At 37.1% G+C, this 132152-nt stretch overlaps 3 protein-coding genes across 6 annotated transcripts; 1 reads left to right on the plus strand and 2 right to left on the minus strand.

Annotated features, from left to right (window-relative positions):
- Window positions 1-10269: 10269 nt before the first annotated feature.
- apold1b (apolipoprotein L domain containing 1b) lies at window positions 10270-86342 on the minus strand. 4 transcript variants are annotated; one of them, XM_063008162.1, is made up of 17 exons: window positions 85647-85690; window positions 78983-79051; window positions 78453-78491; window positions 49540-49599; window positions 49344-49391; window positions 44937-45014; window positions 43267-43341; window positions 43113-43152; window positions 42133-42184; window positions 40066-40480; window positions 39019-39521; window positions 36565-38903; window positions 36239-36384; window positions 34108-34463; window positions 32801-33133; window positions 32605-32696; window positions 30585-32487 (listed from the first exon to the last, which is right to left on the minus strand). In XM_063008162.1, exons 1-11 carry the CDS (start codon window positions 85677-85679, stop codon window positions 39030-39032), a joined length of 1401 nt encoding a protein of 466 aa, XP_062864232.1. In that variant the 5' UTR covers window positions 85680-85690; the 3' UTR covers window positions 30585-32487; window positions 32605-32696; window positions 32801-33133; window positions 34108-34463; window positions 36239-36384; window positions 36565-38903; window positions 39019-39029. The 4 variants fall into 4 exon arrangements, with proteins under 4 accessions (XP_062864233.1, XP_062864232.1, XP_062864234.1 ...); XM_063008164.1 differs by lacking the exon at window positions 85647-85690 and adding an exon at window positions 86238-86342 and having other exon boundaries at window positions 36565-39521; XM_063008161.1 differs by having other exon boundaries at window positions 36565-39521.
- A 3375-nt stretch (window positions 86343-89717) lies between these two features.
- LOC134325969 (ribosomal protein S6 kinase beta-2-like) lies at window positions 89718-104436 on the minus strand. The gene is made up of 16 exons (XM_063008165.1): window positions 104281-104436; window positions 102262-102316; window positions 100894-100931; window positions 100549-100663; window positions 100400-100468; window positions 99845-99992; window positions 98348-98405; window positions 95570-95670; window positions 94331-94421; window positions 93020-93110; window positions 92078-92185; window positions 91927-91989; window positions 90971-91048; window positions 90595-90702; window positions 90301-90413; window positions 89718-89874 (listed from the first exon to the last, which is right to left on the minus strand). Exons 2-16 carry the CDS (start codon window positions 102313-102315, stop codon window positions 89733-89735), a joined length of 1377 nt encoding a protein of 458 aa, XP_062864235.1. The 5' UTR covers window position 102316; window positions 104281-104436; the 3' UTR covers window positions 89718-89732.
- A 2682-nt stretch (window positions 104437-107118) lies between these two features.
- Window positions 107119-108793, plus strand: LOC134327123 (uncharacterized). The gene is made up of 2 exons (XM_063009198.1): window positions 107119-107715; window positions 108357-108793. The coding sequence occupies exons 1-2, from the start codon at window positions 107119-107121 to the stop codon at window positions 108681-108683; spliced, it is 924 nt and encodes a 307-aa protein (XP_062865268.1). The 3' UTR covers window positions 108684-108793.
- The last annotated feature ends 23359 nt before the right edge of the window (window positions 108794-132152 follow it).

The following is a 132152-nucleotide window of genomic DNA, read 5'->3' on the forward strand; positions in this document are numbered from 1 at the left end:
ACCCAGCAGACTCATTCAGCACGTTATCTGTGTTAACTGCACACACACACTGCTATATTCTTTTCATACACAAACATACATGCACAAGTGATTATATGATTAAATGTGTTATCAGCACTAATTTTTACAGTGGTTAAGTAATAGTTTACCCCCCCCCCCCCATCCCAAGGGGAGCATATAGGTCATATTTAGGTCAATTTTATTTAATTAATGTTATTTACCTGTTACCAATTGCTGAGACTGAAATATCTGAACCCAATAATTACAAGGGATGTCCACATAGTTTTGTCCATGCGGTGTGTCCCTGCCCACCTAAGAACAGAGAAATGGCAAGAGATGAAGAAGGATGTTAAGGAAGAGATATGGAGTCCTTAAGAGATGCCTTAAAGCAATATCAGATTTTTGCTGAGCTGGTTTGCACTGAAATTGCTTTTCGCTCCTTTCTCTTACGCCCGATTCACCATGTTGTTCTGCTTCTCTTCTTCCTTCCTCTTTATTATACTGTATATCTGCTTCTGTGTGCATACTCATGCCTCAGGGTCTTATTTCTTTTTATCTCCTTTCACCTCAGGCTCTGTGTTTTTTGCTCACCAGTGCACTGTGTTTGCCTCGCCTCCCTTATAACGTTGCAAAGTCCTCTGAGGGAGATACAGGCAATCGTATTTAGAAATTTTTTTCAGACTCATTTTTCAGGCATAATGGGAGATGGGTTTTCCTTTTTCAATTACAGCAAGTGTAATACAGCCAGGGGTTTAATACAGCCAGTTGGCACTAGATAAATAATTGGGACTGCTTTTTTATGACCATGTAGCAATTACAGACTAATAGAAAAACTAAAACATTACATACAGAGGCAACCTCTTGATCCTACAGCACAAGTGGGTACCAATAATGTTTGGCAGGAAAACAAAGAGAGCAAATTAGCCTGCACTCAGATAATAACATGAACTATAGGTGGTGTTAAGTCAACATGGAGCATAGATTTATGAGTTCTTTGGTCTAATTTGATAAATGAAGCTATAAATCTGTATAATTGGTTCTTTCTACATGGAACTACTATTTTAGAACAAGGAATTTGTGGTTATGCATTTCCTATGTATTTAATCTGGATTTAATTGCACATGGAAACTACAAAACAAGTGACATCAAACCTCTCCCATAACAATTAACAAAAAGAGCCAAGATTTTCCAGTTCGTTTCATCTTCATCAAGTGCTTTATCCTGGTCAGTGTTGCAGCAGGTTTGGTTCCACTAGGAAACCCTAAGCGCAAGCCAGGAATAACCTGGACAGGGCGCCAATCCATTGCAGAGCTTCCATCACACCCCTGAGCAAGCACCTCTGAGATTCAAACCTGAAATTCATCAGTGGTGAGCTAGCATTACAGAGCGCTACACCACCCAAGCGAGTATTTTAAAAGCAAACAAATATTAATAATTATAGTTTATGTTTATAATAAAAATTTTACTAATGAATTTGTCTTTACAGAACAATACAAATACTCAGCCTAAGATTTGGTTCGTGCCATGAGTCTGGTCACACCAACAATCCCGCTGTACACACACACACACATGCATACTGATCCAGCATTCAAGGCCTAACACCATGCAGCTCCACTTCTCACTGCAGTCTCCTCTCTGACACGCTTCAGTGAGCCTTCATCATCAAATATTGGAGCAGTTCTTTCCTGCAGCACCCTCTCTCCCCTCATCTGAAAAGGTTTTGTAAATTTTCACCCACAATCCAACTCAGCTTGCTAAAACACAAACCAAAGAAAAGCCTGCCAGGAAATCCTTGTCTACAAAAGCTCAGCTCACAGCTATGAATCTATAAGATCTCATTCAGTATTTACTCACACGCTTTTGCTTTAAGGTCATTTGAAGGTCTTTCAAAATGAAGCAGATAAAAAATAAATAACATTTGTTATATAAGTTTTATCAACATGAAACCAAATAAAGTGGTGAGCCAAGGGTCTAAGCTCTCTGCAATTCTGTTAATCAAGAATCTCCACCAGTTAGATGCAGGACAATTAAAAAGTATTCTAAACAAACAAGCTACTCTAGCAGTTATATAATGTTTACAGTATATAAGCACACAGTAAACCTCTATAATTTTTGGTGGTTACATTTTGTTTTCAGGTTGTTTTTGGGACGTGGGGTGGTAATGGGGGTCATGTGTCTTGAATAACTTTAAGTGGCTATAAGGAATCAGCTTAAGGTTACATGGTGTAAACCTACCCCTTGTAGTGCACGTTTTAATGTAACCTTGCAGTCATTGATATAATAATTATTTGTAATTATGTGTATATTTAAGCTCCCTAAAAGATTTAGCTTGGGGCACAGGGTCTCTGAAATAGCTGGAAATTAGTTTATGGCTTCTCTAGGAAACACTGGGCACAAGGAAAAATAAAACCCAATCCATCTCAGGGCTTCAGGCATCATTTTCCTCAGACAGAGCCAATCATGTCTTTGTAGATGCCCGGTTGACTGACAGTGCTGCTGGGATTTAAACCTGGGTCTCAGTGGTGATGGGGTAGCATGATATATTGCTCTGCCACTCAAGTGCCCATCTTACCACTGTCTAAAGATGTCCATCTTCATTAAAAGTGTGTATATACAGTACACTCAATACCCAAGTGTATGAGAGAGAATTTGCCTGACACTTGTAAATTGCACAGTGATGAGTTTGAAAGCTTTCTCACTTACACAACTCTGTGTGTGTGTGTGTGTGTGTGTGTGTGTGTGTGTGTGTGTGTGTGTGTGTGTGTGTGTATTTATTATTAAAGGGTGTAAAAGTCTTTAGTCGGCTGGTTTTTGGTAGGAGGAGGCACTGCTGACCCAGGTGTTCCTGTACAGGTCTCTTATAGTGAACCACACTAGATGATAAAATATTTAGCTAGTGCAGATGGTTTTCTAAAGACCAATAACAAAACACGCATAATCCACTACTACTGATCTGCAACAAATAAGATTAAAATGTAAAGCCCCAAAATCCTGAAAATCTCTGCTGGAGTTTTTAAATACCGTGTCCATTCACTGTCCACTCTATTAGACACTCCTACCTAGTTGGTCTACCTTGTGAATGTAAAGTCAGAGACAATTGCTCATCTATTGCTTCTGTTTGAGTTGGTCATCTTCTAGACCTTCATCAAGGGTCACAGGACGCTGCCCACGGGGCACAACATATTTTTGGTTGGTGGACTATTCTCAGTCCAGCAGTGAAAGTGAGGTGTTTAAAATCATCAGCATTTAAAACTCCATCAGCATTGCTGTGTCCAGTGATGGCATAGTTACCTTTAAAAAGTAACTTATTTACTTTATTGATTACTTGATTTTAAAAGTAACTTAGTTACTTTATTGATTACTTGATTTTAAAAGTAACTAAGTTAGATTACAATTTACTTTATTAGTTACATTCAGCAGCTGCCGTAATGCAACTGGAGCTGCGTAGGCGATTGAAGCGGAATAAGTAACAAGAAAGATAGCGGAAAACTAAGTATTCTGTTCACAAGTGTAAGTAAGATAAATAAAATAAAATTTTTACAGACAAAAATTAATTATTAATAAATTAATTATAATTTATAATTATAATTTATAATTGTCGCATAGGCCAGACGTCACTCCCCGAGACGCAAAAATAGTAACGCACAGTAACTTGGATAAGTAACTTTAATCTGATTACTGGATTGGAAATAGTAACGCGTTAGATTACTTGTTACTGAAAACTGTGGTCAGATTAGAGTAACGCGTTACTAAGTAACGCGTTACTGACATCAGTGGCTGTGTCTTATCCAATCATACCAGCACAACACACACTTCCACACCACCACCCCACCACGTCATTGTCACTGCAGTGCTGAGAATGACCCACCACCCAAATAATACCTACTCTGTGGTGGTCCTGGGAGAGTCCTGACCATTAAAGAACAGCATGAAAGAGAAACAGATGGACTACAGTCAGTACAGCACTACAAAGTGCTTCTATATGGTAAGTGAAGCTGATAAAATGAACAGAGTGTAGAAACAGGGAGGTGGTCATAATGTTATGCCTCATTGGTGTATAGATAATCGGAGTCAAACATATTTTATCTAATAATGACACACAAGTTAAATCAAGTTTCACTGGAGCTTTAAAAGACAATATTTGAGATGCATAAAGCTGTCGCCTACTAATGGAGGAAAGTCAGTAATGTTGCTACTCCATGTTGGAGTAGCATGATGCCAATAATACACTGAGACCCTGAGAGTAACCATGAATGACTGTTTCCCTTGGGATCAAACTTCTAGGACAAATTAGTTTGTGTAAAGTTATAGAACTGCTATAGAACTGAAATTTTGTGGGGTGACCCAAAAAGATTCTTAATTTGCTCTTCACCACTGTGCAAGTCTAATCAGCTGTTACAAAATGTGTGTTTATTTTTATTATGTGACAGAAGATCAGACAACATTTATCAAGGAACTAATGCAAGAATCCAAAGAGCTAACACACTTTTTTACACTATATTCAGCTGTTTCAACCAGACTTATCGCTAACATCGGCTACCTCCAACTTTGTGGCAATAGTTTTGGGAAGACCCTATCCTGTTTCAACATATCTCTACTTCATAACTGTACTTTCGGGCTCCATAAAGACCAGATTTGATTAGTTTGGTTTGTAGGCCTCTCAGTGACCTGCACAGAGCCCAGATCTCAACCCCATTAATTACCCTCTTGATGAATTAGAACATTAATTGTGAGCCAGGACTTGTCGAAACACCAGTGCCGGACATACAAATAACTAAATGGGCACACTTTACTACATACATACTCCAAAGTTTTGTGCAAAGCCTACTCAGTTTTAGACAACATTTTACACCCACATGCTGTTAAAAAACTGATAATAAAAAAGAACGGATTCACTTAGATTCAAATAAAAGGAGAACTTTGGTTGAATGAAGCTGAGAGAAGCTCTTTATCATCACTGAAGATCAGATTTTTGATGCCAGTTTTGGTGCATTCACAATGACAGCGTCTGAAACCATGAACGAATGTGTACCAAGATGGATGTACTTCACAAGACTGCAGACTCTATTAAGGATGAGGTAGATGATGAGCTACAAGAGATGGATGCAACATAGGTGGAACTCTACAGTCATGGCCAAAAGTTTTGAGACTGACACAAATTTTGGTTTTCAAGTTTGGGATTACCAAGGACCCTGAGTCCTTTGTCATGACAACAGTACAGCATCCTGAGACAATTCATATGTGGGATCACTCACAATTTTGCCTAAGAACATGAATAAGGCATGGTATCAAAAAATCATCCAAGAGCAACATCTCCTAACAATTCAGGAGCAATTTGGTAATTAACAATGCTTTTTCCAGCATGGTGTAGCACCATGTCACAAGGCAATAACTAAATGGCTCGGTGAACAAATTGAAATGTTGGGTCCAGAAAACTCCCCAGATCTCAATCCCATTAAGAACCTGTGGTCAATATTCAAAAAGCGAGTGGAAAAACTAAAACACAGAAATTGTGATAAACTCCAAGCACTGATTAGGCAAGAATGGGTTGCCATTAGTCATGATTTGGCTAGGAAGCTGATATCCAGCATGCCAGAGTGAATTGAAGAAGTCTTGAAAAAGAAGGGTCAACACTGCAAATATTGTGTCTTTGCATAAACTTGATATACTTGTCAATAAAGGTAATACATTTGTGTCAGTCTTAAAACTTAAAACACAACGGTACAACTGTATTGTGGACTTTTTGAAAAGTCACCAGCTAGCAAGTCAAGAGGACCAAAGCGTTTTCCATTACTTAGTAACAGAGATTAAGTCAGTAGTAGTACCCTCAGTTGTGAGTATTAAAACAGACTGACCATCCAACTTAACCAATTAGGTGAATGATGTGTTAAAAATTGATGTTGCTGCTTTACTGCCTCATAAAGAATTAAAGCTCCACTGTGGACAGATATGGACTCAGACTTAGATGAAAAATGATTGACTGTGTTTGAAGGGGGGCAGGTGGAACAGGCTCCTCAATGCTGCTGTAATTGTAACTTTTACAATCAGGTAAGTTTCTTGTGAGCCAACAGATTTTTTTGTCAAAAACTAAGCTTTTAGCATCACCTACTGACCACAAGTGGTTAACTTGCATGGTGGACAGCAAATATTTCGTCAAGTGATCTCAAGAAAAGTTAATCTCTCATTGGCTACATCGACTGCATGCCACACCTCTCTAAGTAAGTTAAACAAAAAGGCAACACAGTCATTTAAAGTTAGTTGTTGAGTTTTTAAAGAGTTTTCAGAGAAGTTTTAGAAGAGTTTTACAGTACTTCCCGAGTTTGGTCCACCCACAGTGGATGCAGAAAGGCAATTATTTTATTGTGTTATTCAATAGCAATTGTAAATTGCAATTTCAGTGATAGCTCAGTGGTTAAGGTACTGGACTAGTAAGCAGAAGGTTGCCGGTTCAAGCCCCGCCACCACCAAGTTGCCACTGTTGGGTCCCTGAGCAAGGCCCTTAACCCTCAATTGCTCATCGTGTTCCGCTCATTTGGATAAAAGCGTCTGCTAAATCCTGAAAATGTAAATGTAAAATGTAAATTTCAGTGTTTTTCAATTGTTACTACATTAGTTACCCAAAGCAGTCATTAGATGGCACATAGCTCGCAAAAAATAGGTATAGCAGAGAAGCACTCCTGGATATCGGTAGGGTTCATCGTAAACTTACACTTAGCATCTCGGACTTTGACTTTTTTTTTACATTCACACTCCACGGAATCTGAGCAGCGAAGCCCAACAGCACTGGCCTTGAGCGAGCGTGGCAAGAGAGGTGGCCTAATTCTAGGCTAAAGGCTGGGGCTACATGGCCACCGCTACCTAGCCTGTTGCTAGCTAATGTTCGCTCCCTAAAAAACAAGCTGGATGAGCTGAGAACCAGGAATACAGCACAACATGAGATCAGAGACTGCTGTGCTCTTATTCTGACAGAAACCTGGCTCTCAAATAAAACACCTGATTTGCATTAAAGATAAATGTTGTCTTCCATACCTTAATGATGTGCTGTGTTGCTCAGCATCCTTAGAGGACCATGTAATTCATTGAGGACCATTCTTTGAGAAGCATTAGAGAGATCAACACAGTGTAAGTAGTTCAAACGTGAGGTTTGCTACCGTGGGCATCTGGTGTCTGGAGAAGGAGTCAGTTGGAGATGTTAAGTCTTTGTAAATCACTCCAACATTCCAGACTTTTCTCAGTTGGCTAGGCCACTGTTCATATTGCTTCAGAGACACCTGGTTACATTGACAAAGGAAACAACTAAATTAAAACAAGAAAACAGAAAGGTAGTGTACCTAGAGCAAAGTCATGGCAATTAATACACCCTTGTTCTAGTGGACCACTTCACATGCATTACTCAAGCATATCCAATGAGGAATAAATCAGGGAAAACAGCAAAAATGGGCTGTCAGGGGTGTGGTTCTGAAACCAGGTGACAGTGTTTATGAACTTGTCAGAGAGAGGTGGGCCTGGCTTACTGGGAGAAGATAGGGCACTGCATTGTGGAGAGAGTTGAGAAAGGTCCAGAAAAACCTGTGTGCGCTCCACAGGAATCTACTTCTGCCAAGTAAACTGACTGTCCCTGGTGAAAACACATCCTGTACAGTGTAAGAAAGGCATACATTAACATTCAGGAATCAGACACCACTGAATTCTTTACAACAGGTTGGTGAGATCAGAGCAGGCAGAATATCCGCAAACAGTGAACCATTCAGGCTACAACCAGTGAATTCCACTTGTCTGTCAGAGAAGAAACAGGCACCCACTAGCAGGGAGAATATGCACCACAGGCACAGGGTAGAGCTTTTGTGGATGCTGTAGTAGAAGATGAGCATCATGCAGAGGAAAAGCACCAAAACAGAGTGAGTTAAGTTAGAAGATATAAACAAACAATTAGGCCAAGAGAGATATTCACTTATGACATAATGGGACAGCATTCCATACTTCATCCATCCACACTTGTATTACTGCAGCAGCTACAGTCAAGCATATTGACAAGTCACAAACATGAGTAATCATAGCTAAATTTTTAGGATACATTTAAAAATGAGGGGAGAGTGTTAATGGTTAATGATTATAATGATAATTAATAATAATAATCATAATAATAATAAATGATAATAATAATAATAAAGACAATATAAAAAAAACCAAAATTTTATTGTGTCGCTAAAAGTTTCAATTGTTACAGCAAATGTCAGTTTTTGTTACTATATTAGTTAGCCAAAGCAGTCACTAGATGGCGCACAGCATTCAGTAGGATTGTAAAACCTTGGAGACAATCGCTGCAAAATGAAGTCATGATGCAAAGGAAAACAGCCAACTTCGTCTTTACATTGTTATACTTGCTATAGAGGACAAAAATTGTGATATTGTTGATGTGAAAATGAAGATTTTTTTATTTAAATTCGTAATTTAAGCCACTCAGGTGGCGCAGCGGTAAAAACACACGCTGTTCACCAGAGCTGAGATCTTGAATACATCGTATCAAATCTTGGCTCTGCCTGCCGGCTGAGGCTGAGCGGCCACATGAACAACGACATGTCTAATTGCTGTATATATTTTAAGTTCATTGCAATAACACTTCATTTCACACAAAATGTGTGTGAAGTGGAAGTAAAAAAGAAAGAAAGAAAATATGACTAACCGCAGATTACAAACCCCATTTTACAAACAGTTGGAATATTGTGTAAAATGAAAAATAATAATAATAAAAAAATAAAATAAAAAAATCTGATTTGTTAATTTTTATGAATTTTAATTAAACTGACAAAAGTATTAATTTTAATTAAACTAACTTTTTTTTACTGATTAACTTAAACAGAAACACATTTAGAATTTCTATCCTATCTTCTTGTGAAACACCAATCCACCTGGTTGCTCCCTCCATTTCACCCTAATATTTTGCAGCCCAAGATCAATCAGCTTCTGCTTAATCTGCAGAAAAGAATTTCCCTTTAATTAGTATAATGTAATAATACAAGATTACATTACAAGTTACAGGTTTAAAAATGCTGACTATATGATTGTCACATAAAGAAAGATGAGACCCACCTTCTCCAAAATAGCCTCCTTTATCACATCATTATTCACATCTTCACTAGACTGAACCTTCAGCTTTATAAATTGTTGTTGTCCTGTGATTACTGAATGGAGAAATAAACATGCATGTAAACACATGGACACTAAACAAATTTTGATTTAAAATGAATACATGAAAAGTAGCAGTAAAAATAGAACTTACTTCTGTAACAAAAGAAAGACTTAATATCTGAGCATGTATAATCAGAAGCTTGTCCATTAAGTACAGAAGCACAGCTTTGTGTCTGGGTATAATTATCAGGTTGCCCAGGCATCCAGTTAATATTGGAGAAGTTTGTCTTATCTGACCACCTCCAGGAATCTCTGAATAGGCCAATCCAAGTATCTCCACTGATTTTTCCCCGGACAACTGAGTCTTCTGTTGCGTCTCTCACACTGGCTAGATCGGTGTGAAATGTTCTGCAGTATTTCTGAGCACCAAACCATGTCATAGAGGTAGAGATGTAAATGTATCTAGCAGAACCAGTGAATCTGTCTGTAAGAGTTGAAAGAACACATTTTTAACACAAATCTTATATAATTTAACTGTATTCTTTTCTAAAATAAAAATTGTAGGTTCCAGATATTATGAAAGCTTATAAGCAATAAATGTAAAAATCCTGCTGAAATAACTTTTTCTTCATATTACATAATTTTTCCTTAGACGTATGCAATTTGTTTTTACAATTGTACGTATATCTTTGAGTATAACTATAAAACTATAAAAGTTCTATAGTTTATAGTTATTTCTAAGACCACTCTTACCAATTAAAAACAAAAAAATTATTAAAATGATTAAAAAATTATAATTGTAAATTGTACAGTTTCTTACTATTGAAGCAGACAAATGGCAATGAAACAGTACACTCATAATCCACCCAACATGCTGTATTTGTCATACTACAGTTTTCCCAGCCTCCCAGTTGTTAGGCTCCCCTGTACACCAAAATGTCACAGGTCCCAGTGTTTCATTTCCTATGGACCAGCACCAGCTGTAATCGTGATAATAATACAGGCCAATCCAAGCATCAGAAGCAAAAGATTGGGTCTGTGCTACATTTTGAAGTTTGATCATTTCATCACTGGTTTCGATGGTAGCCAGGTCTGAGTGTGTGGCTCGGCAATAAGTCTGTGCCTCATTCCATGTTTTCCCCGGCAGGATCAGATAGTACTTGCGAGGGACAGCCAGGACCAGTGGAACAACAACTGTGGATTACATGTTTTTTGCTGTGTTACAAATGTGGTGGGAGTTTTTTGTATATATACAGGTCCTTCTCAAAAAATTAGCATATTGTGATAAAGTTCATTATTTTCCATAATGTAATGATAAAAATTAAACTTTCATATATTTTAGATTCATTGCACACCAACTGAAATATTTCAGGTCTTTTATTGTTTTAATACTGATGATTTTGGCATACAGCTCATGAAAACCCAAAATTCCTCAAATTCCAAAAATCTAAAAAAATTAGCATATTTCATCCGACCAATAAAAGAAAAGTGTTTTTAATACAAAAAAAGTCAACCTTCAAATAATTATGTTCAGTTATGCTCTCGATACTTGGTCGGGAATCCTTTTGCAGAAATGACTGCTTCAATGCGGCGTGGCATGGAGGCAATCAGCCTGTGGCACTGCTGAGGTGTTATGGAGGCCCAGGATGCTTCAATAGCGGCCTTAAGCTCATCCAGAGTGTTGGGTCTTGTGTCTCTCAACTTTCTCTTCACAATATCCCACAGATTCTCTATGGGGTTCAGGTCAGGAGAGTTGGCAGGCCAATTGAGCACAGTAATACCATGGTCAGTAAACCATTCACCAGTGGTTTTGGCACTGTGAGCAGGTGCCAGGTCGTGCTGAAAAATGAAATCTTCATCTCCATAAAGCTTTTCAGCAGATGGAAGCATGAAGTGCTCCAAAATCTCCTGATAGCTAGCTGCATTGACCCTGCCCTTGATAAAACACAGTGGACCAACACCAGCAGCTGACATGGCACCCCAGACCATCACTGACTGTGGGTACTTGACACTGGACTTCAGGCATTTTGGCATTTCCTTCTCCCCAGTCTTCCTCCAGACTCTGGCACCTTGATTTCCGAAAACAGTACTTTGGACCACTGAGCAACAGTCCAGTGCTGCTTCTCTGTAGCCCAGGTCAGGCGCTTCTGCTGCTGTTTCTGGTTCAAAAGTGGCTTGACCTGGGGAATGCGGCACCTGTAGCCCATTTCCTGCACACGCCTGTGCACGGTGGCTCTGGATGTTTCTACTCCAGACTCAGTCCACTGCTTCCGCAGGTCCCCCAAGGTCTGGAATCGGCCCTTCTCCACAATCTTCCTCAGGGTCCGGTCACCTCTTCTCGTTGTGCAGCGTTTTCTGCCACACTTTTTCCTTCCCACAGACTTCCCACTGAGGTGCCTTGATACAGCACTCTGGGAACAGCCTATTCGTTCAGAAATTTCTTTCTGTGTCTTACCCTCTTGCTTGAGGGTGTCAATGATGGCCAGGTCAGGTCGGCAGTCTTACCCATGATTGCGGTTTTGAGTAATGAACCAGGCTGGGAGTTTTTAAAAGTCTCAGGAATCTTTTGCAGGTGTTTAGAGTTTACACTCATTACACTGATTCAGATGATTAGGTTAATAGCTCGTTTAGAGAACCTTTTCATGATATGCTAATTTTTTGAGAATTTTGGGTTTTCATGAGCTGTATGCCAAAATCATCAGTATTAAAACAATAAAAGACCTGAAATATTTCAGTTGGTGTGCAATGAATCTAAAATATATGAAAGTTTAATTTTTATCATTACATTATGGAAAATAATGAACTTTATCACAATATGCTAATTTTTTGAGAAGGACCTGTATATATACAGGGGTTGGACAATGAAACTGAAACACCTGTCATTTTAGTGTGGGAGGTTTCATGGCTAAATTGGACCAGTCTGGTGGCCAATCTTCATTAATTGCACATTGCACCAGTAAGAGCAGTGTGTGAAGGTTCAATTAGCAGGGTAAGAGCACAGTTTTGCTCAAAATATTGCAATGCACACAACATTATGGGTGACATACCAGAGTTCAAAAGAGGACAAATTGTTGGTGCACGTCTTGCTGGCGCATCTGTGACCAAGACAGCAAGTCTTTGTGATGTATCAAGAGCCACGGTATCCAGGGTAATGTCAGCATACCACCAAGAAGGACAAACCACATCCAACAGGATTAACTGTGGACGCAAGAGGAAGCTGTCTGAAAGGGATGTTCGGGTGCTAACCCGGATTGTATCCAAAAAACATAAAACCCCGGCTGCCCAAATCACGGCAGAATTAAATGTGCACCTCGACTCTCCTGTTTCCACCAGAACTGTCCGTCGGGAGCTCCACAGGGTCAATATACACGGCCGGGCTGCTATAGCCAAACCTTTGGTCACTCGTGCCGATGCCAAACGTCGGTTTCAATGGTGCAAGGAGCGCAAATCTTGGGCTGTGGACAATGTGAAACATGTATTGTTCTCTGATGAGTCCACCTTTACTGTTTTCCCCACATCCGGGAGAGTTACGGTGTGGAGAAGCCCCAAAGAAGTGTACCACCCAGACTGTTGCATGCCCAGAGTGAATCATGGGGGTGGATCAGTGATGGTTTGGGCTGCCATATCATGGCATTCCCTTGGCCCAATACTTGTGCTAGATGGGCTCGTCACTGCCAAGGACTACCGAACCATTCTGGAGGACCATGTGCATCCAATGGTTCAAACATTGTATCCTGAAGGCGGTGCCGTGTATCAGGATTACAATGCACCAATACACACAGCAAGACTGGTGAAAGATTGGTTTGATGAACATGAAAGTGAAGTTGAACATCTCCCATGGCCTGCACAGTCACCAGATCTAAATATTATTGAGCCACTTTGGGGTGTTTTGGAGAAGCGAGTCAGGAAACGTTTTCCTCCACCAGCATCACGTAGTGACCTGGCCACTATCCTGCAAGAAGAATGGCTTAAAATCCCTCTGACCACTGTGCAGGACTTGTATATGTCATTTCCAAGACGAATTGACGCTGTATTGGCCGCAAAAGGAGGCCCTACACCATACTAATAAATTATTGTGGTCTAAAACCAGGTGTTTCAGTTTCATTGTCCAAACCCTGTATATATACAGTATATACTATATATATGTGTGTGGAGTGGAGGCATGCATCAAATCCAAGTGTTAGTTAAATAAACATTCCTGATTGTAATGCATTTTAGAGAATTATACAATTAAATGTTTCCTCTTACCTGTAAAAAACAGAAGTGCTAACAGATGCTTCATCATCACTGATAAAATGCTCGAAACACACTCACAAGTAGAAGAATGAAAGTAGATATCTCGGCAGTGATTTCTGAAAAACTCTGTGGCTCTGTTAGATCCTGCTGTAAATCCAGAGCGTTTCCCTGTATTTGACAATGGAGCTGGTTGTTAACATCTTTCAGAACTTATGCAAAATGCCAATCCTTGTTTTACTACTACACGTGCAATGCAAGACTAGTCAAATTAGTCAAAACACTCACACAGAAAAAGTTTACACAAAAAGTTGTCTAAGAAAAATCTGCCTATTTAGTCAGTAAACATATATAGGGTCAGGCATTGATATTGTTCAAGAACTGGATTACAATTGACATTGTAATTCATCCCAAAAGTGTTCAATGAGATAAGTGTTTTGTGCAGACTGCTGGAACAGGAAAGGACTTTCCCCAAACTATCTGCACAATATCCTGGAAACACTGGGCACAAAGCAGGAATACCCTGGACAGGACACCAATCTATTGCAGTGCTTTGAACATCCCCTCCTTTCAGGCATAGCCAAACGTGTCCATGTGGACGCCAGCTGGCTGAAAGTACCACTAAGATTTAAACCTTAGTGGTGGTGGGCTAAGGTTATAGACCACTTGCAATTTCCAGGTGTCCTGTCCTGCATTGTGTCCAGTGATACCGAAAAAACCAGACCCACCATGACTCATTTTAAACATTAAACACTTTATACACCTGTAACAATGGGTGGGACAAACATCTATAGTAACTTAATAATAATGTGTGTATACTTTTGGCCATATGATGTACACCTGAATTCTTTACCTTGCAGATCAAAGCATAAGGTCAATCATGAAATGCACCATTGAGGACCATACAGTGGCAGCACTTTGTGGTGGTTTGAACTGCAAGGGAAATAATGGATTGATTGGCGGTCAGGATTTAAAGATTTGAAATAGCAATGTAAAGTTAACTTGACTGTGGATGGTGTAACCCATGTTCCAGCAGCTTCTAAATGATGGCAGACCTGTTTTTTTTTTGGTAATTCTTGCATTTGCATACATCTGACAAGACAACTTTCCATCACTGAGATCTGGGATTTTCAATTCATCCCAGTTAATGACTGTTGTCTATTGCACATAAAAACATCACATCTCAGCTTTGGAACATAATAGAAACAAAAAATGCACCTCTGTCTACAACTCAATCTCAGAATTTAAGGCGCAAATATAATCAATATCACAAGAGGTTGATAATTTTGCCCTAAACGCTTAGCTTTTTTTTTTTTTTTTTGCTTTCATGTTTTAACATGTACTGGACCTGCTATGAAAAAACCTGAACAGTCTACTGCCCTGTGAAAACAGAAAAAAATGAATTGGCTTGCATGTAAAATCTATTTACGATACGTTAGCAAAGCAGCCAGGGCACAAAGGCACAAGACATTTCAAGCAAATGTACTTGGTATATTGTGGGCATAGAGCATCTTGGCACCTGTGTGCATTTTTGCTTCCTTGAGCTGAGGCCAGTAGTTTCCAGCATTCCGTCTGCTATTTTGTTTTACCATATGGTTTGTTGCACTTGCAATTATTGGCCACATGGGTAATGATACTGGGTTGTTTGGTAGCGTCCCCTTAAAAGGCTGTCATGCATTAATAACAGTAAAACCTACACACATGGAAAATAATGACTTTTAAATAGCTGTCCACTGTAGTGACCACCATGCATGAAAGGGTTAATGTTTTTTAAGGCTGAGATAAAGTCAGCTTTTTGGACAGCTGATTGATAGATCCAGAGCACACCTACCACCTCAGTTTGAGATTGTGGTAACAGTTGGGGGTAGATGAGGTTACTGGCATTACAGTTCCTATGATGTCTGTGAGGCCTGTGAGATAAAACACAGCTGCAGTAGAGTTGTTCGTCAAAGAGAAACTGGAAGTAAAAGGAAACTGCTTTTAAAAAGTAAAGTATTTACCCCAAAATAATAGACAATAAAAAAAGTAGACAGTGACAGATATACAGACAGACAGATAGATAGATATTACTGATAATCAATTTGTATTAAGCTATGCCCTGCCCCCAATTGACACCTTGGGATCAGAAACTTTAAACCAACTAATCAGCAGTACCTGACCACACAAATTACTACAACAAAAGGCCTAACTTAAGAGTAGCATTAGTTACCTACACAGTTAATATCCAGCACAAGTTAAAACAGAAAGTATACTTAAAAGGAAGCCCACCTTAACCAGGAGCAGAAAGTGTAAACTAATGGAAGACACCAGCATAGCATAAAAACAGCATGAAATGTACAGTATATGATGAAAGCATTCAAATTTTAAGTCAATGAGTACTTTGTAAACTATGTTTAAATACATCAGACCATCAATAAAATGAAATGGCTTAATGTATTTAACAATAAAAAACTGTCCAGAAATGATAAGAACTGTTCATGAATAATTTACCAGTAAAATACAGGAATACATATTAATTAATCAATGTATTCATTTATTCACTTTCAGTAACTGTTTTATCCCAGTTGAGGTGGCAGTAGAGCTGGACAACATCCCAGGAACCCCAGTGACAATGTGAAAATCCATCACAGACACCACACACTCACTCATTCATTTACAAGTTACAAAATAATGTGCTTCAGAATATCAACTGGTAGTTTGCTTTTTAAAAAAAAAAGTGTTTATTGAGAATTAGATATCAGATATCAGATATCAGATAATCAAACCAAGCACATGTTCAAACACACTTATTATGACAATCTATTTATATTTGCTAGAAATAGGAATTGTTGATTCAATTTCAGGAAAAAAAAAATCATAAAAAGAGTTTAATAGTTTAAGCATTTACACAATGAAAGAAATGTGGTAAGTAATGATGCATAATATTTCTTACATGCATCCAATTAGAAACCCCAGACATATCTGTAAAATTATAACAGGAATTACATTACTGCATACAGTCACCAACACAAATCACAGAACAACTTTTCACAAGTTATAAGTAACTTAATTATAATGAAAATGCCAAAGTTGAAAAATAATTGAACCTTTAGCCTAAACAAAATATTATTTTTCGGAAACTACATTTACCAAGAAAATACAAATTGTGAATGATACGATTACACAAAATAAGTCAAGCTAAAATTGGTTACATAATTAAACAATAATTATATAATATATTTAAGATGGTTTCACTGACTAAGTTGGAATTTTTTTGTCATCATTATGACCATGGGAAATCCTTGTTTCTGATTGATTTATACCTTGGCTGGAAGGAAAAAATCCAAGTTCCTCTGAACTTGATGGAACATAATGTTGGAGATGCATGTTATGCTATTGTGCTGAAAAACTAAAAAAAGAAGAAATGACGGTTTATGGATTTGAATGTTATTTTTGTTCTGTTTTAAAAACAGAAAAGAAAGTGAGACGACAGACTACTGTACAACTGAAGAATTGACAAAATAGCAGCAATACCAATATAATGCAGAAAATATAATAAAAGTGAAGAAATTTGGAAAAATAATAGAATAAACATTTAATTAAATCAAGGGCAGTGGTAACTCAGTGGTTAGGGTACTTGACTACAGATTGGAAGGTTGCTGGTTCAAGCCCCACCACTGCCAGGTTGCTGCTGTTGGGCCCCTGAGCAAGGCACTTAACCCTAAAACGCTTAGACTGTATACTGTCACTGTAATGTAAGTCGCTTTGGATAAAGGCATCTGCTAAATGCAGAAAATGTAAATGTAAAATGCTAAATTAAAGTAAAAAATAATTCCCTAACTTAAAAGCTAAAACCCCAAGTGGTGGCTATGGCAAAGGCAAGTTTATTATTATTCTTTAGTAAATTATAACCTGTTGTATCTTAGACACGAGTCTAACACGAGTAAACTATTAATGCTAATTCTAATTATTCATAATTAGATTATATTTATTATTCATAATTTAGGGATTTTTTTCTATATAAATGACTATTACATTGTTGTAATATTAAATTGGTGTTAGCCCTTACAATATAATATAAAAGTAAAATTGTTTGATGAGTCAACATTTACTGCAATTCAAATATCCACATCCTTCTTTCTTTAAAAAAAAGTGGGAGAATTTTGTTGGGTAAAAAATAGTTAAACAATCATACTTAGAAAATTTTAAGCATTTTACAATTTGCTGCATGTTGTTGCAACATACACTGATCAGCCATAACCAGCCACTTACCATATAGAAGCACTTAGTAGTTCTACAATTACTGACTGTAGTCCATCTGTTTCCCTACATGCTTTGTTAACCCCCATTCACCCTGTACTTCAATGGTCAGGACTCTCCCAGGACCACCACAGAGCAGGTATTATTTAGGTGGTGGATCATTCTCAGCACTGCAGTGACACTGACATGGTGGTGGTGTGTTAGTGTGTGTTGTGCTGGTATGAGTGGGTAAGACAGCAATGCTGATGGAGTTTTTAAACACCTCACTGTCACTGCTGGACTGAGAATAGAGCACCAACCAAAAACATCCAGCTAACAGCGCCCCGTTGGCAGCGTCCTGTGACCACTGATGAAGGTCTAGAAGATGACCAACTCAAACAGCAGCAATAGATGAGCGATCGTCTCTGACTTTACATCTACAAGGTGGACCAACTAGGTAGCAGTGTCTAATAGAGTGGACAGGGTATTTAAAAACTCCCGCAGCGCTGCTGCGCCTGATCCACTCATACCAGCATAACACACACTAACACACCACCACCATGTCAGTGTCACTGCAGTGCTGAGAATGATCCACCACCTAAAAAATACCTGCTCTGTGGTGGTCCTGTGGGCGTCCTGACCATTGAAGAACAGGGTGAATGCAGGCTAAAAAAGTATGTAGAGAAACAGATGGACTACAGTCAGTAATTGTAGAACTACAAAATGCTTCAATATGGTAAGTGGACATTGAGTGTAGAAGCAAGGAGGTGGTTTTAATGTTATGGCTGATCAGTGTAGTAAACCTTATAAAAAAGTTACAAAGTGGCTTCAGTGAAACTTTTTTAAGGAAAAATCTGACACCACAAATCCAGTTAATTTATATTACAGAATTATACACACATTCTGAGCACCCTGAAACCTCAGCTAGGCCTCATATGACTGTGTGTGGAGGAAAAAAATATCCAAATGTTAACAATTAGTTATGTGAGCACATTAAAACAATTTATGTGACATCTGTAGCTCTTAATGAAACAGATAAAAAGATGCTTTTATATTATGATCAGGCAGAATGTAAAAAGAAATGCAGTGCTGCATGGTAACACCTTACAGTAAAGGGTTATCATAATCAACATTCAAAAGAAGTATCTAATGCAGTTTATAAGATAGCTAACATAAAAGTCTAATCTATCTTTTTGTGAAACATCAATCCACCTGGTTGCTTCCTCCATTTCAGCTTAATGTTACTTTGCAGGCCAAGCTCAATCAACTTCTGCTTGATCTGCAGAAAAGAGTTTCACTTTGATGAGTAAATATAATAGTGCATGGTCTGAGTTAGTAAATTCTTACAAGTACAAATTGCTTTGAGTGCTAAGTTTATGATTTGTTACATTTTATTAAGACATTGCATTATTGTACAAATGAGGATAAGACTCACCTTCTCCAAGAGTGCCGCCATTATTGCATAATTATTCACATCTTCGCTGGACTGAACCTTAAGCTTTATGATTTGTAGTTGTCCTGTGGTTACTGCATGCAGAAATGAATATGCACAAAAATGTTAGTGTGCTAAAATATATTTAAAAATTATTTCTAAATGATGTAAAAAAGTTTAACTCACTTCCGTAACAAAAAAAAGACTTAACAAGTGAGCATTGCTCATTAGAAGCCTGGCCATTAAGTACAGAAGCACAGTTTTCATTTCCTAGGTTATAATTATCAGGTTGTCCAGGCATCCACTTAATACTGGTGAAGATTGTCTGGTCTGCCCACTTCCAGGATCCACTGAATAAGCCAAACCAAGCAGCTTGAGTGAGTTTTCCCTGGATAACCGAGTTTTCTGTTGCGTCTCTTGCACTGGCCAGATCGGTGTGAAATGTTCTGCAGTAATTCTGAGCATCAAACCAAGTCATATAGGTAGAGATGTAAATGTATCTAGCAGAACCAGTGAATCTGTCTGTTAAAAATACAGAACACTTCTAAGTGCAATATAATTCAACTGTACTGTTTTCTAAAAGAGAAGGATAATCATTATAAATCATTTAAATTATTGCCTTACCATCAAAACACATAACTGGATGTGTACAACTACACAGATGAATTTCCCAACACGTTGGGGTTACCAAAGCACACATATAACTCCCCATACTGTAGGTACACCAATTTGTCACAGTTCCAACTGGTTCATTTGCAAACGACCACTGCCATTCGTTTAAATCATTGTACAGGCCAATCCAAGCATCAGAAGTAAAAGATTGGGTCTGTGCTACATTCTGAAGTTTGATCATTTCTTCACTTGTTTGGATGGTAGCCAGGTCTGTGTGTGTGGCTCGGCAATAAGTTTGTGCATCACTCCATGTTTTTCCTTCCTGGAACAGATAGTACGAACGAGGGACAGACTGGACCAGTGGGGCAAATCCTGTGGAATACAAAGTGTTATTGCAGTGTTAGTGATTAGAACTTTTTATACATTTATACAATATTATTAAAAATACATTCTTATTTTTTTTTACCTGTAAAAAACAGGAATATGAAGAGATGCAGCTCCATCTCTGATAGATTGCTAAAGAACTCACTTAAAATAAAAGAAAAATGAATGTGTAAACCTCTCTTAGATGTATATATGCACATACAGTATTTTTAATTTTTTTATATTAAATAAAAGCTATACAGTCAGTTTAATTCATTTTTCTTGAGACCTGGTGCTGACAGTGCAACATAAACAGTGGGCCTTTACAGACCAAGGTGTGTGCCTTTCCACAGTATGCCCAGTTGGAAAAAATGCAATAGGTGAGATTAACTGAGATTTAAAAACAAGACATGCCTCAAAAATAATTAAGCAAAGAGGATGCACCTGACAACAGTTTGTAGATTAATTTCTGAATGTTTTGAAATATTTGCATTAATTAAGGGAAAAAAAACTGTAAAGCATAAATACATTTCTGCACTATGTATGTAGTCTTGTTGGGTAAAATGGCTAAAAATAAAGTGTGCCAGAGTGGATCTTTAATTTTGGGCAAACATTATTTTATGGACATTATTTAGAAATGGATATACTTGGCATTTTACCCAACTGATCTACACTTTATCACCTGTAATGCTGAACTCATCACACTGAGCAAGGTTATACACTTAAGGTACCTGGATATTTAAATATATTGTATTCCACTGTATTACTGTTTATGTGTACTTGATGTAGACTGCAGACTGTAACTTTAGCTGTAGGTATACAGTAGGTATAGGCAAATTAGGCAGCGGCTTTAGACAGATCACCTACTTATGTAAGACTGGACAACTCTGGTCAAAACCCATGATTTGTTAATTTTTCTTAATGGAAAATATGTTAACACATTCTCTACCATGAATGTAAGTTTCCTTGTTATAACTTACTATTTATTTACTGAAGATAACACTTATAAAATGCACCATGTGCAAGATTTATAATAAGGTATAGCAATTAGGAGTAAATTTACACAATATACATATACAGTATATATATATATATATATATATATATATATATATATATATATATATATATATATATATATATATATATATATATATATATATATATATATATATATACAGTGTATCACAAAAGTGAGTACACCCCTCACATTTCTGCAAATATTTTATTATATCTTTTCATGGGACAACACTATAGAAATGAAACTTGGATATAACTTAGAGTAGTCAGTGTACAACTTGTATAGCAGTGTAGATTTACTGTCTTCTGAAAATAACTCAACACACAGCCATTAATGTCTAAATGGCTGGCAACATAAGTGAGTACACCCCACAGTGAACATGTCCAAATTGTGCCCAAAGTGTCAATATTTTGTGTGACCACCATTATTATCCAGCACTGCCTTAACCCTCCTGGGCATGGAATTCACCAGAGCTGCACAGGTTGCTACTGGAATCCTCTTCCACTCCTCCATGATGACATCACGGAGCTGGTGGATGTTAGACACCTTGAACTCCTCCACCTTCCACTTGAGGATGCGCCACAGGTGCTCAATTGGGTTTAGTCCATCACCTTTACCTTCAGCTTCCTCAGCAAGGCAGTTGTCATCTTGGAGGTTGTGTTTGGGGTCGTTATCCTGTTGGAAAACTGCCATGAGGCCCAGTTTTCGAAGGGAGGGGATCATGCTCTGTTTCAGAATGTCACAGTACATGTTGGAATTCATGTTTCCCTCAATGAACTGCAGCTCCCCAGTGCCAGCAACACTCATGCAGCCCAAGACCATGATGCTACCACCACCATGCTTGACTGTAGGCAAGATACAGTTGTCTTGGTACTTCTCACCAGGGCGCCGCCACACATGCTGGACACCATCTGAGCCAAACAAGTTTATCTTGGTCTCGTCAGACCACAGGGCATTCCAGTAATCCATGTTCTTGGACTGCTTGTCTTCAGCAAACTGTTTGCGGGCTTTCTTGTGCGTCAGCTTCCTTCTGGGATGACGACCATGCAGACCGAGTTGATGCAGTGTGCGGCGTATGGTCTGAGCACTGACAGGCTGACCTCCCACGTCTTCAACCTCTGCAGCAATACTGGCAGCACTCATGTGTCTATTTTTTAAAGCCAACCTCTGGATATGATGGCGAACACGTGGACTCAACTTCTTTGGTCGACCCTGGCGAAGCCTGTTCCGAGTGGAACCTGTCCTGGAAAACCGCTGTATGACCTTGGCCACCATGCTGTAGCTCAGTTTCAGGGTGTTAGCAATCTTCTTATAGCCCAGGCCATCTTTGTGGAGAGCAACAATTCTATTTCTCACATCCTCAGAGAGTTCTTTGCCATGAGGTGCCATGTTGAATATCCAGTGGCCAGTATGAGAGAATTGTACCCAAAACACCAAATTTAACAGCCCTGCTCCCCATTTACACCTGGGACCTTGACACATGACACCAGGGAGGGACAACGACACATTTGGGCACAATTTGGACATGTTCACTGTGGGGTGTACTCACTTATGTTGCCAGCTATTTAGACATTAATGGCTGTGTGTTGAGTTATTTTCAGAAGACAGTAAATCTACACTGCTATACAAGCTGTACACTGACTACTCTAAGTTATATCCAAGTTTCATGTCTATAGTGTTGTCCCATGAAAAGATATAATGAAATATTTGCAGAAATGTGAGGGGTGTACTCACTTTTGCCATGAGGAAAAAAGTGAGTACATATATATATACAGTGTATCACAAAAGTGAGTACACCCCTCACATTTCTGCAGATATTTAAGTATATCTTTTCATGGGACAACACTGACAAAATGACACTTTGACACAATGAAAAGTAGTCTGTGTGCAGCTTATATAACAGTGTAAATTTATTCCTCCCTCAAAATAACTCAATATACAGCCATTAATGTCTAAACCACCGGCAACAAAAGTGAGTACACCCCTAAGAGACTACACCCCTAAATGTCCAAATTGAGCACTGCTTGTCATTTTCCCTCCAAAATGTCATGTGATTTGTTAGTGTTACTAGGTCTCAAGTGTGCATAGGGAGCAGGTGTGTTCAAATTAGTAGTACAGCTCTCACACTCTCTCATACTGGTCACTGAAAGTTCCAACATGGCACCTCATGGCAAAGAACTCTCTGAGGATCTTAAAAGACGAATTGTTGCGCTACATGAAGATGGCCAAGGCTACAAGAAGATTGCCAACACCCTGAAACTGAGCTGCAGCACAGTGGCCAAGATCATCCAGCGTTTTAAAAGAGCAGGGTCCACTCAGAACAGACCTCGCGTTGGTCGTCCAAAGAAGCTGAGTGCACGTGCTCAGCGTCACAGCCAACTGCTGTCTTTGAAAGATAGGCGCAGGAGTGCTGTCAGCATTGCTGCAGAGATTGAAAAGGTGGGGGGTCAGCCTGTCAGTGCTCAGACCATACGCCGCACACTACATCAAATCGGTCTGCATGGCTGTCACCCCAGAAGGAAGCCTCTTCTGAAGTCTCTACACAAGAAAGCCCGCAAACAGTTTGCTGAAGACATGTCAACAAAGGACATGGATTACTGGAACCATGTCCTATGGTCTGATGAGACCAAGATTAATTTGTTTGGTTCAGATGGTCTCAAGCATGTGTGGCAGCAATCAGGTGAGGAGTACAAAGATAAGTGTGTCATGCCTACAGTCAAGCATGGTGGTGGGAATGCCATGGTCTGGGGCTGCATGAGTGCAGCAGGTGTTGGGGAGTTACATTTCATTGAGGGACACATGAACTCCAATATGTACTGGGAAATACTGAAGCAGAGCATGATCCCCTCCCTCCGGAAACTGGGTCGCAGGGCAGTGTTCCAGCATGATAATGACCCCAAACACACCTCTAAGACGACCACTGCTTTATTGAAGAGGCTGAGGGTAAAGGTGATGGACTGGCCAAGCATGTCTCCAGACCTAAACCCAATAGAACATCTTTGGGGCATCCTCAAGCGGAAGGTGGAGGAGCGCAAAGTCTCGAATATCCGCCAGCTCCGTGATGTCGTCATGGAGGAGTGGAAAAGCATTCCAGTGGCAACCTGTGAAGCTCTGGTACACTCCATGCCCAGGAGAGTTAAGGCAGTTCTGGGAAATAATGGTGGCCACACAAAATATTGACACTTCAGGAACTTTCACTAAGGGGTGTACTCACTTTTGTTGCCGGTGGTTTAGACATTAATGGCTGTATATTGAGTTATTTTGAGGGAGGAATAAATTTACACTGTTATATAAGCTGCACACAGACTACTTTTCATTGTGTCAAAGTGTCATTTTGTCAGTGTTGTCCCATGAAAAGATATACTTAAATATCTGCAGAAATGTGAGGGGTGTACTCACTTTTGTGATACACTGTATATATATATATATATATATATATATATATATATATATATATATATATATATATATATATATATATATATATGAGTATATATAGATATGTATGTGTGTATATATGTACAGTGTATCACAAAAGTGAGTACACCCCTCACATTTCTGCAAATATTTCATTATATCTTTTCATGGGACAACACTATAGACATGAAACTTGGATATAACTTAGAGTAGTCAGTGTACAGCTTGTATAGCAGTGTAGATTTACTGTCTTCTGAAAATAACTCAACACACAGCCATTAATGTCTAAATAGCTGGCAACATAAGTGAGTACACCCCACAGTGAACATGCCCAAATTGTGCCCAAATGTGTCGTTGTCCCTCCCTGGTGTCATGTGTCAAGGTCCCAGGTGTAAATGGGGAGCAGGGCTGTTAAATTTGGTGTTTTGGGTACAATTCTCTCATACTGGCCACTGGATATTCCACATGGCACCTCATGGCAAAGAACTCTCTGAGGATGTGAGAAATAGAATTGTTGCTCTCCACAAAGATGGCCTGGGCTATAAGAAGATTGCTAACACCCTGAAACTGAGCTACAGCATGGTGGCCAATGTCATACAGCGGTTTTCCAGGACAGGTTCCACTCGGAACAGGCTTCGCCAGGGTCGACCAAAGAGGTTGATTCCACGTGTTCGGCGTCATATCCAGGGGTTGGCTTTAAAAAATAGACACATGAGTGCTGCCAGCATTGCTGCAGAGGTTGAAGACGTGGGAGGTCAGCCTGTCAGTGCTCAGACCATACGCCGCACACTGCATCAACTCAGTCTGCATGGTCGTCATCCCAGAAGGAAGCTGACGCACAAGAAAGCCAGCAAACAGTTTGCTGAAAACAAGCAGTCCAAGAACATGGATTACTGGAATGCCCTGTGGTCTGACGAGACCAAGATAAACTTGTTTGGCTCAGATGGTGTCCAGCATGTGTGGCGGCGCCCTGGTGAAAAGTACCAAGAAAACTGTATCTTGCCTACAGTCAAGCATGGTGGTGGTAGCATCATGGTCTTGGGCTGCTTGAGTGTTGCTGGCACTGGGGAGCTGCGGTTCATTGAGGGAAACATGAATTCCAACATGTACTGTGACATTCTGAAACAGAGCATGATCACCTCCCTTCGAAAACTGGGCCTCATGGCAGTTTTCCAACAGGATAACGACCCCAAACACAACCTCCAAGATGACAACTGCCTTGCTGAGGAAGCTGAAGGTAAAGGTGATAGACTAAACCCAATTGAGCACCTGTGGCGCATCCTCGAGTGGAAGGTGGAGGAGTTCAAGGTGTCTAACATCCACCAGCTCCGTGATGTCATCATGGAGGAGTGGAAGAGGATTCCAGTAGCAACCAGTGCAGCTCTGGTGAATTCCATGCCCAGGAGGGTTAAGGCAGTGCTGGATAATAATGGTGGTCACACAAAATATTGACACTTTGGGCACAATTTGGACATGTTCACTGTGGGGTGTACTCACTTATGTTGCCAGCCATTTAAACATTAATGGCTGTGTGTTGAGTTATTTTCAGAAGACAGTAAATCTACACTGCTATACAAGTTGTACACTGACTACTCTAAGTTATATCCAAGTTTCATGTCTATAGTGTTGTCCCATGAAAAGATATAATAAAATATTTGCAGAAATGTGAGGGGTGTACTCACTTTTGTGATACACTGTATATGCGTATATACAGGTTTTATCTATCTGTATATATAAGTGTATATGTATATAGATTTGTATTTGTGTGCAATATTCACAACTGTTGTCACTTATAGCTAATGTGGCCGAGCAGTCACTAAAGCATTTCACTGCCAGTTGTACTGTGTATGACTCTGTATGTGACAAATAAACCTTGATTTGATTTTGATATTAAAATGTTTACTTTTACTTATTGAATAGTAATTGTGCACTAAAATTAAACACAATACCAAACAAAAGTTTGTTTTATGTGTAGAATGGGTTAATTTTTTACTCAACTTTTGACTTTATGTATGCCATACAATGCTTTTAAAAATCATATTTTCTAAATTATTATTATTATTTTTTTTATTATTTTTTATATATTTATTTATTTACTTTTGTTTTGTAATGTTGCATTTTGGATTTAGTCAAATTTATAAAATATAAATGTATAAACCTAATTAACAATATCGGATCTTTGCATTTAGGTGATCAAATTATTTAAAAACAAAAAAAGTAAACAGACTAAGCTGCCTTAGGTGAGTACAGAGAAATGAATGCCTCCTATTTACATAATGTCGACATCATCTTATTTTTTTTCTTTTCATTCCAATCTATTGTAGGCTTTTGGCTTTACATAACATTTTCATTTGCAAAATCTAGATGCAAAAGGGACAGTGGGTTTCCAAAGCACGTCTGAGCCCATGTGTGTACATTTTTCACTGTAGCATGATGGTTTCTCACGTAACACCATCTGTGGGCTTGATTGAGGCTCATGCATGTTAAACAGTTTTTTAAGACTGCTTTTTATCTTGAATTTAAAAATGGTCTTTTTTAACTAATCAACTCAATCAACATATTTTTTACATAGTTAGGCACAAAGTGGTGAGCCAAGACCTGTGCTGGCAAGAGAATGTTTTAAGATTTTTTGTCTGTCTCAGCATTTTTGAGTGTGTTACAGACATTCATTTCCAAATATGTTTATATTTACAAAATACAATTAAGATGGTCAAACAAAACATTTAAAATCACTTGTTTGTATTTCTGTCAGATCACAGTTTGTTTTATTGCATTAAAACTTTTCTAAAACTAATGTGAATATATGCTTTATCTCTAAATTCATTTTTTTTAAAAAAACTGAATAAGTCACAACACAGGTTATAAAATCCAAAAAGCATAGTATGCCCAGTGTAGTCTGGCCAAGCGCTGCCTGTAACTAAATGAGCATTTCAATACACATTGTAATATTTATAATAAAGGTAATATTAACTAACAGTGTATAGGGAATTACTCAGAACAGTGTAAATAACATTATACACATTGCATTTCCTGCAGTATAAGGCTAAAATATGTTTAATTAACAAATGACTAAACTAATAAAAAATATTAAATGATACCTGAAATGTAACTCTGTTAGATCCGACTGTCCTTTAAAAAGCTTTTTTAGTATGTGGCCATTTAAGCTGGTTGGTAATGTTGTCTAAATACTTATGCAAAACATGAATCCTAATTTTCCTCCTTTACGTGCTACAGTAGTCAACAAAAGATGCAAATGAATACCGAGTTGACGCAGTTGGACAACCTTGGTCAAAATCCATGAAGTGTTGATTTTTTTTTTTTTTTAAGTGAAAACATTTATTTGCATAACACAAGCATCATGTTACAGCACAACTGAACACACTGTGCAACTAATATCACCAATTAAACAATAAAATATATTTTACCCAATATTTACCCTTATTACTTTTCACATAATGGGCAAAATCCAATCTTGGATTAGTTTAGTCTTTTCAGATGATCCTGTAACGCTGCTGATTGCTAACAGATCTTACTATGTTTTAGCTGAAAGGTTAATAATTCTACAGCCTGTGAATTAAATCATAATCCTTGTACAGTGTCCCTTATTTACATTTACAAAGGGAAACCATGCTGATTGGTCACTGACCAGTTTTGTGAATTACGTCTGTGTAGTACAACCCCAAATTAGAAAAAGTTGGGACAACATGGACAACAGAATGGAGGTTCCAAAGTCCAACACCCAATCTGTAGTATAAAGGGAGGGGCACAGCTCTGTTCTTTGTTCTTATTCAGACACGCTGCCGTAAGAACCCACAATCGTGCCAATAAATTCTTCCAATCCAGTCAACTGCAATCTTTGTTTTCATTTTTCCACGACAATCATAAGAGTAGCTGTTTATTTATTAACAGTTCAATGACAGTTGCAATATTAATGCATTTGTCAACCATGTGCCATCCAAAATATGGTCACCCTAGTAAAAAGGACCAGAGTTTACTGCTATGTGTAGACTTTCGTTGACTCAATAGTAAGACCATCACAAATTGCTATTCTTTGCCACAAGTTTAAGAGCTGCTTAACAGTTTTGGAGGCAACACGTGGTTCTCCATATTAGATCAAGAAAGTGCATACCACCAAGGGTTTGTCAGTGAAGAATCCAGACACCTTACAGCTGTTAGTACCCCATTAGGGCTGTATGAATGAATAATATACCAGCAGCATTTTAACCATGTATGGAGGAAGGTATTAAAGATAAATGTTGCGCTTCATACCTCAATGATGTGTTGTGTTACTCAGCATCCTTTGAGGACCATGTAAACCACCTCAGGCAAGTCCTCAGCTGCATGAGGGAGCATTAAACAGAGATCAACACAGTGCAAGTAGTTCAAAAGTAAGGTTTGCTACCTTGATTGTCTGGTGTCTGGAGAGGGATTCAGGACGGATCCACAGGATCTAAAAAACAATACGCCTTGCACAGTTGGAGATGTTAAGTCCTCGCAGGAAGTTCTGGGGTACTATCAGTACAACATTCAAGACTTTCCTTGGCTGGCTAGGACACTGTTTGAATTGCTTCAGACATCTGGTTACATTTACAAATGAAAACTGAATTAAAACAAGAAAACAGAAAAGCGTGAGGAACAGAGATAAATAACAGCTGCCATCTAAAACACCTATCAGGTGGACAGCAGAACAGTGTTGTAGCGCAGCCAGTGGCCCAAATTTTGACCTCTCTTTCATACTCCACACTGATGCATCTAATAAGGGTTTATGAAAAGTGTTTATAAACTACCTCCACCTAGAGCAAAGTCATGGCTATGAATACATCCTTGTCCAAGTGGACCACTTCACACACTTTGCCCAAGCATATCCAATGAGAAATAAATCAGGGAAAACAGCAGCAGAAAATATATTCCACCATTTCTGCTTCAACAGCTGGTCGGCACTGGTCACTTAAGAACAACACCATAACATCCACAAAGTAACCCAGTAGAGAGACTGAACTGCATGCTTCACTAATTCTGCATTCATACATTGAAAGAGGGAAAAAGGGTCAGTGGGAAGATTATCTTCCCCACGTCATGAATGCCTACAAGTGCACAAGGCATAAAACCCATGAAGTGTCCCCAATTTGTCTTTTATATGGTGGATCTCATTGCTTACCCCCCAGAAGAGTTCACAATACAGTAGACATATGCACAAAAACGGGCAGGAAGGATTAAATTGCAACAAAAAAAAAAACAGTAAGAAATCCACAGCTAAGGGCAAAAGGCATTATGATGGAGCTGTCAGGGGTGTGGTTCTGCAACCAGGTAACAGTGTTGGCGAAAAATTGTCAGAGAGAGGTGGGCCTGGCAAGCTGCTGGCTTACTGGAAGAAGATAAGGCACCGTATTGTGAAGAGAGTTGAAACTGAACTAGTTCACAAAGTGCAGCTTGAGGAAGGTCCAAAAAAACTTGTGTGCACGCCACAGGAACTGCTACCAGTAAACCGACTGTCCCTGGAGGAAACACTTCCTGTACAGTGTAAGAAAAGCATACAGCTGCTAACATTCAGGGATCAGACACCACCCAATTCCTTACTACAGGTTGGTGAGATCAGAGAAGGCAGAATATCAGCAAACAGTAACACATTCTCAGACAGAGCTAACGCCAATTGATACGACCTGTAAATTCCACCCATCTGTCAGAAAAGAAATGGGCACCCAGTGGCAGGGAGAAAATGCACCACATGCACAGTGTATAGCTTTTGTGGATGTTGTAGAAGATGAGTCACAGGACAGATCATTAGATTATGTGATAGAAGAGAAGGATGGACACCAAAACAGTGAGTTAAGTTAGATCTGAATGGACAGTTAGGCCAAGAGAGATGCTTACTTATGACATACTGGGATCACCTCACCAGCAGTGGAATGCGAGGGTTAACTTATTGCTGCAAAGCCACTCACTCCCAAGTCTTAACAGTACTTTTATCATTCCATACTTTACCCATCCACACTTGTATTACTGTAACAGCTACAGTCAAGCATATTGACAAGTCACAAACATGAATAATGATAGCTAAATTTCAGGATACATTCGTAACATTAGTAAATAATAATAATAATAATAAAGACAGGTAAAAGGTCACAATGTAACAATTAATTATAAAAAGTAGACACCTGGTAGTAGACAATAATTTTTTATTGTGTCGTATAAAAAATTTCAGTGTTTTTTTTTTTTTAAGCTTTACTGTTAGTTACCCAAAGCAGTCACTAGATGGCACATAGCACTCAGGAGGATTGTAAAACCCAGGAGGCAATCGCTGCAGTTTAAAGTTATTATGCAAAGAAAAACAGCCAACTCTTGTCTTTACATTATGATATCATTGATATAATTTACTGCAGTAACACTTCATTTCCAGTGGCGGCTCCTGCCAAATCTCTCCGTTCAATGGGTAAATTAAAGCTTAAATATTTAACATCTTAAGTCATCTGTCAGTTTGCCCTCACAAATAACTTTGAACATGGAGAGAGAGACCAGCTTTACCATTAATCATAAAATTAATTAAAGCCTTCACACTAACAATTTAATTCAGTCTTCATCAGGTAGCATTTTATTTTAGGTGCAGCAGATCCAGAATAAAGATTGGCATCGGGGCTGATGTGCAATGAATAAAGAAGTACAATTAAACAATTGGGGAGATACAATAAGTGCAATTACAATTCACAATTTAAAAATTACATTACTTACTTGTAATTTACTTGTAACTTATATATTTTGTAGATACTTGCTTGATTTTTAAATTTGGTCTTGGGTGGCCCTAATTCTTTAGATTCTAATGTATCCTGATTACAAGATGGAGTTGCTCCGAACTGAGGTAATAGTAGTCATCGCGACACCAGGTTACGTGTGACGCAAGCACGTAAGTGTGAGCCCTCCCGGAACCCATTCAGAATGTATTGCAGTGCCTACAACCTTAACATGAGAGTCTATGAGAGCAATCCAGGGCAATTTTCAGTCTGACTGAAATCACCCCAAAAGGGGCGGTACTGTACGGAACACAACTCGACGCTGATTGGACTACGATATTCCGAGGCAAGACAGACTCCAGAACAGTGTGATAGAAAAATTTCTTCCCATTCACCCTTTGGTGTTCATTTCATAGAAAATACAGCGTGTAAACTGGTAGTGATAAAGAATCTGACTAACTACTGATTACAAACCCCATTTTAGAAAAAAAAGTAAGGACATTGTGTAAAATGCAGTAAAAATGCAGAATTTGTCATTAGTAAGATTTGCAATTTTTGTACTGATCAACTAGAAATATTTAGAAATTGATGCCTGCAATACACTCTGGGACTAGTGTCTAGTGTCCTCAGTTCCCAAACCATTAATGAGTCTCATTTATAGGAAAGTTGTTTGTTTGTTTATTAGGATTTTAACATCATGTTTTACACTTTGGTTACATTTATGACAGGAACGGTAGCTACTCACCACACAAGGCTCATCAGTTCACAAGTTTAATGCCAAACTCAGTCATGGACAATTTTGTATCTCCAATTCACCTGACTGCATTGGACTGTCTTTGGACTGTGGGAGGAAACCGGAGCACCCGGAAGAAAACCCACACAGACACGGGGAGAACATGCAAACTCCACACAAAAAGGACCTGGACCGGCCCACCTGGGGATCGAACCCAGGACCTTCTTGCTGTGAGGCGACATATAGGAAAGGTGATATAACACAGGGATAAACACGCTTCTGTGCCAGCGTTCTGAAGTGTATTGCAGGCATCAATTTCTAAATGTTTTTATATTTACAGAATACAATAAAGTTGCTCAGTGTAAACATATGAAATCCCCTCTTTCCACTTGTGTTGTGTATTTAGGAGAATTAACAAATCACATTAAACAATCTAACACACTCCATTCAAAAGAAGTAACTAATACAAACTGTAAATGAGCTAACTTAAAAGTCAAATGCGTATTTTCTATTCTATCTTCTTGTGAAACACCAATCCACCTGGTTGCTCCCTCCATTTCACCTTGATATCTTGCAGCCCAAGATCAATCAGCTTCTGCTTAATCTGCAGAAAAGAATTTCCCTTTAATTAGTATAATGTAATAATACAAGATTAAATTACAAGTTACAGGTTTAAAAATGCTGACTATATGATTGTCACATAAAGAAAGATGAGACCCACCTTCTCCAAAATAGCCTCCTTTATCACATCATTATTCACATCTTCACTAGACTGAACCTTCAGCTTTATGAATTGTTGTTGTCCTGTGATTACTGAATGGAGAAATAAACATGCATGTAAACACATGGACACTAAACAAATTTTGATTTAAAATGAATACATGAAAAGTAGCAGTAAAAATACAGGTGTAACTTACTTCTGTAACAAAAGAAAGACTTAATATCTGAGCATGTATAATCAGATGCTTGTCCATTAAGTACAGAAGCACAGCTTTGTGTCTGGGTATAATTATCAGGTTGCCCAGGCATCCAGTTAACATTGGAGAAGTTTGTCTTATCTGACCACCTCCAGGAATCTCTGAATAGGCCAATCCAAGTATCTCCACTGATTTTTCCCCGGACAACTGAGTCTTCTGTTGCGTCTCTCACACTGGCTAGATCGGTGTGAAATGTTCTGCAGTATTTCTGAGCACCAAACCATGTCATAGAGGTAGAGATGTAAATGTATCTAGCAGAACCAGTGAATCTGTCTGTAAGAGTTAAAAAAACAACACCACATATTAACACTAATCTTATATAAATTAACTGTATTCTTTTCTTAAAAAAAATAACGGTTAATTGTAGGTTCCAGATATTATAAAAGTTTATAAGCAATAAATGCAAAAAATCTGCTGAAACAATCAACTTATTCTTCATATTAATTAATTTTTCCCGAAAAGTGGTCAGTGGCAAACACTAAAGCAAGCAAAGAAGCCTCCTTAGACGTGTATGCAGTCAAACTGCCCTCTTTTCTTTGTGCAGTAATTCATTTCAACATATAGCTCTATATGCACAGTAGTACTTGACGTTACTGCCAGAAAATGTCACAGATGGTAACGTCTGACATAGAGGGAGTTTAGTGCCCTGCTAGGTTGTGGCACTGCCAAGTGCCAGCACAGCACCAGTCATGGGAGAGAGACCCTATCCGGCTTAATCCCGCCCATATCTGAACAACAGGCCAATCATTGTTCATGTGGCCGCTCATCCTTAGCCGGCAGGCAGAGCTTAGATTTGATACGATGTATTCGAGATCCCAGCTCTGGTTCCAGCATGTGTTTTTACCGCTGCGCCACCTGAGCGGCTCAGTCCAGGTGATTCCTCTGTCTGTGTGGGTTTTCTTCCGGGAGCTCTGGATTCTTCCCACAGTCCAAAGAAACTAAAAAACTTCCTTAAGTGTGTGCTCCCTGTGATCGACTAGCAACCTGTCCAGGGCATATCATACTTTTCACCCAATTAATTAGACCCCCCGCGACCCTAACCAGGATAAAGCGGTGGTAAAACAGACAATAAATTAGGTCACAGAAACGGAACAGAAATCATTGAAATCTCAAGACATTTTTTGTTTGTTTTTACAATTGTACGTATGCCTTTGAGTATAACTATAACACTAAAGGGTTCTATAGTTTATAGTTATTTCTAAGGCCATCTTTATCAATAATAAAAATAGAATTGTAAGGTTTCTTACCATTAAAGCAGACAAATGGAAATGAAACAGTACACTCATAATCCATCCAACATGCTGTATTTGTGATACTGCAGTTTTCCCAGCCTCCCCAGTTGTTAGGCTCCCCTGTACACCAAAATGCCACAGGTCCAAGTGTTTCATTTCCTATGGACCAGCGCCAGCTGTATTTGTTATTATAATACAGGCAAAAGATTGGGTCTGTGCTACATTTTGAAGTTTGATCATTTCATCACTGGTTTCGATGGTAGCCAGGTCTGAGTGTGTGGCTCGGCAATAAGTCTGTGCATCACTCCATGTTTTCCCCGGCAGGATCAGATAGTACTTGCGAGGGACAGCCAGGACCAGTGGAACAACAACTGTGAATTACATGTTTTTTACTGCATTAGAAATGTGGTGGGAGCTTTTTGCTTATTATACTATTTTTATTTCAACAAGGAAAGTTGGTACATTTTGTAAAACAAAACAATTTTTCTGAAAACAAACATTTATGACGTGTTAATTCTCTGGAACGTTCAATAAACTGACAAAAGTACACAAAATGACTTGAAACGACATGAAAATGGCCAACTTGATTGTGTTTTTAAAAATATAGAATTTGACGTCTGCAACACACTCAAAAAAGTGTTTGTTTTTTTTACCGCTTTGTGATCAAATGTATTACACAATCGTAAATTAATTTAAATAAAGAACAGTACTTTATACACGTTTGCAAATAACTTTCTAAAAAAACTCACTGTCCACTGTCTGTGGAAATATCCATTCTTGTTTTGTGATAAATGTAAAGGACTATCCAGACTGTTACTGGCAAAAAATTCAAAAGGCAACATATGTCCTGGTATATGGTAGGGCTGGCTCAATACCACTTTTTTTTTGTCTGATACCGATACTGCAACTTGAGTATCCAATCCAATACCGTCATTTCTCTTATCAAACAACTAAGCAGTAATAATACACGTCTCAATGCGCCATGGTTAAACTAGCTACCTAAATAACAACGCTCAGACTGTGAAACAAATATTCTAAAGGAATAAATACAGAACCTACAACATCACACTTATGCAAAACTGCTGTTTTTATTTTAACTTTTATACACAGAACATTTAGCAGCATTTTTGGTTTCACTTACTTTCGAGCAATCAAACGCGATTGACCAATTAGAATTGACGCAGAGTTGAGATTTTCCGTTTCAAGTTCTGTCATGTTTTTAGATGATTAAAAGCCAAAGTGAGCTTATTAAAAACCCTGCTGGATTTTTAAGAGGACATCTGTGGTTATTTCATAACACTTATGGATTAATCGTTGAGGATGTGAGAGATCTCCGAAATAGGTTTTCTTTATCTCAGGTGAGCAAATTATCATTTATAAAGCAATTTTTATTGTGTGTAAACAGTGTTTTTAGTTGTGGCAGTAGTAGATGATTTATTAAATGCTAAAGGTTTAAATAGATCAGTGTGTATTTATTTCTGAATGGATGTTGCGGATGAGTTGTAGATCAGTGGCACATGTTAATGATGTCATCAAGTTCTGTTGGAATGTATCTTCGTGTGTTATTTGCTTTACACACAAACAATGGCCTTATTTACATTAAGTGTTATTTACATTAAGTATTATTTACATTATGTGTTATTTACATTAATCAACAGTATCGGATCGGATTACACTTTTTTCCTTCTGATATTCGATCCATTGATTTGGGCCAATATCGGATCGATACAGAGTATCAGATCAGTTCCAGCCCTAGTATATGCGTGCGTCAACGCCCTCAGCATAAGTTTGAATGTACCATTGACACAGAAGCGCATTTGCTACAATATGGTTAAGTAGACTGTGCATGTCAGCTAAAGTCTCGTATCAAGCAAAAATGCAACAATCCCACTTGTAAAACTGCAAGAATTAGTTTCTTAGTTCCCAAACTATTAAAAAGTGTATATAATAGGAACAGTGATGTAACACATTGGTAAATAAGACTATGTCCCAACTTTTTTGAGTATGTGGTATTCAACTGTCAGTTAAATATAGGTTAAAAAAATGACCAAATCAGATTCATGATTGTAATGCATTTTACAAAATGTCCTTTTGTTTTCCAAAAACATTCTTATACAATATTATACCATTAAATGTTTTCTCTTACCTGTAAAAAACAGGAGTGCAAACAGATGCTTCATCGTCATTGATAAAATGCTCGAAACACACTCAGAAGTAGAAGAATTAAAGTGGATCTCTCAGCAGTGATTTCTGATGCGTTTTCTCATGTAATACACATGAATGTATTTACAGCTGAAAAGAAAACACACGTTTCAGTATGGAAAATAGCTAAGTAATAATTATTGTTAATTTAATATTCATATTAATAAGAAATGCTGACATTTGGAATTATTTTAGCAAGTTATAGTAAGTATTTTTTTAACAAGTGCTAGAAAATTGCTAAACTATTGGAAAAAATATTGTGAAAGATACCTGAAAAAAGTTAGATCCCGCTGTAAATCCAGAGCTTTTCCCTGTATTTGGCAATACAGCTGGTTGTTAACATCTTTCAGAACTTATGCAAAATGCCAATCCTTATTTTACTACTACACGTGCAATGCAAGACTAGTCAAATTAGTCAAAACACTCACATGGAAGAGTTTACAAAAAATGTTGGACTCTGTTTAGGAAAGTTCTGCTTATTTAGTGAATAAACATATGTAGAGTCAGGCATTTGTTGTTCAAGGCCTGGATTGCAACTGACATCGTAATTCATCCAAAAAGTGTTCAATAAGCTTAGTGATCTGTGCATGCTGCTGGAACAGGGAAAAAAAGTCTTCCCCAAACTGTCCCCACAAAGTTAATTTAATTTTCATCAACTGCTACATCCTGGAAAACACTGGGCACAAAGCAGGAATACCCTGGGACAGGACACCAATCCATTGCAGTGCTTTGACCATCCCCTCCTCTCGAGCGTAGCCAAACATGTGGACGCCAGCCGGTCTATAGTATCACAGGGTTGTAGACCCTGCATTGTGTCCAATGATAGACCCAGAATAGGTTAAAGTGATTGTATAACATGAAAATGAATGGAAATTTTTATACACCTTTAACAATGGGTGGGACAAACATCTATAGTAACGTAATAATAGGAATGTGTGTATTCTTTTGGCCATATAATGCACACTTGAATTGTTTGCCTTGCAGTTCAAAGCATAAGGTCAATCATGAAATGAACCACTGAGGACCATACAGTGGCAGCTCTTTACAGTGCTTTAACCTGCAAGGTAAATAATGGATAGATTGGTAGTCAGGAGCTGAAATTGTACAATAGCAGAAATACATTTACAGCTGTTTTTATTGTTACAGTAACTAAAAAAAAAACAATGTCAGAAATCACACATAGTTTTGTTTACCTTACCCATCTTGTTTATAGTATTCTGCTTAAAATTTTATTATTTTAACAGCCAGGCAAATAAAACAATGAATATTTCTATATTTACAACACATTTACATTATAATACACTGGTCCATTACAATCTTCTAGTGCTTCAATAAATTCATTGCCGTTTTAATCCCATAATGCGCATTTTAGCAACTTGAAATTAATGTGTGAAAGCTATAAATAGCGTAGACCGTCACCCCCTGGATCAGTGGTTAATAAAGTACTACTGTGCTACTAGTATGATTTGAGCTCCAAACTGCCTTGCAAAATTTGCTGCACTCACTTAAATAAAATAATAGTAATTCAGTATAGTATAATGTAGTATTTTAAAAGTAAGTAATCTTTTATCTGTAATTCATATTGCACTCATATTTTTATTTCAAATTTTAATAACAGTATTGTGTGTATTGTGCTTAATATAAAGGTACACAAACATCCTATTTTACTACCTGCACCATTTCTACAGTATAACAAACATATTTCCAAGACGTACTACTTTTGAAATGAAAAAAGATTGCTTTGTACAAATGTACCATTTACCTCAATTTTAGGAATTAAAGGAATCAAAGGTTTAAAATAAATAAATAAAATTGGACTTATATGTTGATCCTACTCTAACATCCTACTCCAATCATCCACACCCTTCTCTTTAGCCCACTGCATCTTTTCTACTGGTTAGATGTTAGTGCTGGTTTTAGTTTGGCTCTATCAGATACAAATCCCATTTCCATCAGACAATTTTTTACAGTTCTGTCATGAACGCTGACTCCTGTTTCTATGTATTTGTTTTTGATTTCTGTTAATGTGCATTTTCTATTTCAATGATGTATTGCTTTAAGTCTTTCTTGTTCTACCTGTATTCTTAAATAATAACCTTTAATAACCTTCCATTTGTTTACACTTCCACCAGTTTAAGACATAACTTGCCAGGGAGCAACCAACATCTTTTGCTACTTATGTGACAGATTGTTGGATCCAAAAATGTATTGTTAATTAAAATGATTTGATTTGTTTAAGTATGTTTTACAAAGCCACAAAATTTTCAGCTATTAAATTTTTTCCCATGATGCCATCCTAGCACCTTTCAATAAAAGCCCCCAATTTTAAATTATAAATAACCTTACCTTAAACTATATACCACTGCTTTATCCTAAGGTCGCGGTGGGTCCGATTAACTGGGCAATTGACACCTCTTCGGGTCGGCAGTCCATTACAGGGCACACAGACACACACACTCATACACCGGGACTTTAGTATCTCTACTTAACTTGACTATCTTTGTTACTGTCTTTAGACTGTAGGTCGAATCCGGAAGCACCCAGAGAAACCCATGCAGACACAGTGAAAACATCAAGACTCCACACTGAAAGGACCTAGATCGCTCCACCTGGGAATCAAACCCAAAACCTTCATGCTGTGGCGGCAAAATATTTCTTAGCTTGGCATTCTTTGATACTTAAAGTATCTGAAGTGCTTATCACTTGTTTCTTGTCACCTTTTACCTCAACTGTGTTCAGTTGTCTTCCTCAGTCTGTACTTTGTATTCATCTTCTTTATTCTCATCTTCCTCAGCATCACTATTTTCACTCTCCTCTTCCTCCTCCACATTGTCCATGATATCCTCTAGTTGTTCTTTTATCTTCTTCAGCTCAATGAGGCCATCCTGCAGCTCCTTGCACACCTCTCTAATCTTGGCCGCAAACTGAGTCTTAGCCCCTTTGTGCAGTTCTACAGAGTCTTTGGCCAAGAAAAAAACATCAAGGGCTAGAAAGAGGCCAGCCATAATTCCGCTGGCAACGCTGAGGACCTGGGCGGCTTTGGCAGCTCCACCGGCAGCACCGAGGACTTGCACGGTGCTCGCCAGGCTCTCTGCGTTTATCAGAAGCGCCTTGCCGGCACTTCCGCCCTCCTTCACCACATGCTTCACATTCTTGTTCATGGCGCGCCTGGAGATGCTATCCATGTACTGCTCGAAGTTCCATTCCTCTAAGGTTTCCATACCAGCCTAAAAAAAGGAGACAAAAGACATTTAGTTTTCGACTGTTTTTTATTGGTTTTTATTTCCCCCCCATTCAGGATTTAATATAAGACTTGCATTAACAGCAAAATATTCACCTCTTGCTAACTCAAGGACCCACACATCCTTAAAAATTTCCAGGAGAGTGAAAGTCATTATTGCATTACTTTGTGGCGATAATGACTTTCACTCTCCTGAATAAGGCTTTCCACAAGGTTTCGCAATGCATCTTTAGGAATATGTGTTTAAAAGAGCCATTTATCCCAAATCTGTTCACTGAGGTTCCTCTACACCCTGACCACCACGTCCCAATAGACATAATAGGCACAGTTATGCTGCAACAGGAAAAAGCGTTTCTCAAACTGTTGCCACAAAGTTGGAAGTTTACGATACCTTTAATATAATTAATTTTTGTAAATGGTTAGCATGGTTGAAACACTTAAACCATTAAAACAATTAAAACGAGTGTCCATGAATATTTGGCCATATAGTGTATTTTGTCTTGAGTGGTAGACATGTCATCATGCCTTACCTGCAAAAACTGAAGACATTCTTTAATGTCCTTGATCTCCTCCTGGTAGCCGAGGATGATCTGCTCCACTTTGGTCCGGTCTGTCCTTGAATGCATCGTGTCTGTGATGTTGGCGGATGCCGAGGTCAGTCCTCCCGCTGTTGCCACACCGATGCCAACTGCTGTTACAATGAGCGACGTCCCAAATGTGAAGGGTGCCAATGCCAGTCCTGTGATAGTGGTGATGCTGCCGGCTACGCTAGCCACTCCTCCACCAATGCTAGCGGTAACTGTTTTCTTATGGAAACTGTCAGCTGCCTCAGCTACCAATAGGAGCTCGTTTACTCGCTGATGCAACAACGTCTCGCGCTGGTTAAATAAATGAACAAAGAGACGGGCAGCCATGAAGACACGATCGGCGGCTTCTTCTATAGCTCTGATTGAGAAAGACATTTTTTTTAACTCAAAAAGGTTATAAATAAGAATTAAAATCGCATAAAAATTAACTGAATATTTAGAAAAAGTTTGTGAACCCTTTGTAATGACTGAAACTCTGCATTTGTTGCTGATGCAGACTACTACGTTTTGTGTATTTGTTAAGGATAGAGTGAGTACCACATAGCAGTGTTACAGCCTTGTCTTTGGTCACTGTTGGCGAGAACTTCAGTTTTATGCTTATCCCAATACCATAAACATATACAAAAAGACTGGCTACTTTAATTTGCCTGTATGTATAAATGATAAATGAGAAAGTGCATTCCAGCATTTCTGAGTGTTATCAGACCCACTGTGACCTAGATTAGCATGAAGCTAGAAGCCAGAAAATTAGATTTCCCTTTGAGTGGCAAACTCTGAGGGCGTTTTTAATAAAAGATGTCTGTTTTAGATCTGCGAGTTCATCATTTCAGAATAAAGAAATGTTATGCCAGAGGGGTGTTGCAGCAGTCTAACATGCTACCCCATCAATGTGGAAAGTTCGAGTTCTTAAGCTCATCTCTCAGTGGCGCAACCAGCCTGGTCGGGTGGCAAAAAGACAATTGGTGGTGTCTGAGAAAAGGAGGGTTGAATGGGGGTTTGTTCCTATTGCATTCTAAAAATGAAATCCCTGCTGTTGGTTGAGGCGACCCAAGTGGTAGAGTATGCACATGCGACACTGCTGGCTGGAATACACTGCACACATGTTGGAGGGGGCATGCTGGTTTTAGGAATTGTAATAGGGAATTGGGAATGACCAGATTTAGAAAGAATTGCAAAATAAAAATGCAATAAAACAAAATTCAGTTTTGGTAATGTAGCTGCTTTCCTGGGACGTTGGCGTTTACACCAAGAGTGCAACGGGAATCCTAGTGGTACAGTAAACAAACTGAATCTAAGGCTGCGTCCAAAATCGCATACTCAACTGTACATACTAGATTCGAGGAAGTATTTACTGCTTGGCCGGTAAAGCAGTAAGCTCGCAACCTCGTACGTACTACGTCCACCATCTTACCAACGTCACACGATGAACAATTTTAAAATCGGACAAAATGAATTCTGTCGTTCTCCACAAAGCTACTCATAACGTTAATCAGGGTTGTACTTGATCATAACATTCTTAATGTTTGTCTTACTCTGCTTTCCGCCACCTTTCTTCTTCGCTATGAGCGCCTTTGCAGCTCCAGTTGAATTATGGAATGCGGACCGCAAGTGTGCATCGTTTGCATTGGGCCGCAGGTCATCCAGGTACTTTTCGGGTACTGTTTAATGTATACTACGTATTCGGCCTTACTTTAAAACATGGTGGAGGTAGCATTATGCTTCCGGGCTTTTCAGTCACTGGAACCCCCAATTTTATAGGATATTATGGTACCGGCCCTTACTTAAAGCTTAATAAAAGTTATATGATCTAATGACAAACCAAAGCTTGTCAAGACAGTTAAACAACAAAATAACTGTTGGCATGAAAAGCACAATTGTTTGTCTGATTGCTTTATAAACAATGTGCTCCACTGTCAGACTTGTACTAAGACTAGTACACTTCCAGTTATAAATGCAGAAATTCACAAACATCTTCCAGCAACTGTAAGATTTCGAAGTATAACATCTTACTGTTCTGCATCGTCTCCCTCAAAGTTTGTCGACTCATTCCATTCACTCCAACCTAAGGAGAGAAAAAGGCCAAAACTGTTCACTTACAGGCAACATACATTCTCATACATCTCTATTTATATACAGTGGGTTTAATTTGAATAGATATAATTGTAATATTTACTTATTAATCTACACTTTATTACCCATAATTATTATCACTATAATAATAATCAGAAATTAAAAACTGAAATCTCTTATTCACAAAAAGTATTCCAACCTTGCCAATGACAGATGTGAACAGGTGCAATCTGTCTGCTTCAGTTATCTTTGAGATGCGTTTAGAACTCATTTGGAGCCCGAACTTTTGATTGATTCAATATAATTTGGAATGGCACTCAGCTGGGTCTATAAGGGCACAAATTTTACACCGCATTGTCAGGATGGGGATATGCAACAACATCTAAGGTTTTGAGCAGGCCGCCCAGCCAAAGTGGGCATCTGGGCAAGAAGGACTTTGTTTACACCTCCAAATAATTGAATTTAGTTGTTTTAATTAACCAAATAGTTGTAAGGTGTATAAAATACATTCCATAAAATAAAATTATTGTTTCCAGCTGTGTGGCAACAATTTGGGGAAAGCCCCTTTTTTGTTCCAGCATGACTGTTCCCCATTGCACAAGGCAAAGTTTAAAAGAAGGAACAAGGCCTTTTTTATCCAACATCAGCACTGATCTTACAAATGCTCCTTTTTGGGCACAAAAGTGGGCAGATTTCCAGACACACTCCAAAATCTTGAAAGCTCCAAAAGCTTTCCCAGATAACCAACTCCATATTAATGCTAATAGTTTGAAACCAGATGTCCAAAAAGCCTACAGTTGAGTGTCTACATATTTTTGGCTGTATAGTGTATATGTGTGTTTCTGTTCTGTTTGTGTGTGGGTTGGTTGGATGGAGGTATATATAGGTAGATTAATAAAATGTATTAAGCCATACACTACCTTTCACTGTTCCCCACCAATTCAATAAATCTTCATCATCCTGCAAATTATATACAATGAACACTCATGATTTTGACCACACACTTATTACTTAATAATTGCAATTTGTTTCACATTAAATAGCAGAAGTGGTGTTATGATTTTTTCTACGCACATCATTAGTCTCTGGAGGACTGCCCTCACTAGGTACTGACGTTTCCAGCCCAGTGGGACTTTCAACAGAGTCCTGCTGTAAAGAGATTTTTACACACTAATCACATCAGAATTGTGATCCATTGTTAGGATAAAAACTTTACAAGTTCTTTTTTTCTAAAAGAAGACTAGCTTGTGAGAGCAAATGAAATAAGTCAAAGACTTGATTCCATCATTACGAAGTAAATACTTTAAGGGCGTTCGTTAGCATAGCTATTATTTCACCAAATGTTCATCTGAGTCGCAGATGTCAGTGGCTGTGACTAAAGGCAATGTAAAAGAAATAAACTACAACCAAAGTTGCCTTTATAAACAGAGATGCAAAGAAAATTATAAATTAGCACAGTATTTACTCTGAAACATTGGGTGTTGACACATGATCATATAAAACAGTACTTACACTGTAAATACAATTATTAGGTAGTGAGTATTTTGACCATATCATCATTTTTATGCATATTTTCCAACTCCAATCTGTATAAACTTGAATGCTTATTGGATTTAAGCATATCAGGTGATGTGTATTTGTGTAATGAGGGAGGATGTGGCCTAAGAAGAGCAACACCCTATATCAAGGTGTGCATAATTATTAGGCAGCTTCTTTTCCTCAGGCGAAATGGGCCAAAAAAAGATTTAACTGACTCTGAAAAGTCAAAAATTGTAAAAAGTCTTTCAGATGGATGCAGCACTCTTGAGATTGCTAAGATATTGGGGTGTGATCACAGAACCATCAAACTTTTGTTGCAAATAGTCAACAGGGTCGCAAGAAACGTGTTGAGGAAAAAAAGACGCAAATTAACTGCCAAAGATTTGAGAAGAATCAAACGTGAAGCTACCAGGAACCCATTATCCTCCAGTGCTGTCATATTCCAGAACTGCAACCGGAGTGCCCAGAAGTACAAGGTGTTTATTGCTCAGAGACATGGCCAAGGAAAGGAAGGCTGAAACCTGACCACCACTGAACTAGACACATGAGTTGAAATGTCAAGACTGGGTCAAGAAATATCTGAAGACAGATTTTTCAAAGGTTTTATGGACTGATGAGATGAGAGCGACTCTTGACAGACCAGATGGATGGGCCCGTGGCTGCACAGAACTCCACTTCGACTCAGATGCCAGCAAGGTGGAGGCGGGTACTGCTATGGGCTGGTATTGGATGATGGACTCAAAATCAACCCCCAAACCTACTGCCAGTTTGTAGAAGGTACAGTGGTACAGGAAAAGTCTGCATCTTTCAAGAAGACCATGATTTTTATGCAGGACAATGCTCCATCAAATGGATCAAAGTACTCCACCTGTGGGCCCTTTTTAAATGGGAGATTTACAGTGAAGGAAAACAGGTTTAAGGTTAATTAACATTTTGGATTGACTGAGAGCACTGTAGTTGTTTTAAAATAAAATGAATCCTCAAAAATACAACTTACCTAATAATTGTGAACAGTGTAATAGTGGTTTTTAGACTTTTTGAATTTTACTGTTATAATTAAACATTTAATTTCCATCTACTTGAATTTGACATTCATTTATTTATATATTTTTGTTCTGCATATTACATATAAAAGGTGTTAAAACCTTTGTCATTCAAACGATGGTCAAGATTTGTTATAATTTGCATTAATAACCTGATTCTACCTTAAAATGATCCCATTCAAAGCCAAGCATCTTGGGTGAACTGGACTCACTAAGTGGAGTGGATGGCAACATTTCTTCCTAAAAAAAAAGAAGAAAAAAGTCAGTGACAAACTTGGACCCTGATTCACAAAGTGCATGCAAATCACTTGCATTTAAAAGGCATGCAAATGTGCATGTTTAGTCTAATAGAATGTGCAGGTTATCTGTGAGAAATAATTTGAAATAGATAGTACATGTAAAAAAGGTGACAAAAACAATATGCACATGGGATGTATGTTCTAACCATCAAAAATAATAAAAATTGAGAGATTTAGGTGTGTATTTAAGTGTGTATTTAAGAGCCTTTCTCATTTTTTCTTTCTCATTTTGTCTTTTGTATTACACAAATGAAAACAAATGATTCATTTATTTACTGTTTTCCCACCTCTTTATCCTGGTCACATATGAAACACACTCTTCTGAACAATTATATTAGCTTCAGTTACCCTGACTGCATGTCTTTGGACACCAAGAGAAAAACCATGCAGACAATATGGACAAACATGGAGAATATGCAAACTCCACAAAGAGTTTGTCCTGACCACATTGCTGGGCAATCAAACCCAGGCCCCTACCTGCTGTGCTACCTACTGCAAATAGTACTGAATGCTATTCTGTGGTCATAGAAAGCAGGATGGTTGTGTTTTATTACACCTATGTTGGTCACTGACATTATTATTTTTTATTATTTTATTATTATTATTATCTTAAAAAGTCTATTCTTAATGTCAATGTCCGCTCACATCGAAACAATTATGTCCATAGTGCATAGCACTTAATATACACATGCTTAAAATTGGCATTCTCTAAATGATTTATTAAACATTTACTAAGGCAGCAATGCAGAATAGATGTGATGTGAGAATGATTTACTTTGCTCATTTGAATGATGCAGTCGTTTGTATACACACACTTACGCCTAGTTCACACTACACAATTGCCCTAATTTTCGCACCGACTGGTCAGCGCTAGATTTGCCGGCTCGGGAACAACTCAGCATTTGTTCGGCGATCGAAGCTCGGCTTTCAATCGCTATGTGTGAACTACACAACAACTCGATCTGAGCGGCTCGCTGAGTGCTCGGCGACCGAAGAGAGATTTCTAGCTTGTCAAATATCTGGATCTGAGTTGCTCGACTGGCAATGAGTGCTATGTTGAACAGCCAATGAGAACGCAAGATACGGTGTGAGGGGAAACGCAGGGGAGGTGTTGTAAAAAGGTGGGATGGCATTATATAGTTTACATCAGAATACACAAAAGTTTTACAGTATTTCTGACCTTATCGTTCTCTACAAACACAACACAAATGCTGCATTGAAATTTTTTTTTATTAACTTCAAACTCACTATAGAACAATCTAATCAAAATCCACTCAGATTCATTTATTTTTTCTCCTTGATTTTACGCTGCATTTTTGGACGTGGTATCATTAAATCTTTCGTCACTTCTCGCGTTTGTTTTCGTGACAAAACTCGCCTGTGATTCCAGTTGGTGATAGATGGTGTAGTGTAAAACCCCCTATCGCCGATCAGTCGTGTAGTGTGAAATACACACCGACTGAAAAGACTCCAGAGTGCAAGAGATCCAGTTGTGTAGTGTGAACCGTACAACAACCTGATGACTTGGAAAGTTGTGTAGTGTGAACTTGGCATTACCTTAGTTGATGTAGTTAAAATTGTAGCTTTCGAATATGGTTCCTTTAATAACAAATATTAATATTATAATTATTATTAATTAGCATGATTATTTAATATTAACCTAGCTTTAGCTCAGTTTTAGCATGAAATGCACTAAAAGCCACAACAACTGACTTAATCAAAAGAAGTCTATTTTTAAAGACACTAATTAGAGGGCAAGTCAGTACTGTCGCTGCTCTCCCTGTGAGTAAAGAAGGTTAAAAAGAGCCCTTAGTAACAGCACCAGAAAAATCTCTAAGACTAGGTAAATGGCAGCTGTTCTAGTCTAGTGGTTAAAGTACTGGTCCAATAATCAGAAGGTCACTGGTTCAAGTCTCGCCACTGCCAGGTTGCCACTGTTGGGCCCTTGAGCAAGGCCCTTAACCCTCAATTGCTTAGATTGTATACTGTACACAGTACCGTAAGTCGCTTTGGATAAAGCATCTGCTAAATGCCAGAAATGTAAATGTAAAAGCATTGCTTATGTGTCTAGAATAAAAAGACACTAGAAAAAAGTGTCACTGCACAACAAAAGCTCATTTTAGCTGCAAAGCATCCTGATTTAGAGCTGCATTTTTTGCCTCAAAGCCTCAGGGTAGCAATTTGTCACTAAAAGTGGCCTTAAACACATTAATGAATCAACAAAATTAAGAAGAAATTACAAAGTCAAGAGTCCAGATCTTAATCCCATGTGGATGTCCTAAAATGACTATACAGTGTATCACAAAAGTGAGTACACCCCTCACATTTCTGCAAATATTTTATTATATCTTTTCATGGGACAACACTATAGAAATAAAACTTGGATATAACTTAGAGTAGTCAGTGTACAACTTGTATAGCAGTGTAGATTTACTGTCTTCTGAAAATAACTCAACACACAGCCATTCATGTCTAAATGGCTGGCAACATAAGTGAGTACACCCCACAGTGAACATGTCCAAATTGTGCCCAAAGTGTCAATATTTTGTGCGACCACCATTATTATCCAGCACTGCCTTAACCCTCCTGGGCATGGAATTCACGAGAGCTGCACAGGTTGCTACTGGAATCCTCTTCCACTCCTCCATGATGACATCACGGAGCTGGTGGATGTTAGACACCTTGAACTCCTCCACCTTCCACTTGAGGATGCGCCACAGGTGCTCAATTGGGTTTAGTCCATCACCTTTACCTTCAGCTTCCTCAGCAAGGCAGTTGTCATCTTGGAGGTTGTGTTTGGGGTCGTTATCCTGTTGGAAAACTGCCATGAGGCCAAGTTTTCGAAGGGAGGGGATCATGCTCTGTTTCAGAATGTCACAGTACATGTTGGAATTCATGTTTCCCTCAATGAACCGCAGCTCCCCAGTGCTAGCAACACTCATGCAGCCCAAGACCATGATGCTACCACCACCATGCTTGACTGTAGGCAAGATACAGTTGTGTTGGTACTTCTCACCAGGGCGCCACCACACATGCTGGACACCATCTGAGCCAAACAAGTTTATCTTGGTCTCGTCAGACCACAGGGCATTCCAGTAATCCATGTTCTTGGACTGCTTGTCTTGAGCAAACTGTTTGCGGGCTTTCTTGTGCGTCAGCTTCCTTCTGGGATGACGACCATGCAGACCGAGTTGATGCAGTGTGCGGCATATGGTCTGAGCACTGACAGGCTGACCTCCCACATCTTCAACCTCTGCAGCAATGCTGGCAGCACTCATGTGTCTATTTTTTAAAGCCAACCTCTGGATATGACGCCGAACACGTGGACTCAACTTCTTTGGTCGACCCTGGCGAAGCCTGTTCCGAGTGGAACCTGTCCTGGAAAACCGCTGTATGACCTTGGCCACCATGCTGTAGCTCAGTTTCAGGGTGTTAGCAATTTTCTTATAGCCCAGGCCATCTTTGTGGAGAGCAACAATTCTATTTCTCACATCCTCAGAGAGTTCTTTGCCATGAGGTGCCATGTTGAATATCCAGTGGCCAGTATGAGAGAATTGTACCCAAAACACCAAATTTAACAGCCCTGCTCCCCATTTACACCTGGGACCTTGACACATGACACCAGGGAGGGACAACGACACATTTGGGCACAATTTGGACATGTTCACTGTGGGGTGTACTCACTTATGTTGCCAGCTATTTAGACATTAATGGCTGTGTGTTGAGTTATTTTCAGAAGACAGTAAATCTACACTGCTATACAAGCTGTACACTGACTACTCTAAGTTATATCCAAGTTTCATGTCTATAGTGTTGTCCCATGAAAAGATATAATGAAATATTTGCAGAAATGTGAGGGGTGTACTCACTTTTGTGATACACTGTAAATGAGCTGTTTATACAGAACATCCATAATGGGTTCTAACATACATATTATGCTAGATCAGACCTTTTTATGAGTAATTCATGCAGGCTTTTAAAATTTGACTTGCAACTATGACATTACATTACATAACTTTGCAACAGAACTGTTCTTATAATAATAATAATAATAATAATAATAATAATAATAATAATAATAATAAACTGCTAATGGTATCAAGCAACACCATGCAGGTACATCTTAACCTTAAATATGGATTAAAGCATAGACTTTTTCTTTTGTGCCTTGACATGCACATATTTAATGTATATACCAGGATTTTCAATGTCCCAAAACCTCCACAAGAACATTTAGAACAGCCACAAAAATATCAACAACTTATCTTACCTGCTTGCATTCATCTGTGTTTTGGGAGGAAATGACCTCGTTACAGCCCTATACAGAACAGTAATAGAAAGAGTGAGACTGAGAAGATCAGGTGCTGAAGTAAACAAACAATTAGTGCTGAGCACTGAAGACTAACTGGGTAGATTTTGCTGATGTATGTGTGTGTGTGTGTGTGTGTGTGTGTGTGTGTGTGTACCTGTGAGGAAGACCTGAATGGGTTTACTTTTTGAAGCAGCCCCATTACTACTCCAGGGTTCTGCAGGAACAGAGAACTTAAATGCATTATTATAAATTATTAGCACTTGTTTTATTTATTTATATTTGATTGCTTCCAGTCCATGAGAACCATCAACTGACATTTATAAAAAAATTTTTATTTGTGCTCTAATTAAACATTAAATTCAGCTATAAATAAGCATCTATATATACACCGATCAGCCATAACATCAAAACCACCTCCTTGTTTCTACACACACTGTCCATTTTATCGACTTTACTGACCATATAGAAGCACTTTGTAGTTCTACAATTACTGACTGTAGTTCATCTGTTTCTCTGCATACTTCGTTAGTCCCATTTCATGCTGTTCTTCAATGGTCAGGACCCCCACAGGACCACGGCAGAGTAAGTATTACTTGGGTGGTGGATCATTCTCAGCACTGCAGTGTCACTGACATGGTGGTGGTGTGTTAGTTTGTGTCGTGCTGGTATGAGTGGATCAGACACAGCAGCACTGCTGGAGTTTTTAAATACCTTACTGTCACTGCTGGACTGAGAATAATCCACCAACCAAAAATATCCAGCCAACAGTGCCCTGTAGGCAGCGTCCTGTGACCAGTGATGAAGGTTTAGAACACTGTAAAAAATCCTTGTTTGGTTATGTTCTGAGAATGTAAAAATAAATGTTGGCACAACATGAATTATGGAAATAGTTGGTCCAAAAACAAAAAATGTGTTGTGCTGTCAGCTGTAGTAGTTTTACTTTTCAACTTAAAATGTTAGGTTCAGTAAACGAGTACAACTGTTTTCACTCAACATTTAAACGCACGGTGTCTTGTGGCTTATTGCATTATTTTATATTAACGATGACATTTCAAACAAACAGTAAGTATCTTAACATCATTACATCTTATTCACGAACTGAAACTGAACTGAAAGCTGCACAGAGGACGTTTCCATCATTTTAATATGTTTTTAAACGTAACTCCACGTGCCACCACTACATCTTACCTTCCTGTGGGCCCAGGGGCTACGGCTGGTTGTGTATATATATATAGGTCTAGTAACGTTAAGCAGGTTACACAGATTCCCAAAATCCCTTGCTGTGCACTTACTGTGTATTGTGATTACATGTATTCTGATATTTCATTGTCTTTTAGTTATTTTTATATTTTACTTAACGAAAATATTGTCGTGTTTTTTCTTTCGCTATCGCGACACTTTACCGCTAGCATTAGCCACTTGCTACTGTAGAGGGTCGGCTCACCTAGCCGCTGTCCGGTGGGGATGTTACGGGTCTTTTGCTGTGCGGTGGTGGAGGTGTGGGAATAAAGGCACACGACAGGGTACAGTCACTTTTACTGTTTAGTCAGGACTTCAGTGAGGGTTACAGCACTTTAGACCGCCTAGTTCCAGAACCCGAACTTCAATGCTGGGACCATAAGGCAAGTCTCATGTACAAAACTAACTGCAGAACGTCCGAACACACGTGTATAAACCTGGTGCTGCATTCTGATTGGCTGAGCTGAATGTCACTCACATACTAGCTCTAACGTTCAGTTGCTTAACTGAAACCACCAATCAGAATTACAGCAGCTCGTTAGAGTTTATCTGGCCAATCAAGTCAGAAATATGAATAACGTGTAAAAGATTTACAAAATCATTGGTTTGTAAGCTTCCCCATTCTTATTAACCAAAATAACTAACAAAATAAATAAAAAATAAAACAGCCAATCCGGCGCCCTCAATTATTCGGGGCCCCTGGGCTGAAGCCCAGGTAAGCCCATGCATTAAATTGCCCCTGTAGACAGAGTATGTTAAGCTGTGATAAAACACTGTATCAAACTAGTGATAGAGTTACTGAATCTTTCCACCACTAGCTGTGTCTATTAAGGAATCGACTCTTACACTGTTAGCGAACCGACTCTTGGACCGTTACTCTGCATTTTACTAAAATATTTTGGAAGCCTGTTGAGTTACTGTATTGTAAATAACGTTAAAGCAACTGGATGCTGCTGTCAGATGCTTCTGCATCCACATACGTGTGTGAAACGGGGACTTCGCTTTTATAAATGTTGTTAACAAACCGTGGTGTATAGATATTTTCAGTTGTTGAAACGAGTGGAGAAATTCTAAACGCAGCACATTATGTTAGTAAAAAGCATTCATTAATTCATTTAATCTGAGTAAGCGTTGTTAATCTCAATACTTTAGTTTGATTTTTACGTGCTGACTGCAGTATAAAATGGTACTTGTAGTACGTCAGTCAAGCCAGCCTCCACTTCAAAATGCTCAGTCAAATCAGCCCCCATATTGTTTCTAAGGATGTGCGTATACTAAACATTACGGTAATATCGTCTGGTAAAACTGATAAAAAAAAAGTCGCACACACCAAAGGATATGGGTGATAACAGAACTTCTAGGAGCTGCTAACTGGGCTATTAAGCTGTTCGTGTTACAAACACATTAATGTTCCCTACATAGTGCACTAGATTGTGTATCAGATCGCGGATTTATGTTCCCTACATAGTGCACTAAAATTTGTGTATCAGATAGCGGATTTATGTTCCCTACATAGTGCACTAGATTGTGTATCAGATCATGGATTTATGTTCCCTACACAGTGCGCTAGATTGTATATCTACGGTGGCTGAGAAGTGCAAAACAAATTAACATTTTAGAAAACAAAATTACAAAAAACTAAAACAAAATTACAAAAAAACCAAAAACAAATTTACAAAAAACCAAAAACTAATTTGCAAGAGCTGAAACACTTTTACCAATGCCGAAACAAATTTACAAATGGCAGATGTGACGGAAAACGTAGGTAAAATACACAGGAAGTGCTTGTTGCTTACATGCTGTCAATCAAACTGTTTCTCAGGGGTGAAGTGAACGGAGTATGTGATGGTAACGCTAAAAAATGCTTTGTCTAGTTTGTGATAGTTTGTGAATAAATTTCAGTTATTTTAACTCTAAAAAATTCTCAAAACAATTTCACTTTATAATGATAGTAAACCATCTGTAGATTTCACTCAGTTAATATCAAGCAATTCTGATGTATCATTTTTAAATAAAGGCCTTTATATTGTCAAATTTCCATTATTTTAACTCTAGACTGTTATTAAAAAGAAATCACTAGTTTCCACAAAACAATTCCACTTCATAATGATAGTACACCATCTGTAGATGTCACTCAGTTAATATCAATAAATTCTGATGTATCATTTTTAAATAAAGCCTTTATATTGTCAAATTTCCATTATTTTAACTCTATTGTTATTAAAAAAAATTCTCTAGTTTCCACTAAAGAATTCCACTTCATAATGATAGTACACAATCTGTAGATGTCACTCAGTTAATATCAAGCAATTCTGATGTATCCTTTTTAAATAAAGGCCTTTATATTGTCAAATTTCCATTATTTTACCTCTAGATTGTTATTAAAAAAAAAATTCTCTAGTTTCCACGAAAAAATTCCACTTCATAATGATAGTACACCATCTGTAGATGTCACTCAGATAATATCAAACAATTCTGATGTGTCATTTGTTAATAAAGGCCATTATATTGTCAAATTTCAATTATGTTAACTCTAGACTGTTATTAAAAAGAATTGTCAACACAATTCCACTTCAAAATGATAGTAAGCAATCTGTAGATGTCACTCAATTAATATCAAGCAATTCTGATGTATCATTTTTAAATAAAGGCCTTTATAATGTCAAATTTCAATTATGTTAACTCGACTGTTATTAAAAATTATTCTCAACACAATTCCACTTCAAAATGATAGTACACCATCTGTAGATGTCACTCAGTTAATATCAAGCAATTCTGATGTGTTATATTTAAATAAAGGCCTTTATATTGTCAAATTTCAATTATTTTCACACTAGACTGTTATTAAAAATAATTCTCTAGTTTCCACAAAACAATTCCACTTCATAATGATAGTACACAATCTGTTGATGTCACTCAGTTAATATCAAGCAATTCTGATGTATCATTATTAAATAAAGGCCTTTATAATGTCAAATTTCAATTATGTTAACTCGACTGTTATTAAAAATAATTCTCAACACAATTCCACTTCAAAATGATAGTACACCATCTGTAGATGTCACTCAGTTAATATCAAGCAATTCTGATGTATCATTTTTAAATAAAGGCCTTTATAATGTCAAATTTCAATTATGTTAACTCTAGACTGTTATTAAAAATAATTCTCAACACAATTCCACTTCAAAATGATAGTACACCATCTGTAGATGTTACTCAGTTAATATCAAGCAATTCTGATGTATCATTTTTAAATAAAGGCCTTTATAATGTCAAATTTCAATTATGTTAACTCTAGACTGTTATTAAAAATAATTCTCAACACAATTCCACTTCAAAATGATAGTACACCATCTGTAGATGTTACTCAGTTAATATCAAGCAATTCTGATGTATCATTTTTAAATAAAGGCCTTTATAATGTCAAATTTCAATTATGTTAACTCTAGACTGTTATTAAAAAGAATTCTCAACACAATTCAACTTCAAAATGATAGTACACAATCTGTAGATGTCACTCAGTTAATATCAAGCAATTCTGATGTTTTATATTTAAATAAAGGCCTTTATATTGTCAAATTTCTATTATTTTAACACTAGACTTACTAAAAAGAATTCTCTAGTTTCCACAAAACAATTCCACTTCATAATGATAGTACACCATCTGTAGATGTCACTCAGTTAATATCAAGCAATTCTGATGTGTTATATTTAAATAAAGGCCTTTATATTGTCAAATTTCCATTATTTTAACTCTAGACTGTTATTAAAAATAATTCTCTAGTTTCCACAAAACAATTCCACTTCATAATGATAGTACACCATCTTTAGATGTCACTCAGTTAATATCAAGCAATTCTGATGTATCATTTTTAAATAAAGGCCTTTATAATGTCAAATTTCCATTATTTTAACTCTAGACTGTTATTAAAAATAATTCTCAACACAATTCCACTTCAAAATGATAGTACACCATCTGTAGATGTTACTCAGTTAATATCAAGCAATTCTGATGTTTTATTTTTAAACAAAGGCCTTTATATTATCACATTTACATTATTTTAACTCTAGACTGTTATTAAAAAGAAATCACTAGTTTCCACAAAACAATTCCACTTCATAATGATAGTACACCATCTGTAGATGTCACTCAGTTAATATCAATAAATTCTGATGTATCATTTTTAAATAAAGCCTTTATATTGTCAAATTTCCATTATTTTAACTCTATTGTTATTAAAAAAAATTCTCCAGTTTCCACAAAACAATTCCACTTCATAATGATAGTACACCATCTGTAAATGTTACTCAGTTAATATCAAGCAATTCTGATGTATCATTTTAAAATAAAAGCCTTTATATTGTCAAATTTCCATTATTTCAAATCCAGACTGTTATTAAAAAGAATTATCTAGTTTCCACTAAAGAATTCCACTTCATAATGATAGTACACAATCTGTAGATGTCACTCAGTTAATATCAAGCAATTCTGATGTATCCTTTTTAAATAAAGGCCTTTATATTGTCAAATTTCCATTATTTTACCTCTAGATTGTTATTAAAAAAAAATTCTCTAGTGTCCACGAAAAAATTCCACTTCATAATGATAGTACACCATCTGTAGATGTCACTCAGATAATATCAAACAATTCTGATGTGTCATTTGTTAATAAAGGCCATTATATTGTCAAATTTCAATTATGTTAACTCTAGACTGTTATTAAAAAGAATTGTCAACACAATTCCACTTCAAAATGATAGTAAGCAATCTGTAGATGTCACTCAATTAATATCAAGCAATTCTGATGTATCATTTTTAAATAAAGGCCTTTATAATGTCAAATTTCCATTATTTTAACTCTAGACTGTTATTAAAAAGAATTCTCTAGTTTCCACAAAACAATTCCACTTCATAATGATAGTACACCATCTGTAGATGTCACTCAGTAAATATCAAGCAATTCTGATGTATCATTTTTAAACAAAGGCCTTTATATTATCACATTTACATTATTTTAACTCTAGGGTTAGGGTTAAGGTTAGGGTTAGACTGTTATTAAAATAAATTATCTAGTTTCCACTAAAGAATTCTACTTCATGATGATAGTACACCATCTGTAGACGTCACTCAGTTAATATCAAGCAATTCTGATGTATCATTTTTAAATAAAGGCCTTTATATTGTCAAATGTCCATTATGTTAACTCGACTGTTATTAAAAATTATTCTCAACACAATTCCACTTCAAAATGATAGTACACCATCTGTAGATGTCACTCAGTTAATATTAAGCAATTCTGATGTGTTATATTTAAATAAAGGCCTTTATATTGTCAAATTTCCATTATTTTAACTCTAGACTGTTATTAAAAATAATTCTCTAGTTTCCACAAAACAATTCCACTTCATAATGATAGTACACAATCTGTTGATGTCACTCAGTTAATATCAAGCAATTCTGATGTATCATTATTAAATAAAGGCCTTTATAATGTCAAATTTCAATTATGTTAACTCGACTGTTATTAAAAATAATTCTCAACACAATTCCACTTCAAAATGATAGTACACCATCTGTAGATGTTACTCAGTTAATATCAAGCAATTCTGATGTATCATTTTTAAATAAAGGCCTTTATAATGTCAAATTTCAATTATGTTAACTCGACTGTTATTAAAAATAATTCTCAACACAATTCCACTTCAAAATGATAGTACACCATCTGTAGATGTCACTCAGTTAATATCAAGCAATTCTGATGTATCATTTTTAAATAAAGGCCTGTATAATGTCAAATTTCAATTATGTTAACTCTAGACTGTTATTAAAAATAATTCTCAACACAATTCCACTTCAAAATGATAGTACACCATCTGTAGATGTTACTCAGTTAATATCAAGCAATTCTGATGTATAATTTTTAAATAAAGGCCTTTATAATGTCAAATTTCAATTATGCTAACTCTAGACTGTTATTAAAAAGAATTCTCAACACAATTCAACTTCAAAATGATAGTACACAATCTGTAGATGTCACTCAGTTAATATCAAGCAATTCTGATGTTTTATATTTAAATAAAGGACTTTACATTGTCAAATTTCTATTATTTTAACACTAGACTTACTAAAAATAATTCTCTAGTTTCCACAAAACAATTCCACTTCATAATGATAGTACACCATCTGTAGATGTCACTCAGTAAATATCAAGCAATTCTGATGTATCATTTTTAAACAAAGGCCTTTATATTATCACATTTACATTATTTTAACTCTAGGGTTAGGGTTAAGGTTAGGGTTAGACTGTTATTAAAATAAATTATCTAGTTTCCACTAAAGAATTCTACTTCATGATGATAGTACACCATCTGTAGACGTCACTCAGTTAATATCAAGCAATTCTGATGTATCATTTTTAAATAAAGGCCTTTATATTGTCAAATGTCCATTATTTTAAATCTAGATTGTTATTAAAAAGAATTCTCTAGTTTCCACAAAACAATTCCACTTCATAATGATAGTACACCATCTGTAGATGTCACTCAGATAATTTCAAGCAATTCTGATGTGTCATTTGTTAATAAAGGCCTTCATATTGTCAAATTTCAATTATGTTAACTCTAGACTGGTATTAAAAAGAATTGTCAACACAATTCCACTTCAAAATGATAGTAAGCAATCTGTAGATGTCACTCAATTAATATCAAGCAATTCTGATGTATCATTTTTAAATAAAGGCCTTTATAATGTCAAATTTCAATTATGTTAACTCGACTGTTATTAAAAATAATTCTCAACACAATTCCACTTCAAAATGATAGTACACCATCTGTAGATGTTACTCAGTTAATATCAAGCAATTCTGATATGTCATTTTTAAATAAAGGCCTTTATATTGTCAAATGTCCATTATTTTAAATCTAGATTGTTATTAAAAAGAATTCTCTAGTTTCCACAAAACAATTCCACTTCATAATGATAGTACACCATCTGTAGATGTCACTCAGATAATTTCAAGCAATTCTGATGTGTCATTTGTTAATAAAGGCCTTCATATTGTCAAATTTCAATTATGTTAACTCTAGACTGGTATTAAAAAGAATTGTCAACACAATTCCACTTCAAAATGATAGTAAGCAATCTGTAGATGTCACTCAATTAATATCAAGCAATTCTGATGTATCATTTTTAAATTAAGGCCTTTATAATGTCAAATTTCAATTATGTTAACTCGACTGTTATTAAAAATAATTCTCAACACAATTCCACTTCAAAATGATAGTACACCATCTGTAGATGTCACTCAGTTAATATCAAGCAATTCTGATGTGTTATATTTAAATAAAGGCCTTTATATTGTCAAATTTCCATTATTTTAACTCTAGACTGTTATTAAAAATAATTCTCTAGTTTCCACAAAACAATTCCACTTCATAATGATAGTACACCATCTGTAGATGTCACTTAGTTAATATCAAGCAATTCTGATGTGTTATATTTAAATAAAGGCCTTTATATTGTCAAATTTCCATTATTTTAACTCTAGACTGTTATTAAAAAGAATTCTCTAGTTTCCACAAAACAATTCCACTTCATAATGATAGTACACCATCTGTAGATGTCACTCAGTAAATATCAAGCAATTCTGATGTATCATTTTTAAACAAAGGCCTTTATATTATCACATTTACATTATTTTAACTCTAGGGTTAGGGTTAAGGTTAGGGTTAGACTGTTATTAAAATAAATTATCTAGTTTCCACTAAAGAATTCTACTTCATGATGATAGTACACCATCTGTAGACGTCACTCAGTTAATATCAAGCAATTCTGATGTATCATTTTTAAATAAAGGCCTTTATATTATCACATTTACATTATTTTAACTCTAGGGTTAGGGTTAAGGTTAGGGTTAGACTGTTATTAAAATAAATTATCTAGTTTCCACTAAAGAATTCCACTTCATAATGATAGTACACCATCTGTAGATGTCACTCAGATAATATCAAGCAATTCTGATGTGTCATTTGTTAATAAAGGCCTTCATATTGTCAAATTTCAATTATGTTAACTCTAGACTGGTATTAAAAAGAATTGTCAACACAATTCCACTTCAAAATGATAGTAAGCAATCTGTAGATGTCACTCAATTAATATCAAGCAATTCTGATGTATCATTTTTAAATAAAGGCCTTTATAATGTCAAATTTCAATTATGTTAACTCGACTGTTATTAAAAATAATTCTCAACACAATTCCACTTTAAAATTATAGTACACCATCTGTAGATGTCACTCAGTTAATATCAAGCAATTCTGATGTGTTATATTTAAATAAAGGCCTTTATATTGTCAAATTTCCATTATTTTAACTCTAGACTGTTATTAAAAATAATTCTCTAGTTTCCACAAAACAATTCCACTTCATAATGATAGTACACCATCTGTAGATGTCACTTAGTTAATATCAAGCAATTCTGATGTGTTATATTTAAATAAAGGCCTTTATATTGTCAAATTTCCATTATTTTAACTCTAGACTGTTATTAAAAAGAATTCTCTAGTTTCCACAAAACAATTCCACTTCATAATGATAGTACACCATCTGTAGATGTCACTCAGATAATATCAAGCAATTCTGATGTGTCATTTGTTAATAAAGGCCTTTATATTGTCAAATTTCAATTATGTTAACTCTAGACTGGTATTAAAAAGAATTGTCAACACAATTCCACTTCAAAATGATAGTAAGCAATCTGTAGATGTCACTCAATTAATATCAAGCAATTCTGATGTATCATTTTTAAATAAAGGCCTTTATAATGTCAAATTTCAATTATGTTAACTCGACTGTTATTAAAAATTATTCTCAACACAATTCCACTTCAAAATGATAGTACACCATCTGTAGATGTCACTCAGTTAATATCAAGCAATTCTGATGTGTTATATTTAAATAAAGGCCTTTATATTGTCAAATTTCCATTATTTTAACTCTAGACTGTTATTAAAAATAATTCTCTAGTTTCCACAAAACAATTCCACTTCATAATGATAGTACACCATCTGTAGATGTCACTCAGTTAATATCAAGCAATTCTGATGTATCATTTTTAAATAAAGGCCTTTATAATGTCAAATTTCCATTATTTTAACTCTAGACTGTTATTAAAAATAATTCTCAACACAATTCCACTTCAAAATGATAGTACACCATCTGTAGATGTTACTCAGTTAATATCAAGCAATTCTGATGTATCATTTTTAAATAAAGGCCTTTATAATTTCAAATTTCAATTATGTTAACTCGAATGTTATTAAAAATAATTCTCAACACAATTCCACTTCAAAATGATAGTACACCATCTGTAGATGTCACTCAGTTAATATCAAGCAATTCTGATGTGTTATATTTAAATAAAGGCCTTTATATTGTCAAATTTCAATTATGTTAACTCTTGACTGTTATTAAAAATAATTCTCAACACAATTCCACTTCAAAATGATAGTACACCATCTGTAGATGTTACTCAGTTAATATCAAGCAATTCTGATGTTTTATTTTTAAACAAAGGCCTTTATATTATCACATTTACATTATTTTAACTCGAGGGTTAGGGTTAAGGTTAGGGTTAGACTGTTATTAAAATAAATTATCTAGTTTCCACTAAAGAATTCTACTTTATAATGATAGTACACCATCTGTAGATGTCACTCAGTTAATATCAAGCAATTCTGATGTATCATTTTTAAATAAAGGCCTTTATATTGTCAAATTTCCATTATTTTAACTCTAGACTGTTATTAAAAAGAATTCTCTAGTTTCCACAAAACAATTCCACTTCAAAATGATAGTACACAATCTGTAGATGTCACTCAGTTAATATCAAGCAATTCTGATGTGTTATATTTAAATAAAGGCCTTTATATTGTCAAATTTCAATTATTTTAACACTAGACTGTTACTAAAAAGAATTCTCTAGTTTCCACAAAACAATTCCACTTCATAATGATAGTACACCATCTGTAGATGTCACTCAGTTAATATCAAGCAATTCTGATGTATAATTTTTAAATAAAGGCCTTTATAATGTCAAATTTCAATTATTTTAACTCTAGACTGTTATTAAAAAGAAATCACTAGTTTCCACAAAACAATTCCACTTCATAATGATAGTACACCATCTGTAAATGTTACTCAGTTAATATCAAGCAATTCTGATGTATCATTTTAAAATAAAAGCCTTTATATTGTCAAATTTCCATTATATAAAATCCAGACTGTTATTGAAAAGAATTATCTAGTTTCCACTAAAGAATTCAACTTCATAATGATAGTACACAATCTGTAGATGTCACTCAGTTAATATCAAGCAACTCTGATGTATCATTTTTAAATAAAAGCCTTTATATTGTCAGATTTCAATTATTTAAAATCCAGACTGTTATTAAAAAGAATTCTCTAGTTTCCACAAAAAAATTCCACTTCATAATGACAGAACACCATCTGTAGATGTCACTCAGTTAATATCAAGCAATTCTGATGTATCCTTTTTAAATAAAGGCCTTTATATTGTCAAATTTCCATTATTTTACCTCTAGATTGTTATTAAAAAAAATTCTCTAGTTTCCACGAAAAAATTCCACTTCATAATGATAGTACACAATCTGTAGATGTCACTCAGATAATATCAAGCAATTCTGATGTGTCATTTGTTAATAAAGGCCTTTATAATGTCAAATTTCAATTATTTTAACACTAGACTGTTACTAAAAATAATTCTCTAGTTTCCACAAAACAATTCCACTTCATAATGATAGTACACCATCTGTAGATGTCACTCAGTAAATATCAAGCAATTCTGATGTATCATTTTTAAACAAAGGCCTTTATATTATCACATTTACATTATTTTAACTCTAGGGTTAGGGTTAAGGTTAGGGTTAGACTGTTATTAAAATAAATTATCTAGTTTCCACTAAAGAATTCTACTTCATAATGATAGTACACCATCTGTAGATGTCACTCAGTTAATATCAAGCAATTCTGATGTATCATTTTTAAATAAAGGCCTTTATATTGTCAAATGTCCATTATTTTAACTCTAGATTGTTATTAAAAAGAATTCTCTAGTTTCCACAAAACAATTCCACTTCATAATGATAGTACACCATCTGTAGATGTCACTCAGTTAATATAAAGCAATTCTGAAATATCATTTTTAAATAAAGGCCTTAATATTGTCAAATTTCAATTATTTTAACTCTAGACTGTTATTAAAAAGAATTCTCTAGTTTCCACAAAACAATTCCACTTCATAATTATAGTACACCATCTGTAGATGTCACTCAGTTAATATTAAGCAATTCTGATGTGTCATTTTTAAATAAAGGCCTTTATATTGTCAAATATCAAATATTTTAACTCTAGACTATTATTAAAAAGAATTCTCAACACAATTCCAAATCAAAATGATAGTACACAATCTGTAGATGTCACTCAGTTAATATCAAGCAATTCTGATGTATCATTTTTAAATAAAAGCCTTTATATTGTCAAATTTCCTTTATTTTAACTCTAGACTGTCATTAAAAAGAATTCTCTTGTTTCCACGAAACAATTCCACTTCATAATAATAGTACACCACCTGTAGATGTCACTCAGTTAATATCAAGCAATTCTGATGTATCATTTTTAAATAAAGGCCTTTATATTGTCAAATTTCAATTATTTTAACTCTAGACTGTTATTAAAAAAAATTCTCTAGTTTCAACAAAACAATTCTACTTCATAATGATAGTACACAATCTGTTGATGTCACTCAGTTAATATCAAGCAATTCTGATGTGTCATTTTTAAATAAAGGCCTTTATATTGTCAAATTTCCATTATTTTAAATCTAGACAGTTATTAAAAAAAAATTCTCAACACAATTCCACTTCAAAATGATAGTACACAATCTGTAGAAGTCACTCAGTTAATATCAGGCAATTCTGATGTGTTATATTTAAATAAAGGCCTTTTTATTGTCAAATTTCCATTATTTTAACTCTAGACTGTTATTAAAAGAATTCTCTAGTTTCCACAAAACAATTCCACTTCATAATGATAGTACACCATCTGTAGATGTCACTCAGTTAATATCAAGCAATTCTGATGTGTCATTTTTAAATAAAGGCCTTTATATTGTCAAATATCAAATATTTTAACTCTAGACTGTTATTAAAAAGAATTCTCAACACAATTCCAGTTCATAATGATAGTACACCATCTGTAGACGTCACTCAGTTAATATCAAGCAATTCTGATGAATCATTTTTAAATAAAGGCCTTTATATTGTCAAATTTCCATTATTTTAAATCTAGACTGTTATTAAAAAAAATTCTCAACACAATTCCACTTCAAAATGATAGTACACAATCTGTAGATGTCACTCAGTAAATAACAAGCAATTCTGATGTATCATTTTTAAATAAAAGTCATTATATTGTCACATTTCCATTATTTTAACTCTAGACTGTTATTAAAAAGAATTCTGTAGGTTCCACAAAACAATTTGACTTTATAATGATAGTACACCATCTGTAGATGTAACTCAGTTAATATCAAGCAATTCTGGTGTATCATTTTTAAATGAAGGCCTTTACATTGTCAAAGTTCCATTATTTTAACTCTAGATTGTTATTAAAAAGAATTCTCTAGTTTCCACAAAACAATTCCACTTCATAATGATAGTACACCATCTGTAGATGTCACTCAGTAAATATCAAGCAATTCTGATGTATCATATTTAAATAAAGGCTTTTATATTCTCACATTTCCATTATTTTAACTCTAGAATGTTATTAAAAAGAAATCTATAGTTTCCACAAAACAATTCCACTTCATAATGATAGTACACAATCTGTAGATGTCACTCAGTTAATATCAAGCAATTCTAATGTATCATTTTTAAACAAAGGCCTTTATATTATCACATTTCAATTATTTTAACTCTAGGGTTAGGGTTAAGGTTAGACTGTTATTAAAAATAATTCTCTAGTTTCCACAAAAGAATTCTACTTCATAATGATAGTACACCATAATGTGTTATTTTTAAATAAAGGCCTTTATATTGTCAAATTTTAGTTATTTTAACTCTAGACTGTTATTAAAAATAATTCTCTAGTTTCCACAAAACAATTCCACTTCATAATGATAGTACACCATCTGTAGATGTCACTCAGTTAATATCAAGCAATTCTGATGTATCATTTTTAAATAAAGGCCTTTATATTGTCAAATTTCCATTATTTTAACTCGACTGTTATTAAAAAGAATTCTCTAGTTTCCACAAAACAATTCCACTTCATAATGATAGTACACCATCTGTAGATGTCACTCAGTTAATATCAAGCAATTCTGATGTATAATTTTTAAATAAAGGCCTTCATATTGTCAAATTTCAGTTATTTTAACTCTAGACTGTTATTAAAAAGAATTATCAAAACAATTCCACTTCATAATGATAGTACGCCATCTGTAGATGTCACTCAGTTAATATCAAGTAATTCTGATGTATCATTTTTAAATAAAGGCTTTTATATTGTCACATTTCCATTATTTTAACTCTAGAATGTTATTAAAAAGAATTCTCTAGTTTTCACAAAACAATTCCACTTCATAATGATAGTACACCATCTGTAGATGTCACTCAGTAAATATCAAGCAATTCTGATGTACAGTGGGGTCAAAAAGTATTTAGTCAGCCACTGATTGTGCAAGTTCTCCTACTTAGAAAGATGAGAGAGGTCTGTAATTTTCATCATAGGTACACTTCAACTATGAGAGAAAAAATGAGAAATAAAAATCCAGGAAATCACATTGTAGGATTTTTAAAGAATTTATTTGTAAATGATGGTGGAAAATAAGTATTTGGTCACCCACAAACGCGAAAGATTTCTGGCTCTCACAGACCTGTAACTTCTTCTTTAAGAAGCTCTTCTGTCCTCCACTCGTTACCTGTATTAATGGCACCTGTTTGACATCGTTATCTGTATAAAAGACACCTGTCCACAGCCTCAAACAGTCAGACTCCAAACTCAACCATGGCCAAGACCAAAGAGCTGTCGAAGGACACCAGGAAGAAAATTGTAGACCTGCACCAGGCTGGGAAGAGTGAATCTACAATAGGCAAGCAGGTTGGTGTGAATAAATCAACTGTGGGAGCAACTGTAAGAAAATGGAAGACATACAAGACCATTGATAATCTCCCTTGGGGTCAAGATCTCATCCCGTGGGGTCAAAATGATCATGAGAACAGTGAGCAAAAATCCCAGAACTACACGGAGGGACCTGATGAATGACCTGCAGAGAGCTGGGACCAAAGTACCAAGGCTACCATCAGTAACACACTACGTCGAGAGGGACTCAAATCCTGCAGTGCCAGGCGTGTCCCCCTGCTTAAGCCAGTACATGTCCAGGCCCGTCTGAAGTTTGCCAGAGAGCTTATGGATGATCCAGAAGAGGATTGGGAGAATATCATGTGGTCAGATGAAACCAAAATGGAACATTTTGGTAAAAACTCAACTCGTCGTGTTTGAAGGAAGAAGAATGCTGAGTAAACACCATACCTACTGTGAAGCATGGGGGTGGAAATATCATGCTTTGGGGCTGTTTTTCTGCAAAGGGGACAGGACGACTGATCCGTGTTAAGGGAAAAATGAACGGGACCATGTATCGTGAGATTTTAAGCCAAAACCTCCTTCCATCAGTGAGAGCATTGAAGATGGAATGTGGCTGGGTCTTCCAGCATGACAATGATCCCAAACACACCGCTCGATCAATGAAGGAGTGGCTCCGTAAAAAGCATTTCAAGGTCCTGGAGTGGCCTAGCCAGTCTCCAGACCTCAACCCCATAGAAAATTTGTGGAGTCCGTGTTGCCTAGCGACAGCCCCAAAACATCACTGCTCTAGAGGAGATCTGCATGGAGGAATGGGCCAAAATACCAGCTACAGTGTGTGCAAACCTGGTGAAGACTTACAGGAAACGTTTGACCTCTGTCATTGCCAACAAAGGTCATGTTGCAAAGTATTGAGTTGAACTTTTGTTATTGACCAAATACTTATTTTTCACCATAATTTACAAATAAATTCTTTAAAAATCCTACAATGTGATTTCCTGGATTTTTTTTTTCTCATTTTGTCTCTCATAGTTGAAGTGTACCTATGATGAAAATTACAGACCTCTCTCATCTTTCTAAGTAGGAGAACCTGCACAATCAGTGGCTGACTAAATACTTTTTGGCCCCACTGTATCATTTTTAAACAAAGGCCTTTATATTATCACATTTCCATTATTTTAACTTTAGGGTTAGGGTTAGGGTTAGACTGTTATTAAAAATAATTCTCTAGTTTCCACAAAATAATTCTACTTCATAATGATAGTACACCATGATGTGTTATTTTTAAATAAAGGCCTTTATATTGTAAAATTTCCATTATTTTAACTCTAGACTGTTATTAAAAAGAATTCTCAAAACAATTCCACTTCATAATGATAGTACGCCATCTGTAGATGTCACTCAATTAATATCAAGTAATTCTGATGTATCATTTTTAAATAAAGACCTTTATATTGTCAAATTTCCATTATTTCAACTCTAGACTGTTTTTAAAAAGAATTCTCTAGTTTCCACAAAACAATTCCACTTCATAATGATAGTACACCATCTGTAGATGTCACACAGTTAATATCAAGCAATTCTGATGTATCATTTTTAAATAAAGGCCTTCATATTGTCAAATTTCAGTTATTTTAACTCTAGACTGTTATTAAAAAGAATTCTCAAAACGATTCTACTTCATAATGATAGTACACCATCTGTAGACGTCGCTCAGTTAATATCAAGCAATTCAGATATATCATTTTTAAATAAAGGCCTTAATATTGTAAAATTTCAATTATTTTAACTCTAGACTGTTATTAAAAAGAATTCTCTAATTTCCACAGAACAATTCAGCATCATAATAATAGAACACAATCTGCAGATGTCACTCAGCTAATATTAAGCAATTCTGATGTATCATTTTTAAAGAAAAAGGCCTTCATATTATGTTATTAAGAAGAATTCTCAAAACAATTCCACTTCATAATGATAGTACACCATCTGTAGATGTCACTCAGTTAATATCAAGCAATTCTGATGTATCATTTTTAAATAAAGGCCTTTATATTGTCAAATTTCCATTATTTTAACTCTAGACTGTTATTAAAAAGAATTCTTAAAACAATTCCACTTCATAATGATAGTACACCATCTGTAGATGTCACTCAGTTAATATCAAGCAATTCTGATGTATCATTTTTAAATAAAGGCCTTTATATTGTCAAATTTCCATTATTTTAACTCTAGACTGTTATTAAAAAGAATTCTTAAAACAATTCCACTTCATAATGATAGTACACCATCTGTAGATGTCACTCAGTTAATATAAAGCAATTCTGAAATATCATTTTTAAATAAAGGCCTTAATATTGTCAAATTTCAATTATTTTAACTCTAGACTGTTATTAAAAAGAATTCTCTAGTTTCCACAAAACAATTCCACTTCATAATGATAGTACACCATCTGTAGATGTAACTCAGTTAATATCAAGCAATTCTGATGTATCATTTTTAAATAAAGGCCTTTATATTGTCAAATTTCCATTATTTTAACTCTAGACTGTTATTAAAAAGAATTCTCAACACAATTCCAGTTCAAAATGATAGTACACAATCTGTAGATGTCACTCAGTTAATATCAAGCAATTCTGATGTATCATTTTTAAATAAAGGCCTTTATATTGTCAAATTTCCATTATTTTAACTCTAGACTGTTATTAAAAATAATTCTCTAGTTTCAACAAAACAATTCCACTTCAAAATGATAGTACACAATCTGTTGATGTCACTCAGTTAATATCAAGCAATTCTGATGTGTCATTTTTAAATAAAGGCCTTTATATTGTCAAATTTCCATTATTTTAAATCTAGAAAGTTATTAAAAAAAAATTCTCAACACAATTCCACTTCAAAATGATAGTACACAATCTGTAGAAGTCACTCAGTTAATATCAAGCAATTCTGATGTGTTATATTTAAATAAAGGCCTTTTTATTGTCAAATTTCCATTATTTTAACTCTAGACTGTTATTAAAAGAATTCTCTAGTTTCCACAAAACAATTCCACTTCATAATGATAGTACACCATCTGTAGATGTCACTCAGTTAATATCAAGTAATTCTGATGTATCATTTTTAAATAAATACTTTTATTTTGTGAAATTTCCATTATTTCAACTCTAGACTGTTATTAAAAAGAATTCTCAAAACGATTTTACTTCATAATGATAGTACACCATCTGTAGACGTCACTCAGTTAATATCAAGCAATTCTGATGTATCCTTTTTAAATAAAGGCCTTAATATTGTAAAATTTCAATTATTTTAACTCTAGACTGTTAATAAAAAGAATTCTCTAATTTCCACAGAACAATTCCACATCATAATGATAGAACACAATCTTCAGATGTTACTCAGCTAATATTAAGCAATTCTGATGTATCATTTTTAAATAAAGGCCTTCATATTGTCAAATTTCCATTATTTTATTTCTAGACTGTTATTAAAAAGAATTCTCAAAACAATTCCACTTCATAATGATAGTACACCATCTGTAGATGTCACTCAGCTTATACTAAGCAATTCTGATGTATCATTTTTAAATAAAGGCCTTTATAATATCACATTTCCATTATTTTAACTCTAGGGTTAGGGTTAGACTGTTATTAAAATAAATTCTCTAGTTTCCACTAAGAAATTCTACTTCATAATGATAGTACACCATCTGTAGATGTCACTCAGTTAATATCAAGCAATTCTGATGTATCATTTTTAAATAAAGGCCTTTATATTGTAAAATTTCCATTATTTTAAATCTAGATTGTTATTAAAAATAATTCTCTTATTTCCACAAAACAATTCCACTTCATAATGATAGTACACAATCTGTAGATAACACTCAGTTAATGTCAAGCAATTCTGATGTGTCATATTTAAATAAAGGCCTTCATATTGTCAAATTTCAATTATTTTAACTCTAGACTGTTACTAAAAATAATTCTCTAGTTTCCACAAAACAATTCCACTTCATAATGATAGTACACCATCTGTAGATGTCACACAGTTAATATCAAGCAATTCTGATGTATCATTTTTAAATAAAGGCCTTTATATTGTCAAATTTCCATTATTTTAACTCTAGACTGTTAATAAAAAGAAATCTCTAGTTTCCACAAAACAATTCCACTTCATAATGATAGTACACCATCGGTAGATGTCACTCAGTTAATATCAAGCAATTCTGATGTATCATTTTTAAATAAAGGCCTTTATATTGTCAAATTTCCATTATTTTAACTCTAGACTGTTAATAAAAAGAAATCTCTAGTTTCCACAAAACAATTCCACTTCATAATGATAGTACACCATCTGTAGATTTCACTCAGTTAATATCAAGCAATTCTGACGTATCATTTTTAAATAAAGGCCTTTATATTGTCAAATTTCCATTATTTTAACTCTAGACTGTTAATAAAAAGAATCCTCTGATTTTGACAAAACAATTCCACTTCATAATGATAGTACACAATCTGTAGATGCCATTCAGTTAATATTAAGCAATTCTGATGTATAATTTTTAAATGGCCTTTATATTGTCAAATTTCCATAATTTTAACTCTAGACTGTTATTAAAAAGAATTCTCTAGTTTCCACAAAACAATTCCATGTCAAAATGATAGTACACAATCTGTAGATGTCACTTAGTTAATATCAAGCAATTTTGATGTATCATTTTTAAATAAAGGCCTTAATATTGTCAAATTTCCATTATTTTAACTCGACTGTTATTAAAAAGAATTCTCTAGTTTCCACAAAACAATTCAACTTCATAATGATAGTACACAATCTGTAGATGTCACTCAGTTAATATCAAGCAATTCTGATGTATCATTTTTAAATAAAGGCCTTTATATTGTCAAATTTCCATTATTTTAACTCTAGACTGTTATTAAAAATAATTCTCTAGTTTCAACAAAACAATTCCACTTCAAAATGATAGTACACAATCTGTTGATGTCACTCAGTTAATATCAAGCAATTCTGATGTGTCATTTTTAAATAAAGGCCTTTATATTGTCAAATTTCCATTATTTTAAATCTAGAAAGTTATTAAAAAAAAATTCTCAACACAATTCCACTTCAAAATGATAGTACACAATCTGTAGAAGTCACTCAGTTAATATCAAGCAATTCTGATGTGTTATATTTAAATAAAGGCCTTTTTATTGTCAAATTTCCATTATTTTAACTCTAGACTGTTATTAAAAGAATTCTCTAGTTTCCACAAAACAATTCCACTTCATAATGATAGTACACCATCTGTAGATGTCACTCAGTTAATATCAAGTAATTCTGATGTATCATTTTTAAATAAATACTTTTATTTTGTGAAATTTCCATTATTTCAACTCTAGACTGTTATTAAAAAGAATTCTCAAAACGATTTTACTTCATAATGATAGTACACCATCTGTAGACGTCACTCAGTTAATATCAAGCAATTCTGATGTATCCTTTTTAAATAAAGGCCTTAATATTGTAAAATTTCAATTATTTTAACTCTAGACTGTTAATAAAAAGAATTCTCTAATTTCCACAGAACAATTCCACATCATAATGATAGAACACAATCTTCAGATGTTACTCAGCTAATATTAAGCAATTCTGATGTATCATTTTTAAATAAAGGCCTTCATATTGTCAAATTTCCATTATTTTATTTCTAGACTGTTATTAAAAAGAATTCTCAAAACAATTCCACTTCATAATGATAGTACACCATCTGTAGATGTCACTCAGCTTATACTAAGCAATTCTGATGTATCATTTTTAAATAAAGGCCTTTATAATATCACATTTCCATTATTTTAACTCTAGGGTTAGGGTTAGACTGTTATTAAAATAAATTCTCTAGTTTCCACTAAGAAATTCTACTTCATAATGATAGTACACCATCTGTAGATGTCACTCAGTTAATATCAAGCAATTCTGATGTATCATTTTTAAATAAAGGCCTTTATATTGTAAAATTTCCATTATTTTAAATCTAGATTGTTATTAAAAATAATTCTCTTATTTCCACAAAACAATTCCACTTCATAATGATAGTACACAATCTGTAGATAACACTCAGTTAATGTCAAGCAATTCTGATGTGTCATATTTAAATAAAGGCCTTCATATTGTCAAATTTCAATTATTTTAACTCTAGACTGTTACTAAAAATAATTCTCTAGTTTCCACAAAACAATTCCACTTCATAATGATAGTACACCATCTGTAGATGTCACACAGTTAATATCAAGCAATTCTGATGTATCATTTTTAAATAAAGGCCTTTATATTGTCAAATTTCCATTATTTTAACTCTAGACTGTTAATAAAAAGAAATCTCTAGTTTCCACAAAACAATTCCACTTCATAATGATAGTACACCATCGGTAGATGTCACTCAGTTAATATCAAGCAATTCTGATGTATCATTTTTAAATAAAGGCCTTTATATTGTCAAATTTCCATTATTTTAACTCTAGACTGTTAATAAAAAGAAATCTCTAGTTTCCACAAAACAATTCCACTTCATAATGATAGTACACCATCTGTAGATTTCACTCAGTTAATATCAAGCAATTCTGACGTATCATTTTTAAATAAAGGCCTTTATATTGTCAAATTTCCATTATTTTAACTCTAGACTGTTAATAAAAAGAATCCTCTGATTTTGACAAAACAATTCCACTTCATAATGATAGTACACAATCTGTAGATGCCATTCAGTTAATATTAAGCAATTCTGATGTATAATTTTTAAATGGCCTTTATATTGTCAAATTTCCATAATTTTAACTCTAGACTGTTATTAAAAAGAATTCTCTAGTTTCCACAAAACAATTCCATGTCAAAATGATAGTACACAATCTGTAGATGTCACTTAGTTAATATCAAGCAATTTTGATGTATCATTTTTAAATAAAGGCCTTAATATTGTCAAATTTCCATTATTTTAACTCGACTGTTATTAAAAAGAATTCTCTAGTTTCCACAAAACAATTCAACTTCATAATGATAGTATACCATCTGTAGATGTCACTCAGTTAATATCAAGCAATTCTGATGTATCATTTTTAAATAAAGGCCTTTATATTGTCAAATTTCCATTATTGTAACTCTAGACTGTTAATAAAAAGAATTCTCTAGTTTCCACAAAACAATTCCACTTCATAATGATAGTACACCATCTGTAGATGTCACTCAGTTAATATCAAGCAATTCTGATGTGTCATTTTTAAATAAAGGCCTTTATATTGTCAAATTTCCATTATTTTAACTCTAGACTGTTATTAAAAATAATTCTCTAGTTTCAACAAAACAATTCCACTTCAAAATGATAGTACACAATCTGTTGATGTCACTCAGTTAATATCAAGCAATTCTGATGTGTCATTTTTAAATAAAGGCCTTTATATTGTCAAATTTCCATTATTTTAAATCTAGAAAGTTATTAAAAAAAAATTCTCAACACAATTCCACTTCAAAATGATAGTACACAATCTGTAGAAGTCACTCAGTTAATATCAAGCAATTCTGATGTGTTATATTTAAATAAAGGCCTTTTTATTGTCAAATTTCCATTATTTTAACTCTAGACTGTTATTAAAAGAATTCTCTAGTTTCCACAAAACAATTCCACTTCATAATGATAGTACACCATCTGTAGATGTCACTCAGTTAATATCAAGTAATTCTGATGTATCATTTTTAAATAAATACTTTTATTTTGTGAAATTTCCATTATTTCAACTCTAGACTGTTATTAAAAAGAATTCTCAAAACGATTTTACTTCATAATGATAGTACACCATCTGTAGACGTCACTCAGTTAATATCAAGCAATTCTGATGTATCCTTTTTAAATAAAGGCCTTAATATTGTAAAATTTCAATTATTTTAACTCTAGACTGTTAATAAAAAGAATTCTCTAATTTCCACAGAACAATTCCACATCATAATGATAGAACACAATCTTCAGATGTTACTCAGCTAATATTAAGCAATTCTGATGTATCATTTTTAAATAAAGGCCTTCATATTGTCAAATTTCCATTATTTTATTTCTAGACTGTTATTAAAAAGAATTCTCAAAACAATTCCACTTCATAATGATAGTACACCATCTGTAGATGTCACTCAGCTTATACTAAGCAATTCTGATGTATCATTTTTAAATAAAGGCCTTTATAATATCACATTTCCATTATTTTAACTCTAGGGTTAGGGTTAGACTGTTATTAAAATAAATTCTCTAGTTTCCACTAAGAAATTCTACTTCATAATGATAGTACACCATCTGTAGATGTCACTCAGTTAATATCAAGCAATTCTGATGTATCATTTTTAAATAAAGGCCTTTATATTGTCAAATTTCCATTATTTTAACTCGACTGTTAATAAAAAGAATTCTCTAGTTTCCACAAAACAATTCAACTTCATAATGATAGTACACCATCTGTAGATGTCACTCAGTTAATATCAAGCAATTCTGATGTATCATTTTTAAATAAAGGCCTTTATATTGTCAAATTTCCATTATTGTAACTCTAGACTGTTAATAAAAAGAATTCTCTAGTAAAGGCCTTTATTTAAAAATGATACATCAGAATTGCTTGATATTAACTGAGTGACATCTACAGATGGTGTACTATCATTATGAAGTGGAATTGTTCTGTGGAAACTAGAGAATTTTTTTAATAACAGTCTATATTGAAAATAATGGAAATTTGACAATATAAAGGCCTTTATTTAAAAATGATACATCAGAATTGCTGTCAGGTTATTACCAACTTTTTTTTTCAAAGCTTGAAATTGTATCCTTAATACAGTTTGCAGGAAGAAATGGGAGTGACATCTGAAGATGGTGTACTATCATTGTGAAGTGGAATTGTTCTGTGGAAACTAGAGAATTTCTTTTTAATAACAGTCTAGAGTTAAAATAATGGAAATTTGACAATATAAAGGCCTTTATTTAAAAATGATACATCAGAATTGCTTGATATTAACTGAGTGACATCTACAGATGGTGTACTATCATTATGAAGTGGAATTGTTCTGTGGAAACTAGAGAATTTTTTTAATAACAGTCTATATTGAAAATAATGGAAATTTGACAATATAAAGGCCTTTATTTAGAAATGACATCATAATTGCTGTCAGGTTATTACCAACTTTTTTTTTCAAAGCTTGAAATTGTATCCTTAATACAGTTTGCAGGAAGAAATGGGTTTATTTATTTTTTTCATTTTTAACTTGTATATGTATATATTTTTTTAACTGATACATTAATATATTTTTAACTGATATATTTCTGTATTTTAACAGATATATTTATATATTTTAACTGATACATTTATATATATTTTAAGTGATATATTTATAACTGATGTAGTCATGTTCAGGTGACTTTTTTTTTTAATCAGTTTTACCAGATGCTATTACCGTAATGTTTAGTATATGCACATCCTTCGAAACAACGTGGGGGCTGATTTGACTGAGCATTTCGAAGTGGAGGCTGGCTTGACCGCAGTCATTTTATTAGCATGTCCGTGCTTGTGTTAATATGTAATTTCTTACACATAAATGGGGCTCTGATATTATTATGTGTTCCAGAGTATACAGAAGCATTACAGGACCACAAAGAACATGAAAACGTGGATTCTTGAAGTGCTGTTTTATCAAGATCACTGTCCAGTGCAGTCAGTGTTGCAGTTGTAATTGAAGAAGATGTAGTAATGGACAACCTGCCCCACTACACTAATGCCTTCAAGACATTAAACCATCGAAACTGGTTTTTATTCCACCTTAAAAATTAGCAATTACATTTAGGTGCTAAGTTGACTTGTAATTTGTAGTTGCCCTTGCACCTTAAAAACTACATTTAGGCTCTACTTACATTTTCTAATATAAATTGTTTCAATTACACACTATAACATGTATAACTTGTAATTTGTTTGATGCTTGTGAATGCTGAATGTTTAAAAAAAAAAGTATTGTTTATGTAATACATGCAAATAAAACGTATTTGTTAAGAATTTACATTTGCTATGCAGTGTTCACTTATTCAGTATATTTTACATTTACTTTGATACTAATTATTAATTAACTGGACTAAACAAATGTAGTTGACAGAATTGAAAATATATTGTTGGACCAACAAGGTGTATTTGATGAATTTCACTGACACCACCTATTTTTTTAGTTTGTCCGAAATTGTAGAATTGTCAGCAGAACTTAAAATATATTGTTGGACCAACAAGATGTATTTGATGAATTTCATTGACACAACTTTTTGTTTTTAGTTGGTCCTAAATTCTATGGTTGTCAGCAGAACTTAAATTATGCATTTTAGATAACTTAAATTAGGCCAACTAAAAAAATTAGATGCAATGGGTCACTAAGAATTTTTAAGTTGAAGAGACTTGAAATTTTTTACAGTGAAGGTGACCAACTCAAACAGCAGCAATAGATGAGCGATCGTCTCTGACTACATCTACAAGGTGGACCAACTAGGTAAGAGTGTCTAATAGAAGGGACAGTCAGTGGACACGGTGTTTAAAAACTGCAGCGCTGCTGTGTCTGATCCACTCATACCAGCACAACACAAACTAACACACCACCACCATTTCAGAGTCACTGCAGTGCTGATAATGATCCACCACCTAAATAATACCTACTCTGTACAGGTAGTGGTCCTGACTATTGAAGAACAGGGTGAAAGAAGGCTAAAAAGCTATGCAGAGAAACAGACGGACTACAGTCAGTAACTGAAGAACTACAAAGTGCTTCTATATGGTACGTGGCGCTGATAAAATTGACAATGAGTGGTTTTAATGTTATGGCTGATCAGTGTATATATACAGTATATACATATATACATTGATACATACTGTATATACATCACATTGAATTCTACACATGCTTAATGGCTCCAGTGTAGGGCTGAAACGATTCCTCGAGTAATTCGATTACAAAAAATCATCGATTCAAATTTTTTGCATCGAGGAATCGTTTATTTTAATACACCGATATACAGCTGACGGTGTTCCGCACGGACTTTCACAACGCGTTCACGCTGTGTTCAGGTGACGCGAGGAAGACGAGGGCTGCGTCCCAAATCTCTCAATTAAACAGTACCTAACAGGACTTAATCCGGGTACTTTTCGCCTGCGTAATGTTTATTATGAAAGTAGCGATTTGAAACGCAGCCGAGATTTGATAGCGCGGACTGCATAATGGAGAGAGAGAGAGAGAGAGAGAGAGAGAGAGAGCATAGCGGGCCGAACAGAGAAAACGACTGAAAGTTTGAGATCATTTTAAACTGGAAAAACTCAGAACAACATCCACACCATCAGACCGTCGTGTTTCTTTTCTACACCGTCGTGTTCTTCTTTTCAACCACCACAGGCTTTTTTGAGGGTCACACGTCAGCAGAATATTAAAGCTTTATGTTCTGCGTGTTAGAGGCGATGTTTTTGTATTATTGTTTATATATATATATATATATATATATATATATATATATATATATATAATATAAACGGTTTCTCCTTAAACTGTCCTGTATACAAGTAATACAAATATACAGTTTGTTTTAAGAGACATGTCGTATTTAATCTTATATGTATTTATTTTTGCTCTTTTTTAAAGCAAAGGTATTTCTTATCCGATTACTCGATTAATCGCTGGAATAATCGATAGAATACTCGATTACAAAAATAATCGATAGTTGCAGCCCTACTCCAGTGCACATAAAAAAACAGTTAAGGTCCCATCTGTAGAATTAAAATAATATTCTTCAGTGAGATGTAAACAAATTTCATTTTCATTCTAGAATGGCTTTACAGAGAGATAAGTGGCCTATCGTCACTTTCTTACTTCATCAATTCTTACTTAAAACTGGGAAATTCCATTTGAATCACTAGGAAACTACACAGTTGCCCAACAAATTAAATCTTTGTTAACTGCCCAAATATGGTAAAAAACACCACAATTATGACCAAACTAGCTGCCAACTGCCTAAGTGTGTTGCTTGGAGCTTGAACTGCTATGTAATAGCATATTACAACCCCAAATCAGAAAGATTTGGGACAGTATGGAAAATGCAAATGTGTTTCTTACATTTACTTTGACTTTTATTTGATTGCAGACAGTTTGAACCCAAGATATTTCATATTTTGTCTGCTCAACTTCATTTCATTTGTTAATATACCTCCATTCAAAAAAGCAAAAAAGTTGGGATGGTGGCAATTTAGAGCTAGTAATCAGGTAAAACAACTAAATAATGATGTGATTCCAAACAGGTGATTGTAATCATGGTTTGGTACAAAAGCAGCATCCAGGAAAGGCTGAGTCTTTGATGAGCAAAGATGATCAGAGGATTTCCAGTTTGTCAATAAATGTGTGAGAAAATTATTGAAATGTTTAAAAACCACATACCTTAAAGAAAGATTGGAAGGGATTTGCATATTTCTCCCTCTACAGTGCATAATATCTTTAATGATTAAAGGAATCGGGAGAAATTTCAGTGTGTAAAGACCAAAAGAGCAAGCTTAAGCTGAACGCCCGTGATCTTCCATCCCTCAGACGACACTGCATCAAGAACCGCCACTCAACAATAGCTGATATAACCACATGATTGAGGGATTACTTCGGCAAACCTTTGTCAAGCACTACAATACCAAGTTACTTGAATAAATGCCACTTAAAACGTTACTGTGCAAAAAAGAAGCCTTATGTTAACCATGTCCAAAAGCGGCGTCGACTTCACTGGGCTCTGAGGCATCTAGGATGAACCATCACACAGTGGAAACATGTATTGTGGTCAGATTAATCAGCATTCCAGGTCTTTTTTGGAAAAAATGGACATCGTGTGCTCCAAACCAAAGACAAAAAGGACCATCCAGACTATTATTAGAAACAAGTCCAAAAGCCAGGGTGTGTCATGGTATGGGGTGTGTCAGTGCCCTTGGCAAAGGTAATTTACACCTCTGTGATGGCAGCATTAATGCAGAAAAGTAAAGGGACGTCCATGCATTTTTCAACAAAACAATGCAAAACCACATGCTGCACACATTACAAAGGCATGGCTGCGGAAGAAGAGGGTACGGGTACTGGACTGGCCTGCCTGTAGTCCTGACCTGTCCCCAGTAGAAAATGTGTGGAGAATTTTGAAACGAAAAATGCGACAACAACGACCCCGTACTGTTGCACATGGGGCAAAATAACACCTAAATCGCTTGGTATCTTCGGTGCAAAAACGTCTTTTAATTGTGGTGAAAAGGAACGGCAACGTTACAAAGTGGTAAATGCTTTACTGTCCCAACTTTTTTTGGATGTTTTGCAGGCCTGAAATGCAGGAATGGATGTTTATTAATAAATGAAATGAAGCTGGCCAGACAAAACATGAAATATCTCAGGTTCATCCTGTCTGCAATCAAATAAAAGTCAAAATAAATGTAAGAAACGTAAACGTGTACATTTAGAGGTTTTCCATTGGATCTCTAAAAATCTGTATGGTTAAAAATATACACTGTGTAGCTGAAAGTATAAGTACACCTCACAATGAGCATGTCCAGACTACAAGCAGGCACACATGCACAAACACATCCAAAGATTAAAACACATACCTTCTCTGTGACTTCTTTATGGTGTACATCTTCTTTTTCCTGTAGAGACAAAAAAAGTGTTTATTTTACAAATACAAAATACACACAAGTACCATTTTTTACATCTGTAAAGTGTGTACAGTTTCTACACAACTGTACTATGTGTACAGTTTTTAAACATCTGTAGTGTGTGTACGATTGTTACAGACCAGTACTTTGTGTACAGTTTTTAAACATCTGTAGTGTGTGTACGGTTGTTACACACCAGTACTATGTGTACAGTTTTTAAACATCTGTAGTGTGTGTACAGTTGTTACACACCAGTACTATGTGTTCCATTTTTAAACATCTGTAGTGTGTGTACAGTTGTTACACACCAGTACTATGTGTTCCATTTTTAAACATCTGTAGTGTGTGTATGGTTGTTACACACCTGTACTATGCGTACAGTTTTTATCCGCCACTACTGTGTGCACAGTTTCTAAACACCTGTACTGTGTGCACAATTACACAAAGAGTATTTGAATAAGAAAATTGCTAAAACAACTTGCCTGTGTAACCTGTGAGGAGGATTTAAATGGGTTGACCCTCTGAATGAACCCACTCATCATTCCAGGGTTCTGCAAACGTAAAAAATACAATATGTAGCTAAATGTGTCCAAACCTGTAGGTCATTACAAAATAGATAAAGTATAAAAACTTTCATATTTATACACTACATGACCTAAAGTGTGTATTTTTTTTCACCAGCTGCTACATCGTGGTCAGGGTTGTGGTGGGACACAAAGCCAACACATCCACTCATTCAGTGGCCATTATCTGGTATCGAGTAAGGAAGTGCCTGTGGGTTAATATACACAATATATGGCCAGAAGTAGTGGCCAGTGGTACCTAACCATGAGCTTATTAGACATTTCATTTCAAAACCATGGACAGTAATATTAAAGTACCTTTTTCATTTATAACATCCTCTACTCCTCTGAAAAGGCTTTCCATACGATTTGAAAGTATTTGTGGGGGGAAAAACAAACAAACAAAAAAAAACACGTCAACAAGTATCTGGGGAAAGTGATTTGAATACAGACATGAACTGGCCAACCCTTTCAACAAATGGAAATTAGCTACCTGTCATGTACACCTCTGAGTCATCTCAAAAATGTCCTTTTTTAGGCATTTATTGGAGAGCTCTACTGATGCAAGTTGTCTTTTCTATTGTACATGGTTTTCCTCTTTCAAACAACTTTATCTTGGTCAAGGATGTGGTGGGTCCGGTCTGGGTCTAGCCACTCCCCGATGTGATTTGAGAGCGTATGTGTTTTACACACCTATACTAAGGGGGCTTTACAGTCAAAATCATTTAACACAATATGTAATTTAATATCACGCTAACCCTATATACACTACATGAGCAAAAGTGAGTAGACACCCCTCCTAATTTTTAAGTCTAGGTGTTGTAGCCAAACTCCAGCAGCCTGTACAATGCCCTCACCTCCACTGAACACTGTTGGGATGGATTGGAACACTGATTGTAAGCCAAATCCATTTTCCTTTAAAACTAGTGCCTGATCTTTTGACTAAATGGGCACAACATTTTACATAAATGCTTCAAACTTTTGCAGGGGGACAAGTCTGTACCCTTGGTAAAGTCTGTACACCTCTATACCCTTGGTTTTGAATTGGGGTGTCCAACAAGTGCATAGTCATATACCTATACATATATACACACACATTATATACATTATGTTCAGTTAAAACAACTCTCGCTAAATTTACAGCTGTATAATGACTTATGAAAAAAATAAACCTAACATACAGTGTATCACAAAAGTGAGTACACCCCTCACATTTCTGCAAATATTTCATTATATCTTTTCATGGGACAACACTATAGACATGAAACTTAGATATAACTTAGAGTAGTTAGTGTACAACTTGTATAGCAGTGTAGATTTACTGTCTTCTGAAAATAACTCAACACACAGCCATTAATGTCTAAATAGCTGGCAACATAAGTGAGTACACCCCACAGTGAACATGTCCAAATTGTGCCCAAATGTGTCGTTGTCCCTCCCTGGTGTCATGTGTCAAGGTCCCAGGTGTAAATGGGGAGCAGGGCTGTTAAATTTGGTGTTTTGGGTACAATTCTCTCATACTGGCCACTGGATATTCAACATGGCACCTCATGGCAAAGAACTCTCTGAGGATGTGAGAAATAGAATTGTTGCTCTCCACAAAGATGGCCTGGGCTATAAGAAGATTGCTAACACCCTGAAACTGAGCTACAGCATGGTGGCCAAGGTCATACAGCGGTTTTCCAGGACAGGTTCCACTCGGAACAGGCTTCGCCAGGGTCGACCAAAGAAGTTGAGTCCACGTGTTCGGCGTCATATCCAGAAGTTGGCTTTAAAAAATAGACACATGAGTGCTGCCAGCATTGCTGCAGAGGTTGAAGACGTGGGAGGTCAGCCTGTCAGTGCTCAGACCATACGCCGCACACTGCATCAACTCGGTCTGCATGGTCGTCATCCCAGAAGGAAGCTGACGCACAAGAAAGCCAGCAAACAGTTTGCTGAAGACAAGCAGTCCAAGAACATGGATTACTGGAATGCCCTGTGGTCTGACGAGACCAAGATAAACTTGTTTGGCTCAGATGGTGTCCAGCATGTGTGGCGGCACCCTGGTGAGAAGTACCAAGACAACTGTATCTTGCCTACAGTCAAGCATGGTGGTGGTAGCATCATGGTCTTGGGCTGCATGAGTGTTGCTGGCACTGGGGAGCTGCAGTTCATTGAGGGAAACATGAATTCCAACATGTACTGTGACATTCTGAAACAGAGCATGATCCCCTCCCTTCGAAAACTGGGCCTCATGGCAGTTTTCCAACAGGATAACGACCCCAAACACAACCTCCAAGATGACAACTGCCTTGCTGAGGAAGCTGAAGGTAAAGGTGATGGACTAAACCCAATTGAGCACCTGTGGCGCATCCTCAAGTGGAAGGTGGAGGAGTTCAAGGTGTCTAACATCCACCAGCTCCGTGATGTCATCATGGAGGAGTGGAAGAGGATTCCAGTAGCAACCTGTGCAGCTCTGGTGAATTCCATGCCCAGGAGGGTTAAGGCAGTGCTGGATAATAATGGTGGTCACACAAAATATTGACACTTTGGGCACAATTTGGACATGTTCACTGTGGGGTGTACTCACTTATGTTGCCAGCCATTTAGACATTAATGGCTGTGTGTTGAGTTATTTTCAGAAGACAGTAAATCTACACTGCTATACAAGCTGTACACTGACTACTCTAAGTTATATCCAAGTTTCATGTCTATAGTGTTGTCCCATGAAAAGATATAATAAAATATTTGCAGAAATGTGAGGGGTGTACTCACTTTTGTGATACACTGTATGTAAGAAAAGATGTATAACATTATATTTATAAACATAGGGCAGTGGTAGCTCAGTGGTTAAAGTACTGGACTAGTAATCAAAAGGTTGCTGGTTCATGCCCCACCACCGTGGCACAGTTGGGCCCCTGAGCAAGGCCCTTGACCCTCAATTGCTCAAATCGTGTTCAGTCATAATTCTGCTAAATGCTGCTAATGTCAAAAAATAAACTCTATGTGTTAACGTAAAATAGCTGTTAGTAGAACTTTTCCCACTACAATATATTATTAATATTTATTAGGATTTTAACGTCATGTTTTACACACTTTGGTTACATTCATGACATGACAGGTAGTTACAGGTTACACAAGATTCCTCCGTTCACAAGTTTCATGTCCAACATAGTCATGGACAATTTTGTATGTCCAATTAACCTGTTTTTGGACTGTGGGAGGAAACTCCCGGACACAGGGGAGAACATACAAACTCCACACAGAAAGGACCCGGACCGCTCCACCTGGGGATCCAACCCAGGACCTTCTAGCTGAGGCCACACACTATATATATATATATATATATATATATATATATATATATATATATATATATATATATATATATACAGTATATACATATATATATATATATATATACAGTGTATCACAAAAGTGAGTACACCCCTCACATTTCTGCAAATATTTCATTATATCTTTTCATGGGACAACACTATAGACATGAAACTTGGATATAACTTAGAGTAGTCAGTGTACAACTTGTATAGCAGTGTAGATTTACTGTCTTCTGAAAATAACTCGACACACAGCCATTAATGTCTAAATAGCTGGCAACATAAGTGAGTACACCCCACAGTGAACATGTCCAAATTGTGCCCAAATGTGTCGTTGTCCCTCCCTGGTGTCATGTGTCAAGGTCCCAGGTGTAAATGGGGAGCAGGGCTGTTAAATTTGGTGTTTTGGGTACAATTCTCTCATACTGGCCACTGGATATTCAACATGGCACCTCATGGCAAAGAACTCTCTGAGGATGTGAGAAATAGAATTGTTGCTCTCCACAAAGATGGCCTGGGCTATAAGAAGATTGCTAACACCATGAAACTGAGCTACAGCATGGTGGCCAAGGTCATACAGCAATTTTCCAGGACAGGTTCCACTCGGAACAGGCTTCGCCAGGGTCGACCAAAGAAGTTGAGTCCACGTGTTCGGCGTCATATCCAGAGGTTGGCTTTAAAAAATAGACACATGAGTGCTGCCAGCATTTCTGCAGAGGTTGAAGACGTGGGAGGTCAGCCTGTCAGTGCTCAGACCATACGCCGCACACTGCATCAACTCGGTCTGCATGGTCGTCATCCCAGAAGGAAGCTGACGCACAAGAAAGCCAGCAAACAGTTTGCTGAAAACAAGCAGTCCAAGAACATGGATTACTGGAATGCCCTGTGGTCTGACGAGACCAAGATAACCTTGTTTGGCTCAGATGGTGTCCAGCATGTGTGGCGGCGCCCTGGTGAGAAGTACCAAGACAACTGTATCTTGCCTACAGTCAAGCATGTTGGTGGTAGCATCATGGTCTTGGGCTGCATGAGTGTTGCTGGCACTGGGGAGCTGCAGTTCATTGAGGGAAACATGAATTTCAACATGTACTGTGACATTCTGAAACAGAGCATGATCCCCTCCCTTCGAAAACTGGGCCTCATGGCAGTTTTCCAACAAGATAACGACCCCAAACACAACCTCCAAGATGACAACTGCCTTGCTGAGGAAGCTGAAGGTAAAGGTGATGGACTAAACCCAATTGAGCACCTGTGGCGCATCCTCAAGTTGAAGGTGGAGGAGTTCAAGGTGTCTAACATCCACCAGCTCCGTGATGTCATCATGGAGGAGTGGAAGAGGATTCCAGTAGCAACCTGTGCAGCTCTGGTGAATTCCATGCCCAGGAGGGTTAAGGCAGTGCTGGATAATAATGGTGGTCACACAAAATATTGACACTTTGGGCACAATTTGGACATGTTCACTGTGGGGTGTACTCACTTATGTTGCCAGCTATTTAGACATTAATGGCTGTATGTTGAGTTATTTTCAGAAGACAGTAAATCTACACTGCTATACAAGTTGTACACTGACTACTCTAAGTTATATCCAAGTTTCATGTCTATAGTGTTGTCCCATGAAAAGATATAATAAAATATTTGCAGAAATGTGAGGGGTGTACTCACTTTTGTGATACACTGTATGTAAGAAAAGATGTATAACATTATATTTATAAACATAGGGCAGTGGTAGCTCAGTGGTTAAAGTACTGGACTAGTAATCAAAAGGTTGCTGGTTCATGCCCCACCACCGTGGCACAGTTGGGCCCCTGAGCAAGGCCCTTGACCCTCAATTGCTCAAATCGTGTTCAGTCATAATTCTGCTAAATGCTGCTAATGTCAAAAAATAAACTCTATGTGTTAACGTAAAATAGCTGTTAGTAGAACTTTTCCCACTACAATATATTATTAATATTTATTAGGATTTTAACGTCATGTTTTACACACTTTGGTTACATTCATGACATGACAGGTAGTTACAGGTTACACAAGATTCCTCCGTTCACAAGTTTCATGTCCAACATAGTCATGGACAATTTTGTATGTCCAATTAACCTGTTTTTGGACTGTGGGAGGAAACTCCCGGACACAGGGGAGAACATACAAACTCCACACAGAAAGGACCCGGACCGCTCCACCTGGGGATCCAACCCAGGACCTTCTAGCTGAGGCCACACACTATATATATATATATATATATATATATATATATATATATATATATATATATATATATACAGTATATACATATATATATATATATATATATATATATATATATATATATATATATATATACAGTGGGGCTGATTTTGTAAGTTTACCCCCTTACAAAGACTTGAACAGTCTATAATTTTTATGGAGGGTTTATTTTAACAGAGAGAGACAGAATAGATCATTGACAAGCTCCTCCCGTGTAATTCTGGACTGACCTCACCTTTCTCAGAATCATTCTTACCCCACCAGGTGAGATCTTGCATGGAGCTCCAGAGTGAGGGCGATTGACTGTGATCTTGTATTTCTTCCATTTTCGAATTATCGCACCAACAGTGGTCTCTTTCTCAACAAGCTTCTTGCTGATGGTCTTGTAGCCCATTCCAGCCTTGTGCAGGTCTACAATCTTGTCCCTGACGTCCTTTGATAGCTCTTTGGTCTTGCCCATTGTGGTCGAAAGATTTGAACGGAAGAAACTGATTCTGTGACAGGAGTCTTTTATACAGGGACAGGACTAATTTGTGTGCCTCATGGGCACATAACCGGTCTGTGGGGGTCAGAATTCTTGCTGGTTGGTAGGGGATCAAATACTTATTTCCCTTAATTAAATACAAATTAATTTATAACTTTTATTTAATGTTTTTTTTCTGGATTTTTTGTTGATATTCTGTCTCTCTCTGTTAAAATAAACCTTCCATAAAAATTATAAATTTACAGCTGTATAATGACTTATGAAAAAAGAAACTTAACATGTAAAATAACATTATATACATTATATTTATAAACATAGGGCAGTGGCAGCTCAGTGGTTAAGGTACTGGACTATATAAGGCACTGAACTATGAATATTTAGCATACTTAACAATATTATACTGCATATTTACACCCTTTCCAGGCGTGTATAGTCGTTTTTGGAATTCGAGTCAATACAATGATTTAGTAGAGCCGACTCCACAAAGCGACTCTATAGAATCCACCACATTATGTTGGAAACAGCCCTGGACAAATCTCACCGAGTCACCGACTGTGCCGGGATTGGACATCATTACGGGTCCTGTGTTAAGACTGGCTAGGCTACACCCGCCTCCTTAGCAACGATTGGCTAGAAGTTAAAGTTTGCGTACCAGATATGGGAAATGGGATCTGACGGAAAACGGGTAAAGAAAAGAATACACACATGTAACTACCGAGAAGAACATAAAATGTTATAAAGTGCTACAGGCAATGTTCAAATACAATATAATAAATAAATACATAAATAAATCACGTGGCACTGTAAACAAATATGGATGTTGGATGTTTGGTTCCTTGTTTCTTTTACTTCAAGGACAAGTGAACACAAACTGTGACTAAATGAAGAAGTTAATTGGAGTTTTACTAGTTTAATACTGTAAATTAGTTGACAACCTGTTCTATAAACAGTGTATTTGCTGCTGAACATTAGACGTGTTACTCTCAATGAGAGTTTGTTTACTAGGAGCCCCCCCCACCCACCTTTCCCCATTCCCAAAAAAGTTATTGCCATAAACAAACATGAATATTCCAGGTACTGATAAGTCTGGTGCTGTTTGATGATTATAATTAATAACAAAGAAATGACTTACCTGTTACTTGATGTGATAGAGATTAGTAATGTAGTTGTGAAGTACAAATGTAGAAGTAATAAACGTTCCTCTTTCTTTACAGCATGTTGGAAGGAGCAGTGCATCATGGGCTGATGTGTTGTGGGAAGTGAATTCTGACCTCCACCCATCATTAGTGCTACTCCTTAACCACTTACTGTCTGGAAGAGTACCTTTTTATATAAGCTATACTTATTTCATGTCATTTTTATAAAGTATTATATTACAAATTAAATATTGTGCATTCAATATTTATATTTACACATTTTATTTTACACAGTACTTCATAATGCCAAATTTAACAAACAACACACCAATTTTATTACCATCTTAAATAATTAAATCCACACAAAAATAATAATAAAAAATAATAGTAAAATGTGAAAAGTAATACAGTGGTACCTTGAAACTCAACGTCAGTTGGTTCTGAGAGTGGCGTTGAGTTTCAAGGTATTTTTTCCCATAAGGATGTATGGGAAACCTGTTAATGCGTTCCATGGTCCCGTGGACTTTCATATATTTTAGGCTAATGTGAAATTATGGGATTGTTTTTTACACTTACACACTGAAAATTTCTCAGAACCCTGAGCTATAACAAGTTAAAACAGAAGTGAAACAGTGAGGAAAATCCAGCTGAACACAGATACGTGTGAAGCTTTCGTAGCGAATCTGACGGTTATTGCACACAAATGCAGTTTCGTCTCATATGCACACTTTGATGAGGTATTACCGTACCGCTCAAGCCGAGCGCTGAACAAAGCGACTGTTTAATGTTAATTTGAAATTAAATAAATAATAATAATAAAAAAAACTGAGCATTTTAAGGCTACAAATTTGTGTGTCGAGTTTAGCGGATGTTGAGTTACAAGGTACCACTGTATTTAAAGTTTGCAATGTAGCACACCATTGTGAAAGTAATAATTACTAAAAATAAGAATTACATCAGCAGAGAGGAAAAAAATTAGAACAAAAGTTAGATGAAGTAGACATAAATGCCAAGAGTGTCCAGTGCTGCACAGAAACAAACAAAAAAAAAAACCTCCTAAAACTATAAGATTTCCTCTATCTATCTGGGTTATACTAATAATTATTATAATGTTGTTTGTCTATACATTATGTACTTTTATTAAATTAATTGTTATATTACAACAATTTTGTTAAAAAATTGTTAGATCCAACAATAATTAAAATCTGTAGGATGCCTTTAATAGAGACCAATTATTCCTGAGGGTACACTATATCGACAAAAGTATATGAAAAGTATATGAACACTGTTGAACACGTTGAAGTGCTTTTGAATATGCCATTTCAAAAGCACTTTTGATTAAAATGAAGTTGGAAAGAGTGGTTAACATTTGCCTGTATGCATTCAATGAGTTGAGCTTATTGGTGCAGTATACCCCAGGAAGTACAGCTATGGATGTAGTTGCCTTTGTTTTATAGCCCTGGCTCCAAGACATTTTCATTTGTGTAAATGATTTAGGTTTCGAATGTTATGTGGCTTGTTACATTAAAACACTGATTGGCTAATGGCATCATACATTATACATACATAATTTTTGAATAAATATGTGCCTCCACCTGACCAGCCCAAGCCTGTCCTTTTGGTTTCTAGTATCTCCAACCAGACCAATGGTCTGGAGCGCTTACCACACCTCCCACTCACCAGCATAGTAATTATTATGACCCAGCAGTGGGTGACCAGATTATGTTTGATAGATCATTCTCAGAAGTGCAATGACATGTGTTGTTCTAGTATGAGTGTAGAAGATGCAGCAGTGTTGTTGGGATTTCAAAACTGTTCAAACTTAATGGCCTCATTAAGTATTAAAAACACAAGGTCTAGAGCTGGGATTTTGAATACATTGCATCGAATCTCAGCTCTGCCATCCAGCTGGGCGGCTACATGAACAACGTTTGGCTGTTGTTCATACAGGGAGGGAGCAGGATAGGGTCCTCCTGATGCAAATACGACCTCTGCTGGCTGATTGATGGCATCTGCAAAGAGTAGAGGAATAATGCGATCAGGGTGTGGCTCCCCGTGCACAAGGCTGATTCACATATAAACTCGCCTTGTTCAGGTAAAAAAATGCAGTCGGCTACTGAACACGTGTCGGAGGGGGCGTGTGTCAGTTCGCTCTCCTCAATCGGGATGGGGGTCAGCACCAGTAGAGAGGAAGCATAACGCAACTGGGTAAAAATTGGACGTGCTAAAAAGGGAGAAAATGCATTTAAAAAAAGGAAAACAAGGTCTGTTAGCACTTGCTGTATGTGTACAGTTTGAGACTAGGGCTGTTTTGTATTTTTATGCACAATATTTTTTATCAGTGGACACTTTCTGATCACAGGATGCTGTTGGTTTTTTGGTTTGGCTGTTTTTCTTTTAGCACTGACATTGGGGTGTTTAAAAGTAAACAACACTACTACACTCATCATTACCACGTTGGTGTCACGGCTAAGAATGGACCTATTACACTGGAATTACACAGGGGGTCCTTTGGGTGTCTACAGGCCATGTTTGTAATAAGCTCTAAACATACACCAAGGGCAAAATAAAAATGGAACCTTAACTAAGAGAAAACAAAGACATGGCAACTGATCCTAGAAACACTGCTATGGTTGTATATGGCCCAATATGTGATGTTCCATGTTACATAAACTTTGCCTTTAGGCTGAGTACAAATAGACATTCCTGGCATCTGTCAAAAAAAACAATGATGCTAATGTTTCAAATGAGAATGACGCTTTGACAGACAATTAACACCAATGCATGGTCATGCATCAAAACGGTGCTTTCATCTGTTAAAAAAAATCTGTTTATCTGTTTCATCAGACACTGATTATTTTTCCTTATTAAGGCCAGAGAAGAAAGGCTATTGTGGCTATCAACTCTAATCCAAAACTTTTCAGCACAGGTTTTGATCCCTTTACAAAACATCAACCTACTATATATTTTTCGACTCAGATTAAAGTATAAATTTTATTTTTGTTTTCTGATATTCATGCATTCTCAACAGAATGTTGTTTACTTGTTTTTGTCCGGTGTATAAAAACCTGTTAGCTTACAAGAATTAATGGCTGTGTCCCAAAAACATCATACTGTACTAAATGGATGGCAAATTTATACACATCCATTAGTGCTATTATTTTTAATAGTACTTAGTATTTGGTTTGTGGTTTGAAAAACAATCTTGTCAGTGATGTGGAGAAAATAAACTCAGCCCATAAACAAAAGGTCAAAAACAACCGAAAAAATTCCCATGCAGTTAAGCGACAAAAATGCTAAACACCCTAATTAACTTACAGTCAGCTTGCACACAATGTAGTACATTCCATTAATACAATTCCAATACGCTCACCTCCATGCCACCCCACTGTTGTCCTGATACTTTGGTTCTGCCTAGCAGCACGTCTGACAGACAGATAGAGATGGAAAAAGAGATAAAGGCTGAGAGACACAGAGGCTGACTAACAGTTTTATTTGCCACCCCGGTGACCTTTCTTCTTGTTGCGTCCTGGTGTTCTGATAGGTTTGGTGGCACCATTTTCAGTGGGAAGGGGTGGGGCTGGAACAGGAGGCTCCTCCTCAATACTGCTTTTAAAGGGTTCGATGAGTGGACTGCAGAGATAGAGAATGGTTGTAAGAGGATGCAAGGAAGGACAATTATAAGAGACAGTTGATGATATGGTCAAAAGTATCAAGACACGCACTATGAGCATGTTAGACATGCCATCTTATTACCATATAAATTAATATGGAGTTGCCATGCTCCCTCTGGCTATAACAGCCAGTACACTTATGAAAAGATTTTTTAGTGTATCTGTAAAATTTGTGCTTATTTAGTCAAATAAACAAACAGAACATTTAGGATGCCAGGCCCTGATACACCCAGTTTACAATCAGATTAAAAACAATTAGGCCATGTTTTTAATTCAAGTAATTCATTCAAAACAGTAATTTAAGTTCATGGGAACTTCTAACATGCACGCATGTGATAAATGCTCTCTGAAAGATAGAATTTAGGATACAGGTTGTATATCATACCTGATTGGTGTTCGTGGGCTGCTGTTGTGTCTGCGGGCATGCCGTGGCCGCTGCTCTATTGAAAATCCTTCCTTCAGACTATCCAGAACTGATGGGGCCACATAGGTGAAGCCCTAACACACATACACATTCAAAAACACACATTTTCCTTTTTGAACAGCCTAAAATAGTTATTTTGAAATAACAAAAGCATAGATAGCATTCTTTGTGAAAACAGAATAATCTCTAATCAATCTTCAATATGCAGCATCAATTATATGGAGCAAAGTGTGAAATGCTGCGAGTGTGTCTTACAGCAAACGCGTGATCAGCGCTGTCACTCAGTGTGGTGTCGTCAGGACTGTCCACCGGAGTCTGTTTGGTGAAGCGAATGTCAAACTGACTCACGTCCTCATCAGATTGCTGCAGAGAGACAAAGAGGGAGATTTATAGCTATGAGTCCTTATGAATTCCATGTCATTTCTGTTTTATGTACAGAATAAGTCTTGTTATATATTATATTATGCCCTGCTACATCAAGTATGCATTTCTTGGCTATATTTTCAGGCATATGTACCATATTTATGCACTTTACAAGCATAAAATTCCTTTCTGTATTTCTCTTCCTGCTGTGTTACAAGAAAGAAAAAAAAATAAAGAAAAAAGCAGAAAAGTGCGGAGAAGACAGTACCAATGAAGGCTTGTAGGGAGGCTCCACTTGCTTATTCAGCAGATCATCCCAATTGATGTGCCGGAAGAATGGCTGCCTCTGAAAAACAACAACAGCATTAAACACTAAAATTTTTGCAGTTCAGATGACAGTATTTAGCTATTATAAAACCATTATCTATACATGCACATTAAGTCCCGCATTTACTTCACATAACAAAATTCAAGGCACTGTTAACTCAGAAGATAAGGAAGAAGAATTAGCTGGATTGACAACTTCACAGCATGGATTGCATTATCAGGGGCTAGTCTGCTACAGGCGACATGGGGGGCATTGGAAAAAGCTGACCAATCTGTGCAGCCAACCATCATAAAGCAATGACAACATAGCGATATGACAGGCTTTAATTTACAATTGCAGCTTAAGTTTTGTGTGTGTCTGTGGGAATTTGTGTTCATTATATAAAAATTATATAAAACATTCTCAGGTCAGGTAGGAAAGAAAGGGATGAATTATCACAATGAATGTTCAGTGGTCTGCACAGAGCCTTGACTTTAACTCTATTTAACTCTATTAACCACTTTGGGATGAACTGGCATGTTAATTGCAAGCAAGACTCTCTTATCAAACATTAGTGTCAGGCCTTAAAATGTTTTGACCGAATATTTCCCACATACACAGTCTGAATTCTTGTGGAAAGCATTTGCAGATGAGTGGTTTTTGAACATCCATATAGCTGCATACAGTGTAAATAATTGCTTAGTATAATTGCTTGGAGGTAATAAATTTATTGCATAATTCTATACAGTGTGTTATTGTTCCTACTGATTTTAAGAACAAACTGTCGTTAGCATATATTCTAGATAAAACTGTTTCGTATACATAGAATTGTCATTGTTTCATGACAGTTTGTGAAAAAATAGTTCTTGGCAGTGGCCTCTGACTTTTAGACCAGACTGTATTAGAATGTGTTTTACCTGTATGTCTGCACAATCAGCCTTACTAGAGCCGAGTCTCTGACCTGAGTTCTTCTTCAAAAGCTGTGGAGAAGGAAACAGCACATTACAGTACATGAGCGGAATGATAAAAACATACAAAACCTAAATAGGACCACTTTGATATCGTTACCTTTTTGATCAATTCTCTAGCATCAGGTGTAAGGTAGGGGGGAAGGTTCAGCTTACACTTCAGAATCCTGTCAATGGTTTTCTTTCTGTTTTCTGCCGTGAAAGGAGGCTGAACGGGAATAAAAATGCATTATAATTGCCAAACACAAACATATTCACTGAAAATAACAATTTGATATGTTAATTCTACAGATATACAGTTAAAGCCACATATTTACATAAACCTTTAATAACATATTTGATGAAAAACACTTGTTTCTTCTAAAGCTTAATGCAAAGTTCTTTATTGTCATTTAACTTTGCAGTATGACCTGTTAATTTATTGTGACTAGTCATGATTGGGCTGATGACTATACCCATATAAATAGGGTTAATTTGACTGAAAGGAAAACAAACAGTGGCCAGAAAGTTAACCCAGACCAACATCTTGATGACCACATGTAATTCAATAACATTGTTCAATCAAGAAACAGGTCTGCCTACATTAGAAGATTTTGGAACACAGGTCGCAATGTCCACAATAAAGCACAAAAAAAAAATCACAATAGATTTAGAAGAAAAGAAGCCCCAGCTTTAAGATCAGAACCTTAACACTTGATGGTAGACTGCAATCATATTGCAATGTAAAGCTTGCTTGACTGTAAGCAGTGAAACCCATATTTCATGCACTATTACCTGGCAGATATGATTTTGGTAATTCTTGGATTGCATCCAACTATTCAGCATTTTATTCCTTTTTAGTTTATACTAACAGTTTGGTTTATTTTACTGACCTTGAGAACACTGTTTCACACATCTTTTAATAGGTGCCGTCAAACTAGCCCAATTGACACTTCCACAAAGAAGTCCATAGTTGTAGTTACAACTATCTACACAACCAAATCAATAATCTAAGTTGCTGATAGCTTACATTTTTTACTTTCTTATTTTGTCAGTTTCTTACCGAGCCGGTCATCATGTCAAACATCAGAGCACCAAGGCTCCACCAGTCCACGGCTCTGTTGTGTCCTGAGCGGTTTAAAATCTCTGGAGCCCTAAAATAAAGTACATAGTAGAACACACCTAATCACTCATGTACAGTATCTTCTTTTGTGTTCTACTAGATTACAGTTTAGAACAAACATAGACTCAAACATCTTTGACAACAACAGGTTAACAAAAAGGTTAAGAACCAGAAGTATAATAAATAGACAGTAATTTCAGTCTTTACAAGTATAACTACATTTATTGTAAGTGGCTTTAACAAATCTGAGGAGCAGGGAGCAATGAGGCATAACATTAAAACCACCTCCTTCTACACTCACTGTCCATTTTATCAGCTCCACTTACCATATAGAAGCACTTTGTAGTTCTACAATTACTGACTGTAGTCCATCTGTTTCTCTGCATGCTTTGTTAGCCTGCTTTCACCCTGTTCTTCAATGGTCAGGACTCTCCCAGGACCACTACAGAGTAGGTATTATTTAGGTGGTGGATCATTCTCAGCACTGAAGTGTCACTGACATGGTGGTGGTGTGTTAGTGTGTGTTGTGCTGGGATGAGTGGATCAGACACAGCAGCGCTGATGGAGTTTTTAAACACCTTACTGTCACTGCTGGACTGAGAATAGTCCACCAACAAAAAATATCCAGCCAACAGCGCCCCGTGGGCAGCGTCCTGTGACCACTGATGAAGGTCTAGAAGATGACCAACTCGAACAGCAGCAGTAGACGAGCGATCGTCACTGACTTTACATCTACAAGGTGGATTAACTAGGTAGGAGTGTTGACAATGAGTGGACACGGTATTTAAAAACTCCAGCAGTGCTGCTGTGTCTGATCCACTCATACCAGCAGAACACACACTAACACACCACCACCATGTGTCACTGTAGTGCTGAGAATGATCCACCACCTAAATAATACCTGCTCTGTGGGGGTCCTGTGGGAGTTCTGAGAATTGAAGAACAGAATGAAAGCAGGATTAAAAAGTATGTAGAGAAACAGATGGACTACAGCCAGTAATTGTAGAACTACAAAGTGCTTCTATATGGTAAGTGGAGCTGAGAAAATGGACAGTGAGTGTAGAAACAAGGAGGTGGTTTTAATGTTATGGCTGATCAGTGTATATCACATATCACAAAAAGTCATCATTGCCACCTGATGAAGGAACCTGATAAAGAGTGCCAATGCTTGACTGGCTTGCCTATAGAGCAGATCTGGCTTCCACTGAAATTAGGTGGCGCATTTACTAAACTTACAGCAGAGATACTCACATATACTCTATGGTGCCACAGAATGTGTGTGTCATGGTGCCATCATGGATGGATTCCTTGCACAGGCCAAAGTCAGTCAGCTTAATGTGGCCTTAAAAAGGAGAAAACATTGTAATCTGGAACATTGTCTACGAAGTGTTATAATTATGTCACATTTTACCTAATTATTAAGCTTATGTGTTTCGGGCACACTCTTACTAACAGGTGTATAAGATCAATTATTTAAAATAAAGTAAATGTTTTTAACTCTTCAAGGCCCTTTCCGACAAGGTCCAGCTTGACTGTGTGTCCCTGTGCACAAAGTGGTGTAATAAGGTTGGTGTAGGCGCCAGGTGGCGCAGCAGGAAAATCCACTAATACACCAGCGCTGGGATTCTGAACTTCTGAGGTCCAACTGCAGCTCAGCTACCAGTCGGCTGGGCGCCCTCTAGCGGGCATAATTGGCAACGACTGAAGCAGACTCAAAAAATGGCCATTAAAGTCCGCCAGGTGAAAAAACACAAAAAGGAAAAGCATGGAGATCAGTGTGTGGCTCTCCGTGCGCTAAATAAATAAATTATATATTTATATATTTTTTTATTTAAAACAAAGTTTTTAGTGGAAATACGCCAGTAGCCTGTACAGATCCTTGACCTTAACCCCACTACAAATCTTTGGAATGACATGGGGCATCAATTTTGGTCCAACATCACTACATGACCCCACACACTTTTGCAAGGCTTAGCCTTTGGTGTATCCTTCTTTTACACCTTATCACTATACCGTCTCCTGTTACCAATCCAACCTGCTAATTGCTAAATATTATATATCCTAACTTTTTTTAGTTGCAGGAATAAAATTAGCTAAAGCTGACAATATACAGAGGATTTGGTCAGTGAAAACAGTGGACATGTTTTCTTTGTTCTTTTGTCAGTTAAATAAAGGCTTAACTTTATTTAAAGACAGAAATAATCACAGATTTTTGTTTCAATTGCAAATTCAAAAACATGGAAGCAATTATAGCTGCAAAAAAAGTAACGTTGGCATATTTCATGGTATGTTCAACAAGCTCACTGTCAGGTGTCTACATACTTTTGGCCATAAACAGTATTAGCCTGGATGTTGTTGCTAAAATAACTGTATATTTTAACCTTGACATACGTGTTTGAAACTAAAGAGTTTAATTACATTACAGTTTTAGTGCCTTAGCCAGATAAACAAGTTTGGATATGCGTGAGGGCAAAACACTGACATGCTCACCTTCATAATTAAGCATGATGTTCTCCGGCTTCAGATCTCGATAAATGATCCCATTGGAATGGAGGTGACCCAACGCTAAGGTTATCTCCCCTAGATAAAAGCTGCCAAGCAAATGACAACACAAAGTCCAGAAATGACTAAAATTGTTCACAAGGTTAAAGGTTGCCACTAGCAACAAAATGGCACACAAATTTGGTAAAACAATTAATACAAGTTTTAGCAGACATTGACTTTGCTTAAGCTCTAGCACTTTATTAATACTATTAACATGCATACATACACCAATCAGACATAACATTAAAACCACCTCCTTGTTTCTACACACATTGTCCATTTTATCGGCTTCACTTACCATATAGAAGCACTTTGTAGTTCTACAATTACTGACTGTAGTCCATCTGTTTCTCTGCATACTTTGTTTGCCCCCTTTCATGCTGTTTTTCAATGGTCAGGACTCTCCCAGGACCAATCATTGTCAGCACTGCAGTAACACTGACATGGTGGTGGTGTGTTAGTGTGTGTTGTGCTGGTATGAGTGGATCAGACACAGCAGCGCTGCTGGAGTTATTAAACACCTCACTGTCACTGCTGGACTGAGAATAGTCCACCAACCAAAAAAAATCCAGCCAACAACGCCCTGTGGGCAGCGTCCTGTGACCACTGATGAAGGTCTAGAAGATGACCAACTCAAACAGCAGCAATAGATGAGCGATCGTCTCTGACTTTACATCTACAAGGTGGACCAACTAGGTAGGAGTGTCTAATAGAGTGAACAGTGAGTGGACACTCCAGCGGTGCTGTTGTGTCTGATCCACTCATACCAGCACAACACGCACTAACACACCACCACCATGTCAGTGTCACTGCAGTGATGAGAATGATCCACCACCTAAATAATACCTACTCTGTGGTGGACCTGTGGGGGTCCTGACCATTGAAGAACAGCATGAAAGCAAGTTAAAAAAGTATGTAGAGAAATAGATGGACTACAGTCAGTAATTGTAGAACTACAAAGTGCTTCTATATGGTAAGTGGAGCTGAGAAAATGGACAGTGAGTGTAGAAACAAGGAGGTGGTTTTAATGTTATGGCTGATCAGTGTATCTGTCTGTCAGCATATGCAATTACGCACACATACACAAACAAACCCAATTCCAGATAAGTTTTGTAAAGTGCAATAAAAACAATAATCTATGATTTGTTATTTACTGTAGACAAGATATTACATTAAAAAATTTGTTGGTATATAGTAGAATTCTCCTTGTATCCCAAAACATCCCCTTAACAGTTGGTTTGGCGTTTTAATCCTCAAACGCCTCTCTTTTTCTCTCTAGTTAAATAGCTGAAAAATATGAATTGTATTTTGTCAGATCACATTCTAAACTGGTCTCGGGAAATGTGTGTGGTTTATACTTTATACAATGCCCTTTATGACAGGACTGCAAAGTATGTGTTCCTCAGAACGCTAATATGTTTGTTCATGCAGTAATGAACAGTAGTCTGGTTCAGTCCTACTGACCTGCCAGCTAAAACATTCTGCATTCCTATTGGGCCTATGACCAGTTGATATTGTACAAGCAGTATACATTAAGATCGACAAGGCCTGATCAAAATATATTCTAGCTTCTGTTTTGTGAAAACCTCCTTTTTAATTGAACCATGAAAAACTGTTGTACTGGCTGCTCTAAGCTTTGGCTTCTGTCTACATACAAACACTGCATTAACCCTCAGCTCTGTATAGAACACACACAAAAATAAACAACTTTTAGTAGGGTCTAGCAAATACCCGGTGCATATAGTCATACCCGATCCCTGGACTCATACAACTACTTAGTGACTATATTACTTGCATCTTTGCACAATATTGCATTTTTGCACCTTACTCTTTTTATATCTCTGCTGCTATAAAAACCCTATGCTGCTAACTGTATATCAGAATATGGTTTTTACCTCACTTATCATTTACTCAGTACCATGTACTGGCCATCACTACAATTGTGTTTAGTCTTGTCTTCTTTAAATACTTTTTGGATTAGAAATGTCTTTTGTGCCGCTCAGGTGGCGCAGCGGTAAAGACACACGCTGCAACCAGACTGGGATCTTGAATACATCGTATCAAAGCTTTGATCTCCTCGGTCAGAGCAGGGATCGGCATAGGCAGAGAGGAAGCACGATGCAACTGGGCAATTGGACGCGCTAAAGGGGGAGAAAAAGGGGAGAAAATGCATTGAACGAAAAAAAAAAAAGAAATGTCTTTTGTATTTATTGTGGGTCTTTTTGTATTTATCATGACCGTGTTTATTGTATTGTCTTGCACTTTTTGTTCTGTGTTGCACCCTGGTCCTGACGGAACGCTGTTTTATTTCAATATGTACTTGTATATAGCTGAAATAACAATAAAGTCTTTGTTGAACTCCTGTGTGTGTTTGGTTTGATAAAAGAAAAGGCTTTCTTGTGACATGTCTTCCATATACTTTGTTGGAAAATACGTGGAGTCTTATTGTAACCCCAACATGCTGCCATCTGTAAAATTGTAATAATCTGATAAATGTTTGTCTCTCTAACAATCCGCTAACATAAACATGCATCCTATATCTAGACAGGATCATTACAGCTCTAACTGCTGATTGTCTTATTTTATTTGTGTATTTCTATTATTCTATACATTAATGAATGAGTAAGGGGATTTCACATTTAGTATAATCTCATATGAACTTAAGCTCATTTATTTTTTTATGTAACATTTTTAGATAATCATAAGACTGTTATAATAACATACCAGGCTGTGTCCTCCATAAAAATCCCTTCTTTCTCTAACTGCATAAACAACTCACCACCTGTTCAGAGGAGATATTAACACACATTTGCACAAGTAAGTTTATTCTAAGCATTGTTTAAACACATTATTCAAACCAATCATGAAATGCTTCAAAGCTTTTGAAGTTGAAATTGCATGTGAAATTGAAGTGGTTTCATACAGTAACATCATCTTTGAATTGCCTCTGATAATGCAGATTATTTAAAATGGGTTATTGCACTAAGGAAACCTGAACAAAAAATAACATATATAACAGTTTAAAATAAAGAATGACATAGTTAAGGAGCAAATATGCATATCACACTTATAAACCAGCTTTTAGTCAGTGCTGTAGAACATCTGTTTCTCTACATACTTTTTTAGCCTACTTTCACCCTGTTCTGTAATGGTCAGGACTCCCACAAAACCACCACAGAGCAGGTATTATTTAAATGGTGGATCATTCTCAGCACTGCAGTGACACTGACATGGTGGTGGTGTGTTAGTGTGTGTTGTGCTGGTATGAGTGGATCAGACACAGCAGCGCTGCTGGAGTTTTTAAATACCATGTCCACTCACTGTCCACTCTATTAGACACTCCTACCTAGTTGGTCCACCTTGTAGATGTAAAGTCAGAGACGATCATGCTGCTGTTTGAGTTGGTCATCTTCTAGACCATCATTGGTCACAGGACGCTGCCCACGGGGCACTGCTGGCTGGATATTTTAGGTTGGTGGACTATTCTCAGTCCAGCAGTGACAGTGAGGTGTTTAAAAACTCCATTAGCGCTGCTGTGTCTGATCCACTCATACCAGCACAACACACACTAACACACCACCACCACGTCAGTGTCACTGCAGTGCTGAAAATGATCCACCACCTAAATAATACCTACTCTGTAGTGGTCATGTGAAGGTCCTGACCATTAAAGAACAGGGTGAAAGTAGGCTAAAAAAGTATGTAGAGAAACAGATGGACTACAGTCAGTAATTGTAGAACTACAAAGTGCTTCTATATGGTAAGTGGAGCTGATAAAATGAACAGTGAGTGTAGAAACAAGGAGGTGGTTTTAATATTATGCCTGACTGGTGTATATTTAAGTAAATAAAAAAATTTAAAAAACAACTTTACATATGAATAGTTAAAAATTAAAAAAAATTGAACAAAAAGTTTATATTAAGCCAATTTTTTGCTATTGCAAATAAAACTATATTAACAACATTTCCCTTAGTGTTATATGCTTTGTTTAATAAACTAAAACCAGTTACTGTTACAAACGCAGTAACAGCAGCAATTGAAAAAATGGGCAGTTACTTTTTTTTAAACCACATTATATGCACAGATTATAAGAATTAGAGATTTAATATTACGTAACAACTGAACTAATCTATCTACTGCTATTATTATGAGAGACTGTACAAATTATAATGACTCTAGGATTTGTTCAAATCACACAGACAAACACAGAAACACACATACCGCTTAGGCACTCCAGTATGAGGTAGAGTTTTCCGCCAGTCTGGAAGGCGTACCACAGGTCCACAATAAACGGGTGACGGACTGTTTCCAGGATCTCTCGCTCGGCCCGTGTGTGTGCGGTGTCTTTTGCACTGCACACTATTTTTGCCTAAAAGTGTGTATGTAAGGAGACAACAAAAAGGAGAAGAAAAGGTAAGTGTGAGCTGTTGTGTTTTCTTTAATATAAAAAAGGAAATGTGTTTACTTTTACGAGTACTGGCTACAAAACTAACATTGTAGACAAGTTTGTCTGACCATCAGCTTGATGTCCATCCTATTACATAACCACATTACAATACATTACGACTATAACAACCTCCACTCTTCTGAAAGGCTTTAAACAAGATCTCAAGCTTTAAGGGGAGCTGCTGCCTGGTCAGCCTCTTATTCCGTGCCCATGATTGCAGGCATCATTTTAAACAGTAGGTTTATACTGCATTTTATAAAATAAATCATTGACATATGCCTATATGCTACATTTACAAATTTAAGATGTATGATAACATGATAACTTACTTTTTTCAGAACTTTCATGGCAAATATTTTTCCAGTCTGACTTCCTTGCACCTTCCGGACCTGGAACACCTAAATTAAGAAAAAAAAAAAGATCAATAATCAGTGTACCAAATTGTATGGAAATGTCCTGTTTGCAGACATACACACACCTTGCCATAGCCTCCTTTTCCCAAAACAGTGAGCAGTTCAAAGCAGTCTGGTCCAATTCGCTCACTGTCCCTGTTCACACTAGCACTAGTGAGCTCCACCTCCTCTGTCTCTGTGCTGCAAGGGAAAAAATGATCACATTACCATTTAATCCTGCATTTAATTTGTTCCTCCACACCTAACTTAGTAAAGTGGCCTTCCCCAGACTGATATAACTGAATTTTTATGATTTTTAGAAATGGGACGTGGCTGAAACAACCAACCTCAATTGTCAGAAGTAGTGTCCACATACTTTTGGCCATATACTGCACATCACATTAAACCATTAAAACATGGAAGATACATACGGTTCTGTTTCTGCCACTGTAAAATTACAAACTTCATCCTGTTAACAAACAAAAACAATCAGACACTGACAGTTAAAGATAAATAAATAAATACATAGACAAATTCAAATATAAAGATTTCGCAAATGGTATCTGATAAATTAATATTTAATGACACTTGATGTCTGTGGATAGTCACTGCAAAAGCTGTGAACATTCACAAAACAATGTCTACAAATTTAGAAAACACCATTTAGTTCCAATGGACTGTCATTTATGTTTACCTCTTGTACAGAGATCTACTGTATTACCACAGCCAAATCTGCTTTATTTAAACTTTAAATGTCTTACAAAAACTGATATTTATTTATTGTCTTTATTTTTAACCTATAAATGTGGACATTGATGGCAAAGCACACAAAAACAACTGTTTCATTCTAGTCATCTTGTATATTGCATTGTGTGCAACTATACCATTTATACTGCTCGATTTAGACATACACTTGTGTGTTGAAATGTATGCAGACACCTGACCATGCAAATAGTTGGACATGACAAAAACAAAATCATGGGGATTACTATTTAATTGCTCCTCGCTTACAGCTATGACTGTTCTGGGAAAGCGGAGGTAATTCAATAAAAAAGCATTTGACGCCAGGCCCATGAAGAAAGTGAAGGTCTGTCTTGTAATAGCTGTTTAAATTTAACCTAAAAGGTGTTCAGTAGAGCCGCAGAGTTAAGGTCAAAGTTTTGTGCAGGCTAATTGAATTTCTCCACACTAAACTCTAAATAACTAAAACACATATTGCTCTCTTAGTGCACAATCATGCCGGAACAAGAAAGAGTCTCTGCCAAAGTTTTGCTATAAAGTTAGACATAGCATTTATTATACTTGTTAGCAATAGAATAGTTGAACTCTTTAATTAGAAGGAGTGCCAACATACTTTTTTCCAATAGTAGATTATTTAGTACAGCCCAGTTAAAATGCCACCACTATGTTAAGATCTGGCCTGAGATCCGTACCCAGCTTAACAGACTTTTCCCATTGTAATGTCTGTGGTGTAGTAGAATGTAATAGAATCTGTCCAAATAAATCAGTAGACGTGGTTAATCATAATCTCAGATGGGATATTTGTTGGCAATACCACAAGTATGTAATTAGGGTTTATTAGAGAACAGAGTATTTGTTTCAGTAACAAAGAAAAGTACTGCTGCTGAAATGATTAAAGTCAAATTTCTTGCCAGTCTTGGTCTCACTGGCACTTTAAGTTGTTATATTTAGCCCCACATTCTACTAAATAAACAATTCAGACCATTCAACTTTCAAATGTTGCACCCAAAAGCAAGATGTGTTGATGAAAAAGCCATCTTGTGTTTTCTGCTGCTCACCTCCGGATCGCTCACGTCCTCCGTCTCCAGGTCAATATCGAACACACCCGCCATCCTACAAATACAGATTTATATAAGATCAATGTCACTAATTAAACACTATTCAAATTTTTAGAACATTTATGTATTTCTAAAGACAAAACAGCAGATTTAAGATCTAATGCTATTCCTTTTAAAATAAAGAATATTTAATTGAAATCAGCCACCCCTCACCCCCCCTTCCCCCCAAAATCATGTATGTGTAGATGCCCAGCTGATAGCAGCATTGATATCTGAACCTCACCTATTGGCAGTAGTGGGCGACTTTAATAGGCCAATGCACCATCCTAACTTATCTTACTAACAGCAACTTGAACAGTTGAAGCAGATTAGCAAAAAGTAACTAAATTTATGAACAAGCTTTCTGGGTAAACTAAAAGGGGCAATAACATTTTACAAGAGCCTTGTGGGTGATAGATAACTTTGTTCTATGACATTTATTTCCATTCAGTAAATAAACACAAGACAGATTTGAAGCAATTACTTCAAATTACTACTATCTATGCATTCCATTTGTGGGCAGACTGTCCTTTAAACACTTCTTAAATATCTGTAAGACCTGTAACACAAGTGCATCAACCACTATTTAGCTAACTCTGAGTCACAGGTTTACAAAACAATGAAGGTTCATGACATTAGGCAGTGATCAGGGCTTTGTAACGAGCACACTAAGAATGTAGCACATGCATAGTTGATGAGTCAAAGCCCTTTAGCTGGGATCTAACTATAGTGAAATGTTACTATGTTAAAGTTACTTAAGAAGAGATACAGGATTAAACCAGTGTTGCACACACTATTGAAAACTGTCCACTTAACAAAACATACAGAAAATCACACATTTCTAAATGTAGATGTTTAGCTTACATTTCAAACAGGTATATAATATTAAATACAAAGAAGAATTGCCTCTAATCTTAAGGAAATGGTCTAGAAAAGGCCCTTCTCTTCCAACATTAGTGTCTGACCTCACACTTGTCTTGTATAAAGCCTACCCTATAGAGTTGCAGCTGTTATAGTTGTAAAGTGGAGGGAAATCCATTTTAATGCACACAGTTTAAAAAAAGAATGTTCAACAAGCTCACATATTCACATTTTGATCATGTAGTGTACTTCAACCTACATACATGCACTACTTTAGAGAAACAAATGTATAGTCCATAAATTAGCTAAAAAGTTTTTTGTCTAATTATTGTGTTAGCACCTGTGTAAAAGTGAAAATGCAAACACACATTTGAGAGCAGGTTATGGGTCAAATTTTCTTGTCCAATAAGATACATAAAAAAATGAATGTGCAGATTTTCTTTCACAATTTGGTCTGTTACCAGCACCAAGAACACACAAATACAAGAATAGATCACCCTGCAGTACTGTATATATTAGATGTCTGATCTGAATTTAACACTACACTATTCACGTTTAAGCGACTTACATTACAGTTACAGTGTGAGCAAGTGAGGGTTAAGGGCCTTGCTCAAGGGCCCAACAGTACCTTAACCACTAGGCTACAGCTTGCACTACACAACTACAGTGTTGTGACGTCATAACCCAGCTTTCTGGCTGATCGTCCGGAGGTCTTTATAAAGGAATTCTTAGTTAATTTGGGGGCATTTTTTGTGTCGAAAGTCGAAAAATCTAGCTGTCTAACTTGAAGTGACCTACAACAAAATACTATACCTTTACATGAATGACTAACTTTTACTCTGTTGTTTACTATGTTGTACTTGGTTCTTCGTTTGAGCTGGCACACCTTGTGAACTTACTTATCGTCATAAAACCATTTAAATACACATAGAACTAACAATACTTCTACACGTTAACATTCATTTGTCACAGATTATACATATTAAGTATGTTTTAGAAATAATATATGATAGCAGAAGCTTGAGATCAGAATGTGTTGTTTATGCAGTTCAACAAAACGACAACAGACCTGGCAACATAAATGACAGCATGCAACAAAGTACTATAACAGATTCTTACCTTCATTCGCTGTCCACTCGCACTTCTGGCTCTCGACTCTTCACTGTTTTAAGGTTAATATGCTTTATTATTATATGTAGGTAGGAATTTTACGAGCACTCTCTTCTACGCCATCTGTAGAGAATCGTGTCAATACCTGTCAGTGTGCTGCAGTGTTGATATTGATGTCATCAGTATGAGACGAGCGTAAACGATATTGCCTGCGTCATCATTATAAGACGCGACGGACAAAAAATGCCTGGGTCATATTTCAAATGAGACGCGGTGTTCACTTCTGGAGTATGACACAGTGATGTGCGACACTGCAAAATCCGGTATCCAAGTAAACACAGTACATGTATTTACAATAGAAATTATTATTATAATGAACTCTGAAGTCTGAGGTTTTTGTTCTGAACCAATTATATAGAAATCTAATTAAATCCAGGTTTATTTGTCACATACAGAGTCATACACAGTAGAACTGGCAGTGAAATGCTTTAGTGACTGCTCAGCCACATTAGTTACAAAATCCACAAAATAGTCAAAATATATATTTATACAAAAAACATAGAAATGATTTTAAATGTAAAAATGTAAATGTAAAAAAAAGAAAACTAGAAAAATTAAAAATATAATTAAAAAATAGAAGCAATTGAAAGTGAACAAGTGTGTTTGTTTGTTTATTAGGATTTTAACGTCATGTCACACTTTTGGTTACATTCATGACAGGAAACGGTAGTCACTCATTACACAAGACTCATCTGTTCAGAAGTTTAATATCGAACACAGTCTTGGACAATTTAATATCTCCAATTCACCTCACTTGCATGTCTTTGAACTGTGGGAGAAAACCAGATCACCCAGAGGAAACCCACGCAGACACGGGGAGCACATGCAAACTCCACAGAGAAAGGACCCGGACCACCCCACCTGGGGATCGAACCCAGGACCTTCTTGCTGTGAGGTGACAGTGCTACCCAATAACTATTGAAGTTATTAATATGCTGAATACTTTAAATAATATTAAAGTTATGAATAAAAATGTTTTTTATTGTGTAATACGGGGTAAAAGTGTCAGTATAAGAGTTGTAGCATGTAATGTGGGCTACACTTGATAAAATACAACTTGTTTTGGAGCAATTTGATGAATATTTTAAAAGCTATTAATACGCTGAATACTTTAAATGCTATTAAAGTTATGAAAAAAATATCAGTTTTTTATTATGTAATACAGGGTAAGAGTGTCAGTATAAGAGTTTTAGTATGTAATGTGGGTTACACTTGATGAAATACAACTTGTTTTGGAGCAATTTGATGCATATTTTTAAAGCTATTGAAGTTATTAATATGCTTAAAAAAGAAAAAAGAAAGGAAAAAAGAAAGATAAAAGAAAATTAAAAAGAAAGAGAAAAAAGAGAAAAAAAAAGAAAGAAGAGAAGAAAAAAAGAGAAAAAAAAGAAAAAAAAGAAAAAAAAGAAAATCAGAAAAAAGATAAAAAAGAGAAAGAAAGAAAGATAAAAGAAAAGAAAAAATATATAAAAATGAAAAGTAAAAAGAAAGAGAAAAAATGAAAAAAAAGAACAAAGAAAAGAAAAAATGAAAGAAAATAAAATGAAAAAGAAAAAAGACAGGAAATAATTAAAAAAGAAAGATAAAAGAAAAAAGGAAAGCAAAAAGAAAAAAAGAAAAAAATAGAAAAGAAAAAAAAAGAAATTAAAAAAGAAAAGAAAATAAGAATTAAAAAGAAAAAAAGATAAAAGAAAAGAAGAAAAAAGATTAAAAAAAGAAACAAAAAAGAAAGAAAAAAGAAAAGAAAAAAGAAAGAAAAAGAAAAAAGAAAAGATAAAAGAAAATTAAATAAAAATGAAAAAAAAAATACAAAAGAGAAAGAAAAAAGAAAAGAAATAAGAAAGATAGAAAAAGATTAAAAAGAGAAAGAAAAAAAAGATAGAAAAAAGATAAAGAGAAGACAAAAGAAAAGATTGACAAAATAAAAAAAATAGGAAAGAAGAAAAGAAAAAAGAAAGAGAAAAATATAAAAGAATAGAAAAAAGAAAGATAGAAAAAAGATAAAGAAAAAAGGAAAGAAAAAAGAAAAATAGAAAAAAAATAGAAAAGAAAAAAACAAAAAAAACAAAAAAAAAGAAATTAAAAAAGAAAAGAAAAAAAGATGAAAGAAAAGAAAAAAAAAAGACTGAAAAAAGATTAAAAAAGGAAACAAAAAAGAAAAGAAAAAAGAAAGGAAAAAAAAGATGAACAATTAAAAAAGATTAAAAAAAAAAGAAAAAAGACAAAGAAAAAAGAAAAGAAATAAGAAAGATTGAAAAAGATAAAGAAAAAGAAAGATAGAAAAAAGATAAAAAAGAGAATAGACTAATACGGAGCCCCTGAGGTGACATGGTGATTTTTTTTTTTTAAGTAAAAAAAAAAATTTAAGTAAAAAAAGTGGTGAGCACCAGATACTAAGTGGTGAGCACCAGATACTAAGTGGTGCGCACCAGATGCTAAGTGGTGCTCACCAGATGCTAAGTGGTGCGCACCAGATGCTAAGTGCTGCCCACCAGATACTAAGTGGTGAGCAAGAGATACTGTCTTGCAGCGAGCACCATCTTGCAGTTATACTCTATGGATATTGACAAGTTTATTGAGCTGTATTTTTGGCTAGGTCTCACATATAAAGACATAACATTTATTCTTGCCAGTCGTCATAGATATATTATCACTGAGAGACATTTAAAACGCATTTTAAAAACAAAGGGTTTATTTCGTCGAAAGAACTACAGCAACATAGATGACATTATCATGTTTATTCAACAACAATTGCAAAGTTCAGGTCAGCTCCATGGTTACAAATGGATGCAAACCAAATGTCAAGAAAATGGTTTGCATGTGAAGAAGGAAGACGTTCGGTTAATTCTAAAGGCCCTGGATCCAAGAGGAGTTCAGCTCAGGAAAGCACAGAGACTCCATCGCCGTAACTACTTTGCAAGAGGACCAAACTACATTAGGCATTTTGATTCTTATGATAAACTAAAGCCTTTTGGTATTTGTATCAATGGGTGCATTGATGGATTTTCTAGAAATATAATTTGGTTGAATGCATTCACTACAAACAGCAATCCAGAAATTGTAGGAGGCTACTACATAGAAGCTGTGGAGAAACTCAGAGGTTGCCCGAGAATAGCTAGAGGAGATTGTGGTACAGAAAATGTACACATCAGGGATTTTCAAAGGTTTCTCCGCTGCAACAGAGATGATGGAAACACCATAGACAGCTACTTGAATGGGGCAAGCACGGCTAATCAACGAATAGAAAGTTGGTGGGGAATCCTAAGAAGAGAGTCAATGGAATTCTTTATCTCTTTGTTCACCGATCTTAAGGACAATGGCATGTTTGATGGATGTTTTCTGGATAAAAGTGTTCTTCAGTTTTGTTTCATGGGAATTATCCAGGTAATAATTACAATTTAGATATTTATTTGTTCAATGTAAAAAGCTCATTGTTAACGAGATAAAATAATGACCTAGTAAAATGAATTGCTCCTATCCTACTGGTCATAAACAAGTACAGATTTATGATAAACATTGTAATTTAACCATGATCTATGATCAAATCTTACCAACCTTGTTGGTAAAGCACTGTCTGCTACCAAAATGATTTCATATTATAATTAGCATTTAGTTTCCCATTTCCCCCCATTAGTAACACCAGTTATAAAGTTTGAGTTATAAACATTATAGATATATTTTATTGTTGTTTTATTACATGAAGCCATGTACACTTTTTGTTATAATGGCCTTTAATGGTGAGAAAAAATGCTCAACCTTTCAAATATTACTTTTTGTCTGAATTAATTATGTTGGTATGGGTATGGGTAATGTGAAAGAAAAAAAGTTATCCCAGGTCATTGTTTTAGTACATTTTAGTACACAAACCTTTAAGCTAAGGTTTAGCCAATACACGTATTGGTCTCTTCTCTTCTTTTAGCATCTTTTTAATAAAAATATGATCAATCTCTCAGTGTCCAAGAGCTTTTTGAATAGTATCTTTTTGTTATTTTGCTTTTATATCTATCTATTTATATCTATTGCAGGATGAACTCGATGAGACAATGAAAGTATGGAATTCACATGTTATCAGACCATCCAAAAACGACAACGTTCCAAGTGGGCGCCCAAATGTCATGTACTTGATGCCAGAGCTGTACAGCACTGAAAACTGTCTGTCTCCAGCAGATGAAGCTGACCTTCAGCTTTGCAAAAGTGCATGTACATTTCGATCAACAGTACCGTGTGACCCTGATGTTTACGAGCTCTGCAATATTACTATAGCAGAATCTCAGATGGCTTTCCCAAATGATTCCATTCAAGCACTGGATTTATACATACACTTGAGGAACGAAATAAAAGCCTCCCTGTGAGTTTGGTTTTAACATTGACACATGGACAGTGACTGCAAAACAAAACTTTTTAATATCATGTATATAAAACTGACATGAAAACATTACATAGTCATACATATTTCCAGGAATAAACTGAATCTGTTTTTGAATTAAATGAAATGTTTAAAACATAAAACAAAAATTCACACTAAAAACAGTATGTGTTTATTCTTGAATATATAATTAAATAAAATGCAGTTGGCCTAACAAAAATCATTTGACTTGACATCCATCACTACATAAAATACATTCAAAACCTTGTGTAGAAATTGCAAGCATACAAACCCATTACAAAAAGTTGGGACAGTATGGAAAACACAAATCCATTTCAGAAATGGATGTATATTAACAAATAAAATTAAGTTGACCAGACAAAAGAAAAAAAAATATCTTGGGTTCACACTGTCTGAAAAGCACAGCATTTTCCATATAGGCCCAACTTTTTGTAATTTGGGGTTGTTCTTGCAATTGAACAATTAACTTTATCTTAAACTTTAGGCTTAGGAATATGCATTGCCTATAAAACATTACGTTTAGCAATACTCAACATATAGTTGAGGTTATTTTTCCAAGTAAACAAAGAAAGTGCTAAACAGTAATTTTTTTCTTATGAATACAAAGCATAAACACTGATCAGCCATAACATTAAAACCACCTCCTTGTTTCTACACTCACTGTTCATTTTATCAGCTCCACTTACCATATAGAAGCACTTTGTAGTTCTACAATTACTGACTGTAGTCCATCTGTTTCTCTACATTTTTAACCTGCTTTCACCCTGTTCTTTAATGGTCAGGACCCCCACAGAGCAGGTATTATTTAGGTGGTGGATGACTCTCAGCACTGCAGTGACACTGACATGGTGGTGGTGTGTTAGTGTGTGTTGTGCTGGTATGAGTGGATCAGACACAGCAGCGCTGCTGGAGTTTTTAAACACCGTGTCCACTCACTGTCCACTCACTGTCCACTCTATTAGACACTCCTACCTAGTTGGTCCACCTTGTAGATGTAAAGTAAGAGACGATCGCTCATCTATTGCTGCTGTTTGAGTCGGTCATCTTCTAGACCTTCATCAGTGGGCACAGGACGCTGCCCACGGGGTGCTGTTGGCTGGATATTTTTGGTTGGTGTATGATTCTCAGTCCAGCAGTGACAGTGAGGTGTTTAAAAACTCCAGCAGCACTGCTGTGTCTTATCCACTCATACCAGCACAACACACACTAACACACCACCACCATGTCAGTGTCACTGCAGTGCTGAGAATGATCCACCACCTAAATAATACCTGCTCTGTGGAGGTCCTGTGGGGGTCCTGAGCATTGAAGAACAGGGTGAAAGGGGGCTAACAAAGCATGCAGAGAAACAGATGGACTACAGTCAGTACATGTAGAACTACAAAATGCTTCTATATGGTAAGTGGAGCTGATAACATGGACAATGTACAGTGTATCACAAAAGTGAGTACACCCCTCACATTTCTGCAAATATTTTATTATATCTTTTCATGGGACAACACTATAGACATGAAACTTGGATATAACTTAGAGTAGTCAGTGTACAGCTTGTATAGCAGTGTAGATTTACTGTCTTCTGAAAAGAACTCAACACACAGCCATTAATGTCTAAATGGCTGGCAACAGAAGTGAGTACACCCCACAGTGAACATGTCCAAATTGTGCCCAAAGTGTCAATATTTTGTGTGACCACCATTATTATCCAGCACTGCCTTAACCCTCCTGGGCATGGAATTCACCAGAGCTGCACAGGTTGCTACTGGAATCCTCTTCCACTCCTCCATGATGACATCACGGAGCTGGTGGATGTTAGACACCTTGAACTCCTCCACCTTCCACTTGAGGATGCGCCACAGGTGCTCAATTGGGTTTAGTCCATCACCTTTACCTTCAGCTTCCTCAGCAAGGCAGTTGTCATCTTGGAGGTTGTGTTTGGGGTCGTTATCCTGTTGGAAAACTGCCATGAGGCCCAGTTTTCGAAGGGAGGGGATCATGCTCTGTTTCAGAATGTCACAGTACATGTTGGAATTCATGTTTCCCTCAATGAACCGCAGCTCCCCAGTGCCAGCAACACTCATGCAGCCCAAGACCATGATGCTACCACCACCATGCTTGACTGTAGGCAAGATACAGTTGTCTTGGTACTTCTCACCAGGGCGCCGCCACACATGCTGGACACCATCTGAGCCAAACAAGTTTATCTTGGTCTCGTCAGACCACAGGGCATTCCAGTAATCCATGTTCTTGGACTGCTTGTCTTCAGCAAACTGTTTGCTGGCTTTCTTGTGCGTCAGCTTCCTTCTGGGATGACGACCATGCAGACCGAGTTGATGCAGTGTGCGGCGTATGGTCTGAGCACTGACAGGCTGACCTCCCACGTCTTCAACCTCTGCAGCAATGCTGGCAGCACTCATGTGTCTATTTTTTAAAGCCAACCTCTGGATATGACGCCGAACACGTGGACTCGACTTCTTTGGTCGACCCTGGCGAAGCCTGTTCCGAGTGGAACCTGTCCTGGAAAACCACTGTATGACCTTGGCCACCATGCTGTAGCTCAGTTTCAGGGTGTTAGCAATCTTCTTATAGCCCAGGCCATCTTTGTGGAGAGCAACAATTCTATTTCTCACATCCTCAGAGAGTTCTTTGCCATGAGGTGCCATGTTGAATATCCAATGGCCAGTATGAGAGAATTGTACCCAAAACACCAAATTTAACAGCCCTGCTCCCCATTTACACCTGGGACCTTGACACATGACACCAGGGAGGGACAACGACACATTTGGGCACAATTTGGACATGTTCACTGTGGGGTGTACTCACTTATGTTGCCAGCTATTTAGACATTAATGGCTGTGTGTTGAGTTCTTTTCAGAAGACAGTAAATCTACACTGCTATACAAGTTGTACACTGACTACTCTAAGTTATATCCAAGTTTCATGTCTATAGTGTTGTCCCATGAAAAGATATAATAAAATATTTGCAGAAATGTGAGGGGTGTACTCACTTTTGTGATACACTGTATATAGAAACAAGGTGGTTTTTATGTTATTGCTGATTGGTGTATAACCAAGCAGAAAGAAGCATTTAGTATTTTGTATGAACATTTTTAAACTTTACTTGGACGAGAGTATCAAAAACATTAAGATATGCTTAAAATATGACCAATTAAAACAACTGCTTGCACATCTTTATAGGGAGGGTGGATTAAGTTATAGGATATAATGTAAAAAATTAAACTACTGATTTGCAGTATAAACAATATCATATAAATAAACAACAAAATACTTCAAATGGTCAAATTAGCAATTTTTGTGAGAAATTTAACAAACCTATGCTTTTTCAATTCAAGGCCTACAGCCGGTCCAAAATTACCAAGTAATTTTCCATATTACTAGGTGTCCTGTAGGACTTCAATCCACCAAACTCCCTTCCAGTCATTACCTGCAAGAATTGTGTGCCATGTGTATATCTACAATATATCCATTGCAAAGCAATTAGCTGAGAGAATGTTGTCAAATTCCACACGGAATTCAGGATATGAATTATATGTGCATGGTACCTCAAGAACAGCACCACATGTATGTGCTACAGGCCTGCGACTAAGACCTGACAAATTGTTGAAAGTTACTTCAATTTTGTCTTTGCACATTACATTGGAGCCTGTGCAAAATCGCAGAAAGGTTTCAAGTCTCCGCTGGTCTACACTTCTCACATAGCGCAGCAAGTGATTTAGGACCAATTGCTCATGCTGGTTCAGAAACTCTTTGGATGGTTTTAGAATCTGTGCTACTTTCCTGTTTGTGGCCTGCTTTGTCTCATACAGTTTCAGTATGCTTTCTTTATTTGTCAGATCACAATGCATGGCTCTCATAACACTGCTGAAGCAATCAATTACAAATTTGGGCTCTTGTAATAAAACTTTGTGTGCCATTGTCAGAATGGCAATTTGCAAGTTGTCCTCTGGAGGTAGGATATGAGATCCCATTCTTGTGAAGAGGTCTAGTAAGTCCTCTTTTTCAGTTTCATCTATTTGGCCCTGTAATGCCTTCTCAACACATGCTCGCTCTGCAAATGATAAGTATTTCACAAATGATGACATCAAAAGGGCTTCATCCACTGAGTCAATTCCCTGAGTACATGCTAGGACAAACACTGGTGACAGTCTGACTGGAATAATGCCATGGTCCACATAACCTTTAGCCCATAGTCTACCAACAGCTTGCCATTCTTTCTCTGAATAGTCTGGTCGGAGTCTGGGCACTCGTTCCTCCTCTCCTTCACACTGTTCCAGAAACTCCTCCCAAAACGCTGTGTATGCCTCCCTTGACACACCGTCATCATCTAATGCCCTCTCACAGACAAACTCAAATCGTAGGGTTACATCTAAAACCTTAGCATTACTAAAAATATTTAACATATCCTGAATTATATTTACTCGTCTTATCTTAACTTTCTGGACCTCTCTCACATGTGCATATTCGTATGTGGCTGCCACTGGATGTGCTGACGATGCTACAGCAAGAGGTTGGTGATTCTGGACTGCCTCCTGCAAGACAAATGGTATATCAGACTTAATGTAAAATTACAAAAAATGTCAGTGCATATACAGTACCAGTCAAAAGTTTGGACACACTTTCTCATTCTTGTGGTTTGTCTAGATTTCTTTTTTTAATTTTCTACATTGTAAATTAATACTGAAGACATCCAAACTATAAAGAAACACATATGGAATTATGCAGTAAACAAAAAAGTGTTAAACAAACCAGAATATGTTTTATATTTTAGATTCTTTAAAGTAGCCATATTTTGCTCTGATGACAGCTTTGCACACTCTTTGGCATTTTTTCAATCAGCTTCATGAGGTAGTTACCTGGAATGGTTTTCAATTAACATGTGTGCCTTGTCAAGAGCTAATTTCTGGAATTTATTGCTTTTTTAATGTGTTTGAGAACATCAGTTGTGCTGTGCAGAGGTAGAGTTGGTAAAATATAAAACATATTCTGGTTTATTTAACATTTTTTTGTTCACTACATAATTCCATACGTGTTCCTTTATAGTTTGGATGTCTTTAGTATTAATCTACAATGTAGAAAATAAAAATAATCAAGAAAAACCATTGAAGGGAAGGTGTGTCCAAACTTTTGACTGGTACTGTATGTGGCAAAACAAAACCAGTTTGCCCATGCAAATTTTGCAAACTGTTCTCCAACCATTTGTTATTCTTATTTACTCTTAATATTTTGCAAAGACCACTATGTCAATGGTGAAAGACAGAGACATCTTTTAGGATGTAAGTAAATTATCTTCTATTGTCATAATATGTTCATCCGTATAATGTTGATTTTGAATTTAAGATTTAAACATCAAGGTGGACCTTCTTTTTGAGCATGTGCATGTTACGATAATACTGGTATTGGAATAGGCAGTGTCACTGTGCAAAGTGTGCATTACAACAGGTGTGTCAGTTTGTCAATTGTAAATCCATGGCATAACTCACAAATGACTAAAATATTTTGGAAGCTTATTTTTAGTACCTAATAAAGTACCTAATAAACTGGCATTAAGGAAAATAAATCAAAATTCAAACACAGACTGCTTTAATACCAACATTATAAATTAAAACACTTCACAGAATTTGTCTGAGATGCAAGATGACAAGATACATACCTCATTTTGTGAATACCATAAGATTGTAGAAAGATCACTTCTGTTGTCTCACATACATCACTTCTGTTGTCTTCACATACATTGCCAAACTGGATCTCTGGGTCTTCAAATGATGTGTGAAGATCCAGAGTTACTGTGCCAGTATTCCCAACAGGTGAGCTAGTTAAAAACTGCACAGATAAATAGGGAAAAAAGGAAAGGAAAAAAAACTTTGATTATGCAAATCTTAAGTCTAAAATGACATTAAACTATCCTCAGTAGGCAAAGTACTGAGGGACAAAATAACTGTAAAAGAAAGTATAATACTGCAATGACCCTGGCTGCAGTCATAGCAAATGCTGCTACTGCACATGCTACTGTAAACACTAAACAAAACAGCTAAGTGGGTAGCAAGAAGCTCACAGCAACAAGGTCCTGGGTTTGATCCCCAGGTGGGGCGGTCCGGGTCCTTTCTGTTTGGAGTTTGCATGTTCTCCCCATGTCCACGTGGGTTTACTCCGAGGTAAATTGGAGACACTAAATTGTCTGTGACTGTGTTCGATAAAACCTTGCGTGAACTGATGAACCTTGTGTAATGAGTGACTGCCTGTCCTGTCATGAATGTGAGCAAGGTGTAGAACATGATGTTACAATCCTAATAAACAAACAAAAAGAGCTTAAATAAAGGTAAAAAAAAAAAAACTCCATAACATCCAAACTTGAGTAAAGGTAATAATAAAAAATAAAAAAAGGTTTTGCTATCTACTACACAACTCTGCCTGCTAGAAATTGTACTGCAGTTACTACAGTTAATTAGCAGATAGTAAGGTCATTCAGTTCACATCTTACCATACTCATCTCTTCAGGTGCAAATTCACCAGTCACAAGCTCTGAAGACATACTTCTAGTATTGCTGTCATCATGGTTTTCTTGCGTTGTCTTATCTGTCTTCTTTTTCCTTCTTGATTTTCGCTGTGCTGTAGAAAGCTATTTAAGAATGCAAATGACTAAGCCTCTAAATAAATTGTATTCCATAACTTATAGTAACCAAGCAAATGCTTAAACACCAAACACCTTATGTCCAAAAATAGTGAATAGTCAGTGAATTCTACTACTTTAAGATGAACACATTGCTGACATACACACAGCTTGGATAGTTTACACACACACACACAAAGGGCAGTGTTTCTTACATTTACTCTTACTTTTATTTGATTGCAGACAGTATATTTTAAGTTTTGTCTGGTCACCTTTTCATTTATCCACAAAAAGCTGAGTCCTTGAGGAGCAAATATGAACAGTTTGTCAACAAATGTGTGAAAAAAGTAATGAAATGCTTAAAAACAATGAACCTCAAAGAAAGCTTGGAAGGCATTTGCATATCTCTCCCTCTACAGTGCATCATATCATTAAATGCATCAAGGAATCTGGGGGAGTTTCATAGCATAAGCATCAAGAATCGCCACTCAACAATAGCTGATATAACCACATGGGTGAGGGATTACTTTGTCAAACCTTTGTCAAGCACTACAATACAGAGTTACATGCACAAATGATATTTAAAACTTTACTGTGCAAAAAAGAAGCCTTATGTTAACCATGTCCAGAAGCGGCTATGAGTTGTCTGAGCTCTGAGGCATCTAGGATGGACCATCACACAGTGGAAACATGTATTGTGGTCAGACAAACCAGTATTCCAGATATTTTTAAAAAAATGTAGTGAGCTTCAGACCGAAGTTATAAAGACCATTCAAACTGTTATCATCAAAAAGTCCAAGTCTATCATGGTATGGGGTCGTGTCAGTGCAACTGGCAAAGATAATTTACACATTTACATTTAATTTTGTGTGTTGGCAGCATTGATGCTGTTGTGAGAAGGGATGGCAACATTTTTGGAATGTGTTGCAGGTCTGAAATGCTGGATATTAATATTTATATAAATATATAGTATATTAAATAAAATACAGTTGAAAAAACAAAACATGAAATACCTTGATTTCATACTGTCTGCAATGAAATAAAACTCAAAGTACATGTAATAAACACTGCAGTTTTTTTCCCCGTTTTTTTTCATACTGTGACTGAGTTGGAGTGACCCATAACTGCTCATCCAACATCAGTATCTAAACCCACTAATGCTCACACTAATGCTCAATCAAATCCTCATAGCAATGTTCCAACATCTAACGTAAAGCCTTCCCAGAAAAGTAGAGGGTGTTACTGCAGCAAATAGGGGACAAACTCTCAATGAATAACCCTTGAATTAAGAAGAAACACTGGATAAGCTGGTAAATAAAACTTTTGAACATACAGTGTAAAATAATAAAACATATACTATTCTATATCCATGGTAAAATAGAGTTATGTAAACATTAAGATATAATTAAACAATGCAGTGCTTACCTCATTCTGTTCTTTAAGTTGCGATTCATCTACTTCAGGATCTGAAGATAAGCCTTCATGACCATCAAGCTTTTCATTTTCTTGAACACAAGGCTCCCTCTCTGGTTTTGATTTTCTTTTGATTGGACAGGCCTTTTTAAAAAATACATCAATTTTAAGTCTTTAGCAGTTTCAACCCAGTCTTTTAAAATGTGTACTATATTATTTCTCATTATTTTCCACAAAAGATTTTAAAATAATTTCTGCCCTGATATTGTACCAAAAGGGCCACCTGCATACCTTTCTTTTCTTCTTCTCTGTAGATTCATCAGGTTGAAAGTCAGAATCTGTATCTGAAGAAATGACAAGGGATGACCTCTCTTCTGCATCTACTTCTTTTGAACAAAGGTATAGGCGTACCATTCGTAGTTTGCTATCTTCATATATCTGACACAATGTGGTTTCTGGTGGTATAATACCTTGACTGAAATCACGCATTTCAAAAACAAATTTTTCTGCAGGGCCTTTTGATGAGATACCTTTGGGGAAAAACAAGTTTTTGCCAACACCAAGTAATTCTTCAACCGAAATGTTTTTCTGACAGCTTAGGTGTCTTGTTCCTCCACCGTTTTTTGTCCGCACCTGCCGATACTGTTCATCCTGGAAATGCAGCCACCCCATTTCCAAACGCCTGTTATCCTTAGATGCATATTTGTTCCCACGGGCAGATGATCTGTCCGATACACACTGGTCATACCCTTTTCCACCTTTCATGAGCTTTGCTTTCAATTTTTGCAGAATTGAAGACTTTGCACTTGATTCTCCCCCCATGAAACTGCAAGCAGCCATTTTTTGGCGACAAAAAGCTTTCACTGCAATACGATCTCCATATCCAGGGAAGTATTCCACAAGCTCTTCATCCGTCATGACAGAAATCACATTCATGTCAATCTGCAGTAAATAATATTGAGACATTTAAAAACAATTTATGTTCAACAGAATGTGTGCAACAGACAAATTACAGTACTTAAATAACACAAGGAAAAAAGGCAAAACCTAAAAGCTAAATTTCCATGACTAGATATATTGTTATGCGTTTTCTTGAATGCAAAAAATATTATTTTAAACAGCAATCCAAAAGAACAATAAGTACTATACTGCACTGTATTATCAGTGTGGCAAAAGTAAACGCTAAGCAAATCAATGTATTTCTTATATTTCTTCATAGCTGAGTAATACCTCTATAACGTCCTAGAACAGGGGTCACCAACCTTTTCAAGACCGAGAGCTACTTTAAGGGTACTGAATAATACAAAGGGCTACTTGTTTGATGCAACCTTCCAGAATAACATAACGTTGCACGGTTCACCTTTAATGATATTATTATTATTATCAATATATATATATATATATATATATATATATATATATATATATATATATATATATATATATATATATATATATTGTTAGGACGAATCTTTTGTCGAGAGGTCCTGAAGAAAGCAGTCAGAGAATCCAGAAAGTACTCTTCAAAAACACTTTATTAAGTGTAAGAAATGATCTGTGAATATATGTCAGAGCTAAGCCGATCGACGCTCCTTTCTCCTGCAATCCAAAACGATCGCCAGCCAGGAAGAGAGAGCCGGCGTCTGAGCGCGCCGTTCTTTTAAACTAGTCTAGGCTCCTCCTCCGCCGCTGCTGTTGGAGCCAATGAAATGTGCTAAAGAGGCCCAGGCTCCGCCCACCCCCTAGGTGGGGGTCTAGAGGACCTCTGCCAAGAGATCATGGCAGCCGCCATTTTGAACAAAAGGCCATGCGGCATGACTGTCGTAAAACTTGGAAAATGCCGTAAAACTTCCCATATTTAATTTATGTTTAATAATGATGTTTAATAATGATGTTATGTTCCAAAAATCCTACCATTCCCCCTTGAAAGCATCTTAATGCTTTCACATTAACTTTTAACTATAGGTTAGGTGTTTCTAGATTCCAGGAGATAAGGATAGCTGTCAGCAACCCCCCAATTTAACCCCTTCTGACTTACATGGCCACTGGGCTGAATTTTTTACAATAAAAGGTATCTAAAAAATAAAAGGCTACCAGTTAAACTAAAGGAACCGTACCTATCGCAACAGCTCCTACCCTTAAACCAAACAAACAAACAAAAAATAGAAAATAAAATAAGAATAGGAAAACAAAATAAAGCAATTTAAAAATAGGAAATCAAAAACGAGAAAAATAAAATAAAAACAATGGGTGCGTGGCTTCTACAGGAAGTCCGTTCAGGTTGTCCTCCACCAGACGGAGCTGCAGATATTCAGAAGGGGCCCATAGCTCCTGTTTCTCTGCATAGCTTCTACTGTCTCATGGATTCTCCCCTGTCGGTCTTACCTGTTTCCGCAGCAGCACAAACATTTAAACGATGAAACACAGAGAATATCCCTCCTAAAAATAGCAGAGTATCAAAACATACATACATCGTAAACAATCCTGAACTAATCCCTTGCGTTTTGTAGCTAAACTATGTGTGTTGCACTTAACTAGTGTTTTCAAAGATGGTCTATGTGTCTGCAAACTATATGTTTATGTTTTTCTCTCCTAGTCTAACTAAATTCTCCCCCCTCTTCTTGTTCCGTTCCATTGATTCCGCTGGACTCTTCTTCCACATAGTCGGTTTTGTCGGGCTTTCTGCTGTGTTTAGTTCCCTGTAGGCAGGTCCAGTTAGTGGCACTTCTGTCCCTTGGAGTGGGTCTTCCAGTCCCCTCAGTGTCTGCCTCTGCCAGTCCTTCCAAGTCTCCTTCCTTCATCACGGTGTGTGATCAGTAGTGCTGGTCCTCTCTCCTCGTCTTGTCTGGTCGGTTTTACCTTTAATTAAGCAGAGTTAGTAGCACTTATACTGCTCGAAGTGGGTCTTCCGGCCAACCTTCAAGGGTATCCTCCTCCTCATCATCTACATGATATCTTGACAAATCAGCCAACATCATCTGGATAACTGGTGAATCCTGCCCCCCTCTGCTTCCTCTACTCACTATATCTATTACAAATCTTCCCATTAACACCCTGATACACGGGACACAACAACCACATACCACTAAAATTGCCGTTCCCACGCATGCTGACATCACCAAACTCGCAATAACTCCCTCCCATGGTCCAAATATCCCTTCTAGCCACTTAACCCATTCATTGTTTATCCCTGAATTTTCCTTCCATTCTCGTGACAAAGCCCTCAATCCTTCCAAAGCTCGTGTCACACTACCATCAGGTGCAGTATTATTGGGGATGAACCCACAATCTGGCAACACGATGAACCCACAATCTGGCAAACTCCACCTTTCTCTGCTAACAACATGTCTAATGCCATTCTATTCTGTATGGTCATAAGTGAAGTCTGGTCTAGCTGGTCTCTCAGTCCCTCAATGGCCTGAACACTGAAATTAACAAATCTCTGCTGATTGTAATAGAGATAGTTTATCCAGTCTACATTCTTATTGATAGTTACCCACCAAAAGAGTGCACTTTCAAACCCTGCAGCAATCTGGTTCCTAGCCTTAAATTCATCTGGGACCCCCCTTGGGACCCCTATACCATCAATCCACACGGTCTTGTCGAAGGATTCGCCAGGTTTGACCTCTCGGGTGTCTCTTCGATGGCTGTGGTGATTGGTCAGGACGTCCCCGGCATCCTCCACTCCGTGCTGCTTGTAAATTCTGAAAGGCATAATCAGAAAGACCAACGCACACTCCCCAGACCAATTCCCATGCAACCTTCGCCGGATTCTCATATCTTCACACAACCATACTAAATCCGCCCTACTGAATTTTTGTGCATTCAGCTGGCTGCCTGTATAATTCCCATCACTATCCAGGATAATGGTTTCCCTACACCATCCTTCTGAAAAATGTCCCCTGTTTATCGGTCCTGGTTTGTTGCTCCTGAAACAGGTGTAATTGCCTTTATAGGCTTTGATGTTAGTTGGGGTTGGTTCCTGAGTTAATGGGTGGACCATGGTTAAGTTCCCACACCCTACTGGTTCAATCTCATTGAACAATGAGAGTAGGCATGTCCAATTTCCTGAAATTACTGGATGAGTGGCCAAATTAGGTTTTGCAGCTGCGCATACAAAACAATCTTTAACATCTATGCTCTTTACTGTAAATCTGACCCATTCTAACCACATATTAGGCTCCTCATACCCAGTTTCCACCGCTAACTGATCGCGCCAGGCCATTATTTCCGTTGTCGCTATGGCAACCGGCTGTGACTTCTGACTACTTTCCCCTAATTCCTCTATCTTGCCAGTCATGTTGTTCGTAACTATGGTTGTCTTTGGTTTTACACACACTATGCCCAATGGGTCCTCGCCTTGTACATCTACTCCTAAGGTAAAACAGTAATTACGTTGGGGACCCCACCCATAGCTAGACAGCTTGGGTAGGGTTAGAAGAACTGTCTTTCCTCGCAACTGAAGTTTTGTGCCGAGATAGGCTTGGGACTTGTCGTCCAAACCTAATGCATGCCCCCTTGATGAACGGACTGTCGGGTCATAATGAAATCTATAATTTGGGTTCGAATGAGTGAACACTGATCCCCAAGTGGGACAGTAGGGTTCTGGTGAGGGATAGGAGGCGCAGCCATAAATATGATGACCCCTCCACCTATTTTCTTCACCACAATCCACTACTCTGCACACATCAAACAACACATTGGTGAATCGGTTGTAATCTATCTCAATCTCGAAGCACTTGGTGGGGATTCTATGGTTTTGCTCAAGGGATCTTTTTGGTCTCGACCCCGGAGCAGTTATACTCGCAAAGTCGTACAATTCAAAAAGTCCCAGCAGGTGACACAGTCCTCTGAAAGTTAAACACCTCATGGTTATTACTGGGCTACTCCCGTATCTAAGGTCAAATCTCAATTTGCGTTATACTCACCACCTTGGTTAGCCTACCACTTTTCCCCTTTCTCTTGCTAGTCTGACCCGTCTTAAGCAGACTTAAGAATCACCCTCAAGGATGGGTGCCTGCAGATCCTGTCCAGTCTCTGCGAGGGTTCTGGTCGGAGGTTCAGCACGGACGCAGTGGCTCAGATGATACCAGTTGTTACCTTTCTTCCCTCTTACTCTGACTGCATGTGAAGTAGCTTCAGTCACTTCCCAAGGTCCGGTCCACCTCGGCTGATCCCACTTCCTTTTGTGTACCTTGATCCTGACCCACTGTCCTGGTCCCACCTCGGACAGCAATGGTACTCGTTCCTCTCCTTCTTTCGGTTTCTGGGGAGAGATACTGACAACAAACTTAGTTAAAGCTTCCATGTAATTGTCCAACTCTTCATCCCACAAATCTAACATTTTGCCTACTGCTCTATCTCGTGGCGGACCTGACATGGGTCGACCAGTCAGCAGCTGGTGAGGTGAGTAATGAGAGTCCCCCCTAGGGGAGCTCCTCATGGACATGAGCACTAATGGTAATGCTTCAACCCAAGTCATCTTGGATTTATAGCAGGCTTTGGCCAATTTGGTCTTGATTGTTTGATTGGCTCTTTCTACAATACCCTGCGAACTCGGATGATACACTGAGCCAAATTTATGGGTTATTCCCAGGGCTTTTTCCACTTCTTGTAGTTGCTTGTTGCTGAAGTGAGTCCCATTATCCGACCTGATTGTTGTAGGTACACCATACCTTGGAATCAATTCGGTCTTAAGCCATTTCACTACAGTTATGGCATCTTCACGCCTGGCGGGTATGGCTTCCACCCACCTTGTGTACCTGTCGATCATTACCAGTAGGTAACGATAACCCTTCACCACTCTGTCTGGACCCATGTCAGTGTAATCAATACAAATTTCCTTAAAAGGTGCGTCTGGTACTGGAAAATTTCCGATAGGTAACCTGTAGGTTGGTTTCGGATTATTTTCCTGGCACGCCCCACACTCTCGCACATGCAACTGAACCATGTCTGCTAGATTTGGATGCCACCAATTGGCCCTAAGGTGGTGCAGCATGGTTTTTGTCCCTACATGGGTGGGACCATGGGCTTCGATTAAGAGTAGCTTTAGTACCGCCTGTGGTGCCACTACCTTCCCTTCGTGACTTCTCCAGATTCCGTCTACCTCTTTTGCTCCTTTCTGTAACCAACTGTTCTTTTCATATGCTCCTGCCCTCTCTTGCATCTGTCTAAGGTAAGTGTCCGAAAGCTCAGGCAGGCTCGATGTCGTCAGTGCTACCAGCTGTCTTACATAACCCCCAGCTGCTTTAGCTGCTAAGTCGGCTGCATTGTTTCCCTGGGCTACCTTCGTTTTCAAATTTGAATGTCCCTTACACTTTATTATGGCTACATGCTTTGGTAGGTGTACTGCTGTTAACAGTTCCTGTAACTCAGTCATGTGTTTAATAGGGGTGCCCTGTGAGGTGACTAGGCCACGTCGGAGCCACTGAGGTCCATCTACATGTATGGCTGAGTGTGCATATGCTGAATCAGTGTAGATGTTAACCCTTTTACCAGCTGACAGCTTCAGTGCCTTAGTTACAGCAGTGATTTCTGCCAGCTGGGCGGAAGCTGGTTGTGGTATGATTCCATCCTCTAAGGTCTCAAACTGTCCCTGTTTTTCACTTACCACCGCATATGAGGCCACCAACCCCTCATTGCTCTTGTAGCAGCATCCATCACAGTACAGGTCCATGTCTCTTTCTCCTAGAGGTTCGGTGCTCAGTTCCTCCCTAACCCTTAGCGCTTTACTAGCTACTAATTCACAGATGTGTAACTCATCTTCGTCTACTCTACCAGGAAGTGTGCTGGTCATATTAACTGTCTTTGCAGGTGCAAAGGAGATGCTTGGCTGGAGCAGGGTGTCACTAATCTTTGAACGCCTAGCGTTAGATAGTGTAAACGCAGCTGAGGTCAAGAATGCTACCACCCCATGCGATGTGTTGATTACCAAAGGATGACACATAACAATGTGGGCTGTTTTGTCCACTGCTGTGGCTAATGCTGCCAAATGTTTAGTACATTGTGGTTGTCCCTGTACTACAGGATCCAATTTTGAGCTATGGTATTGGAGAATTTGTCTTTCCCCATTGCTCCCCCCTCTCTGAAAAAGAACAGCATTTACAATGCCCTCTTTTTCAGAGACATCCAGATAAAAAGGTTTAGTGTAGTCAGGGGACTGCAGATGCTCTGCAAGTGCGAGTGCTTGTTTTACTTCTACAAAACTGGCTTCCAGGCTGGTACTCCACTCAATTAGAGCAGTGAGGTTACGTTGACCCAATCTGGTCACTTCAGCCCTCAGTGGTGAGGTTAAGCCTGTGTAATTTGGGATGTAATTTCTACTATAGCCTGTCAGACCTAAAAAAGATAACATCTGGCTGACTGTTTTAGGTTTAGGGAAGGCTCGGATCGTTTGTACAGCTTTCATAGTCAATGTGTGTCCCTTTGGAGAAATGCAACGGCCTAAGAAGGTGACAACGGGTCGACAAACCTGTAATTTGGATTTGTTGACTTTGTATCCTGCTTGTGCTAGCCTACAAAGGACCGTCTGGGTGTCTGTCAGGCAGGTGCGTGAGTCAGTACAGGCAATAAGTAGGTCGTCTACATACTGAATTAGTGCTGTGTCATTGTCCAGCAATTGGTTAGTCAGCAGCTGGGAAAGATCTTGTTTCAGACACTTGTTAAAAATACCGGGACTGTCCTTGTAACCTTGTGGTAATCTAGTGTAGGTGTATTGTTGTCCCCGATATGTGAAAGCAAAAATGTTTGCTAAATGTGATGGTACTGGTATGCAGAAGAAAGCATTGGCTAAGTCAATAACTGTGAAGAACTTGTGCTCAGGGGTCAAGTTCTGTAGTGATCTGTAGGGGTCTGGGACCGGTATGTTTTCAGTGACCGTCACCTGATTGATCAGTCTCAAGTCATGCACCATCCTGTATTCGTCCTTGTCCGGCTTTTTGACTGGAAGTATGGGTGTGTTCCAATTTGATTGGGTTGGGACTAAGACCCCAGTATCCAATAGGCCTTGTATAGTGGGGGCAATGCCCGTCTCTGCCTCAGCAGAGAGTGGGTATTGTCTTTTATACACGGCCTCCGCCTCAGGTTTCAGAGAAATAGGGGCGACATGATGTTTTACATGCCCTACGTCTATCTTGGAGGTGGTCCATAAAGAAGTAGGGACAGTCCTTAGCATCTGATCAGCCAGGTGGTGATCCGTGTGTTCTCGTCCATGGTGACGTGGGAGGGAAACCTGTTCATAATGTACAGGGGTTGGACAAAATAACTGAAACACCTGTCATTTTAGTGTGGGAGGTTTCATGGCTAAATTGGACCAGTTTGGTGGCCAATCTTCATTAATTGCACATTGCACCAGTAAGAGCAGAGTGTGAAGGTTCAATTAGCAGGGTAAGAGCACAGTTTTGCTCAAAATATTGCAATGCACACAACATTATGGGTGACATACCAGAGTTCAAAAGAGGACAAATTGTTGGTGCACGTCTTGCTGGCGCATCTGTGACCAAGACAGCAAGTCTTTGTGATGTATCAAGAGCCACGGTATCCAGGGTAATGTCAGCATACCACCAAGAAGGACAAACCACATCCAACAGGATTAACTGTGGATGCAAGAGGAAGCTGTCTGAAAGGGATGTTCGGGTGCTAACCCGGATTGTATCCAAAAAACATAAAACCACGGCTGCCCAAATCTGGGCAGAATTAAATGTGCACCTCAACTCTCCTGTTTCCACCAGAACTGTCCGTCGGGAGCTCCACAGGGTCAATATACACGGCCGGGCTGCTATAGCCAAACCTTTGGTCACTTGTGCCAATGCCAAACGTCGGTTTCAATGGTGCAAGGAGCTCAAATCTTGGGCTGTGGACAATGTGAAGCATGTATTGTTCTCTGATGAGTCCACCTTTACTGTTTTCCCCACATCCGGGAGAGTTACGGTGTGGAGAAGCCCCAAAGAAGCGTACCACCCAGACTGTTGCATGCCCAGAGTGAAGCATGGGGGTGGATCAGTGATGGTTTGGGCTGCCATATCATGGCATTCCCTTGGCCCAATACTTGTGCTAGATGGGCGCGTCACTGCCAAGGACTACCGAACCATTCTGGAGGACCATGTGCATCCAATGGCGGTGCCGTGTATCAGGATGACAATGCACCAATACACACAGCAAGACTGGTGAAAGATTGGTTTGATGAACATGAAAGTGAAGTTGAACATCTCCCATGGCCTGCACAGTCACCAGATCTAAATATTATTGAGCCACTTTGGGGTGTTTTGGAGAAGCGAGTCAGGAAACGTTTTCCTCCACCAGCATCACGTAGTGACCTGGCCACTATCCTGCAAGAAGAATGGCTTAAAATCCCTCTGACCACTGTGCAGGACTTGTATATGTCATTTCCAAGATGAATTGACGCTGTATTGGCCGCAAAAGGAGGCCCTACACCATACTAATAAATTATTGTGGTCTAAAACCAGGTGTTTCAGTTATTTTGTCCAACCCCTGTACATTATCCACACACTTACAGTCAATTCTCCAATACTTACTGTCCTGAGTTCGTGACAGGTATGGAACGTCCGTCGGTGCATATGTCAGGGTCTGTGCAAGACATACCATAGGACCAAGGGATCTAGCTTCAAAACCTTTAGCCAACTGCAAGGAGACATGTGGTGCCTGCGAGATGTCCGGATCCATTCTGAAGTATTCTTTCTGCTCCTGGTTTAGCTGCACCGCTGCTGCTACTCCCTCTGGTCCTAAGAAAATGGCTACACTACACAATTGGTTATTTAATCTCAGAGGTGGGGAGTCGCAGATAATGTTAGCCACTCGTGACGTCACTTTAGCTCCGCCTCTTGAGGGTCGTCCAGGGCTTCCTGGTGGGATTCCTCCAATTCACTACTTACTGCAAAAAGGGACCACATACAGTATTTCTAAAGTTTATCATCAACATTTGCAATGGAAGCCTTAAACTTTTTGGATCACGTAGCCACGTGTTTCCTAACTCCACAACCCCCACACTAGGGTTGGATGATATGGCTAAAATTTATATCACGAAATGATTCCTAGTTTCGGTCGACACGACACAATTCCGACATTGACACGAACAACACAAATTCTCAGAAAAACTGCCAAAAACAACAACATTGAAAGGCCTCACTTGCAAACCTTTGACCCCTGCAACAGTTTACGAAATCTCACCCTTCACATCTACACAATATTTTAGAAACAGTAATATAATAGCTTTTACCTTTTACTTGTATTCAGCATTTGTATACAGAGAAAAACACGACATCACTCTCAAATAAACATAAGCTTTGACAATATATAATCTAATATATTACCATATGTCTTAATCAGAGGTGGAATGAGTACCAAAAATTTTATTCAAGTAAAAGTACTATTACTTTAATGAATCTTTACTTAATTACAAGTAAAGTTACTACTCAAAACATCTACTCAAGTAAAAAGTAGCAAGTAACTCATTTGGAATGTATTCACAGTAAACAGCAGGGGGTCTCCTCTGTGTAATGCAAACAGGAGTGGATACAAACCTTACAACAGTAGTCTTTAATTCAAATGCAATAGAAGAAACGTTGATGCAACAATTAAAACAGTTAGGGATGTGTAATGTGTCATTTCAAATGACATAAAACTTTTTCAAATTGTATAACCACTAGCGACGTGTCGTAAAATGATTCGAATCTATGAAACGGCTCTTCTAACCGAAACAAAGGAACCGACTCTTCCAGGAGTCATTATGTAAATATACGGCTCCCGAAAAGGAACCGAGACAAAAGACTCGACTCCCCGTCGCAAAACTCACTGGATTCTTTCAGACGCCACCCACATTAAAACACACTTAATAAGGTACCATAACAAATACTTCATCTTAACTCAGTTATCTTAAGATTATAAAATTAAATTAAATTATAAAATTAACTGCAGCACTTACCCAATCCAGGCATACAAAGACAAAACGGCCGTTGGACAAACATAACACGCTGCGCACATAGAGCCAAAATGGCCGACGGACAGAAATAACACGCTGCCCATTCAGAGCCAAAATGGCGGATAGACAGAAAACCACGCTGCGTTCCCAAGACCAAAATGGCGGATAGACGGGAAACCACGCTGCGTTCCCAAGACAAAAATGGCGCCGACGAACAAAAGAAAACAACACGTGGGCAAGGCAGCCGACAAAGAAAATAACACAACGCGCACACACACGGTTTCACCCGCGGTTCGCAGACAAATATACACAGAAACACTGACAAACAAAACTCCTGATGTACTATTTTCGAACCGAATTTAGAATTTAAAGTAGTCTAATTAACCGAACTCCGCTCCCATAACAGTCAAGTCCGAATTTAGAATAATCTTATTGATCAAATCCCGTTCCCAGCACCGACAGATTCTTTCAAGATTAAACGGCACTCCGCTACCATAACAGACAAGCCCGTATATAGGACAATCTTATTGATCGAATCCCGTTCTCAGAACCGCCAGATTCTTTCAAGATTTCCCACACGAATTACGAATTCCGCTTCCATAACAGACAAATTCGTTATAATTTAGAACAACCAATTTAGCTTCGCCCCGCTTCCATAACAGACAGGCTTGCTTTTCACTCCAATGGTGCTCCGGACCCTGCCCTGCCGAACACAATGGCGCCCTCTACTGTTTATTTTGACCGGTCTGGTTCAAACTCAGCAATCAGGAAACATAAATTTTAGCTCCAGCATATATTCACAGTTTTAAACTATCTAATGATACTTTAGTAATTTAATCAGACACTTACGGACTCTGAGATTCAATTTCATACTCAATTCGCTAAATAATAAATGCATCTAATATATACAGAGAACATCTGTTTACCTTGTAGGCGCGCCTTGTACTGAGTACAAAAGATTCTCAGAATTCCAGGTCCTACCTTGATCAGCTGAATCGATTCGATGCTATTTCAGGCCTCTTGAACCGTCCTCTGCTACCATTTGTTAGGACGAATCTTTTGTCGAGAGGTCCTGAAGAAAGCAGTCAGAGAATCCAGAAAGTACTCTTCAAAAACACTTTATTAAGTGTAAGAAATGATCTGTGAATATATGTCAGAGCTAAGCCGATCGACGCTCCTTTCTCCTGCAATCCAAAACGATCGCCAGCCAGGAAGAGAGAGCCGGCGTCTGAGCGCGCTGTTCTTTTAAACTAGTCTAGGCTCCTCCTCCGCCGCTGCTGTTGGAGCCAATGAAATGTGCTAAAGAGGCCCAGGCTCCGCCCACCCCCTAGGTGGGGGTCTAGAGGACCTCTGCCAAGAGATCATGGCAGCCGCCATTTTGAACAAAAGGCCATGCGGCATGAATGTCGTAAAACTTGGAAAATGCCGTAAAACTTCCCATATTGAATTTATGTTTAATAATGATGTTTAATAATGATGTTATGTTCCAAAAATCCTAACAATATATATATAAAGAGACTGTCTGATCATATGTTAATGAAATTTTGCAGCGGTTGTGTATAGTTTTGATGCAAAAAACCAAATCCGTACAAGGAAACTATGTAGTATAAGCAACAGTTGTTTGGCTAGTTAGCTCGCTGGATAATAAACTAGAAAAAAAATACCACTGTTAACAAACTGTGGGACAGATCTGGTAGCTAAATATCCTTAACTTAAACTGTAAAATACGCCGTAACGTAAACAAAGGTTTAATTTAGCGACTTACTGTAACTTATCTCGCTGAGTAGCTACTTACATTCCCGTTTACAGTAGAGTTTTATAATTAATGTTAGCTATCAGAGCAACATAGCAACGCAAGCCATTTAATTTAGTTAGCTAACGATATCAAGAAAAGGCAGCCTTCATTTATATGATTGAAACAAATTGGTAAATTATTAAAGTATGTATAGCTGACAAACTTACCTTGTCATCTTTAAGTCGCTTTATTTGTTCCTTTGACACCTATCGTGACTCTAAAAAGTCATAAATATCTTCTTCCATTATGGGAAAAATTGAGGATACCGATTACAGCCAGGAGCACAGCAAAATAGCGGTCAGTGTCACCTGATGCTATCAGATGCGCAGGTGATAGTATGTCGTAGTATCTGGTGCGCACCACTTAGCATCTGGTGCGCACCACTTAGCATCTGGTGCGCACCACTTAGCATCTGGTGCTCACCACTTAGCATCTGGTGCGCACCACTTAGCATCTGGTGCGCACCACTTAGCATCTGGTGCTCACCACTTAGCATCTGGTGCTCATCACTTAGCATCTGGTGCGCACCACTTAGCATCTGGTGCTCACCACTTTTTTTACTTAAATTGTTTTTTGTTTACTTAAAAAAAAAAAATCACCATGTCACCTCAGGGGCTCCGTACGTTGTTTATGACAGTTTTGATTATAAATGGAAATTTAAATTTAAATTGCGTTTTCTGTCTGAATGTTTGTGGTGTTTCTGCGCCTTCATGTGGATCTTTGCTGAGGTAACGCATTTTGTAGAAAGAACATACAAAATGCTCTAAGAACAGAATGTAGAGAGAACATACAAAATGCTCTAAGAGCAGAATATAGAGAGAACATACAAAATGCTCTAAGAACAGAATGTAGAGAGAACATACAAAATGCTCTGAAAGCAGTATGTAGAGAGAACATACAAAATGCTCTGAGAGCAGAATATAGAGAGAACAAACAAAATGCTCTGAGAGCAGAATATAGAGAGAACATACAAATGCTCTGAGAGCAGAATATAGAGAGAACATACAAAATTCTCTGTGAGAAGAATATAGAGAGAACATACAAAATGCTCTGAGAGCAGAATGTAGAGAGAACATACAAATGCTCTGAGAGCAGAATATAGAGAGAACATACAAAATTCTCTGTGAGAAGAATATAGAGAGAACATACTAAATGCTCTGAGAGTGGAATGTAGAGAGAACATACAAAATGCTCTGAGAGCAGTATATAGAGAGAACATACAAAATGCTCTGAGAGCAGAATATAGAGAGAACATACTAAATGCTCTGAGAGCAGAATGTAAAGAGAACATACTAAATGCTCTGAGAGCAGAATGTAAAGAGAACAAACAAAATGCTCTGAGAGCAGAATATAGAAAGAACATACTAAATGCTCACCCAAACCCGAATGTGCCCTGAGAGCAGCCCAGCCCGAATGTGCCCTGAGAGCAGCCCAGCCCGAAGGTGCCCTGAGAGCACCCAAACCCTGAATGTGCCCTGAGAGCAGCCCAGCCCGAAGGTGCCCTGAGAGCACTCAAACCCTGAATGTGCCCTGAGAGCACCCAAACCCGAATGTGCCCTGAGAGCAGCCCAGACCTGAAAGTGCCCTGGGAGCACCCAAACCCTGAATGTGCCCTGAGAGCACCCAAACCCGAATGTGCCCTGAGAGCAGCCCAGACCTGAAAGTGCCCTGGGAGCACCCAAACCTGAATGTGCCCTGAGAGCACCCCAGCCCGAAGGTGCCCTGGGAGCACCCAAACCTGAATGTGCCCTGAGAGCACCCCAGCCCGAAGGTGCCCTGGGAGCACCCAAACCTGAATGTGCCCTGAGAGCAGCCCAGCCCGAAGGTGCCCTGAGAGCAGCCCAGACCTGAAGGTGCCCTGTGAGAACCCCAGCCCGTATGTGCCCTGAGAGCACCCAAACCCGAATATGCCCTGAGAGCACCCAAACCCTAAGGTGCCCTGGGAGCACCCCAGCCCAAAGGTGCCCTGAGAGCACCCAAACCCGAAAGTGCCCTGGGAGCACCTAAACCCGAATGTGCCCTGAGAGCACCCAAACCCGAAGGTGCCCTGGGAGCACCCCAACCAGAATGTTCCCTGGGAGCACCCAAACCCGAATTTGCCCTGGGAGCACCCAAACCCGAAGGTGCCCTGAGAGCACCTAAACCCGAAGGTGCCCTGGGAGCACCCCAGCCCGAAGGTGTTTTGAGAGCACCCAAAACCGAAGGTGCCCTGGGAGCACCCAAACCCGAAGGTGCCCTGGGAGCACCCAAACCCGAAGGTGCCCTGGAAGCACCCAAACCCGAAGGTGCCCTGGAAGCAGCCCAACCAGAATGTTCCCTTGGAGCACCCCAGCCCGAATGTGCCTTGGAAGCAGCCCAGCCAGAAGCAGAATAGGCATAATAAAAGGCACTATAAAGTATGTCTGAGTGATATATAATAGTGATATACTGTATATATTGGGCAATGGTAACGTAGCGGGTAAGGTACTGGACTAGTAATCAAAAGGTCACTGGTTCAAGCCCCACCACTGCCAGATTGCCACTGTTGGGCTCAGACTGTACACTGTAACTGTACTGTAAGTCGCTTTGGATAAATGCGTCTGCTAAATGCCAAAAATGTAAATATAATGTAATATTTAATTAATATTCTCTTGCCCCTTATATTTGTACATTACATTAATCAGCA

The sequence above is a fragment of the Trichomycterus rosablanca genome, chromosome 14 (assembly GCF_030014385.1).
Source record: "Trichomycterus rosablanca isolate fTriRos1 chromosome 14, fTriRos1.hap1, whole genome shotgun sequence".
In the NCBI taxonomy this organism is placed as follows: domain Eukaryota; kingdom Metazoa; phylum Chordata; class Actinopteri; order Siluriformes; family Trichomycteridae; genus Trichomycterus; species Trichomycterus rosablanca.

What these genes read in the sequence shown, in the direction of transcription:
- apold1b (XM_063008163.1), bottom strand. Translation starts at nt 85,679, where the DNA reads ATGATGTCCAATCCCGGCACAGTCGGTGACTCG. An exon ending in CCGGCACAGTCGGTGACTCG is followed by an intron (nt 79,052 to 85,646) that starts GTGAGATTTGTC and finishes TTACGTTTGCAG; the next exon opens with AACCCTGGAATGATGAGTGG. An exon ending in TTGAATGGGATCATTTTAAG is followed by an intron (nt 43,342 to 44,936) that starts GTAGAATCAGGT and finishes ATCTCTTTACAG; the next exon opens with CAGGACTCTGTTGAAAGTCC.
- LOC134325969 (XM_063008165.1), bottom strand. Translation starts at nt 102,315, where the DNA reads ATGGCGGGTGTGTTCGATATTGACCTGGAGACGGAGGACGTGAGCGAT. An exon ending in TTTATGGAGGACACAGCCTG is followed by an intron (nt 95,671 to 98,347) that starts GTATGTTATTAT and finishes TTTGCTTGGCAG; the next exon opens with CTTTTATCTAGGGGAGATAA. An exon ending in TGTGGCACCATAGAGTATAT is followed by an intron (nt 93,111 to 94,330) that starts GTGAGTATCTCT and finishes ACTTTATTTTAG; the next exon opens with GGCTCCAGAGATTTTAAACC.
- LOC134327123 (XM_063009198.1), top strand. Translation starts at nt 107,119, where the DNA reads ATGCAAACCAAATGTCAAGAAAATGGTTTGCATGTGAAGAAGGAAGAC. An exon ending in GTTTCATGGGAATTATCCAG is followed by an intron (nt 107,716 to 108,356) that starts GTAATAATTACA and finishes TATCTATTGCAG; the next exon opens with GATGAACTCGATGAGACAAT.